Raw genomic sequence first — 144,179 nt, 5'->3', positions numbered from 1 at the left:
GTAGTATAGATCTAGCCTCAGGAGATTCAGTGTTTGAAACATAATGGTAGTTGATCCTGGGAAACAAAACAAGGTTAGAGAATATAGAGTATGGTCATATAGTTCTTAAGCAGTAGGATTTGGGAGAATGTGCTTTAAAACTCTGCAAATCTTCCCAGGATTTATCATATTTAAACATATGTTAATATTCTGAAGTACATTCATACTGGTTATTTTTTTAGCACTAACCATCTGCTTGGCATTGTGCAATACAAAAATAACAAAAAAGGCCTTGTTTTCCGGAGCATTTAGCTAGAGCTGGTGAAAAACTTTTCATCAAAATGTTTTTTCAACAGAAAATATGGTTTCTGCAAAATTCCCCAGGAAAATATTTTTAAGCCAACTTTTCAGGAAAATCTAATCAGAAGATTTCAGGCTGGTTGAGCTCAACATTAATTTGAGTGTGTCTGAGCTGCACATTTACCTTATCAGAGTTGTCCAAGTTGAGATGCCTCATGTCCCCATTTTCTCATATGGTCCGGACTACATCTCTCATGAATTCACCATGATTAAATTGCATAATGATACATGTAGTCCGGCAGATGATGGGTAACCTATCCAATTGCAATGGTAGTGGTGGAATTAAAGTGTGTATGAACTTTGGCTGATGTGAACAGTTTCTCTGATTCCTTAAATGTATACTCACATTAGTCCGTTCATTTCCTTTTTGTTCTTGTAACAGTTCGTGTGCCAATACTGTCACCATATTAGCTAGTAGTAGTTAAATAGTCCTAAAAATTAAGTGTGACACTTTCCCTGGTGGTGGTTCTTGAATAATTGCCTTCTCTTTCTCTGACAATTTTCATAAGCCCATGACATCAATTACATATCCAAGATATTCAACAGAAGGTTAAAAAACTCTCATTTGTCTCAATGCACAGTCAATCCATAGTCTTCCAGATGTTGCAAGACAGCATCCAAATTTCAAAGATGATCTTCTTGATCCTTTCCTGTAACAAGGATATAGTACAAATAGCACTGAACTTTTGTTCAATCCTTTCAGGATCTCATCCTTGGTTTTGTGGAACATGGCAGATGCTGATGTGATACCCAAAGACAACTTGTATCAAAATAAGCCTTTTTACATGTTGATTGTGAGATATTTGTGAGAGGGTCCCCATTTCTAGGTCTACATTGAGCTAATCTAATTTACTGAAAAACTGTCCTCCACTAAGAGTAGCACACAAACCTTCAATATGTGGTAGTGGATACTGGTCTGCACATAAAGCTGGATTCACTGACATTTCGAAATCTCCACAAATTCGGACTGACCCATCCATCTCAATCACTGGTACAATGGGTGTGGACCACTCGCTGTGTGAAACTGGTGACAAGATTCCAGTGTTCACTAAACAGTCCAAATCTTTCACCAGAGGCTTCAGTGCATAAGGCATTACTCTGGGCTTACAATATTTTGGCTGGCTGTCACTCTTCACAGTGAGTTTCACTGCTCATCTGTCCAAGTTCTTTTTAAAAAATCTTTGGAGTGTCTGTTCAGTATTTCTTGAAGGTTTTGAGGTGCTTTTATGATCGCCTTGATCTCAGTCCAATTCACTTTCAGCTTCTCAAGCCAAGATTTGCCAAATAATGTTGGATACTTTCTTTCCATCACATTCAAGAGTAAAATGACTAGATTGTCCATCTAGTTGAACTTTTGCCCAGAGTATCCCTTTGGGGACTAACTTTTCTCCAGTATACCTCTTCAAAACCATGGAGATTTTTTTTTCCAGAAGAACTTGTGACAAAGTGTGGTGACAGATAGATGGAGTAATCAGTGAGAGAGTAGCTTCAGGATCAAGCTCCATTCTTGCAGGAACTCCCTTGATGAAGGGATTGACCCAGATGCCATCTCTGACTCTAGCTTCCAATAACACATGCAGTGCTAGGTCTTGGTCAGAGTCATTAGAGATCTCACTTTTTCCACATTATGAATTCCTGACTTCTGTCCTCTCTTAGGTTCAGTCTTCAAAGATGTCATCTTGGATGGATGGGTACTCCATTGCTGTTTGTTGAACTCTGCAACTGGTCACAGAAATGTGTCCTTTCTTCCTGCAAATGACCTGGCATGCCTAGCAATCCTTCTCAGAATGTGTAGCTTGTTTCTATGTGAACGTATTTTCCTTTAAAATTATTATTTGCTTACTTTTTCTTCTTGCTGTTTAGGCAGTGGGGGCACTGGCCACTCATGGATAGAAGATCCTCATAACCAATGTTACATTTGGACCCAGCAGTTGAAGGAAATAGACACGGGGGAGCTGATTTAATCACAGTCATCTGCCGTGGTGACTTTATTGTTCTGGCAACAAACAGGAACAAATAGAAGTGGGGATCGTCTCTAAGTCCAAAGTGCCCAACCATTTAAAGGAGCAGGACATCACAAATACATCATGAAGAGACGTTTCTCCTTATCACTGGGAAATAGATCAGATCAATTAAATGTACAAGTTGGTAATAATGAGCCCAATACAGCTGCTTCTGATGCTTGACTTCATAAACCTAAATCCAGCCAATGTTCAAGCTGACATTTCATTGTCAATATTGTTTCTGTCTCTGCTTGGAGTTATTAAATTCTTATATGCCCTCGCTTCTATGTAATCAGGGCCGCCCAGAGGGGGGGGCAAAGGGGGCAATTTGCCCCGGGCGCCGCAGGGGCCCCCAAGAGAAGAGCGGAGGCGGGACCTGGAGCCTCAGCGCATCAAGCACCGTGTCTCCGGCCGAGCCCCTGAGCCCCGCCCCACTCAGAGCCGTGTGATGAGGGGGCGGGGCTGCGAGCTCCGGGCTGAGCTCCCAGCCCCGCCCCCTCACCACGCGGCTCTGAGCGGGACGGAGCTTTGGCCCCGCCGGAGACACGCTCAGGTAAGAGGCTGAGGCTGGGGCTGGGGCCGGGGCTGGGGGGAAGCGGGACCCACCGCCGCCGCCAAAGCACAGCCCGGTCTTCGGCAGCGGGGGGCCCCTTCTGTTCCGGGACCGCCGCCGAAGTGCCCCGAAGGCCCGCGGCGGGGACCCCCCCCGCCACCGAATTACCGCCGAAGACCGGGCTGCGCTTCGGCGGCGGGTCCCGCTTCAGCTGTAATTCGGCAGCGGGGGGCTCCCGCCGCGGGTCTTCGGGGCACTTTGGCGGCGGGTCCCGGAATGGAAGGGCCCCCCGCCACCGAAGACCCCGGGCCCCCGGAATCCTCTGGGCGGCCCTGTATGTAATATCTTGCTGTTATCTCATACAATAAACAGACACATGATTTATTTAAGTATAGTATTGTGACATTCTTATTAATCTCACCACTTTCCAAAATGTTCCTTCTCTGGTTGTATAACTTCTTTACATCAAAATGTGTTCTTTATAAATACTCATAAGATTTCCCATTTTTAATGTCCATATGGTTACACTTTTCAAGTTTAATCTTTTATGCCAGCTGTATGGTGAATATAACTACAGCATCAATACTAATTATTTGTCATATTCCTCACTCATCTGTTTTAAAGATCAGTTTTCTCACAACTTCAAAGAGATTCTTTTTTGACCTTACCCTTCATTCCTTGCTGTCCCATGACATAATTCTAGCATGCATAAATATTTATGACATTCAACTTCTTGATAAATTATATTCTTCTGGAGATAAATCAATCAACAATAATCAGTAGCATAATTTTCAATGGTTTTGCCCTATTATTTCTAGAAAACAAGTCATAAGGTCCTGGCCCAAATACTATGCTAAGTTTATGTGCAAGGTTTCTGAATTCCTCTAGGGAAATTCCCAATTTAATAAATGAATTTTTCAATGAACTTTCTATTCTCCAAAAAACACAATGTTGCCAAGCTCTAGTTTTAAACCTCCCTCCTATGTAAAAAGGAATCCATTAATAATTCTCATGACCCATTTATCCATACCCAACAATTGTTTTTAAGCAATGGGGGTAATGAGGATCCAACTGAGACCTCATTCTTGGCATCTGTTTGTCACTTGTACAGCTGATTGTTTATTGGCCTTTACTTTCTTCCTGGTGGCAGATCTCCAAGAAAACTAAACTTGTTCCTAGCTAATGTAAAGGTGGGGTAGAAATTGGTTAGTAAAGTAACACTAATAGATTTAAAAGCTCTAGAAATACTTTAAATGCTAACAGTCCATCCAGGGAGTCTTTAAGCATCAAGTACAAATTCATCTAGGAAGTAGGAAGCATTGGGGCTAAAGTAAAAAAACAACGAAGACTATAGCATATGGATGTTGTGTAAACTACATCCAAAAATGCTCAGCAGAGATTAATTTCTTATCCAGTAAGAAACTATTTCTTCAGGATGTTTTTTAATTAACTGTATAGTCCCAAACTCTGCCATCTGTACTTTATTATTATTTATTTGTATTTCGGTAGTGTCTAGGAGCCCCAGTCATGGGTCAGGACCCCATTGTGCTAGCCATTGTACAAAAAGACTGTCCCTTCTCTAATGAGTTTACAATCTAAGCAGCAGCACCTTTCTCCATAAGTAGTCCCATTAGAGGTACTTAGTGTGAGTGGGGGAAGTAAAATCTGGCACAAAAACGTATTTATTAAAAGAAAACTGGGATTGAGAGGCATGATCCACTTTGTTTCCATGTTCACAAGTGCAGTATACAAGGGTCACCATTAGTGGCAATATTTGTTACCACACAGCAGTATCTGATACAGAAGTTTCTCTATACACTTGGTCTAAAAAACAAAATAGCATCTCTAATGCCAGTCTATAGTAAATGTTGGTAAAGCATTTTCTTCAATACCAACCACAGCATGTGGGAGAATATGAATTGAGAATGATTCTTCACTCAAACCAATGTGAATCAGGAGAAACTCTGAAGTCACTAGGTTCAAACTGTTCTGAGAAGTGAATAAGGCTCTTTGGTTACAATTTCCAAAAGTGAATACCTAAATTTGAGCACTCTAAGCAAGTAGCCTGAAGTTCAGAGGTGTTGAATACCCATAGCTCTCATTGACAACAAAGATGTTAACTCATTGACTAGTTAGTAAATGGCCTTAGTTCCCATTAAACCTGTCAATGTAAATGAAATTGCAATTTCTGATGGAAAACTGTTCCTTTGAAAATATCTTTGACCAGCTGTAGCACATACCCTTATCCCCAAACCAGTACAAACTCCTTAGCTACCCAAAAGTGATTGGCTGCCCTAGAATGTCATGTCCATTTGCGGCAGATAAGCATAACAGTATTAGATTGTTCTACTTGGCAGACTGGGCTAAATTTATTTTAGCAGAATAAGCAGTAAAAGCATTTCCACTTTTGAGGGTTCCAAACCCTTTTTATTGTCTTGCACTTCTTTGTTACTTTGGCAACAATAAGTGTGCTGACACCATCGACTACTTGGCATTCATCAAAAGGCTTTCATAGAGAGAGGAGTTCAGAGGCACTTCTGCTTTGCAACCATTACACTCTGGAGCGGTTTCAGCATGTTTCCTATCAGTCCTCCTTAACTGCATTGTAATGAGAGCATAACATCAGGAACAAAAATTTATACTAATTCCATTCTGGGTTTCATTTCTTTGAGAAGGCTGAAATAAATCCTTAACCTTGAATTCATTACATTGTCCTACTTTGAGTAACTCTGGTTTGATGTAGCACAGGTGGGTTAAGATACTACTCGTAATCAGTGTTCCCTTACCACTAGTATCTGCACCAGTACAAATTCTTCAGGCTTTTGTGACTGGTACCCTAGATTCCTCTATGTTATTTTAGGGCCAAATTGTGAAGTCTTTACTCCATTTTTAAAAATTAATTCTCAGGCAAAACTCCAATGAGGCTAAATCCTGAGGTCCTTACATAATTTTCACCCAATTTTTATTTTAATGAAATCAGTTTGTCCAGGGTAGAAGCAAATGAAAACAGAGGAAGAAGCTCAGAATGTGTCCTTTAGTGACAAATCTCTGTGCTGAATCCTGGAGCGCTACTTCCTATCCACCTCCCATTCACTGGCCCATGTTCCAATTTGTAAACTTGGGTATGGGAAAGCTTAGGTCTCATTGTGGGTTATGAGACTTGAACTGTGATGGGGTATATCAACCTCATGGCCAGGAAGGGTTAATGAGTTACGTGGGCTCAATCAGCCTCACCTTGGTTCACTTGCAAGAGCTGTCAGGCTTGGTGGGGGTTGGTTAAAAGGAGAGAGATGACTCAGTTGGGATTGGACAAAAACTGAGAGCAGACTGGCAGCTTCCATGTTGTGTGAGGAGACTGAGTTGGGCCAGGAGCTGGCTGAAGACTGATCTGCCAGGACTTCCCCTGCTGGAGGGTAGGCCTGACATAGACTGTCCATTAGATTTGTTACTAGGAACCTGGTGGTAGGCATTAAGGCAAGCAGCTGCAGCTGGGGTCTGCTTGAAAGTAAGGAGGCTGACATCTGAGCCCCCTGTGGCTGAAGAGTCTCTTGATTTGAGTTTATGCTGAGCTTTGACTTGGGGACTCTGCTACCCTGGAAGGGGTTGAACTTTCAGTGACTGGCCCAGCCAGCTAAACACAGCCATCACTGGAGGATGACAAGAATGTGAGTTTCAATCAGCAGCTGTCAGGGTACTGGGGAACACAATTCATTTCAGAGACACCATGTGTCAGTGTTTCTGAAACAAAACTTCTTCAGGATTTCCAGTTAGTGGGGAATTTTGAAAAAGCGTAATTTCCCATCAATCAGAAATCCCACATTTTGGTCTGCTCTAATTATGATACAGTCTTTAGTTGAAGGATCACAGACTGTGATCCTCCTCTAGGGATGTGTTGTGGATGTGTAGTGAAGAGGACTGCTGCCCGGTAGAACCTCTGCTTCATTTGTCGCAGCTTCAACTAAAGTCTATGGGAATGATGCCTTGAACATATAAGGTACCGTATAATATTAAGTTCTCTGAACAATCATGTCCCCAGCATCTCAAATTAGGCACCCAAAATTAGTGGATACTTTTTTACCTTAATTGCCTCAGTTTCATATCTGTAAAATGGAATTAATACCCCGTCATCTCATAGGGGTGTTGTGAAAATAAATGTATTAATGTTTGTGAAACACTTGGCTACTATGGTGATGAGCACCATAGAAAAGCCCATGAGGAAATTAATAAGTTTGTCTCCAGAGCAGGGTTCGAATAGCACAGAGTATAAGGCCTGGGGACACACATCGAACAACGAGGCAAAATCAAAATATTGAATAGCTGTTCATTAAGTGAACATCATCCATCCTGTGCACTGAATGAGGCAGGGGTCCTGAAGGGAAAAAATAGCATGTGCTATGTATTTAAAGGCTTCCATAATGCATATGCTCAAGAGGGGTTGAATTAAGGTGGCACAGGCACCCTTAATCCTGGCATTTCCTAAATTTTGAGTACTTGATTTGCAAAATTAATGTTCTTCTAATGCAGTGTGTGTGTAATATATATACACACAAACCATGGGCAGTGGGTATAATACGCCAGGGGAGACTAAACCTGCCCGACACAGCTGCTGCCAACCCACTGTCAGATGCCTAGGCCTGCCTGCGCTTCCCTCCCTTCTCCGCCCATTCCGCGAGGCCCCCCGCCCTGCAAGCAGCTGCCTGACGAGTCTGTCCCTCCTCTCCTCCATTCCAACCCCGTCCGGAGGTCCCTGCTGCTCACCGCATCCCTCCTCCCCTCCATCCTCCTCCTCCGTGGGGGAGGGTGGGGGAGGATAGATGAAGGGGCGGCAGGCGGGTTGGGATGCCTCCTGGGGAGGATGGAGGAGAAGATGGACACGGCAAACAGTGGCGGGAAGGGTGAGCGGGGCAGGGGCCAAGAATAGAAGGTGACAGGGCCTGGGATGGAGTGGGGTTGCGGCCTGGGGAAGAGCAGGGGTGAAGTGTGGGCAGGGAGCTAGCCTCCCTCAGGGGAACCTTCACCTGCCACCCATGACACAAAACATATATGCAGCTATACCTTATTCTTGCCCGTTTGGGAGATGATTTTGCTGAGTAGTGGCACATCCTTTTAATCTTTTTTCTGTAGTTTAAAGGAAACAAGATATTTCTATTGTTTGTTACAATTCATGCCACTGAAAAAATATACTGCAGCCTAGGAAACTCAGACATGCTATAATATAGGCTGTTACCAGTAGCAGAATGAACCCTCAGAACTTATGGCTTTGCCAGCTGATATGAAAAAAAATAAAAATAAAAATAAAAATCCATTCCCAGTTGTACTCTTAGCTCACAAGCATATTTTTCTTTTCTCATAAGCCTGTCAATATAAATTATTTGGTGGAACAATCTATCTGAACTGAAAACAGACTTACCTGCCAGCTGAAAACATTTCCTTCCAATCTATTTATCCAAATTAAGCTCTGAACCTGTGACTGTCATGCTAAGCTGATAACTTTGAGCTGATGTCTATTATGGAGTTTTAAATAAATGTGTCTCTTTGTTCAGTGTCTGCTTCTGGGAGATGTAATGGTATTTCTATTTTCCTTTCAGTTGGTTAATTTCAGATTTTCCAATATTCTTTCTCTTATTCAGATTCATAGTTTATTCTTAACAAGATTGCAACCATACAATATTATGTCTTAATTATAATTTATGAGACAAATACTAGATTGTAATAGGCTCCTATGTTGCTCTGTGCATGTGTGTGTGTAGGCAGGTGAGTGGGTGGAGCAGCATGCAGCTGAATAGGGGGCAAGGAGGAGGATGGAGCACAAAATATGCCTTCTGTCCAAAAGTATCTTCTGCTCCCTTTTTCTGGCCTATGCAAGAACCTGTGTAGTTTAGCTGCTGTGCTCAAGAATCCTTCTGTGCAATGCTATGGCCCTGCACCCCCTTCCCATCTGCACCAGCCAGTTTTGTTGACAACTCCAAGCATTCAAAACTCATGAGTCAGGCCTAGGGGGAAGGGGAATAATCTCCTGGTTGGTTTTGATTTAAAATTCATGCGATCTTAAAAACAATACATTCTGGGCTTTTTTACTTGCTTCTGGTGTTTGTATTTCTAGGATTCATTGTTTTCAGCTGTGACAGCTAGAAAAGTCCTTGTTTAAAATGAAAGCAGAGATCCCACATGATCAGAGGACTCCATAAGCTGGGGCTTTAAGAAAAATACCTAGTAGTGTGAGACTCGTGATTGAGCTGACAATGATGCACTCAGCCTCACAGCAGAGGTGGTGGACTATGCGACTGGTGAATCCAACATAATTCAGGGATGCCATCTCTTTCAAACACAACTTTCTCCCTTTCTTCCAAGAGGCGTGCCTGCAGAGGGTCCGCTGGTCCCGTGGCTTCGGTGGAGCATCTGCAGGCACGCCTGCGGGAGGTCCACTGGAGCCGTGGGACCAGTGGACCCTCCGCAGGCATGTCTGCGGGAGGTCCACCGGAGCTGCGGGACTGGCGACCGGCAGAGCGCCCCCCACGGCGTGCCGCCCTGCTTGGGGCAGCGAAATGGCTAGAGCCGCCCCTGCTCCTGCTGGCACAGGGCTGCGACGCCCAGCTCCGGAGGGCAGCACCAAGCCCTCGGGTGTGCTCGTGGGGAAGGAGAGACATGAGGTAGAGCTGTTCGGTGTCTCCCTTGCAGCTCCAGGCCCCTCTGGCTACTCGGCAGCGGCAGCCAGGCTGGGTAGCCCGCCAGTAGCGTGACGTGGTCTGACCTGCACGGACCACATGAGCCCTGCGGTCGGCGCTGACGTACTGCCTATACCAAGGCCTCCGGTGCAAGGGCAGTCCTAGCTCTGCCCAGGCAGACACAGCCCAGCTCACTCCTTGGCTAGCCCAGTGAGTAAATGAGTACACTAGTAGGAAATTGTTTTATTTCACTAACTACACATTTTCTGTTTTCATTTTTTTTTATTTTAAACAGTCCAAAACAAAACAAAACGTTGCAAAGTGCAAACGTGTAAAAGCCAAAAAACAAGGAGGGAGGGGCCAAATATTTTTTTGCTTGGGGTGGCAAAAAACCTAGAGCCGGCCCTACCCCTTCCACCAACAGAAGTTGGTCCAATTGAAGATAGTATGTCCTCTGCCTCGTCTCCCTTATATTAATAAATGTGTTATATGGTTATTGCTCACAGTACTGCTATAGTATATCAAAATTTCTTAAGATCGCATACTCAGTACTAGGCAGGTGGACTCTGCTACTGTATATTGTCCAAATTCAAATTTTGAAAACATTTCTAGCTTAACACAACTCTCTGCAAATGAGCCATTACCACTTTGGTTGTATGTGCTTGATCCCAGGGACCATTAGTCATGCTAGTATATTTTTATAATTTAGTGAGAAGCAAAACTATTTTTTTTTCCCACTGTGAATTTTCTGGGAAGATCAGAAAAGCTGTTTCTGCATTTGGAAAAGTGCTACTTCATCACAAAGAACTACTCTGTCAATGAAAATGACCCAAATGTCATGTAGGTTTGATCTCCTGAGAAAACCCTTCCCAAATTCACTTATCTAGAATTAGGTCCCAGCACTGCAATCAGACCTTCCTGGGTGGAACTCTTGCAGAGCCCCACTAAAGTCTTTCTATATATTTTATAAGGTACCTAGCACACTTTTGGGAGCTGTGAAACTATGTAATATTGAGGAATTAAGTTGTTGATATTTAAAAATATCTTATCACCGGATTAATTAAAAAGATGTCTTAAATTGACAGGCCTAACACATCATAGGTAGCAGAATTAACAGAACCACAAATCAAGACTCCCAAAATCATGAGATTATATTAAAAATCATGAAACTTTTAAAAAGAATTTCTTTTGGGCTTGCAGGGTGTATTTGGGTCACATATTCAAGCTTTTCTCTGCAGCCATCAGAGGTAGAAATATGCATGTTGGCAGGATTTTTAATGAAAGCTGAAATTCTGATTCAATTTATTCATTCCAGGAATGGGAATGTTAAGAAAACAGCAAATATTGTTGAGACTTACGATAATATTGTAAGAGATGGCCACACTGAGCGGGGGTGAAATCGTGGCTCTATTGAAATCAATGTCAGAACTCCCATTGACTTCAGTGGAGCCAGGATTTCACCATAGGTCTCCAGTTCTTGTACTCAAGAGCTGAAAACCTCTCACGCTTATTTGTTTGGATGGGACATAGTAGGGCTATGTGCAGTACAATGTAAGCCACACCTACTGTCCAGCCAATCTACATCCAACCTCCCGCTGTAAGCAGACCTGTGCTAGTTCTGCAGCTAAGGGGCTCTTTACATCCATTCAGCATAGGGTTGGATTTGTTCCTCTTTCTATAGTTGTGGAACTCTGAAAGACCCTATATAATGAACAATTTATCTTTAAAAATCAAAACACCACTATCTAAACTCAATAGGCCAGAAATAGACAATGGGCAGAACACATCATTCTTATTAGACAACTTCTTATCTTAAAATAGGGCCACATCTAATAAGCAACCATCTTCTGTGCCTTTATCAAGGAGCTGCAGGTATCTGCACTGGGTATTCATGCACAAGCCAGATGAAAAGGCTCCTCCCTGGAACTCTGGACTTGATATTCTGCCTATGTTTCTTATTTCAGCCATTTTCCTTCATTTTGGAAGCTGTGGATTTGTGATGCCTTATTGTGGAGAGCTTGGGCTGATCCAAAGCTCATTAAAGTCAATGAGAGTCTTTCTGTTTACTTCAGTGAGCTATGGTTCCAGTCTTCAGAACACATAGTGAGTTCTAAATCATGCCAGATTGCACCAAATCTATCCCATTGAATGACTCCTTCTTCATGCCTCACTCCACAGTTAATAAAGATGTCAAGTTATTGTACAATCATTCAATAGATATTGCATGCAACAGATGGTGGCAAAGAGATGCCAATTACTAGAACTTGACTAACATCCAAAAAAGAACAGGAGTACTTGTGGCACCTTAAAGACTAACAAATTTATTTTAGCATGAGCTTTCGTGAGCTGCAGCGTGAGCTGCAGCTCACGAAAGCTCATGCTAAAATAAATTTGTTAGTCTTTAAGGTGCCACAAGTACTCCTGTTCTTTTTATGGATACAGACTAACATGGCTGCTACTCTGAATCCAAAAAAGAGATTTTTTTTGCAAATAAGTGTCAAGTTTTGTAGGATAATATTATTTGTGATTCCATAGATAACTACCAGTTTTTCATTATTGGGCAGAGTTAAGTTTCTTTGAACTCTAACTTTTTTTTCAGCTGTGAGGGATCATGGGCCTCAATCCCAGGCCCATGAACCTCCAGGCAGTCCCCAGGACTCAACCACCTCCCACCCCCTCATAACCAAGGAAGGGATCAGCTTACAGAAGGCCCTCTGCCCCCAAAGTTCCTGACTAGGGGAACATCCAGCCATTTCCCCGTCCCCCCTCCAACTGAGGGATGCTACATAAACCAGGAAGTAACAACAGGAAGTTGTCTGAGCAACCAGAGGAAACTCTGGTTGGTTGCTACTCTGGACCCTTTCTGCTTACCTGGTTCCTGAGCCCTGCATTCCTGCCTGTTCCTGTTCCTGTTCCTGTCCTCCTACCCCAACCTCCTATCTACTACCAGTTTGCTGTTTAGGTGGCTGCATTTCAGCAACGGGTGAAGTGATGTCTAGGAAGAGTTTGTACAGTGAGTTGAAAGGGACCATATAACAGTGGAGAGACAGATAGATAGATGGTGGCCCAGCATTGCCCAAGGCCTAGCAGCAGTCTCTCCATAGATGTTTTGATAACGTTCTCACACATACACATTGACAAACCTATGGATTTTCACTTCTTACCTGGGGCCACCTCTGCCCTACTCTGGATCCCTTCTCCTCCACCTTACCTCCGATGCTGTCCCAGGTCTGACCTTTGGCTTGTTATCTTACGTTGGGTTCAATTTTGACCTTGGCTCTGACCACTAAGCCTTAATTCTGCTTCGACCACGAGACTTGGCCGCCCACACTCTGGTCATGATGTTAGCTGACCACCCAGTGGGAATTTCTCAAATTAATCCCAGGGAGAACAGATCCATAAATTAAATTGAAAGAGAATGGTAACCTGCTATTTCTGAAATGCCAAGAGAAAAGAAGATAGATTTTATTTTTGAAACAGGGCCTGAAGTTTCATCTCATGAAACTTTGAAAGTGATACCATTCTCCTGATTTACTGATATACTCCTGATTTATACTGGTGTAAATCAGAGGACAATCCTGTGCATTGTCTCCTGCCATTCTTTCAGATTTCTCATTAACTCATGTCTTAATAGAATGTCTTCATGTCTTAACAGAATGTAGTTCAAACACAGCACATCTGTTGTTGCATGAGCAATGCATAGTGTAATTGTATTTGAATGAAAGTTTGGTTTAAAATTTTTGCTGACATCTTGAACTATAACAGGATAAACACATTTGGTACATTTTTGTATGCTATGTTTTTACTTTCAGCAGTGGAAAAAGCAGAAGTTCCTATTTCTAGATCTGAATTCAACAGAGTTTTGAAGTAGAGCAAAAAAGCGCCTGGAAGCTTAAAATGCCAACTTTCTGCCATTGGCTTAGTAGGTTTGATTTTAATTATGAGCCTGGAATTATCCTAATTAGTAGACAGCCAAAAATTACAACAGACTCTGAGCTATCAGCAATATACTTCTCCAGCTATAGTAGCTAGCCAAGCTACAAAGAAAACTTCAGAATGTGTTTTCATGATTTGTTGTTTATCTGGAGGGTTTTCTGATATAGGCATGAGGACTGTGACTGCAAGAGAGAAAGGGAGTTTGAGGCCCCAAAGAGCACCTCTAAGTGCTTTTGGTTTTCATCATCAGATGAATTGAAAGAAAGAGGAGGAAAAACAAAACATACAACCATATACTACTGGGAAAGTTTTTCTCTTCCTTGGTGATCTTGTGTACAGTGCTGCACTCCTTACACAGGCAAAACTTCCTTTGAAGATAGTACAGAGGACAAAAAAAGGAGTGTTGAAAGTGTCAGTTTGCTATCATGAGACTCAGATCCACACCTTCTCCATTCTCTTTCTGCTCTTTTATTTTAAAAAAAAGTTTATTCTGACTGAATCTGGTTGTTCTTTGTCTATAGAAGAAAAGACACATGTCCCTTTCTAAGTGTCACACCAGATTTGGCCATCATTGAGTGGTTTGGCCCTAGTAATAAAGACACTAGATTAATTAATCTTACTATTATCCTACTGAATAAATTATTGCAAATTCAAAAAAATCAGCTAAACCCTCCTCCCCCAAACCCAAATTATTTCCCCTTAGAAGTGTTTGTGTGTACTTGTGTGTGTGTATGTGTGTATATATATATATAGAGAGAGAGAGAGAGACACTGACTCAACCAGGTTTTTACTATAAGGATGTAGAAAATGAATTTGATGTTTAACTCTTCAATGTGATAATTCATAAAGCTCAGTGAAGGCATTTATGAATATTAGAGCATTAAATACACATAAAAATAGTAAAACAAAATGGAAAGTGAATAGGAAATGAGCTGTAAATGGTACTTACATTGAAAAAAACAGTCTATAATGGCATGTTCTAAATTCCATAGTACCTACGTGGCAAGAATCCTATTCACAGGAAAAATCTAACCTTCTTACTAATTGTACGAGAAAAGAGATTGAGTAAACATACAAATTTCAATTAGGATGGAAGGCACAATATAACATTTTGCTGCTTCTGGGTCTATTGAAGTTATTGAGAACATTAGGCCCCTTGAACTGACACACTGAGTGAGGGGGAAAAAAGACTTTATGCTGACTTTAACGTAGTATTGAAACAAAACCAGTTAACACTCTTTCATTTCCTTTGCTTTCTGAATATGCGTCCCCTGTTGGATTCCAATGAGATGACCTTCTTGTGTTTTTCCAGCCCCAGCTAGAACCTTAGAATCTGATTTTTGAGAGGTTCTGAGCACCCAGAATAAAACCTGAAATCAGCTGGTGCACGGGTACTCTGCAATTAAGGCCTCTAGGTTTTACAATAGCTTGCTTGCTTAAAATAAAAGTGAAATCATTTGTTTAAGTATGCGCTCAGCCAATATACATCCATGTAAATCTGAAGTAGCTCCATTGAAATCAAAGGAGTTAGTCTGGCTCTTTGTCCCTTCCTTAATGTGTCTCTCTGAAGTTTTTCCTTAATGTACCTCATACCAAATTCTACCCAGCATGATAAAAGTATCTAGTGCTATGTCTGTGGATGTCACTGAAATAATTGCTGCGATTATTGATTAATTTGCTGAGCACTGTCAGTGTGTTCAGTACTTTAGAAAACTACACAGAAATCACTATCAATGAGGAATGATATAAGGATCTTGTAATGTGGGTTACAGAAACTTTGTTCTTCAAACACATAGGATCTGCTTTAACACACACTAAAGTGAATGGGAAGTCTTCAGTTTCATTGGGTTCTGAGATCAGACCCATAATGCACCCATCTCAGTAACCTTCATATCACACTTTTGGCGGTGTGGATGAACTCTCAGTTGTTTTGCAGAAAAGTGTTTTGTGAAGGGATGAAGACAGAGGAGTTTGGAGCCAACTCTTGTTAGTTGCTGAGCAGCTCCAAATTTCTGATCCATGATGATTTTTGAGTTTGGGGAAGTTTTGTCCTGAATCAGGACCCAAAAAAAAAATATTTATTTTGGGGAGGAAGGAAGGAGCAATTGTGAAACTGAAATCCTGCAATATTTTATTTCGGAAACACCAACATATAGTGTTTACAAAACAAAATATGCTACCTGGGATCAGCTTCACCAGTGCTATTCAGTGTTGGGCAACATTGAAACTCAGTCAGTGGCTACCAGAGCCTCTGGGTCTGTGGCAACCCTCCTATGCAGACTGTTTCCTCAGACTCCCTGACTCTCAGGGAGCGGGATTTCCCAGGGTGTGGAAGTCAGGAAGCCTGGGGAATCAGCTGTCTCAGAAGCCTGAATGCCCTGAGGTGCCCAGCTTTGGTGCAGTCCACATGGCCGGGAGCATCCCAGAGCCAAGGACACTGGAAGCCATCCTGTCTCAACTCTGAACGTGGGCTGCCAAGGAGCTGGGCAGGCAATTTGGTAGGAAACTAGGTATGTTTCCAATAGGAGTCTGCGTGTGTTCCATCATGAGATTTGTGGAAATTGACACATTTCCACAAAATGTTTAGTTTTCAATGAATCAGCATTTCTGAATGGAAAAATTGTCCATTGGAAAATTTCTGACTGACTCTATTGCTCAGCACCTCAGTTCCCATTGATTTTGCAAGCCCAATAGCAAGGATTTTTAACGAATTCATAAACTCGGGGAGCGTATCCTACATCTGGAGAATTGCTAATATAGTTCCTATTTTTCAGAAAGGGAAAAAAAGTAACCCAGGAAACTACAGGCCTGTTAATTTGCCCTCAATTGTATGCAAGGTCTTGGAACAAATTTTGAATGAGAAAGTAGTTAAGGACATAGAGTAAATGGTAATTGGGATAAAATACAACATTTTTTTACAAAAGGTAGCTTATGCCAAACACACCTGATCTCTTTCTTTGAGAAGATTACTAAAAAAATTTTAGACAAAGGCAATTCAGTAGATCTAATCTACCTGGATTTCAGTAAGGCATTTGATATAGTTCCACATGGGAAATTATTGTTAAATCGGGGATGGTGGAGATTAATATGAGAATTGAAATTTGGATAAGGAACTGGTTAAAGGGGAGACTGCAACAGGTCATACTGAAAGGTGAACTGTCAGGCTGGAAGGAGGTTACCAGTGGAGTTCCTCAGGGATCAGTCTTGGGGCCAATCTTGTTTAACATTTTATTAATAACCTTGGCACAAAAAGTGGGAGTGTGCTAAAACAATTTGCAGATGATACAAAGTTGGGAGGTATTGCCAATACAGAGGAGGGCCGGAATATCATACAAGAAGATCTGGACAACCATGAAAACTGAAATAATAGAAATGGGATGAAATGTAATAGTGCAAAGTGCAAGGACATGCACTTAGGAACTAACAACAAGAATTTTTGCAGTAAACTGGGGCTGTATTCGTTGGAAGAGACAGAGGAGGAAAAAGACCTGGATGTATTGGCTGATCACAGGATGACTGTGAGCCGCCAATGTGATGCAGCTGTGAAAAAGGCTTATGCAGTCCTAGGATTCATCAGGCAAGGTATTTCCAGTAGAAATAGGGAAGTGTTAGTACTGTTATACCCACTGGTGAGACTTCATATGGAATACTGTGTGCAATTCTGGTCTCCCGTTTAAGAAAGATGAATTCAAACTGGTGCAGAGAATGGCTATTAGGATGATATGAGGAAAGCAAAACCTACCTTATGAAAGGAGACTCAAAGCACTTGGCTTGTTTAGCGTAATCAAAAGAAGGCTGAGGAGAGATATGATTGCTCTCTATAAATACATTGGAGGGATAAATACCAGAAAGGGGGAGGTATTATGTAAGTTAAGTGCCAATGTTGACACAATAATACAAGGATATAAACTGGCCATTAACAATTTTAGGCTTGAAATTAGGCGAAGGTTTCTAACCAACAGAGGAGTTAAGTTCTAGAGCAGCCTTCCAAAAGGAGCAGCGGGGGCAAGAAACCTAACTGGCTTCAAGACTGAGCTTGATAATTTTATGGAGGGGATGATATGATGAGACTGCCTAAAATGGCATGTAACTGATCTGTGACCACTAGCAGCATCTCCAATGACCGGTGATGGGACACTAGCTGAGGAGGGCTCTGACTTACTACAGAGAATTATTTCTCAGGTGTCTGGTGCCCGTATGTTCAAGGTCTAACAAATCGCCATATTTGGGGTCGTGAAGCAAAGACCCTGTCAGTTTTTCGCCTTCCTCTGCAGCCTAGGGCACTGGTTACTTGCAGATTTAAACTATCATGCAGGTCCCTTCTCTATCCAAAATGGGCATGAATCTAAGGAAGATCAAGCCTTCTCTTTTTCTGGGATAGTGCATATTTATTGAACAAGGTCTGACTCATCATGTACTTGTCCCCTGTGGGTGGAGTAGTATAATTTAAATGGACAAGAAACTTTTATTTAGCTATTCAAAGATGTTGATGAAGACAATGGTTAATTGGACTAGTCTTTCATACCTTTATTCCTCCCCAGTATAGCTATTTTGAGAGTGATTACCCCCCAAGTCCTGTTTTTCATGAAGACTGCAGGATTCTTGAAATGGATGTTTTTGAAAGACACCAGAATAACATCCTTGGGTGCTGAAATCTTCTATCTTTTCCATAGATGAGGAACAGCATGGACAGTGGTACTGCAAACTGCTTCTACTGTATCCCACCAGTGTGACTCAGCCCTGGCTTGGAGGGACTGTTGTTAATTACTTGGGTTCTTGATGAGTACCCGCTCATTCTCCTTGCTGGAGTAAGGTTTTTGAAGAAGGGTCATTGGTACCATCCACATTTCCCCTGAATTACACAATATCCCTGAACAGAATAACATTTTCCCTAGAATAAAGCAGGATTTCTGAAAACGTTGAAGTGGCCTGATCCTATTTACAGTTAAGTTAATGTAAAATATTCCATTTACTTCTGTGGAGCCAAGATTGACACTAAAATCATCTCTACAGTCATCCATTCCAAAAGTGCAAAATGTTGTCTTTCTTCCTTCTCTCCCTCTATTCCTCACCTTCCCTCTCTTTCTCTGTGTTATAACCAGGAGGGAGACTGTCATAGGTCTTCTCCCCCACTTGGAGCTTTTGGGTTCCAAGATGGGGACCTGCATTGGCTCCTCTAAACTAATTCTAGTCTAGATCTGGTCCTGCTGCCACCAGTTAAGTTTAAAGTGGGTAACACACTGCCTGTTCCCCCAAAACTTTCCCTGGGGAACACAGATTTAATTTCCCTGAATCTCTACACAAAGGGAAGCAGCCCAATTCCCCCCTCCCTCTCTCCTAGCCTACTCCGGAGAGATACACACCGATTCAACTCCCTGAATCAAACCCAGGAGGAACTCACTCTTCCCTCCTCCCCTTCCCCTGAATTCCCACAAGAGAAGGAATTAACCAAGTCCAAAAAAAGAAAAGAATTTATGAAAAAGAACAAAAAGAAAGTACACTATCTCTGTAATACCAGGATGGAACAATACACAGAGTCTAACCTATAAACCTGGAGAGAATTCCCCCTCCCCCTTTCTTTCTCAGTAAAAGCAAAGTAACAGCAATAGAAATAAAGAGATTCCTTCAGCAAAACACACAATTGCAAATGTAGAAATAAATGTATAATACTAGTACGCCTTTTTAATACTCACTAGACTGAATAGATGAAAAATACTGCAGAAACCTGGGAGGACTTGATTAAGATGTCTGGACTCCCTTAGCTCCCAAGAGAGACTCCACTCAAAACAAAGAACACAGAAAAAAAATTCCCTCCACAGAGATTTGAAATTATCTCGTCCCTGATTGGTCCTCTGGTCAGGTGTTCATCAGGTACTGCTTGTTAACCCTTTACAGGTAAAAGAGACCTTAACCCTTAACTAACTGTTTATGACAGAGACAATATGAGTTCTTTATTTATTAAACTGAATTTGAGTGACACACCCAGTAACTCATCACAATCATCTCCAGTGGTTAGGGTTATGGATAGGATATTGCATCATGCTACTTTCAATTACACTCACTGTCACCCAAGCTACCCTAACCATTACTGTCATTTATTATGTGTTTGTGCATTGCCTAGAACAATGGAGCCCCAGGGCTTCGAAATGCTGCCATAACATAAATATTAAATAATAATAAACAGACAAAGTTATGTCACATAGGATACAAAAAACTTCAGGATCCAAATGACTGTATCAGGCAATATAGGACTTGCAGACAAACCTTTAAACTCTACACAAAATAATATGTCAGTGAAATTGTGGGTGTCTTCATGATGATGGGGAAATGGTGGACTCATAGACTCTTAGATTTTATGGTCAGAAGGGACCATCATGATCACTTAGTCTGACCCTCCTACACATCATAGGCTACAGAACCTCTCCCACTCACCCCTGTAATAGATCCTTTACCTGTGGCTGTGTTACTAACATCCTCACTTTGGTTTAGAAATGTTGCTAATAGCAACATATATCAGTTTCTGATTGCTTTGTTAGATCAGCTGACCTGGTTGAACATTTGAAGTAGAAGATATGCCAGAAAGGACAATGATTAATATAGAAAGATGGCATTTAATGTATAAATATATTTTAGAGAAAGAAGAGATGCAGTTAAACATAAACTTCTGACTCTCAGCCATACTTCTAAAGGATTTCAGTGGAGCAGAAGATTGGTCCAATTAGAGCAATAGCCTGGGATGTACAGGAACTGGGGCCAAAACCCCATGCTGCCACAGTCTTTGTGTAAACAGCAGAGAGTCCTGTGGCACCTTATAGACTAACAGACGTTTTGGAGCATGAGCTTTCGTGAGGCACATTGGGAGGCCTTATTGTTTTTTGCGTACTCTACCATTCCTGCTGATAAAGACCTTTATTCACTAGTGCAAACATTAAGGCAACTTTCATATGTTAAAAGAAAAAGAAAATGATTCTCAATTGACTCCAGATTATCAGAGATAAAATTAAAGCAACAATGGAAGTTGGAACAAAATGCTCACTTAAAGTTAAGCACGGGCTTATGTACTTTGCTGGATCAGAGCCAAAGTGCCCCATACTTTCAAGATCAACCCCTAAGTGAGAAGAACTATCAGGCCCAGAGACTTTAAGTGATCTGTTTTGTGTCACTGTACCTGTTACTTTTCTGAGAGGCACTAGGAAGTCACAGAGCTAAGTGGACTCTTTTCCTCCAGCATAAGTAATACTTCCCCAGTAGACCCAAGCGAACTAGTGAGTCAATGATCTAAGAAATCAGAAGCCATTTGTGAGTCATTGCCATATATTGCACATCCTGTCAATAATTTTTATGTGCAATCTTTAAAAAATGATGCTGTCACACTTCCATCAGAGACAGGAATGTGTGGAACAGAGAATATCTGTTTTAAAGTAACAATTACAAGTGTACAAACCTTATATTGGTTATTATTCTTGCCTTGAAATTCTTAATCATTCCTAATTTACTGCTAAAGTACACAGTCATTAGATCTTATTACAATGAGTAACGAGTCTCTCAAAGATAATGGAATTTTTGCAAATTATGTTTCAGAAATGATACAAACACTTGAAAATGGCGTATTTACAGAAAATAATATTTTGTTATATTAATTTCTCTTGTAGAAAACGATAGTATTTTAGTTAATCCACATACTACGTAAAGATCCCACTGCCTTCTAACTGGAATCCTTTTACCTACGCACTTTAATTAGCCTTTTCTTCTAGGTTTAATTGGCACTCTTCTTTCTAGGTCTGAGAGGATGCCGGTTTATTTTTCTAAAGAAAAACAAACAAACAGTGTGTTGAGACAGTTTTTCTCTCGCTTTTGACTTGTTAGAGTTTCATTACAGTCTCCATTGTCTATTTGTCTATATCTCTTTCTTATCTTTGCTATTATAATGCACCCATCACTGCAGTATCTAGTCCACTTAATAAATCAGACTAAGCTATTATGTAAATGAAATAGTCATACTACTGTGTACGACTTGGAGATTTTCTGAAAGATGATACTAAAGGAGGTTATCAGAGACACTTTCAGAACTTATTAAGCTCTGCAATAGCCAATCTTAAGAAATTATATGTTTTACAGACTATCAAGAAAAAAAATGTCTTTTGAAGTTCCATTAAATATGAATAAATATCTGAGATAAGGAGTTGATGACCACTATCACAAGAATTGTATATTTCCTCTGACGTTTTATAGGTTAAATGGTTTGAAAATAAGTACCAACATTACTTGGAACTGTGTGTGTCAGACAGTGGAATTGCTGGGTCCCGATCATTCATTCCTATTAGATGTCACAGCTCAGTAAATGCAAATAAGTTTAGATTATCCTTTTATTTTGTTTCATATGTAAGTATAATTTTAAACAAAGATACATTTTATCTATGTAGCTATAGACTTGCTAATACAGCATTTTTGTTCAAAATGATAAAATCAATGTGAAATATATCATAGAAGATTAGGGTTGGACGAGACCTCAGGAGGTCATCTAGTCCAACCCCCTACTCAAAGCAGGACTAACCCCAACTAAATCATCCCAGCCAGGGCTTTGTCAAGCCGGGCCTTAAAAACCTCTGAGGCTGAAGATTCCACCACCTCACTAGGTAACCCATTCCAGTGCTTCATCACCCTCCTAGTGAAATAGATTTTCCTAATATCCAACCTAGACCTCCTCCACTGCAACTTGAGACCATTATTACTCCTTGTTCTGTCATCTGGTACCACTGAGAACAGTCTAGATCCATCCTCTATGGAACCCCCTTTCAGGTGAAGACTGCTATCAAATCCTACTCTGCTCTTCTTTTCTGCAAACTAAATAAGCCCAGTTCCCTCAGCCTCTCCTCATAAGTCGTGCCCCAGCCTCCTAATCATTTTCATTGCCCTCTGCTGACTCTCTCCAATTTGTACATATCCTTTCTGTAGTGGGGGGCCCAAAACTGGACACAATACACAATACATCCCACACACAGATGGAATACAAGCTGTCAGGAACAGTATCCCTGATGATGACACAGCACAAATTGTTGCTGAGCTCTGTGACTTTATCTTCACACACAATTATTTCAAATTTGGTGACAATATATACCTCCAGACCAGTGGCACTGCCATGGGCACCTGCATGGCCCCACAATATGCCAACATTTTTATGGCTGACCTGGAACAATGCTTCCTCAGCTCTTGTCCACTCATGCCCCTTCTCTGCCTATGCTACATTGGGGGGAGGGACAGCTCAGTGGTTTGAGCATTGGCCTGCTAAACCCAGGGTTGTGAGTTCAATCCTTGAGGGGGCCATTTAGGGAACTGGGGTTTAAAAAAAATCTGGGAATTTGCCCTGCTTTGAGCAGGGGGTTGGACTAGATGATCTCCTGAGGTTCCTTCCAACCCTGATATTCTGTGATTCCATGATGACATCTTCATCATCTGGACCCATGGGAAGGAGACTCTGGAAGAATTCCACCACAATTTCAACAGCTTCTACCCCACCATCAACCTCAGCCTGGACCACTCTACACAGGAGGTCCACTTCCTAGACACCACAGTACAAATAAGTGATGGTCATGTTAACACCACCCTATACCAAAAACTCACCAACTGCTATGCCTATCTTCACACCTCCAGCTTCCACCCCAGACACACCACATGATCCATCATCTACAGCAGGGGTCAGCAACCTTTCAGAAGTGGTGTGCCGAGTCTTCATTTATTCACTCTAATTTAAGGTTTCGCGTGCCAGTAATACATGTTAACATTTTTAGGTCTCTTTCTATAAGTCTATAATATATAACTAAACTATTGTTGTATGTAAAGTAAATAAGGTTTTTAAAATGTTTAAGAAGTTTCATTTAAAATTAAATTAAAATGCAGAGTCCCCCGGACTGGTGGCCAGGACCTGGGCAGTGTGAGTGCCACTGAAAATCAGCTCGAGTGCCGCCTTTGGCATGCGTGCCATAGGTTGCCTACCCCTGCTTTAGACCACCACTGACAGGGGCGGCTCTAGGAATTCTGCCGCCCCAAGTACAGCAGGCAGGCTGCCTTCCGCGGTTTGCCTGCGGACGGTCCGCTGGTCCCGCAGCTTCGGCGGACCTCCCGCAGGCCGACGCCGCAGGACCAGCGGACACTCCGCAGGCATGCCTGCGGGAGGTCCGCCGAAGACGTGGGACCAGCGGACCCTCCGCAGGCAAGCCGCCGAGGGCAGCCTGCCTGCCGCCCTCACGGCGCCGGCAGAGCGCCCCCCGTGGCTTGCCGCCCCAAGCACGCACTTGGCGTGCTGGGGCCTGGAGCCGTCCCTGATCACTAATAGGTGTTTGTCTAAATTGTTCTTAAAAATCTCAAGTGATGGGAATTCCACAACCTCCCTTGATAATTTATTCCTGTATGTAACTGTGCTTATAGTTGGAAATGTTTTCCTAATATCTAAACTAAATCTCCCTAGCTGCAGATTAAGCCAATTATTTCTTGTCTTACATATTCAAAGACTGTTATCAAGTTCTCCCTTGGTCTTTATTTCTCCCAGGTTTAAATGTCCAGGTTTTTTATAACCTTCTCTCACAATTCAGGTTTCTAAACCTTTCATCATTTTTGTAGATCTCCTCTGGACTCTCTAATTTCTTTCACTATTCTTCCCCCTTGTTGGTAATATTAATTGTGTTAAACATCTGGTCACAAATAACCTCTTTAGAGGAGACTGATGCAATATAGGCATTAAACACCTTAGTCTTCTTGATGTCATCCATTATTAGAACTACTTCACTACTAAGTAGAGGACCTACACTTTCCTTCAACTTTTTCTTGCTTCTAGTGTATTTATAGAAACTTTTATTATTGATCATAAATTGCTGTTGCTCATTCTTAAGAATTTGTCCATGTTGCCATTTCTTGCAGGATTCTTTTTTAATTTTCAGTGTCATTAAATAACTTCTTATATAGCCAGATTGGCCTCTTACTATTCTCCCTATCTTTTCTTTGTATTGGGATAGTTTGTTGATGTACCTTAAATATTGTGTCTTTGAGAAACTGCCAGATCTCCTGTCCTTTTTCCCTTAGATTTTCTTCCCATGAGACCCTACCTATCAGTTCTCTGAGTTTCGTTAAAGTCTGCTTTTTTTTAAGTCCATTGTCCTTGTTCTGCTGCTCTCACTCCTTCCTTTCCTTAGAATCACAAAATCTATCATGTCATGATCACTTGCACCTAAATTACCTTCCATGTTCAGATTTACAACCAATTCCTCCCTGCTATTTTAAGCTGATCTAATTTACACAAAGAGGAGAAGGTATAATTGAGGTGATTATATTCTTCCTACCTAACTTTTTGTATGGCTTCATGGAGCGTGACAGTGATTAATGAAGATTTGTACAACAGTGGGGAAGTCAGGAATCTTTAACTGACTATTTACAGACTTTTTTTTGCCAAATGTGGTTGCACACTTTTTGTAAATAAAATGAAAATAATCCTTATTTTTTAAAGAATTTAACTGGACAGCCCTGAAACATTCTCCCCAACTTTAACAAGATTTTAGTAATTCTTGATAGCTTTTATTTATGTATTTCCTATATCTGAATACTTGTATGTGCTAGGAATTTATTAAAAAAAATAAGTATGGTTTAGAGGGATAATTGAAACTGTCATTTATTGTTGTTGACAGCTGTGGATAAATTAGCACCAAATTAAAAGCCAACAACTATCATGTTAATTTAATAAATACAGTGTTATTTAAATCCTTTAGTACATGAGTCATTTAAAACCTACTGTGAGAAATTATTCAGAACCAATATTGATAGGGTAATTTTCTATAATATTGCTTTTACTCCAGGATAGATGTGTGAAGGCTGAATAATCATCTGAATTCAAAACAGAACTTTAAAACGTCTGTTGAAATTTTGCAAAATTTTCTGGAAAACTCTTCCCTATAATGAGATGCTGCATGCAAAAATTCAGGAAGATTGTTTGTATGCCAGAGAAGTTAAAGAGGAGTTAAAAATTGAATTTATTGGGAAAGCTCCTGGCACTTTGATCGTCACTGTGAAGCAGCTATTGCTCATTCATAAGTACCATCTTCTCCAGTCATGAATGTGCTTACTTGGTTAGCCAATACCTGATATGTTACTATTTTGCCAAGGCCAGGCCTACTTTGGTTTGCAGCCTTTGGTTCATACTGTCAGTTATGCATAGGCTGACATAACCAGCTTGGGACATATGTTGAACACCAGCTGGCTTACTCCAGTTAGCAACTTATCTGCTTTCCAGGGGGCCGTTATGGTATATGCCTTGGCCAGCTTCACAGTTATGCCTGCAGTTGCAGTTTCTCCATCAACTTTCTGCTAGCTGCTGAATTGTACAGTTTAAAGTTCATATAAAAGTTTATACAAAGTTCCTCCTCATTCTTTGATGCTCTTTAAATTTGTTTTAACAGTCCATTGTGTACACAAGGTCACTTCAAGAACTGTTATTCTCCAGCAGGCCAGAACAGCTGTATAAATCTTTCATTTCTGTTCTCCCTGTTCTAACAATGGTGGGAGGGACCTTGATATGTATGGCTGAGCTGAGTCTATGCCTTATTAACCGAACAGTTGCATTTCTCATTGTTCCACTCTGTGGTCAAGTGTCCTTACACACTATTTGGGTTCAGTTCCTTTTATTTACTGCCTCTTTCAGCACAGATGTATTTCACTAACTTGATAGCATAAGCATGTTTGACTGCAAACATTAAACTTAATTCTTATCACTTAAACTAAAAGAAATTAGTATGAGTGCAACCCCTTTCTTTCCTAACAGGGTCTCCCAAAGCTGTATCATTTATAGTTGACTACCCTTTTACATACATTTTAATTGCAATAATATATTCAATCACATTCCCTATTTTACAACTGTATCTGGCACATCACACAAAATCAATGTTTAAAATCATATCTAATTAATATCAATTAATTTACTTGTTTACAGTCAGGGGAAAAAAGGAAGTCTCTAAGTGCACCAGTGGTACACTGTTTAGAAAGGCAGAAGCAACTTGGAGTTTCCTTAGACCACTGAAGAAATCTAGCTGTTAGACCTGTGGTTTTTATTCTCTTAACACACTTTTCTATCTTTTCTAAAGGCCATGATACCTGGGCAATTCTTAAATAGGAATAATTCATAACTTTGGGACCTTAGTTACTACATAGTGTGATTAAAAAGGTCACAGGAAACTACAAGGCCAGTGTGTACATTAAAGCTACTCAACATTAGTTTAGCTTAAGCTTTTGGTATTTTTCCAATTTATTATTTTCCAGATGAATTAAATGCATGTAATTTGGTTTCTGTATAAATTCTATGACATTTTACGTGTTTTTCTCTGACCCCTTTGAAAGATGTGCTGTCCCTTCCTTTATGCAACTAGAAATGTCACCGAGTTGCATGTGATTTCATGGCTGCTTTAAAATTTCAGATAACCATGAGACAAAAGTGGACCTTAACTGGCATGCTTTACAGTATCACTGAATTGCTTGTTTAGCACATTAACTTTTTGTAACTATGCATCAGACCCTCTGGGTCTTGAACATGGGTCTATAGGGGTCTTGGAAATCATCACACTCTAATCTTTCACTTGTCAGCTCACAGAGAGCACTTGGGACTGGGGTCAATGAAATCCAACTGGGGCACAAGCCTCACCTTTACCCTCTGATTGGGTCGCAGCCCCTACTTAAGCCAGAGGAGGAGTCAGAAAGTTGTCCATACAACTGGACTTCATACTGCCACAGTAGCATTAAGACTCAGCAACTGACTGTCTTTTCTGGTGCTCCATAATACAGGCCTTCATGACACCCTGCAATGTGTGTACTCAAACCAAGACAACATGCCACAAACCCTGTGGTCTACTCCAAACTTTAGACACTCCATACTAACTCTGGGCTGGTATTACATTGGATTTTATCATGGAGCTCCCACAGTGCAACAGGTTGATGGCAATCTTGACAGTGGTAGACCACTTCACTAACATGGCCCATTTACTTCATGTGTTTCATCTCCATTACCTACCAGATCGCATCACTACCAGTTGAGGGTCACAATTAAGCCCAATTCTGGCATGAGGCCCTAGGTCTTTTGGGGGTCTACCCGCATCTTTCCTCTGCCTACTACCCTCAGTCCAAAGGCCAGACAGAAAGGTCAATCTGATGTTAGATCAATACCTATGATGTAATATTAACCACCATCAAGATGATTGGTCCTTGCTATTGCCCAAGAGGAGTTTGCGTACAATAACACAGATCATGATTCCACAGGAAAAAGCCCCTTCTTTGCCAACTATGGGTACCCTCCCCAATTCCACCTACAACTATCTATGATCTCTCCTAGCCTGACCATCACAGATTTGGTGCAGAGGATTCATCCAGTCCAGGAGGAAGTAAGGGGCTACCTAGAAAAAGCAAAAGCTGACTTCAAGTGACATGCAGAACACCATGGTCAACCAGGCCTCACTTATTCAGTGTGACAAAAAGCCTGGTTGTTGACAGAGCATCTCCACACAAACAGATCCTTCCATAAGTTGAAATTCCAGTTTCTTGGCTCTTATCAATACTGCCACCAAGTTAACCTGTTTGCTGTTCAACTACACCTACCCCGACTGCTTAAGATCCACCTGGTATTCCACATCCCTCCCGAAACTGTATTCCAAGAATTTGTTTCCTCACAGGACCAAACTACCTCCCCCACCAATGTCTGTATAAGGCCACAGGAACACATTGTGCATGAGATCTTGGATTCCAAATGCCAGTGGGGTAAACTTTTTTTACCTGATCGACCGGAAAGGGTATGGCCGGGAGGAGCATATGTGAAAGCCAGCAGAAAAAACATCACACTTCAATTCTCCATGTATTAGCTCACAGATAGCATCTGGAACCAGGTTCAAGAAGCCCAAATGAGGCACAACCCTGACCCCTACACTCTGATTGGGCCACAGCCCCTATTTAAGCAAGAGGAGGAAGCAGGAAGTTGTCTGTGCAGATGGGCTTCATTCTGCCATGGGCCACTAGTGTGGTGTTTATTTGTTCCTTCCTCCTGATCCAAACCTTCTGGGATCCTGACCCTTAGTAACTGGCTTCTGGTTTCCTGCCCACTGGTTCCAGTGCCTGAACCTGACCTCCTGGTAAGCTGACTTGGTCTGACTCTTGGTAATTGACTCTTGATCCCTACCCTCCAGTTTTTCTCTCGATCCTGATTTCCTGGTGTTCCAGCAAGCCCTGAATCCTGGAAATTGTGTCATGGCCTTGACCCTCAGCCTGTGCCTAAGCTAACCCTTAAGCCAGGCTGCCTACACCCTAGCACTAACCCAGTTGTTGTTAGAGCACATTAGCAGCCACCCTAGATAGATTCGGGTATCCTAGTATTTATGGTGCTGTCATCATATGCCAATGTTTGCCAGACAATTTTGGATTTCCAAGGGACTATGGCCTGATCCAAAATCTACTGAAATCAATGGAAAAGCTCCATTGAAAGTGCTTTGGATAAGTCCCTCTGATGCTGTTTTAAAACAACTCTTTGTAGGGGAGGGAACCAAAATACTACACCACAGAGTGTGCTGAAAGCACTTGTTCTGCCTCAGTTACAAAATTAAAATGGATAAGTAGGGTCTAATTTTCCTCTTATCAATTTATCCCTGATCCCTGACTTTTTGAATAGGTGTTTAATCAGTGAGAGTTTTGCATGCAGAAATAATTCAGAGCTTAAAGTAGCTAGTGTGTTGGGGTTGGACTGTTGCACATTGCAACCTCCTGGTATAAAATAAGATATAGCTTGTTCATATATTTAATTTTTTCATGGTACTTACTTTGGGCTTAGTTTTGCCCCCCTGATTAGCATTAAGTATTACTCCATTATTTCCACTGAATTAACTGAAGATACTTCAGAAGTACAGTGCTGTGAATGAGGGTGGCAGAATCTACCATTAACCATCATCTTTTTCTCATTGGGTTGAAAATAGCATAGGTGACTAGATCCCTCAGGCTACAGCGGTGATTATCCTACTGTGCGGTGCTGTTATGCACTACAACCAGTGCACAGGGTTATTATGTATATATGTAGCCACACCTTTGTGCCAGGATTCCAATATGTGTCATCTAACACATATCAAAAGCTGACTTTTTATACTTTTTTTAGTCTTAGCTCTTAAAGGATAAATGAGTGTGGAAGGAGATTGGGTGTGGATAGATGGATCTTCCTACTCCACTACTGGAAGAAAACCTGGTGTACAGCAGCCATTTTGCACAGCCAGAGGACTAATTAGATAAGCAGCAAAGGTGACTGGCAGTGACCAGTCTATGACCAGGAGGGAGAGCACTGCTTATGACTGAATCTGCCCTTCTGCACATGTTCACCTCTCCACTGTTTTCAGTCATTATGGGATCTGGATCACAGTAGGCAAATTCAGAATTGTGATGAGTTTCACCAGCTTGCCTTTTGATCTTCCATTCTATTTCCACTTCAAGCTGGCCCGTGATTAAATTATCTTTTGGCTAAATTCTCTCCAAACCAGGAAGGCCCTAAATTTGTTCAGATATCTGTCAAATCATTCAAACCTTATCCAATGGGAACATCTCTTTTGTTTTAATAGATACAATACTAGAAGGCTGTAAATGTTCTTTTCTTAGGGGCTATGATCCCCACACTGCAATCTATTGTTTTTATTATGATTGTTGTTTAATAATTATATCAACCATATAATGTGGTCAACAGTGCCTGACCTCAAGCATCAGCTTTTCCAATCTGAATTACAGTACAACTATCCAGCTAAATGCAAATATTACTTTTACACACTTTCCACATGCTCTGTTTTCTGTAATACTAATAGACATCTCTTCCTAAATTAAAAACTGCTCATGGGTATTTTGAGCTGAAGCTTAATACAGCAGTGTGTATTTTGTCAATAAATATTTCACAAACCCCAATGGAATTCCAGCTGAAATGTAATGAGATATCTGATTTGATGAGCAGAAAACTTTCATCTATCTGAACAGCTGCTTTTGATGCAGCTTTTGCCTTCTGTGAATAGCAAGCAGTTGAGATATAGGAACAATTAAACTTTTACCCACAAGTTTCAGGATGTGTGGGGAAAGTGTTTCTACAGATTATTTTCCCCATTTGATGTTACATTATTATATATTGTTGCTGCCCTGGCAATGTATGTATTGTGGTGTTTGCTAGACAACAATATAATCTCAAATATAATGGGACTATGTCAAAATGCTAGCTTCAAATACTGCAATATGCCTATGAGAAAAAAATCAGGGTGAGATGATCCCAAGCATGCAAAAAATCTGCATTTTGCTTTGGAGTGTGCTTTCCTCTTGCTATGCATGCAAAAATAACTCCTTATTGAGTATGTACAGAATTATTGATCCACAATCAAAATTGCTATTGATTTCTATGGAAGCTGAACTATTGGAATGATTCCAGGATAATTCCCACATTTTGAAGTGATATTTTCAAAGTCTAATGTTCCAGAGATGTCACTAATGACTGAGTTTGTCCATCATAAGAAAGATTTAACAGCAACCATCTCCCAAACCAGTCTAATATATAGTCTTTTAGATACCCAACAACCAAAAATATTGCCCAGTCAGCCTTGCACTGGTGCCTGGTGAGAACCATATTTTGTAAAGAGTTTCTAAAGGAAACTCTTACAGAGTTACTCATTCAGGAATGCTCCAAAATGCTGGTATTACATTGGTATCACATAGGTGGACATATTTGTGGGACCCGTTATCAATTGGCCCTAAGGAGACACTAATATACTCAGAGGACTGGAAAAAATATATATTGTTGTACCATGATTTTAAATGGGTAAATATGATAACCTGGGTAACTATAGGCCAGCTAGTTTCTCATAGATCCTAGGCAAAATCATGGAAAGGCTGATATGGGATGCAATCAGAAAAGAATTAAAAGGATGGTCATAGTTTTGCATGACACTTATTTTGTACATTGTTCATTTTTTTAATAATGTATTCTTTATTACATGGATTAAAATAGTTAACTGCTAAATCTCTAAAAATAATTCATATCTTCATAGACTCCAAGTCCAGAAGGGATCATTGTGATCATGTAGCCTGACATCCTGTATAACACGGACCATAGAACTTCCCAAAATAATTCCTAAAGCAGATCTCTTTAAAAAAAAAATCCAGTCTTGACTTAAACATTTTCAGTGAAGAAGAATCCATCATGGTCCTTGGTAAATTGTTCCAATGATGAATTCCCCTCACTGTTAAAAACGTACATGTAATTTCCAGTCTGAATTTGTCTAGCTTCAGCTTCCAGCTATTTGATTGTTACACCTTTCTCTGCTGGACTGAAGAGCCCATTATTAAATTTGATTCCCATGTAGATACGTTCAGATTGTAATCAAGTCGTTCCTTTAATCGTCTCTTTGCTAAATTAATAGATTGAGCTCTTTAAGTCTGTAACAATAAGCATGTTTTCTAGTCCTTTAATCATTTTTGTGGCTCTTCTCTCAACCCTCTCCAATTAATCAACATTCTTCTTGAATTGTGGGCACCAGAACTGGACACATTATTCCAGTAGCTTTCACACCAATGACAAATACTGAGGTAAAATAATCTTTCTACTATTACTTGACATTCTCCTGTTTATACATCTGTGACAGAGTGCAGAGCACAAACAGGTGAGCATGCACTCTGATCACACTAATAATAATTAGTTCCCCAGTAGGAAGCTGACCTGGGTAATTACTCAGGCTGCCCAGCTGAGCCAATTATCCCATCAGCCCTGGGCTGATAAGAGGCAGTACAGGAAGGACATGGAAGGAAGGAGAGAGGGAGGAACAGGGTTAGCTGAGCCTAGCCAGACAGAGGCTTAGAACAGGTAGTCTTCTGTTACCCCTGCCCCATCTTCCTCAAGCTCTGGTGAGAGGGCCAAAAGCTAGTTGAATATTCTAAATAGGCTGTTACACAAGGAATGTGATGAAATTGGTAGAGGGAACACAAAGTAAAAGGACACGGTGGAGGTACAACCACAGGAGTCTATGCAGAGAGGAGCCACACCCTCTGACAGAATTCCAGGATCGCATTAGCTCTCTAGCCACAATGCCACATTGGAAGTTCATTATTCAGCTGATTATCCACCACAACTCCCAAATCTTTTTCAGTCATTGCTTCCTAAGAATGAGTATCCCATCCTGTACATATAGCTTACATTCTTTGTTCCTAGATGTACACATTGTTTGCTGGTGCCCAGTTTACCAAGTGATCCAGATTGCTCTGAATCTGCGACCTGTTCTCTCCATTATTTACCACTGCCCCAATTTTTGTGACGTGCAAACTTTATCAGTGCTGATTTTATGTTTTTCTTCCAGGACACTGATAAAAATGATAAATAACAAAGGACAGGAACCAATCACTGCAGCTCCCCACTGGAAATGCCCCCAGTTGATGATTATTCCTCATTTTACAATTACATTTTGAAACCTACCAGGCTAGCCACTGTAATACATGCTATATTATTTTTATATTCTAGTTTTTAATCAAAATGTGGTACCAAGTCAAAAACCTTTCAGAAGTCTAAGTACATTAAGTCAACATTATTACCTTAAGCAACCAAACTTGTAATTTTACCAAAAAAAGATTATTTGTAATTGGATGGGGATTCCTCATTCACAGTCAGGGTATTTCTAGAGGGATCCACACAGGGATCTATGTAAAGCCAATGCGATTTGTTATATTTATCAGTGATGTGGAAGAAAATATAAAATCATTGCTGGTAAAAATTCGCCCATGACACACATATTGGTAGAGTGGTAACTGATGATGGGGACAGGTCAGTTATGCTGTCCAGTCTGGATTGTTTGGGAAGGTGGATTCATTTGAACAACATACATCTTAATACAGACAAATTCATGGTCATATATCCAAAAACAAAGAGAAGAGAGAACAGCTCTTTAATCTAGCAGAAAAAAGGCATACCAAAATGGTTGGGAGGTGGAAAAGACACAAGGTCCACATTTTTAACTGCAAGGATAATTAACCATTGGAACAAAGTTCCTAGTGATATAGTGGAAACTCCATCACTTGAAGTCCTTAAATTAAGAATAGATGTCTTTCTAAAAGATGCACAATAGCTCAAAGAGAAGTTGTAGGCTTGATGCAGCAGTTACCGTGTGAGGCTCTGCAGGAGGTCAGACTGGATGATTATATTGGTCCCTTCTGGCTTTAAAATCTGTTTTCACTCTGAACTCAGAATCCAGTTGCTGTGTGGCACCCATCAGTGTTCTGATTTGCCAAAATACTGGGGGTTGAGTCACAGCCCATTGAAGTCAAGGGAAAGATGCCTATTGACTTCGGGTCCTGACTGAACAATGAAATATTTTGGCCTTTGCAATTTCTAAAACTGTAAAGTAAGGATTTTGCTTATGAGAAACTGAAGCTTTTAACTAAATCTGTGCTACTAATACCACTGTTTGCATACAAATAATTTCACAGGTAACTAGAAATGTCTCTATATTTCTCAAAAGAAATAACATTTTTGTATCTCAAAAGTAGGCTACATCACCAAAGTAGTTGGCATGTATTATTCATATTTTTAGCCTTTGGATTAATATTATGCCTGAAAATCATTTGGAGACTGATCCTGAAATCTAAGGGGAGTTTTAACATTGACTTGTATGGGAACAGGATCAAGCACTCAAACTATAAGGTAGAAGAGGATAGTCCAAGCTGTTCCTGCTCCCCTCACAGAGTTGGCTGAACAACCTACCTCTGTGACCACATTGCCTTACTATATAGCCACATGGCTATTATTTACTCACACAGAGTGTCTCTTGTGAGCTCCCTCCCACTCAGGGCTCAGTGCATTCAGATATGAGGAATGGAACCACCCTCAAAATATGAAACTAGAAAAAAATGCAGCCAGCTCATGGAATTAGCAAGTAAATATTTTTGTTAGTTATTGTAATTCATCAGCACCGCGTTGAAATGTTGCTTGTTGGTTAAATTAAGCTGGCATTTTAAAACATGCAAAAGTAAATAGAATCCTGTAAACAAGAATATTTGTTCATGATCATACTGTTCCTTTAAAATTCTAACTTTTAATATATTTTAGAAAAGATTAGATGATCTGAATGTTCAGGTGCTGCTACAGCATGCTGGAGTCGGGATGGATCACACACTGCCAACAATAAGAACATTTCAAAGAAAAAAAGGGCTTAATCCTGGTTACGGCTCATTTACAACCTATTTTTATGCTTACCTAAATGCAAGGGTGGCTTGCAGAATGTTCACTTAAGGTTTCATCCAGTAGACTGGTAGAACTATGTCCGCAGTGTTGTTGTAGACGTGTCGATCCCAGGACACTAGTGAGAGAAGTGGGTGAGATAATATCTTTTATTGGACCAACTTATGTTGCCGAGAGAGACAAGCTTTCGAGCAACAGAAGTTGGTCCAATAAAAGATATTACTTCACCCACCTTATTTCTCTGGTAGAACTATGCCTACAACTGTCAAAGTGATCAAGACAAAGGCCTAGCCGTGAAGAACATCATGCTCATAATTGCTTTGGCTTTTCATAGTCAAATCTACAAAGGAGGAAGAAATGACACTTAGTGAGCTATGCCAGACTCGTCCATTTCTTGTCCAGACAATGTCCATTTCTGGAAGATACATAGTTTTGAACGCAAACCTTCACGTGGTACTTTTTGGAGGAGTTGGGACCTATTAGCAAATATTAAACCTTTTTTGTATATTAAATTAATGTACATATTAACCATTCTCTGAAAATCTTTATGGTATCAGCAAAGAGTGTGTTTGAATAATAAGTCCAGAGTGTTGGTCTATAACCTTTGAATGATCTATATTCAGGAATTTTGTTTATGATTGAGTGTTAGACTATAATCCATCATGGCTGTTGCCGTCAAGTCTGTGGGAAAACAGATGCTCTCGAAAGAGACCCCCGCACTCCAAACTACCAAAAGTGTCTACAGAATTATAAACGGGTCTGTTTGATAAGGAACAGTTGTTATTGGAGATGCTTTCTGTAACAATGAAATGGGGATCCATTAACAGACATTTTGGGGAATTGCCAGTTGACCCACCTGTTAGGGATATTGTCCGAATTAGAATTCCTTTTTGCTTATCAATCATGTAACCTAAAGTAAATTCCTTTATAGTATCTTTAAGTAATGAGGTAAACAAAAACATTAAAATATAACATTTGGCAAAATCAATCATGGGAAAGTATTCTTCTATCCACAAAAGGGGTTTATTTGTCTCGTACCCTATAAAAAGACAGGAATATTGGGAATCAGGTGGAGAATGCAAATTTGCTGGCATCTCACCAGTTAGAGAGGGGAGAGACACAGAGGCCAGCTCTTTACCTTACTCCAAGGATTGTAATGTATCTATTCTTTCTGTATAGTGCTCTACTAGTCTGTGATTAATAATTTTGATTAAATAATTCCATTTGAGCCTGTTATTTGACAATTTAGAATCGTTATTAAATTCAAAGATGCAACAGAGGTCTAATATGATAAGTCTTCAAGTTTATTTTCTTTGTTATCCAACAAAAGTATTCTGCATTGTCAAGGTACGCGTGGGACCAAATCCTGTTTATGAGTGTCTGTTGCATTCTATAAGCATGTACACACAGAGAATTTTTGTGGCCTTGTATCCTGACCTTGAAAACTAATTCTGCAAAAGAGTTCCTCTTCATCACAAATAAAGGGACACGTCGTTTGTTTGACTTCTAGTAGTTCCTTAAATTGCAGCTTCACCAGTCTCCATGGACACTTTTTTGTAACAATCACTTTTTTTGCATAGGCTTTTTATGTAATTTTGGTTTGTAGCCCCCTAAAACTGAGGGCCAAAATTCTGCTATTGGATTTACAACAGTGTAACCAGAACAACTCAACTAATGTCAATGGGGTAACTCTGATTTCACAGCATGATTCTGAGAGAAGAATTTGGCCCCAAACTAGTCACTCAAAGGCTCCCTTTATAGCAGAAGCATGAATGCCTCTTTTATCTCCTTAAATTATTTCACTTGTTAGATTTACTGCCTTCCAGTCAGAGCAAGATCTCACTTAGCTGGAAAGAAGGGGCCTATAGGAAAGAATGATTAGGAATTATAAGACTAGCATAGTCCCTGGTGCCTATTTTTCCACTATTAACATATAGAACATAGGAGGTGCTTCAAAATTAGAACATAAGTGGGAAAAAAAAGTTATTGAATGCCATTTCTCAAAATATTGCTTAGCGTGCACTTTATCATGGACTTTTTATGAAGATGCAGCTACATGCTGGCATTGTTACTTTGTATGGAGACAGTTCATCAAAACTTTTCCAGTGGCAGGAACTTGGAACTGTTCACCTCAAAAGATGATATTCCTCCTTTGAATGAAGGGTTACTGAGATATCTAAGTTTAATAAAAGCAATATGAAATACAAAGGTCAGGGATGATGCTATCTTGGCAGCACTGTATTGATTTTAGCTTACAGTGATAAGCTATAATATTATTTATTAAAGATTTAATAAACCACTGGCTAGCAATAGGTTTATACATAACTACAGCTAGTTTAAAAAAAGCAAACAAAAACCCCTTAAGCTACTATCAGAAAATACTGACAGCTACTTTTCTAAATAATCTCCTTTTAAAATTTACCTTCCGATTTCCCTTGCAGGAATTTTAAACTTTTGTGATGGGCTGTAAAATGTATGGAATATATTTCATGCTTAAAATAAAATATGAGTAATTTACCAGACATTGCAGTTTTCCTTGCATTTTACTGTGATCAGAAGAGCTGGATCCTGCAAATACTTAATGTTTTATTGCATTTGTATTGATTAATTTTATTGGTTAAGGGCCAGATTCTGATATCCTTCCATTGAGTTGCTCAGATCTCCACAATTAGTCCCATTCAAGTCAATGGGAAAAATCATAGAATAAGGTGTTACTTGTGTACTTGGTTGTCATAGTACTAGAATCTTGCTGTTGCCAGTTTTTGGCTGGTTATTGGTTAGTTCAGTGTGTGGCAATAAATGGCTGCTTTTCAAAGTCTACAGCTCTCTGTGTCTCAAGTGATTTCTTCCTAAAACTGCTGCCCCCGAGGATACATTACTCAATGTAAGGGTATAAGAAAGTGGCCCTAAATTGCAGGATTATACCTTTCAAAATATCCTAGAAGAAAGAAGAATGTCCAAACTCATTAGAAATTTTAAACCCTATGCCCCCAGCTTTAGTTGGTCTAAAATGGAAAGTAATGCTTGCAGGAAGACTTTATGGAATTCTGGTCATGTAACTAGACCACTGCAGGGTGTTCTTACAATAACAGTTAAATGGTGCACCTCTGTATTGGCATATACCTTGATTCATTTTTTTTACACAGGAAAGCAGCAAGCCTGTAGTAACTTCTTTCATTCCTTAATAAAAGCTACCAATATAGAACAGCCATAATGTTTGCTTGAACTTCAGACGTAAGGCCATATAAAAAGCAAACAACAAACCAAAGTGCCTGTGGATTGTTTCCCAGAAAAGCCATTTAATTTGGATAGAGATCTTCTGCTTCATGAACATGTCAAATAGAGGACTACCATGTGGATTTTAAGCAGGACTCTTGTCCAGGGCCTGTGAGGTATAGGGAGCTTGCCACACAAGCAGATAAATTGAGCTTGTAAAGTGAAACCACAGGATTCTGGATGACCCAGCATAGATGTAAAAGTAGGATTCCTCAAATCCTCCTCACTCCCTAGCACACACAGCTGTACATAAGAAGCAAGACTGGGCACTTTTGTACTTTTGCATTTTCTGATACATCTTCTGTGGGTGAAATCCTGGCCCCATTGAAGTTGAAGAGAAAACTACAGTTGACCTCACTAGTGTCAAGATTCCACCCCATTTTGCTTTGGTTGGGGAAATTAGTTTTTTCCCCAAAATAGTTGTTTCCATTTCACAAGGTTGGAAACAGACCCATTTTCAATTTAGTGACCTTTTTTTAGTGAAAATATTATTGAAATAGTTCTCAAAACATTTCATTTAGCAAATTTAGCAAATTGTTACAATTTCAATAACCATGTCAATAATGTTTTCAGTAAGCAATGTTTTTTGCGAAAAAATCCAGGAACATTTTTGGGTCTCTAGGCAAACCTTTGAAGTACAGATCTTCCAGTTAGCACCTGCTTCTAAGAGCAGCAATTTCACAGCCCAACTGCCAAGGCCCTGAGACTAACGCCAGCTCCCCTGTTGTCCCCAGTAGAGTTGGTCAGGAATTTTCTGAAGAAACTGTTTTGTTTTGTTTTTTTTGTTGGAAAATGCATATTTGTTGAAACTGAAACATTTTGTGGAAATGCATTGGTTTTGAGGAACTTACAACAAAACACAAGCTGGGTTTTCTTGGTCTGATTTCCTGCCAATTAACTTGGTGGACTGCTGGGGATCCCTGGGCTTCCAGGGTCCATAGTTCCAGCAGCTCTGCTACATGAAGTGCCTCAAAGTTAGGGACCACGGGGCTTCCAGGACTCATGGCTCCAAGGCACCTCTTATTCTGGGAGAGTTGGCTATAGGCAGGGCTTGACTCTTTGCTTTACAGAACGAACAGCTGCAGTCCCTGGAGCCTAGAAGCATGGGCCGATCTATAAGCCTTGGGGCTTGGGATTCCAGGCTCAGTTTGGTTTAAAAAAATTCAAAATGATGTGTTTGGATTATTTTAGAATTATTTATTTCAGATTTTCCCTTCCACAGGAAGTTTCAAACATTCTACTTCTCATTTCAGAACAGAATGAAATTTCAGACTTTTGGAATTGCCTGAGGAATGGAAATTCCAACTTTTGAACATTCTGCACCTTACGCACACCCTGTCTCAGAGCTCCAACCTTATGGGCACGGTGGTTTAAAGTTTACCCCTTGAGGGACATGTCATAGTTGAAGCAAAGAAGACACAGATTTTGCACAGGGTTTCTAAAACAACTACTCTTTACTATAGACAGCACAAGAGATAAACAAATTGAGATAGAAACAACAGAACACCTGAATACCATTCCCTGCCTCAGTTTCCTCTCCACTCTTGAGCGCTGTTTGGAATTTGGTTCTCTAGGATGTCCAGGATCCCCTCCTGCATCTTATGGTTTCTTCTCTGACTTACAGAGTTTCTCTCCACAGCCAACTTCCATCAGCCTTGCCTGGACTTGCCGTCAGAAAGTCCCCTCTGAGTTCAAAACCCTATCTTTGTTCCTCTCTTCTGCCCCAAGCTTTTTCTTTCTTTCTTCCTGACCTACCTTGTCTCTGTATTTTTAAAAACAGGCTGTACTGACATCTCATCTCTTTGTTCCTTCTCCTTGGGAAACTTGGGAAACCCTAACTCTCAGCAGTAAAGTTAGAGAAATCTGTTTATTTTTATCTAGGATGCAGTTATTCATTTGTTCTTTCTGCTTGAGTTATATTAAGATGCCGATTGAGCCAGAAGCTGTGGAGTATCATTTAAAGTGGAGATAACCATAGATTTGCCCTCTTCCCTTGTCAGCAGCCTGATCTCCATCCCCCAGCCCATGAGCCCTTACATCTACTCCCTCCAAATTTGAGCAAGGGGTAAGTGACCAGATGTCCCATTTTTAAAGGGACAGCCCTGTATTTAAGCCCCCCTGAAGTTGTCCCAACTTTTTCTTGAAAATGGGCTAATTGTCCTATATTTTCTGTCTTCCCATCCCCTGTCAGTACTGGCGGGTCCTGCTGCTGGCCAGATCCCTGCTTGCCAGCCGCCCGCCCACCAGCAGTGAGTGGGGGATCCAGCGGCCAATAATAGGGGTGGGTGTGAAAGACTGGTGGTGTGGTGAAGATGCAGTGTGTGGGGCCGGCCGCTCCCCCTGCTGGTCTGTCAGCACAGCCACTGCTGTATGCCGGCTCTTGGCCAGCAGGACCCCGTTCCCTGTCCCATTTCCAGCCAGCACTGGCTGTGTGCTGTAGGGGCTGGTGTGTGTGGGCAGGTGCTAGGCAGCAGCTGGTTATGTGTCGCCTCTGCTGCCCTTTATGTACTCCCTCTCTCGCTGTCCTATTCCTGCTTTGCCCTTTGCTGCCCCACGCCCCGCTGCTCCTCCATATCCCCCTGGTGGGGCGCGTCCCGCTCCCAGCACTGTGTGGAGAACCAGCCCCTGGTTGGAGCGCTCAGCTCACCAGAACCTAGCGGGTAGGCTCCTTCCTTCCCCCCACTACCTCCCACTGGGCCAGTGCCCCGGGAAAGCCCAAGACCCTCCAGCCTAGGCATTGGTCAGGAGGAGCTGAGCGCTGCATGTGCCAAAGCCCCGCACAGCGCTGGCACGGGGAAGCCTCTCTCCCCCTCCCCTCAGCTAATCTCTGGAGTGGTGGTGGGAGGAAGCGATTTCCAGCCTGTTCATGCCCTGAAACTGCATGCTCCACAGTAGCCCCCTGGGCAGGGACTTAGCACCCTCTTCACCCCTCACCACCCCTGCTCTGAGTCCTGCCCCCAGGGAGCACAGGGCTGCTCTGTCCCGTAGGCACCCTCCTATGATGAGTCACCGTTCTGGCCAGGTTTGCTGAAACCCCTGCAGTCAGGTTCCCTGGGCCCTGGTGCACAATGCATCCTTAGGGCTTAGGGCTTCCTGCTCGCACTGTTGCTAGGGTACAGGAGGCAGCTGGGTTATGTCAGTGGCCAGCAGCAGCCTGGAAGTGTTAGTTGCCTTTCAACACTGCATCGGCAGGAAGGGACAAGCTGCTTCCACCCACGTGGGAGGTGTGTGTAGGGGGGAGGAGAAGAGATGAGGTCTGTAAAGACATGGGCCAGGTCATTCCTCCTCCCCCCTCCTGCAGCTGGAAGCAGGCCCCATCCCTTCCCTCCCACACAGTTCTGAAAGCCTGCTCCTGGCCACATTCTGGTGTGAATCCTGACAGAAATCTGGGGAGGGGGAGCATGTGACCCTGCGTGTGTCCCCCCACCCACTACCACCCACACACACACATTGCCTCGGGAAGACATGGTACCAGGTACCAGGAGAGAGGTACGGGAGTGTGTGTTTGTGACTTCTCCCTGTGTGTGTGTGTGTGAAGGGGATAGGGGTGTGTGTGTCACCTCTCCCCATGTGAACCCTAAAGCCTTAAAGATAAGAAGGTAAATAAAAATTATCCAGCTAAGCAGTATTTCTTTTTAGCAGGGGCTCAGACAATTTGATGTTAATTTACATGTTTGTACTGCATAGTTCTGATTGATTGCCGTTGAGCTAGCTTGAATAAGAGTAATTTTACCAAGTGTCCCATATTCAGCATCGCTAAATATGGTCATCCTAGCAAGGGATGTTGCAACCTGGTGTGTAGGGTTGCAGCATCATTCATGTTTAACTCACCTAAAAAGTGCTTGGTCCATGGCCCAGGCAGTGTCAGGAACTCAAATGACTGTGGGCTTGGTCACCTAGCAACCCAATGAGCTTGGCAAGGCCAAATAAATCCTCACTAAGTGGCTGTGCTACATGAGTGGATGGAAGGCCCATCGGCTCACCATTTAAGCCTCTTAATACCAGCAACACAGCAGCTACTCAATGCATTCCATTCCCACAGCTATGTGAAACCTACTTCCTATACTGACCCTTGCTCCAACCTATTCCTGCTCCATCCCAGCCCTGCATCCTACCTTCCTCTGAACTGCTGGCTCTGACCATTGGCTTGTTTCCTGACTCTGATGCCAATTCTGCCTTTTGGTTCTGTTCTGACTCTGACCATTGGCTTTCCTCCTGACCATGCCTCTGGGTCTGTCTTCTAAATCTCCTTCGACCAGTAGGCCGGTCTCCTACGCTGACCACTAGGTTACACTACCTTTGCCCTGTTTTGTGATATATATCTCCTTGTCCCCTGGCTCTGCTGCCTATGGGCAAACCTATTCATGGACACACACTCTGGTGACACCCCCCTATCAGTTAGTATAAGGAATTTGAGGTAAATATGCAGAAAAAGACAGCCATGGGAATGCAGCCAGTTCATAAAATAAAGTGGAATTTATGAACAATTTCCCAGATCACAGTTTTTGATAGACAATATAATTGATAAAAATTCCAGTAACTATTTTTATTAAAAATGTAGAAATAGATTGGGAAAATGAACACTTTTCATGATTTTTTTTGTTTTAAAAGACCATTTTTTGACCAAAAATATTAAAATATTTCAACCAGCTCTACTTTTAAAATAAGTGCTATAGTAAAATGCTATAGACATAAGTTAAATTTGACCCAAACTTACTCTGGATTTTGCGGGAAAATGAACATGCTGAAAAACTCATCTGTGGCACTAAATTTGAAAAAAAATATGATATTTTACCCAGCCAGGTGCATGTAAAACCTTCTCAAATTATCCCTGGCAAATTCTAAAGCTCAAAAAGATATGTATATAACTCCAAATGCCTTATAAACGATTAATGTCATTGTTATCCCAAGATGCACTGAATGACTTTGAAAGGCTTTGGATCAAGCCCCAACTAAAGATACACTTTTCACTGACTCTTGAGCTTTGAACAGGATTTTTGTTTGTTTGTTTGTTTGTTTTTTGAAAGCTGTGAAATAGTCTCTAAAAGCTGCTCAGAGAATTTAAGCTACCCGTGAAATAAATAAAGCTCCTCCTCTTTTCACACAAGTGCAATGGGGAAAACTTCTCTGTCCTTCCAAGTCAAAGTAGATTTTTTTTAAAATAAAATGTGAGGTGATATTAAAAACACTGGGATTGTTCGTCTTGGAAAAGGGATGACTAAGGGGTGATATGATAGAGGTGCATAAAATCATTAATGTTGTAAATAAAATGAATAAAGAACCAGGAGTCACCTGATGGAATTAATAGGCAGCAGGTTAACGGAATTAATAGGCAGCAGGTTAACGGAAGTACTTCAAAAGGAAGTACTTCACACAATGCACAGTCAACATGTGGAATTTGTTGCCAGGGGATGCTGTGACGGCCAGAAGTATAACTGGATTCAAAAAATAATTAGATAAGTTAATGGAGGCTAGGTCCAACGATAGCTATTAGCCAAGATGGTCAGGGATTCAACCCCATGCTCTGGATGTCCGTAAATCTCTGACAGCCAGATGCTGGGACTGGACAGCAGTGGATGGATCACTTGATAATTACCCTGTTCTCTTAATTCCCTTTGAAGCATCTGGCACTGAGCACAGCTGAAAGACAGGACACTGTGCTAGATGGACCATTAGTCTGACCCAGTATGGCCATTTGTATGTTCTTATGTTCTTAATTTTCATTGGCTTCCAGTCAGGTGCCATAATCTCTTGAAACAGTTAGAACTGGATGCTATTCTTTCATAGCCTCTCAAAGTTAACACATTAAAAGCTTTGGCACTCAAAGTCTTGTCAATGTAAAAAAGTGATAGCTTGTCCATCTGTCTTGGGTAAAATTCCTTTACCCAACACAAAGTATGGTGGTTGTTTTTTTAAAATCCTTTACTTGAGGAAAATTGGGGAGAATTTAAAATTAGAGATGTCATTATTTGAACATTTTGTGATAATATTATTTTTCCTATATCTCAGGAAGAGATTCTAAATTTCATGTTCATTTGTCATTCCAGAACCATCTTAAGAGTCATCTTAACTTAGTTCTTCAAGGACAAATTCAAGAGATGAGAGAACTGGGATTAAATTTAATATAATATCCTTTATTTTTTTGTAATCTCAGATTTGCTCAAAGTTTCTCTTTGGGCCAGGGATTGTGGTTTTGGGTGCTATTGGAATTCAAATAAAAATAATCTCTTAGAGGAAATTTTGAAATTAGAGCACCTTTATCACACATATTATACCACAGTCTAGAATCTGAGTTAGCCTTTCAGGGTTAATGATGAAATTTAGCTCATGAAAAAGGCATATAATCTGGACAAATTTTCTTCGGCAGCCAAGTTGTGTTAGAATAGTCCAAAGGGCTTCCCTGTTGACGGTATCAAATGCCTTTGTCAGATCTATGAAGACAGGATACAAGTGCATGTTCTGTTCAATGCACTTCTCTTGTATTTGTCTGACAGCAAACACCATGTCGACTGTGCTCCGGCCAGGTCGAAAGCCACATTGACTTTCAGGTAGATTTGCGTCAGAGATACTGGCTATTAGGTGGTTCAAGATTATGCGGGCAATGATCTTCCCTCCTACAGAGAAGAGGGATATGCCTTTATAATTTCCACATTCTGCTTTGCTGCCTTTGTTCTTGAAAAGAGAGACAATAGTAGCATTGTGGAGGTCCTGTGGTATGTTTTCATCCTCCCAGATGCTGATGATCACGCTGTGGAACGCTGCTAGTGCTGTAGGACCTGCTGCTTTGTATATCTCTGCTGGTATCCCATCTTTTCCAGGAGCTTTTCCTGAACTCATCTGGCTAACAGCTTTCTTAATCTCATCTATAGTGGGCGGAGAGTCAAGATCTGTCAGAGCAGGTTGTTGTGGAATTTCATTGAGGACATTATTATTCATGGTTGATGGTCTATTGAGAAGGTTGCTAAAGTGTTCTCGACATCTTTCGTTGATGCCTTCTTTATCTTTAATCAGCGTTGTGTTGTCTGATGAGAGCAATGGGGTGGTCCTTAGTTTAGAATGTCCATAGACAGTCTTAGTAGCACTGAAGAACATCTTTGAGTTGTGGGTCTCAGCATAGTGCTCAATTTCTTTGGCCTTGCTTTCCCACCAGTTGTCTTGTATCTGACGGAGGTCTTTCTGTGTTTTGCTCTGAAGGTACTTGAAATGGTCCTCTTTAGAGACTGAGGAGGGATCATTCTGCCATTTGATAAAGGCTTTTCTCCTTACTCCCAGTGCTGAGCATATTTCTTCTTGGTTCTCATCAAACCAATCCTGATGTGTTCTTTTCTTTGGTCCAAGAGATGTTATTGCTGTGTCAGTCACTATCTGCTTGAACTGGTCCCACTTTTCGGTTACAGTTCTGATCAATTGTCCGTGGGATGTCAGTTTGTCATCAAGACTCTTCTGGAAATTGTTGAAATATTGAGCATCCTTCAGTTTGGCTATGTTGAAAGCAGGTCGCACATGGTTAGGGTGTTTGTGACGAGATGGAGCAATGTAAAGTTGAAGAGACATCCTGACTAATATGTGGTCTGTCCAGCACTCTGCGCCTCGCATTACTCTGGTGATCAGTACGTCTTGGATGTCTCGCCTTCTGACGATGGCATAATCTATCAAATGCTACTGTTTGGACCTAGGGTGCATCCACGTCGTTTTGTATTTGTCCGCTTGTCGGAACAGAGTGTTGGTAATGGTCAGTCATTTTCAGAACAAATGCTCAAAATGAATAGTCCATTGCTGTTCATTTTGCCTACACCATGTGACCCAGTCCTTTCCAGTTCTTGCTGTCAGCCCTGACTCGGGCATTGAAATCTCCAAGTAGGAGTGGTTTGTCTGTTATAGGTGTGGCTTTGATCAGTCTGTCGAGATCTTCATAGAATTGTTCCTTTGAGTTGTCAAGAGCATGTTAGAGTGGGTGCATATGCACTAATGATGGTGGCATGATGTTTGGCATTTAGTGGGAAGCGTAGTTTCAGCAATCTTTCATTGATACCTACTGGAAGGTCTGGGAGTTGATGCATCAATGAAGTTTTTATTGCCAGACCAACTCCATGTATTCTGTCCTCTGTCTCAATCTTACCCTTCCAGTCCGTCACCTGAATGCAAAGACTAAGACAGTGCAGAAATTCCTTCTTGAGGCACTCTTTGCCGACGACTGTGCCCTCATGGCTCACACTGAAAATGATCTTCAGCACATTGTCAACAAGTTTGCCGAGGCCTCGCAACTTTTCGGACTATCAGCCTTGGAAAGACAGAAGTTCTCCATCAACCTGCACCTGGATCAAATGCTTCTGTCCTGAGTATCTCAGCTTAAAGTAGTGGAGAACTTTAAATCTCTGACAGCCAGATGCTGGGACTGGACAGCAGTGGATGGATCACTTGATAATTACCCTGTTCTCTTAATTCCCTTTGAAGCATCTGGCACTGAGCACATGTGCTGCCTCCGCAACATCATGAAGATCCGCTGGCAAGACAAAGTGCCCAATCTTGAGGTCCTTGAGAGAGCCCAGATGACAAGCATTGAAATGATGATCATGAAGTCACAGCTACGTTGGACCAGTCATGTCAGCCACATGGATGCCAACAGAATCCCCCGCCAGCTTCTGTATGGTGAGCTCTACCAGAGCATCCGGCATATAGGTTGTCCACGGATACGTTACAAGGACACCATCAAAGCCAATCTGCAGTACAGCAGTATCAAACCTAGGGACCTTGAGGACGCCGCCAGCGACAGAACACAGTGGCGTGCAACAGTTAGAAATACCTGCATCGCCTTTGAGGAAGACCACTGCCGGCGTCTACAAGAGGCACGCGAACGACGTCACAGAGCACCAGCAGCGCACAACCCACTGACCGCGAACTTCCCATGTACCATCTGCAGCAAAATGTGCACCTCTAGAATTGTCTTGTATAGTCATCAGAGGGCACACCATGAGACCAACAATAGATGATCTGCACAGATTTGTCATCATCAGATCGATGGACTACCAAGACTGAATATATGATACATAATACTTGCCAGGCAACATAACTTATAAATTTAAAAAGAATTGAATATTGTCACTTTACCCTTTACTTTACTTCCCAGAAATTTTGATCAATTAAGTATTATTTGTTGTGATGAGCATTATATTTCACACTTTTCTCTTCATGGAATTTCTTATCACCTTCTATATAAACACCTAAAATTTGTATAGTTTTTCTTTCTTTCCTTTTTTTAAAGGCAGAGTAGATAGTGACAACACACTTGTAGAAATCAGAAATATTTCAGACTTCTGAATGTTACTTTTGGCCTCAAGCAGAACTGTTGCATGTGACGTGTGCAATGATTTCCATATCTATTCAGCATTCTAATTTGTTCACATAGCTTCAGTAACCTTTACTCTCTTTGTTAACAAGTGAAATATATAATGTACATACCCCATTAAAATGCTTCTTTCTGATCAGTCCATTTTTTATTTCTTTGGCTGAAAAATGAGATTAACTTTGTTCATGTTTCCACTGGGAAGTGGATCACAACTTGCAAAGAACATGAGAGTGGTTTATAATGTCAGCGATAGGGCAGACTGAATAATAAATTTGACCATTTTCCATTTCATGTCCATTGTGACATTTTAAAATGAACTGCAAGTATTTCCCCTGGGCATCATCAGGTTTCAATATACTTCTGGAATTCAGTCCCTCAGAATTGCCAGTCTGTCTCATGCTCTCTCTTATTGCTTAATATCAAACTCAAGGTGGAGCCTCACATGTTCTTGCATTTATATATCTTTCTAACACAAGAAAGTCGCCCAGACAAAGTTTAAACATGTGTCTTCTAATAAATACTTGAGTCTAGGTCACTCCAATTTTTTTCTCAATGAGTTCCACTATCTGATTGGTGGACTCAGCTAATTATGTTGGTGTTGGAACATGGGCACTACTGGTTAATGGACATGGTAAATAATTTCTTGATTGCCAGAACTGTGACAAAATCCTTATGTTTGTAGTTTAACAAATGTGTCCTTCTAGCCTTGATGACAGTCAATGTGCTTTGGTGTATGGGGGCCCTGTATCAGTTCATAGCAAGTGATACAGATAAGTATTGCAAGATCAGTGATCTGAAATGATGGTATCCTCAAACTTCATCTATTACTTTCATAAAACTCATAACATTTATGTTGTATGTTTAACAATAATAATAAGCAATGGGGTAGACAGTGTAACCTGGGAATGAGTACAAACAATTGTCAGGTTGTGGCAGCTGTCAAAATCTCTCAACTGGAAATGGACATGCTTCACATTTCTCTGTGGATGTAAAATATTTTACTCTACGGAGGAGTCTTGTGAAATTATATAATTTTACACAAGGGAGTGGCAGTTGCATACCTCACAGAAAGGAAAGATTCTCATTAGATTTCCTCTCATAAATGGGTTGGTTTCCTTGGAAGATTTTACCTCATGGTTCATTTATGGTGGTCTCCTTTTGAAGACTTCATTTCACAAAGAGTTCTTCACTTCAAAGTAAAGTTGCCCCCACCCCAATCCACCCACCCACCCACACTTCTGTTTAACAACAGACACTGATCTGATCTTACAGCCAGTGTTCAACGATTGCGTGTGAGGAAATAATAAAACAGAGAATTAGATATTGTTTGCAGTCTAGTGCTCAAAGAAGTGACAGAGTGACAGGTCAAAATATTTGGGACATATTAACAGACCTGTGAAGCAGTGCTGCAGTCTGCAGCACATATTATACTTATGATGCACATCAGATGAACTCTGGAAGATGAAAATGTGGGGAAAATGCAAATCTTAATGTATTTTTCCCCAACATAGTATATCAAGTGTGAAATGATATTTTCCACGCTGGTGATCTAAAATATAATTTACAAGGAAAGTTGCCTGTAAGTGTGTAAACCTCTTCTGCCCCCTACCATATATCAGCTTCCTCTGATAATAGCCCTATCATTTAAGTATTTTAGGTAGAGGGCATTGAATAGAAGTAGGGCTGGATGGATGGTTCAGAAGAAAACTAATGACCAGAATGGCCATTTTTCCTGTCTGTACTTGGACAGGACATTTTATCCTAGATGTGGACTCTCCTATTGTGATCCATGTCTTTGTCACTCCAAGACTGGACTACTGCAAAATGTTCTGTCATGGGATACACCTCCTATTCATTCAGAAGCTGAAGCTGGTTCAGTGGCCTGCTTTTTAAGCAGTGTAGGCCACTGTGAGCACATTATGTCAGTACTCTGTTAGTGCATGATCTACACTGGGTGCCGATGGGTGGAGTTTAACATGTTGGTTCGGAATAATCCCTAAATGGTTTGGAAGCTGTCTTTCTGAGAAACTGTCTCTCAACTCATTGCCAAAGTGGCACAGCCCTGATGAGAAGTGCCCTCGAGTGGGGCCTCTTTTGTGTGCAAGGGAAGGAGCTGCTGAATGGACATTATCTATGAGGACTTGAAAATTTAGGAACCCATTTTCTCCCTGGGTCCTAAATACCCTGAAACTGAACAGATTTTGGCTATGCTGCAATTATTTTTATTTTATTTTAAGCATAGAACTGAGGTAGCTGAATCTGAGATATGAGGAGATGTTGTTTTGTAATGTTTCCTGATGACTGGCTGTTTTATATGGCGCATGTCAAGTAGGATCTGCAGGTCTCATTCACTTTTAATATTGTGGATCATATTTTTTCATGTATGGCAGGGTGCCTGAAGCCTGAAATTGGCTTCTTTCATGATCATTAAATTGAAATAAATAAACAACACAATAAATAATGTTACTACAGCAATTTCCTGGCACAGTGCTCTTTCCCTCTCATTGTGTGACTTGGCAATTCTTGAACAAATGCCTCCTGCCAATCAGTCATGGGAAGCAGTATTTCTGAAAGAGCCAATTTGCACAGTGCAGGACCTGTACAGTGATAACAGCAAAATAATTAGGAGGCAGATAGAAATCATAAAATGAAAACTACTTTTTATAGGTCAGCTTTCCCCAGTACCTCAGTAATAACCTACCAGGAGTGGCTATGCTAATGTTGATGGTTTGTTTGCAGTCCGTGAATTCTGCTGAGTTCCCAAACCAGGAGTGCAATAAACAGTGAGATGTACTGATTCCCTCAGGAGGCTACATGTATTACCATAGTGCTCCCAGTCAAATTGTAGCAGCTTTTATTCCAGCCCCAGAGGCACAGGCACAAAAGCAATAAACATCAGACTTTAGGACCAACCCTTAAAAGGCAACTGATTTTTGCTGGTTCTTTGGGTGTTCACACAGGTTTTACTGTATTAAAATATCTATTACATAATTATGACTTATGATTATATCATCTGTCTCAGTAAACATAAGAAAGGATCCTCTTCTATGTGACAATTTTCATTTTTCCAGTGTTCTCCCTTTTTAAAATTGATTTATTATTACTTATTTGCATTATGGTGGTGCCTAGAAACTGCAATGAAGATAGGTCCTCATTGTGCTAGGCACTGTAGCTGATGCAGTAAGACAGCCCTCACCTTGAAAACTTTACAATCTAAACAGATGAGTCAGAGAAAGGGTAGGAGAAATGAAGTATTCTCATCCTCACTATTTATTTACTTATGTCAGGCATTTCTACTGTCACTAATCAGTTTGGTGTCTGAGCACCCCACCAACATGAATGACTTAATTCATTAAATCCCCGCATAAGGTAGGGAATTGTATCACAATTTCACAGAGAAAATGAGTCAGAGAAAAAATTTGAAGGCTCAATTTTCAAAAATGACCTATGATTTTGAGTACCTCAATTTTGGGGTGCTCAGCCAAGACAACCAAACATCAAGGCATCCAAAATTAGAGCCACAAGGGGACTCAAGTGTGTGTGTTCTAACCACTAGTCTATAGTCACTCACTCTCTCTGTGGCCTAATGCATATTTAATTGTTTATACAAGGTGGAATGGCTTCAACAGAGGAGAATGAGAGATACTCACATAGTCCAGTGGTTTGAGAGTTCACCTTGACAGGTGGGAAACCCCTATTTAAATCCCTTCTTCTTAGGCAAAGTGGGAATTGAACTGGGCTCTCTCACAACCTGATGAGTTCCTTAACCACTGGATTAGAAAGGGCTACAAGGGAGGCTATTGCCTCACCCCCTCCAGTCTTTTTGTGCTGAATCAGATATGCTCAGAAGTGGTAGAAACTTAGGTGCCTAGAAAACTTTTAATGCAAAAATGTAGGCACCAAGTGAGTTTAGGTGCCTTCAGAGCTAGGCAACAGCTGAGTGGGGATTTTGTGGATAGCAGTGTTGCTTAACATCACTTAGGAAATCAGTGGCAGATTTGATAATAGAACCTACCTCACTTGACACCTAGTCCAGCTACTTACCCACCATTACTACTTTTTTAGGGGGGGGGGTGTGAATTAAGCAAACATACTCAGAAATATTAAAAAACATGCTTAATTATTTCTCTCCTATCCACTAAAAAAGATTATATTACAACCTTCTGTGATCTAAAACAATCGGAGAAAATATGAATTAGAATAGCTCTCTTGTAATAAAGATAGTATAGTGGTATGTGTGCACATCTAGGACTTTTAACCTGACGGAAAAAGAGATTATAGAAATTTTAACAAATATGCTATTCATTTTTCATTTTTCCTCCTTCAAAACACTGGGTTCATTAAAACTATTTATCATATGCCTGGGTAGTACCTATTTGACATGGGTCACTTCTCCTTTGTGGTGTTGACTCATTCAAGCAATACAAATGAACTATTTTCTTATATTTAATTTTGTTTTCTCCTGTTCACTCTCTTCCACCACCCCCAAGATACTGTGTGTTTAGTAATTCCCTAGGCTCCCAGAATAGCCAGAGTGAATTTTGACTGCACACCAGACAACCTAAAAGGGCTCTGAGGAGAATATTGAGAACTGCATACTACTGAGGGCCTCTCCATATCTCACAAAAGAGCTCAAGTTGGTGGGAGTTGAGGGAGCTCATAACCTCACAGGAGTTCTCAGCACCTTGAAAGGCAGAACCCTTAGTGAATGTATCCTGATTCTTGGAGTGGTATATGTATGTTTTTCTACTTAAGTTTGCCATTTCCTCTTTGATGCAATGCTTTAAAAATAGTCTGTATAGCTTTTATTCTAGGGGGGTAAAATTACAGTAAGACATGTTATCATTCACAGTGCCACATACCAAAAGGACAAAGAGCAGATTTCTAGAAGAACAGAAAGCAAATTCTTGTCTCTTTTGCCATTTTATTTATGACCCTGTGATGGTGCTAAATTGTTTCCTGCCTCACAGTGAAAGAGAGAAGAAAAAAAAGTTAAAGTTGGAGAAAATCCTTGTATTTTCCTTTTTGTCTCTGTGAAGTAACATTGCTTTCATAATCAAAGGACCATCTCCAGAGATTTATATATAAATGAGAAATGTACTGAGTCAAGAGACTATTCACGAGTAACTTACATTCTTACAACTTAAATTTTGGCATTCAGTTTCACTGAGCCAATGAGAGTTTTGATTAAGGACTCACGCATTTTGCTCATGAATGTTCTAGCAAGCTATAAAAGTTTTGAGGAGGTAGCATTTCTGGGAGTGATCAAGGCCAATATTTTTGAGTGTCCAGTGATTCTGGCTCCCTCCATTTTGGTGCCCAGTTTAAGACCGCTAGATACTACTACTGCTACTAGATTTTCCTATCACAGGTGTAGGACTATTTTGGGTAGCAGAAAACAATAAGATAACTTAAAAAAAATCATATAGTGACTCATTCTGCAATGAAACTTTTGCCACTGATTTCAATAGGCACAAAGTCAAACCCACAGTTTGTTTATTTTCAGAATGGGCACCCAAAAATAGAGCATAAAAAATGAGCAGATACTTCTGAAAATTATGACCATCGCTTACAACAATTTGTGTGTGTGAGAAATCAGCCCAAATATTAGTGTAGGCACTCTTTACTAGAAGGGCCCCGGAACTTTATTGGGAGTGTTCCAAGGGAAAAGCCTGTGTGTTGCAATCTAGCCTGAGAGACTACAACTCCTATGATGCCTCGGGGAAAGAGGGAGCAACTGCCTCATGCAGGGAGTGCAGGTGGTGGACTCCATTTTGGGAAGAGGAGTGAGATTGCTGCTGTGGAGTTCTGTCCATACCAGGAGTTGCTGTTGAGAGCCTGCAGGGGCTTTGATTGAGCAGGGGGCCTCAGAGGCTGTTGGTGGCTTCACTGGAGCCAGGGCAGAAACTGTTGCTGTGCCTTGAGCTGACTGAGGTGGGCTGCAGTGAAGGACTGTGAGTAACCCCCACTCTGGTTTGGGAAAGTACTTGCAAGGGAAGAGACACAGCAGAGAGACTGAGTCTGAGGCCTGGTCTACACTAAGGGGGGGGGTCAAACTAAGGTACACGACTGTTGGATCCAGCTGCAAGATGATCATCCAGTGCATGTGAAATCATCTGGTGGTGTAGAGTTGGCTCCTATGCCATCCTCCTCTAGGTTACCAGTGTGAAGATGCTCATGGTGGAACACTGTATACCTTTCCAGTTGTATAAATTCTGCACGGTAATGAGATGCTGGACTCTAACAGGGTGAGTTGGCCCTTTAAGAGGCGCTCCAATTCCTGTTCTGATTGTGCCTAGCTCCAACTTTGTCACAAAGAATTCTGGGGTTTGTAGCCCCCATGGAGCATGTGACTATAGGCTACAGCAAAGCCTGCTGGGAAATGGGTGGAGGACTATGAAATTACTCCCTTAGAGTTAGTCAGAAACATAGTAAATTGGGGAGGAGGTGGCTTTTGAGGTAACAAGTAATATAGGAAAGAGTAGTAATAGTTCCTTGCTGACAGGAAGCCAGGGAAGGTGTCTGAGGAGGATTTATTAGGGACTGCTAGGGAGACAGCCTAACTAGAAATTGGCATTGTATAAAGCAGGTCTGGGAAACAGTGAAGCAGGGCAGTTTTGGGTCTGCATCAGACAGCTTTATGATTTAAGGATTCCAGGCTGGGGCTCCCTGAGGGCACCACTGTGAGATGTGGTGCTGAAATCTCTGCAAGACAGGGAAGAAATCTGTGAGCCCTCAACAAGCTACAAATTACTATTGGCACCCCAGAAGGCAAAACCACACAGACATAAAGGAAAGGGGCTGACCCTTCTCATAGGGTACCTGAAGATCTGTTGATGGAGTCCTGCAATGAGGGCTGAAGTACTCTGCTTTATTATTATTATAGCCCATGTGTACCCTGGAAGGGGTGGACTCCTAATTTGACTGGAGTGCTAAAGCACCAGATCATCTGATGAAAGAAATTAATCAGCTGTGCATCTTAACAAGGTGGGTAGGTAAAAGTCTTTGCTTGGAACTTAAACCTGTCAGTGGTGTAGGCCTAAACATTGCTTAGCTTTGGCTAGTGTAAGTTTGTTTTTTGTGGTACATGTGTGAGGGAGAGGGGGAAGATTCCATATGGGGGTGAGGATGTGAATTATTCTGCTAAGTTTTTTTTAATTAAAAAAAAGGCAGCTCATATTTGGAAGCCATCCCTGGGGAGATGGATCAGAGAGCAGGGGGAGCAATCAAATGAGCATGATAAATTGCTGTGCTGAAATCTATTATGGCGTTACATAACTTGTCACATAGCAGACCAAATTGCTGACTGCTAAATGTTGTAAATTCACCTTCAATGTGATTGACTTCTGTGGTTTACTGCAAAGCTGGAATTACTTCTATAAAGAGGGTGCTGCCAATAAACCAGTGAGCTTTCTCTTCCACTCTGAAAAGATGTGCCCCATTTCCTGGTATAGCTTTTGGGTAATATAGCGCAATAGGCATTTTCTATCGTAAGCAGTTACATAATTAGAACTACTATTGTAAGGCAGATACAAACTGTTCTTTTTCATAGTGCTGCATAACCTTGTATAGAGCACACAGCATACTTTTTTGGCTGCAGTTTCTTGTGAAATCAGATTAGTGGGCAATTTTCTTTCATTTTAATATTCTCTACCGCACCCTACCACTGTAACAGGGATGTGAAGGCATTTATTTGAAAACAATTTTCCCAGTTAAGGGTGAAATCCTGGTCTCAATGAAGTCAATGAGAGTTTTGCCATTTATTTTAGTGTGGTCAGGATTTTAACCCAGGAGCTTCTGTATCATCAAACCTTGGGCTCTTTGACCTTGATGAGTCTCCCATGGTCAGTAGGGGGGAAATGGATTTTTCTGTCCAGATTGGTTAGATAGAATCAAAGAGGTGCTGAAGCTGTAAGCTTATCAACTCACTGCCTACTCTGGGAGGCATTGTGCTCAGGTGCTATGGATGCCAATATAAATGTAGGTAATTAGGAGGTTTTGGGATGCCAGGACTGATCCAAGCAGCTTGCTCAGCGATTCTTCATTTCCTGACAAATTGGGATTTCTCTGACAAGGTTTTTCTCCTTGGTGCCCCCTCTGCATACTTTTGAAGGTGTTCAGCCCTTTCTACTTTGGTTGTTTAGTCTCCTTCAGGTAATGTGGAAGCTGTAACGTGTCTCCTGTCAGGTGAAATTTAGAAGCCCATTTCAACTGCCTGAGAACCCTGAGCTATAAGGATAGCTGCAGGAGTCGCTTTCATGTTCAGTGTGTGAAATTTCTCACTTTTTATTTTGGCTGTTGTGGCATTTTCCAGCTCTAAATAAATTATGCCAGGGATACAAACCCCTTTAAAATTATTAATAACCTTCACTGTAAAACTTATGCTTCTTGGACTTTTGAGGCGTGACTGTGTTCTTCAAATGGAGTGGGGAGACAAACAGCTAAGAAACTGTGCTCTCAGCGCCTCCTATTATGTTCCTGAGGTAATACAAAAGAAGTGAGTTTTTCAGAGTGACTGTTACAGGTAGGGCAATACGTGAAGGGACAGTCTCTTTGTTCATTACGTACAGTATCTACCACAATGGAGACCTGGACTATGGGGAGGGCTCCTAGGTTTTATTGCAATACAAATAATAGTTGGAAGGGTCCATTTTCTTCAACACTGATTCTTTATCCAGTCTAAAGGTAGGGAGAAAGGAGTAATTGGAGGATTTAACTGCTTGCCCTCAAATAAGGATGGGTATACTGGTACCAGAGACCATAGTGAGACTGCCTTTATTTTTTTTTAACCACTTGTTTTTGGACAACTGTAGTATTAGGCAAAAGGAAGCTGCTATATCTTATTCTCACTTACAATTCTGTGACTAAGGGAAACCCATGAATGTTTGTTTCCCAAGGTTGAGACTGGAACCGTTATTTCTACCTTTTCATTGTTTGGACTAGACTTAAAGAGGCCGTGGCCCTAATGCAGAAGGTCTTACCTATGGTCTACTTACAAGATCCTAGTCTTCTGTCTTCTTGGACTCTTCACCATAGAATTGTCCAAGTTCTTGGTACATCACAAAAATATGAATGCTAAAAGACAGGCTGGATAATCTAATGGGCTTCTTTCTACGCTGCTTCTGTGTTGCACCTCTATCTCTGTGCCAATCCAGGGTCATTCTGTACAGCATATTATCAAGCATTTCTTCACATCTAGTTTTGGAAGACATAATCAGTGAAGTCTCCACCACTTGCCCCACTGATAGGAAGTGTATTCTATTATCCATCTTAATTTTTTCTCTTTATTCTTCAGTCCTATCTCTCTTAGCTATCCTCTCCTATAGAACACTAAATTTATCTTGGGCTTTTTTACCCCTCAAATATCTAGATACTTTAGGGACTGTTTTAACTTTAAGTGACTTAGGCTTCTAAATGCCTAAAGTCATGCTTGATGAGAGATTTAGTCTCCTAAATCATTTAGGCACTTAAACATATTACATTTACTGACTTCGTGGCAAGGTCACTGTTAATTAGAACTAAAGGAAGATGTCTTACAAAGTCTGTGTTTTTACCATCACCTTCCAGGACACAGCCACTTCAATCTCCAGTTCGTATATGGAATCATAGGGTTAGAAGGGACCACAAGGGTCATCTAGTCTAACCCCCTGCCAAGATACAGGATTTGTTGTGTCTAAACTAACATAAAACTAACACTGGTCCAGATTTTGCCTCATAGGCACTGGCTGGTATTGGGGCAGTGAGGAGTCACACTCTGTCAGGGGAGTGCTAGGAGAGATTGTACCATGAGACATACTTCATCTCAGATTCCCCAGAACTCAGAAGACAGTGCATGTGTGGTTGCCTCTCCATGGCTGGCCAGTGGAGCTGGCTGGCGTGGTGATGGGGATGCAACCTATGGGATGGCTTGTACCCTTACAGAGGTGCCCAAGATAAGTCCCTGCAGCCTCCCAAATACAGGGACTGATTGTGCCTGACCCCTGCTTTGTGGGTAGTGGAAGAGGCATGCATAGATAAGGGAGACTCTTTCTACTCATTCCATTCAAGGGCCAAGCACAATCCAGCCCATGGTTAGAGGCAAGAACTGGCTGTTAATTAGGAATGTTTTGGGGCACAGAGAGAATGTCAATTGGGTTGAGCATTACATGAATGGTCTTTCTCAAATTACTCTAACTTGTTTTATAATCTGTGTATCTAACAATTGTCCTATTTGTTTCTCTCAATTTTTGAAAAAAGCCATGTGCCTTCCTTAATAGCAGTTCTGTGCATTTACACAGTAAAGAGGTATCAACCTCCATGATTGCATTTGCGTATCTTAAGCACAGTTGTTCACCCTTTCAAACAGAAGGTGGTTTCTCTACTCAGGTCCCTTCATTTATTGTAATCCTTTTGTGAGCTTTTTACATAATTAACAGCCAGGCTAGGGTTGAATAAGGTGAAAGGATACTTATCAATGCCTTTATTTTCTGTGTAGACCAGGGGTTGTTCAATCAGGGACTGTAGTAACAGTGCTCATGCTTTTTCCTAACCGTGGCGGCTGTGTGCGGTGTACATCAATAGCTGAACAGAAACACTGTTTTGTTTTGCTTTTTTAATATAAAAAAGCTTTGTGGAATAGCCATTCCTATTCATTAAGTGTATCTAACTTGTAAAGACACAGACAAGATTCTTGCCCTGTGAATCTCAGGGCTTGTCTCTGTTCAGATAAAATCTGCAGTTCAGATTTTGGGGTGTGATTTGCAGCATTCACCAAAGTGCAGTGCTGTAACTTTCCTGTGTGGATACTGCAAGTGTGAGCTGAAAGGTTCCTACTTCACATTAATATAGCCCTGTTTGAAGAGGACTACATTACTGTGAAGTACAAACCTTTTAGTTTGTATCCACATTGTCCAAGCTGGGGGAGTTACAGCGCAGCACATTGGTATGTGCTGTTGTTCACACCCCTGTAGTCTGAACTGTGGGGCCGTATAGATATGTTCCTCTGAGAGTGGAAAATAGACAGATATTGTACAAAAACAAGCAATGAACATACCAAGAGAAAAAATGAGATCAGAGTAAGTTTCTTAGGCAGAAAGTTGAGCTTGAATATTCTTACTTGCAGATAGATCTTCTAAAATTGTCTTGGTTTTTATATTGTTTTTAATTATGTGATTACATCTGACTTTGTCTTCACTCTGTAGTAACCATGTTGACTTTCTATCACAGCAGTATCTAAGACTGTCACAATTATTTACCCTGAGCATAGAAAGAAGTTATTGTTGACTTTGATTGTCATCACAGTCTTGCAGACTGCACTCCTCTACATGTGCAAAGAATTAAAAAAGCTGTTAAATTTATCACAAGAATAATCTTTCTAGCATCATATCATATGGCTGCACTTGGAAATCACCAATCCTCTGTCATCCTCCCTGCTCGGGCTACCCCTCAGAAAGACTCAGGCTGTGATCCTGCAAATGCTTAAGCACACACTTAACTCTAAGTGCAAAATTAGTCTCAGTGGGATTACTCAAGGGATTAAGTTAAGCATGTGTGTTTGCAAAATCAGGGTCTTAGTTAAATGAAAAGCTATGTCCAGCATGATGAGGCTCAAGTGTGATTGTGGAGGGCAAAAAGGGTGGTGAATAGTAATGGCAGTCTCACTGCAGTTACTATCATTAGATTTTGCCTTGACATCTCAGTTCTATTTCTCTCCTTATTTCCCTCCTCCACCCCAATAATCTCTTCTCATCTCTTTGTACTGAGAAGACCAACTTCTTAAAAACTGAGTGATGCAGAGCCTTTTGGCACTACCATCAAATCTTTACTTAATGGCAGCAGATTAATGTCAGTGCTTAAATCTTTTGGGAATTGGGAGCCAGTTTTAGGACCTAGTTGGATAGATCACATCCTCTCCAGCACCTATAACAAAAGAACTGCAGGACCTATCTACTAACAGTTTTCAATTAGCTGAAACATGATCTCTACTAGATTTCTGTCTTCCAGACAGTCTGGAAGCAGTATGTAAATCAATGGTAGAAGCTAACCCCATCTTTCTGCAAAGACCAACAAATAGATCCAAGGATCCTCTTTTAAACCCATGGACAAACTACAAACAATTTACTAAACATCAGACTCTTCCCAGAGACAGATTCCCCTGTCCTGTTGGGAGTAAGGCATTAACGTGACACCAGCACCAGTATAGATAAGTGGATACAATATATTCTAGAGTAGAGTGCCTGAAATTCTCAAACCATGGCTCAGAAGAGAGTTCTAGAATTCCATTCACTTGCCAGGTAGGCAAGTGGCTTAATTAAATTTGGATACTTAGCCAGTGCTTAATTTGTGCCAGGACTTGCTCTAGGCTTGGCAGTTCATAGCCCGGGCACCTCTGGGCTTTCCGCCTCACTTATGAAAGTAAAAAAATTGCTTAAGCCCCAGCACTTCTTTCATTACAAATTAAACACTATACTTAGCTAAATTTTAGGTGAGCCTCTTTTACCTAGAAACAGGGATCTAACTCTAATTTGTTTACTTGCACAAATCATTTACTAGGTACTTTGAATTTAACTTACGTGTTGTCATTAATTAACCAACTTTGTAACCATATGTAAACAATGGAAAATTTCAACTGATTTGATACAACATTGTATTGACGTGACACACACAAAAATATTAATACTATTTCCTTATGAATTCAATGAGCAACTCACTGACTCTGAAAGTGGATGTTATTGTTAGGCCTGAATAAAGATGTAGCACAAAACCAGTTATGCCAACCTGACTGAAGTCAGGCTAACAGAGGTTTCTGGGTAATCCCAGCGTGGAAAAATACTGAGAAGCAGCATGTTTCACAAAGCCCTGGGAAAAAGTAAGATAAGAGAGGGAGGTGCATTCTTGACATGTTACCAGCTGCGCTAACTCCTGTCTTCCAGTTTCTGGTGCTTGGCAACCATGCTGATAAGAAAGTTGCTGGGGCATCACGACTTGCTTACATTATAAAGAAAGACAGATGTGCTTTGTTATTAGGGTTTGTTACTAACCAAAGGGGGGGTGGGATATGGGTTGTGTGAAATGAATAATTTGTGATGCGACGGAACTGTCTATATAACCTATACTTAGTTGTAAGAGAGGGGGCTGGTTCTCTTCGGAGACGAGCTGCTCTCTATTGACGCATGCACTTGTCAATAAAGAGCTTTTAATCGGACCTTGCTGGTGTTGCCTGTCTCTCTGCGGTCAGACAACGAACTTCGCTGTCGGGGTTAGAGTCCCTGACATTATTACAGCATAGATGGAATTATGAGCAGAAATCTCTTCAAGTATTTGTTTTGTTTTTTTATTGGGGATTGTCATATGCCAATTGTATACCCAGAGAGTACCATTTCATATCTAGGAAATATTAAAATTAACATGACTAAAAGGCATTTTGGCGCTTTAACTGCAGAAAGATGAACCCATATTTTTGCGGGAAAACAGGAATTACAATGTGATCAGAGAGGTAATTTAAAAAAGCTAGAACTGATTAAGGCATGAAGAATCAGGCTCATCATTATATCTGGATAGTAATCTGAATCTGGCATTTTTGCTTTTCCCATTCAAAATCTGAATCTTCAAAGAAGGCTTTTTAAATACAGTATCTCAAACAACACTCTAAAAATTGACTTGTAATAGCATCCATTTCCTTTACTCGTACAACATTGAGGCTGTGGCCTCATTGAAGCACCTGTATGCTGGTGCAGTGAGAACAGAGGGGTGTTTCAGAACTCTGTCAGCGAACATTTGGGGGATCCCAACAGCTTGCAGAATTCCAGCCCTTAGGTTGACAGCTGGCGAAACAGAAATCTGCAGCCGGTATCCCAAGTGGAATCAGCATCTCCATTTCTTACATCTGTATAGGGCACCATTTTCTCCTCATAAGCCCAGCCAAGTCAAGCAATATGTCACAATTTCCACTTTAAGTGCTACCCTATTCTCTCTCTTTAACTGAGATGCAATCTCATTTTAAAGTGGCAAACTGATAGCTCAATGTACGTTTCACAGACTCTGTAATTTGACGGGTAACAAATGCTTCCCTTCAGATCTCCTATTAGATCTATAAAATGTGGCAGACCAAATATTAATCTAATGGATGGCTTCCCTAGTAAATAAAACTGGAGTAGCACTGGCCTGTATCCAAAATAGTTCAGTTATTGGGATCCAGCCCTCCCAACAGACCCATCTCTTGGTCCTGAGGCAATCAGCCATTGCATCCACAGAGCTCTTTTAGCGCTTCTATTTACAACCTTTTCCCTTCTTGCTTTCTGATTGGCTCAGCTATAAGAGGGTGACCTTCCAGGTGGGTTGCCCACAGTGAAAACTTCCTATAAAATATCAGAACAGCTAATGAGCATGTCAAGTAACTGAAACACCCTGTTCTGAGAGACAAGATGAGGTAATATCTTTTACTGGACCGACTTCTGTTGTGAAAAACACAAGCTTTTGAGCTATACAGAGGTCTTTTTCAGATCTGGGAAATTTACTCAGTGTCACAGATAAATACAAAGTGGAACACGTTCTTTAGCATAAATAGTTAGCATTCACACCTCTGCAGTCATAGGACAAAAAAGAGGAGCTAGTGGGTTACAGATTGTTGTAATAACACACAAATCCAGTGGTGTCTTTAAGACCATGATTTTTTTAGTGTCTAGCAAAGTTATGAATTTAAGCTCATCTTTTGAAGGTGCTGCTCGGGTTACCTCTGAGGATGAGGACTGAGAGATCAGATATGGAGTGATCATTTTGTGAAAAGTTGTCACCCACAGGTTATATGGTGCTTTTGTCTTATCACTTTTCTGTGTGAGTTCATTCAAGAGTGTAGTGATTGCCTTGTTTCACCCACCCACACAGTTGTTGTTGGGGTATTTAGTGCTCTGGACGAGATACTCCACATATTGTGATAGGCATGTGTATTATCTATGCATCTTGAAAGATGTGTTGTATGGGGTTTTGATCATTGTAACACTGGAGATATGTCTGCAGGTTTTGCATCTCTTGTCATAGCTCCAGATCGTGTGCTACTTTGAGTAGGTATCTCCTGGTCTTTGGGGAGCTTGCTTCTGATGATGAGGTTGTTTGAATGCCAGAAGAGGGGGATTCAGGAAAGATTTCTTTCAGGATATGGTCCCCATTGAGACACCCTGTTCTGGAAATTTTTGGGTCTTTCTAGGTGAGTTCTCCTACCCTGCTCTCCGCACTTGTGCGGAGACAGAGTATCCAACTAAGATCTGTTTCCTCCCTACTGCTTCACTCCCCCTCCCCTGTGAAAACAAAGTCATATGCTGCAGTGTAAAGTATTTGAGTTACACTGGCTTGGGCATAATGTTCACGAACAAAGCTCACAGCAGAATGACTTCTGGCTTCTGGATTTGGAGATGTGAACTTCATTCCCGCTTGATCAGCTAAAGGTAACAGATGACATGAGTCCTAACTACAGCTAGTAAGGTATCTTTTGATGAAACAGGTCGGGATTTTTTTTTTTTTTTTTAAGAAAATACAGATTTGTTGAAAGAGAACTTTTGGCAGCAACATATCTCTTTTGATTTAAACTTGTGTTGGGAAGGTTTCTCAGGTCCAAGGTGGAATTTTTGGTTAAAATCAGAGGGTACGTCTACACTGCAATTAAACACCTGTGGCTGGCCTGTGTCAGCTGACTCAGGTTCGCAAGGCTCAGGCTAAAGGGTTGTTTAATTGTGATGTACATGTTTGGGCTGGAGCCAGGGCTCTGGGACCCTGTGAAGTGTTACTCTGAAGAGTAACTGACCAATATTCTACTGCTGTGAATGTGCAACCCTTCTCTATTTCAACCATGCTGAAATGGATAAGCCAAGAATTTGGGAAGCAGAAGTATACTAGAAATTGCCTTCCTTGCATCAAGAGGGGAGAAGCAGATTCTCTCTGGAACAGGGCCTCCTGGGTCAAGGCTGTGCCCAAAGATGCATTCTAGCCCCAGGTATATACTAATAATTTAGAGCCAGACTCTTAACCTTTATTCACCTCAGCTATTATCTTGCTCCACAAAGATTCTCATTGGAATTAATCGCAGAGTAAAATAGTGCTCAATGTGAATATGGCTGATGCAATCAGGCTCTTAGCATAGTTCTCGCAGTGGAATCCATGTTTATTTAGGTTAAAATGCATCTTTTCCCAACGGAGGATGATGACTCCTTTGGAGCTATTGAAAGTGTTGACTCAATAACTAATAATTCCTTAGGTTCCATAATAGCATTCCATCATGTAAATGGCTACTTAGGGACTCAGTTACACAAATTATTGCCATGTTGCACGGTAGGAGCTCCAGAGAAGCCATTATGATCTCTTGTGTCCATGTAGATGAAATTACTTCTAAAAATGAGAGGAAGAAAATGTTTACAGTTTATCAGAGGCATTACATTAATGTCTTTCCTGCAACTGTGAAGAATCCTAACTTGATAAATGGCACTGGAAAAATCTGTCATAAGAAGTCTTTTAAATGTATCCATTTCAGAGTTTTTGATCCATTTTGATTCACAGACATGGGTGGGCGGGAACATCAGCAATTATGGTCTTGATTATATTGAGCTGGAGATTTTAATACAGTGCAAGCTCCTAATAAACCTTCCATATCACTGGAGCTCACCTAGACCAGGGGCAGGCATCCCTTTGGCCTGAGGGCCACATCAGGTTTCTGAAATTGTATGGAGGGCCAGTTAGGGGAGGCTTAGCCTCCCCAAACAGCCAGGTGTGGCCCAGCCTCTGCTCCCATCCGACCCGCCCTGCTCCTCCCTCCCTGATGGCCCCCCTGGGACTCCTGCCCCATCCAACCACCCCCTCCTTTCTGACTGCCCCCTGGACTCCTGCCCCCATTCAACCTCCCTGTTCCCCATCCTCTGACCGCCCCGACCCGTATCCACGCCCCCGCCCCCTGACCACCACCCCAAACTCCCTTTCCTCTATCCAAACCTTCCCGCCCCCTTGCTGCGCTGCCTGGAGCACTGGTGGCTGGCGGCACTGCAGCCATGCCGCCCAGAGCACCAGGACAGGGAGCCGCGCCACCCAGCTGGAGTCAGCCACGCCACCGCGCAGCACAGAGCACCGGGTCAGGCCGCGGCTCTGCAGCTGTGCTGCCCCAGGCGCTCGCAGCCCTGCCGCCCAGAGCATTGCGCTAGTGGCACAGTGAGCTGAGCTTGCAGGGGAGGAGAAACAGCAGGCGAGGCGCCAGGGCAGGAGCTCAGGGGCCAGGCAGGAGGGCCACCTCTGATCTAGACTATTAGTGTTTTCCTTCGCATACACTATATCTGTGCAAAACAAACAACTTTTTATCTATTGAAAATAGCTTTTCTTTATCACAAAACTTAAAATTAGAATGAAAACTTGCTTTTTTAAGACCCATTAAAAATGTGATGTTCTCACAATCCACATCATCAATGTTAAGATAATCTTCTCACTGCTGTACCATGTCACAAGGCTATTTCTAATATAAACCTGCTTTGCTTTAGATTCCCATATTAACAGTGTGTGTTCTTTATCCTGGTATTATTGGACTGGTTAGTGTATATGTATACTGCTACATGCTATTGGATGGAATTGGAACAACCCAAATTTTTGTCACAGGCCTGGTATACACAAAAAATTAGATAAACCTAACTACAGTGTTCAGGGTGCAAAATTTTTCACAACCCTGAGTGACGTAGCTAGGCTGACCTAATTCCCAGTGTAGATGCAGTGACGCTGAAGGAAGAATTCTTCTGTTGATTTAGCTACTGCCTTGAGGTGGATTAACTACATCGATGGAAAACCCTCTTTCAGTGCCACAGGAAATGTCTATGCTGTGGCGCTACAGCCATAGACATATCTATGGGTAAAGTCAATACATGTATAGGTTCTGTAATATTAAATGATTTTCCTTCTGAATAATGAAACACTAGGCAATATTAAATAAATAAGTAAGATCTGGAGGATGTGGTTTCTAATTAAAGCTGGTTAGGATCCTCACAAAAGGAAGAAAGGAGAGTAGCAAAATACAGACCCTGGACTTCAGAAAAGCAGACTTTGACTCCCTTAGGGAACTGATGGGCAGAATCCCCTGGGAGGCTAATATGAAGGTGAAAGGAGAGCTGGCTGAATTTTAAAGAAGTGTTATTGAGGACGCAGGAACAAACTATCCCGATGTGCAGAAAGAATAGCAAATATGGCAGGCGACCAGCTTGGCTTAACAGTGAAATCTTCGGTGAACTTAAACACAAAAAGCAAGCTTACAAGAAGTGGAAACTTGGACAGATGGCTATGGAGGAGTATAAAAATATTGCTCGAGCATGCAGGAATGTAATCAGGAAGGCCAAAACACAACTAGAGTTGCAGCTAGCAAGGGATGTAAAGGGTAACAAGAAGGATTTCTACAGGTATGTTAGCAACAAGAAAAAGGTCAGGGACTCTTAATGAATGGGGGAGACAACCTAGTGACAGATGATGTGGAAAAAGCTGAAGTACTCAATGCTTTTTTTGCCTCCATCCTCACAGACAAGGTCAGCTCCCACACTGCTGTCCTGGGCAACACAGTATGGGGAGGAGGTGAACAGCCCTCAGTGGTGAAAACAGGTTAAGGACTATTTAGAAAAGCTGGACATGCTGAAGTTCATGGGTCTGGATCTAATGCATGTGAGGGTGCTGAGAGAGTTGGCTGATGTGATGGCAAAGCCATTGGCCATTATCTTTGAAAACTCATGGCAATCGGGGGAGGTCCAAAATGATTGGAAAAAGGCAAAAATAGTGCCCATCTTTAAAAAAGGGAAGAAGATGAATCCAGGGAACTACAGACTGGTTAGCCTCACCTCAATTCCCTGGAAAAGTCATGGAGCAGGTCCTCAAGGAAACCATTTTGAAGCACTTGGAGGAAAGGAAGGTGATCAGGAACAGTCAACATATATTCACCAAGGGCACGTCATGCCTGACCAACCTGATTGCCTTCTATGATGAGATACTTGGCTCTGTGGATATGGGAAAAGCAGTGGATATGATATACCTTGACTTTACCAAAGATTTTGATATGGTCCCCACAGTATTCTTGCCAGCAAGTTAAAAAAGTATGGATTGGATGAATGGACTATAAGGTAGATAGAAAGCTGGCTAGATTGTCGGGATCAATGAGTAGTGATCAATGGCTCAGTGTCTAGTTGGCAGCTGGTATCTAGCAGAGTGCCCCAAGGGTCAGTCCTGGGGCCAGTTTTGTTCAACATCTTTATTAATGATCTGGATGATGGGATGGATTGCACCCTCAGCAAGTTTGCAGATAACACTAAGCTGGGGGGAGAGATAGATATGCTGGAGTGACCTAGACAAATTGGAGGATTGGGCCAAAAGCAATCTGATGAGGCTCAACAAGGACAAGTGCAGAGTCCTGCACTTAGGATGGAAGAATCCCATGCACTGCTACAGGCTGGGGACTGACTGGCCTAAGTGGCAGTTCTGCAGAAAAGGACCTGAGGATTACAGTGGATGAGAGGCTGGATATGAGTCAACAATGTGCCCTTGTTTCCAAGAAGGTTAACGGCATATTGGGCTGCATTAGTAGTAGCATTGCCAGCAGATCGAGGGAAGTGATTATTCCCTTCTATTCAGCACTGGTGAGGCCACACCTGGAGGATTGTGTCCAGTTTCTCCCAGTACAGAAAGGATGTGGACAAATTGGAGAGAGTCCAGCGGAAGGCGGCAAAAAAGGATTTGTAAGAGATATCTAATTCAGGGTGGAGCAGAATTAATCATTACTTCTGGGGATGCATGACGATGTTCTTCAAAGACCGGGGTTTGCCTGATAAGATTAGTAACTTGTACATGTTTCACTGTATTATAGTCATCTTACAAACTATAGAAGGAAAGACATTGCGAATGCTGAATTAATATTCTTGAATGCTGCAGAGTTTAAAGATTGCGCTACATGTAAAATGGCTAAAAGTTGTCTTGGAAATATTTCACAATGGAAACAAAGAGTGTGATGATTCAGAGGGGAGATAACATTTCAAAGGATGCATCTTAGAAATGTGTCATAGTAACTGTTTTTATTATACACGGACTTATTGCCGGTGCAAAGTTTCTGAGTCTCAAATGCAAGGAAATTATGGGGCAGTATGAAATTTGCTGTCAATAGCCATTGTCTTGATGATGTAAATGGCATGGATTCTCATTCCAAAATACAAGGCTACTCCTGTACTTGGATGATGTCTTTATAGTTGCTTAGAAAGGAAACAGCTGCAAAGCTAACTACTAGATATATACTTTTTAGTGGTCGCAGTAAATAATTAATGGGTTCTTTACCCAATTATCAAGTACCATGCACAACAATCTAATGGGAGTGTGTTGCTTTCCTATTAGCGAGCAGTGCTCAAGTAATGCCGGTTGCCCTGGATTTGAGGGGTGTGTATGTCCCAGAATGTGATCAAGTTAATTGCAACCATATTATGTGCACTCAGCCACCCTGAAGTAACACCACATAGTTAAGGGTTAATTTGGAGACAGGCTTTCAGAACTAGCTACAGTTTCTGCTAATCAGAATGAGAGGAGGGGACAGACAAGTAAACAATTGAGACTGAAAACATTGGTGGTTGGAAAACCTTGAGTTTAGATGCCTCTGATATTAAGTTTATTGAAAGTTAGAAAAGTGATGATACAGTAAGGGTCATTATGACCTATGTATTTTGTAGAAGTTAGTTATAAAAGATTAGCTAATAGAATGTGCTTCGGAGCAATCCTCTGAAGCCATCTTACGAGATGTTTTTCCTGACACCCTTTCTTCTCGGGGAGTGAGCAACTAGCCATTGCAAAACTGCTGTTAATTACTCAGTACCATTCCAGGTGTTAGAAAAGGGGATATTGTGTTGCATCTACATTTCTAACCAGCATCAATTGTTCGCTTCTGAGCAGCAGGTTGAAAATTGCTAGGGGAGAGCTTTCCAGGAACTGATAAAACTAGTTGTTTGGAACTCTAACTCTTCAAAATCTTCTCTCTAAAAGAAAACGAAGTGTGTTATTTATGTAAGCCAAGAAGGTGAATTGTGGCTGTCTAGCACATAGTCCTCTGAATGCAATAAAATCTTGCATTATGTGGCACTTTTCATGTACACTTCTGTCCTGAGCTGGCAAGTCTTATTGATTTAAGTGGAGTTGTGTGTATGTATCTGTCCTTGTGGACATAGTGGTATATGTGTTTTTACTTAATGATGGGAAGCTTGCCTTAATACCCATGGAGACAGGTATTTTTTTGGTGTGTGTGTGTGTGTGTGTAAGAACTAGAACAAGCAACTCAACTGAAATAGTGCCTCTTACCCCAGTAGACAGGTCCTTGGAGGCCAGAATTTTGCTTACTGCATTTAGAAACCTTTGGTGGAAGGAGGAAATCTAATGAGAAAAGAATTGTATGTGTACATACGTCATTAATTGTATCTCCAATTTAGAACTATGCAAACAATTGGCTCCAAATATATTTGGCAAACTTAACCCATTATTAGCTCATGAATTATTATAGATGGCACTGGTAGTGACGCCTACAATTAAAGTTGCCCGACACTTTCCAGCATGTGATAATAGCACTATAGAAATTTCTATGAGGAAATAAAGAATTCTGTATTCAGTGCAGAGTTTGGATGATGTGCAGTAAATAATGTTGGAGGCCACACACAGAATGACTAAGATAAGAAATACCCATTTAGCCAGCACTGTCCCTGCTTTGCACTGCATATGGTGGGTCCAGTGGGGGAGAAAAACGTGTGATCATCTAACTAAAAACTATAACAGAAAGCCTATGCACCAGACATGCCAAACCTGCGAAAAAATGCAGAAATTGGGCTTGTTTTTGTCTTAATTGGCTTGTGAGTTGCTTGTTGGCTAGTTTATGGTTTGTAGCTTGTTGCTTCTTTATTTGATCGGCTCCCAGCAAGGGGGGGCAAGCAGGGGCAATGCGGGGAGAGAGTCGGGTGCACAGCGGGCCCACCACAGTCCCAGACTACATGTTGGGGGAGGGAATCTAGTCACATAAAGTGTTGGGGTTCTTAGGGATTGGCTTGTTTTGGCCTTGTTTTGAAATGGGATTAGCTTGATTTTTGGCTTATTATGAAAGTTGGGGTGCTTATTTACCGTGTGAAAGTTGGCAACAGTGCTATGCATGTGAGAGTCGTATTTTCTAACTTTTGAGCATTTGACTTTGCAACCTTAGCATTCTTTTAACATAGCTCTTTTTGGATGGATGTGTGTACAGATTAGGATTTGGGGTTTTTTTTGACAAATGTGTTTAAACACTGAATGTTTGCATATACATTTCTCATAACTATTGCTTGTGAACTATCTGCACACATTCCTTTGGGTACTTAAAACCATATTTTTTTAAAAATCTAGAAAGGATCATTATTATGTTCTAGTCTGCCCAGCTGCATAACACAGATCAAAGTACCCCAGTCATGAAACCCATAACATCTGTTTGAATTATATATTCAAACCATGGTATTGGTCACTGAAATCACATAGTATTTCTAGGCTAATGGGATGATTCTGTGTCCATAATCTATTTCAGTCCAAATTTTATTTTATTTCATTACAAAGTGAGTTATTTCATGGCTAATCAACAGTTGTACAGGGGAATTTTCTTTCCATGAACATTAGCTTGAAGAAAACTTCATTAATAAAAAAGTAAAAAGAGGAGAGAACCTCCTCTAAGTGAACTTTCCATTGGAAGTATCTGAAAAGCCCATATTTTTTTTCATCCTAAGCATCCTGCTCTAATCCACTTGCTCATATAGATCTAATCTCTCATGAATTGGATTTGTTGTTAATGCATTCACATATATCTTTCAATTTTCCTGAGTAGTGAGGGCTCCAAAGAGGTTTGGGGTGTACTCCTAATATGAATAATCAGTTTATAAAATAAGAGTGGTGCCAGGAGGATACTGTCAATTAATAACGAACTAGAATTATTACCAATATGGAAGTGCTTCACAAAGTAGCAATGCCCACAGGGGAGATGTTCAGCTTTTAATGGCAAATGAGGCTGAAGTATTATTGCTCTACTATATTTGTTGCTTGTGGGGGGGGTTCTGAGAGCAAAGTGTACTGTGTATATCCCAAGAGGGGAAAATGGAACTATGAGTGTTTTGCTGTGAGAGAGAGCTCTAAGTGAAATTGATATTTCAAAAGTTCTGTTAGTGAAAAGGCCAGATGTAGATCAATTTGTCAGTTAGTGAAACCACAAAGGACAGAAATTCTTTAGCAGATTCCCTTGTCAGTGAGTTTGAAAGAAGAGTTTCCTCTGCGCCAGTTTCTTCTTTATCCTTTAACGCAATGCTATTGACAGAGTCATCAAAAGATCTAATGGAGAGAACATTAGTGATTTTCCTCCACTAGCTGTCAAGATTGTGGTACTAGTCACTGATTTATCAGTCAATAGATATTGATAATTCTAGGGAAGTTGGTCATAATAGCGTTGCCTCACAGGGGGAAGGATTTTTTGCTAATGAGAGACATTGGCTGATGCTTGTCTGTTTAGGAATGCTTTTCTTCTAGGAGTTTTACGTGAGGGGATAGGAAGTACTATATTAGCTACTGTTGGGATTTTGTGGTTCCCAATAATAACCAAATGAGTCAGATGCTGGGCAGAATCAAGGGTCTTCGATACTTCATTCAATTCAATTCAATTAAATAAGACTTTATTCAGTGAGCACAAAGGGAGAGCCCCGGTACAAAAATCAGCCAGAGTCCCTCTCACAAGGAGGTCCTCCCGTTGCTATTTTATAGCACATGGCAGTTACATAACAAGTTACATAACACACACCTCTAGCCAATAATATTTAACCTTTCCATATATGGATTTGTTCATCCCCATGCTTATACTTCTCCACTCCACATGTTGAGCTCACCCCGCCCCCCCTTGGCCTTTTCTAGAATGTTCCTAGGGTGGTGAGCCACAGCATGCTTTTTTATGCATACGTACCTTCTAAATCACATTTTGTTTAAAATGAACACAAGCATACCCTTCACTAAAAATGTATGGAAGGAGTCTAGCAGTAAAGTTTACAGCAGATTACGTACAGGGGATTTTTTTCTGTCCTACATTTGTAACTTCCAAACTTAGAATGACAACTTTTATAACATAACCCACTTTATGCGTCAGTATTTTTTTTCCTAAAGTTAGCTGTCAAGAATGTCAAATATTCCATACAGTCAGAATCTTCTTATTAAAACCTAGGAAGCCTAACTTTGTGAAATTTGGGAGACTGAGTTTTCTTTATCACACTTATCAAGGATAGATATTGCAGAATGTTGTGTCAGAGATTTAGGTGTGAAATTGGCCTGTCTGCTTGCATTAGGATGGTCAGCAAACTATATCAGAATGACACATGTTGGGAGTTTCTGAACCTTGACGGAGAAAATCCTAAAGGGATATGAAATATTGGTAGATGGGCGAACAGAAACACAAATATCAAATATTCCAAGTTGATTATGTTAAAAGGGATTAGAGAAAATACATGTTCCCTCTAGTTTATAGTAATGCCATTACTAGATCAACCAAGAATAGAGAACAACAAAATGGTTTGTTTGCTGTATGCGGTAGCTTTATTACACCAGAATAAATACTCTTACAGTATGGATTAAAGTGTTCAGATGGAAAGGTGGTGAGAAAAGATCATTGTGCACTGATCTAGTCATTCTTCTTTCAGTGACATCCATGTCAAGTTTGTTTGCTTTCCAGTCAAAATAATTTATTTTTCCCTAGCGGCTAGCTCTGTAAGCTTTGGTCCTGAACAAACTCAAACCTCATAACTCTTAAAGAGCTTGTAATCAGAATCGACATCACTGCCTTGTTGATGTACAAAACAGGATAGAATCCAGTTTGTTTGTATGTCGCTTTATTGGCTTTGTAGTGTGAATAAGATAACTAGACAGCAAATGTGAAAAATCAGCACAGTGGGGTGGTGGTTCTGTTCTTTTTTTTTTTTTTTTTTTTTAAGGAGAGGGATATAGTTGCATATATAAGACAAAGCCCTGAATATCGGGAAGGTCCCATCTGGTCAGCCTAAGTGCAAACTGTAGTAAAACCTGCCTTTCTTACTAGTAAAGACTAGTATCTTTATTAATGATCTAGATCTTTAATAAAGACTAGATATTTATTAATGATCTGGATGATGGGATGGATTGCACCCTCAACAAGTTCACAGATGACACTAAGCTGGGGGGAGTGGTAGATATACTGGAGGGTAGGGACAGGGTTAGGACAGAAGAATCCCATGCACTGCTACAAGCTGGGGACCGACTGGCTAATGCAGAAAAGGACCTGGGGATTACAGTGGATGAGAAGCTGGATATGAGTCAGCAATGTGCCCTTGTTGCCAAGAAGGCTAACAGCATATTGAACTGCATTAATAGGAGCATTGCCAGCAGATTGAGGGAAGTGATTATTCCCCTCTATTCGACACTGGTGAGGCCACACCTGGAGTACTGCATCCAGTTTTGGTCCCCACAATACACAAGAAATGTGGACAAATGGGAGAGAGTCTAGCGGAGGACAATAAAAATGATTAGGGGGCTGGGGCACATGACTTATGAAAAGAGGGTGAGGGAATTGGGGTTATTTAGTCTGTAGAAGAGAAGAGTGAGGGGGGGATTTGATAGCAGCCTTCAACTACCTGAAGGGGAGTTCCAAAGAGAATGGAGCTCAGCTGTTCTCAGTGGTGGCAGATGACAGAACAAGGAGCAATGGTCTCAAGTTGCATTGGGGGAAGTCTAGGTTGGATATTAGGAAACACTATTTTGCTAGGATGGTAGTGAAGCACTGGAATGGGTTACCTTGGGAGGGGGTGGAATCTCCATCCTTAGAGGTTTTTAAGGCCCAGCTTGACAAAGCCTTGGCAGGGATGATTTAGTTGGTGTTGGTCCTGTTTTGAGCAGGGGATTGGACTAGATGACGTCCTGAGGTATTTTCCAACCCTAATATTCTATGATTCTATACTTGTAATCACTTAAAATCGATCCTCTAGTTAATACACTTGTTTTATAGTTTTATCTGAATCAGTGTGTTTGATTGAAGACTTTGGGAAGCCTCTACTTGAGATAACAAAGCCTGGTGTATAACCATTATCCTTTGTTGGAATGTGGGACTATCTATAAGCTTATACTGTCCCTTACCTGTGGTGGATTATCCATTCTTGGAAGTTTTTAAGTCTTGGCTTGACAAAGACCTGGCTGGGATGATTTAGTTGGTGTTGGTCCTTGTAGTGAGGCGGAGTGGCCTCCCTCCTCCGGGGTGAGTGAGGGTCCACGACACCCCCCTTGCTGGAAGTACAGGTGTGTGGCCAGAACTATAAAAGGGAGGCCCTGCAGCCCACTGGGGGCAGAACCTGCAGTGGAGAAGGATGCTCCGTCTGTTCTGCGGAGCCCCAGAGGGGACCCTACACCTGGCTGTGCCCAAGCCCCAGATGCTGACGAGGACTGGCCTGGAGTGCCCGCCACCATGTACCCTGAGGAGCCAGACGAGTTCCGTTTGAACTAGAGAATATCTTGATTTTTAAAAAGGATGATTTTTTTTTCTAAACTTTCAGTGATGAAGAATCTAGTGGTAAGCAACCTGTGGCCCGCCAACCACATGCAGACCATCAGGGTAATCTGATTGTGAGACATTTCGCTGACGTTGACCATCCGCAGGCATGACCCCCCACAGCTCTAAGTGGCCGCAGTTCACCATTCCTGGCCAATAGGAGCTGCTGGAAGCAGCGACCAGCACGTCCCTGTGGCCCGCTACTTTCTGATGCTCCCATTGGCTGGTAACGGAGAACCGCAGCCACTGGGAACTGCAGGGGGCTGTGCCTGTAGAAGGTCAATGTCAGCAAAATGTCTCATAGCCCACAATCAGCCCACGGTCTGCAAGTTGCCCACCACTGATCTATCACAACACATGATAAATTGTTCCAACGGTTAATTACAGAGACTGGTTTATGGTTTTTTTTTTTAAATATGCCTTATTTCTAGTCTGAATTTGTCTAGCTTCAGCTTCTGACATTGGACCTTGTTATACCTTCTTCTGCTAGATGGAAAAGCCCTTTTATCTGTTTCACATGTAGGAACTTATCAAGTAACTCCTTACCTTTCTCTTTGTTATGCTAAATGGACTCCAGGAGCTCAATCATTATAAGAAATGTAAAAGCAGCAAAGAATCCTGTGGCACCTTATAGACTAACAGATGTTTTGCAGCATGAACTTTCGTGGGTGAATACCCACTTCTTCAGATGCAAGAATTGTAAGAAATGTTTTCCAGTCCTTTAATCATTATCATGGCTCTTTCCTGGACCCTCTCCAATTTATCAACATCTTTCCTGAAATTTGGACATGAGAATTGGAAACAGTATTCCAGTAGCAGTTGCATCATTGCCAAATATAGAGGCAATCTCCCTACTCCTACTTGAGATGCTCTGTTCATACATCCAAGGATCACATTAGTCCTTTGGCCACAGTGTCACACTGGCAGCTAATATTCAGCTGATTATCCACCATGACCCTCAAGTCTTTTTCAGTCAGTGCTTCCCAGGATAGAGTCCCCCCATCCTGTAAATATAGCTTGCATTCTTTGTTCCTAGATGTATATGTGACAGATATTGCAACTGTATGAAATATCTTTGAGAACCATATTGTATTAAATGTATGTATCACTGTGTGCCAGGGATTGTTCACAACTCCAAGGGGGAGGGGTAATATAACTTTTTTCCAGGAATCAGTAACAGTGGGAAGTGATTAAGGTGAATCTTGTAGGTTGTAAACGCCTCTGTTGAGGTAACACCCCCTCAGGAGGCTTGCATATACCATCTCAAGCTGGTTTTCAGAGACTAATGAACAAAGAAAGGGCTTTTGATATTAAAAGGGCTGGGTTTAAATGGATTTGGGGCCTACTTTTGACTCAGCAAATGGACAGGACCACCTGCAACCGTGCCAGAACTGGGGGGCGGGGCAGGGGACAATGGCCCCTCACATTTTAACATGGACATAGTTTGGAGTAGCAGGGGCAGCGTTGTCCCTCCCCCCAAAACTGCAAAAATGGGGCAGGCTTGGAGCATCGCTGGCAGGGGCTGTGCTTCGCAGTGGGGGAGCTGATCACTGTTACCAGCTCCCCTGATGTGAACTGCAGCCCCACCAGCATCGCTCCATGCCTGTCCGAGGCTTGCAGTGTATGGGGGCACGTTGTTAAAACATGGGGGGGGCATGCTCCCTGTTCCCCTCCCGGTCCCGGAACCAGTGGACCCCCATTTCTACAAAGGTTCCAGTACCTTTGACCTTCTCTCCTAGGCAGGGCGCCAACCATTGCAGAAGTGTTGGAAAAACGTTGTCCTTGTAGGCCCTATAAGACTGGAGGGTAACCACTGGTAAGTATTTAGCATGGATATAGGAACTTTTATTGTTTCTATGTTTTCTCTGTAATGCTTTTATTAAGAATAAGCTACAACGTTCTTATTATGCCAGAAATAAAGATGCATGTAAAGTGAGAATGAAACCATATATATTGCTTTTCACAATGCTGAAAAATGCAGTTTGGGGAGTGAATAGGAATGTTTTGTACAGTTGATGATACTAATAATCGTGGTTCTAATTCCTGATTACAGATTGTCAAAGCTCCTCCATAAACAATGCCAATGGAATTTATAGGTACATCTATCTGCATGTATTGGCACTTGAGCATGCTAACAGGTACTCTCAATGCACAATCACTGTCCATGCAGATCTAGCATACGAACAACAGGAAGCCCTCTAACAATTTGGCCCAAACCCCATGTATTTGGTGAACAATGCTGACTTGTTTTTGAGAAACAGTGAAGAAAAAGGTGTGGTATTAACGGTGTGTCTCTAGCCCAACAAGGAACAGTATAAGCTTATAGATAGTCCCACATTCCAACAATGGAATCCCCAGGTACTTTTCTGCAGAACTGCTGTTTAGCCAGTTGTCCCCAGCCTATAGCGGTGCATGGGATTCTTCCGTCCTAAGTGCAGGACCCTGCACTTGTCCTTGTTGAACCTCATCAGATTTCTTTTAGCCCAATCCTCCAATTTGTCTAGGTCACTCTGGACCCTATCCCTACCTTCCAGCGTATCTACCTCTCCCCCCATCTTAGTGTAATCCACGAACTTGCTGAGGGTGCAATTAATCCCATCATCCAGATCATTATTAAAGATGAACAAAACTGGCCCCAGGACCAACCCCTGGGGAACTCCGCTTGATATCGGCTGCCAACTAGACATCGAGCCATTGATCACTACCTGTTGAGATGGACAATCTAGCCATCTTTCTATCCACTTTATAGTCCATTCATCCAATGCATACTTTTTTAATTTGCTGGCAAGAATACTGTGGAAGACCATATCAAAGCTTTGCTAAAGTCAAGGTATATCACATCCACCACTTCCCCCATATCTGCAGAGCCAGTTATCTCATCATAGAAGGCAATCAGGTTGGTTAGGCATGACTTGCCCATGGTGAATCCATGTTGACTGTTCCTGATCACCTTCCTCTCCTCCAAGTGCTTCAAAATGGGTTCCTTGATCCATATGTATAGATGCATAGGTCAGGATTGGTACAAAGAAAATAAAAGGATAAACATACAAGCTAATTCCCAGGGGGAGGGATAGCTCAGTGGTTTGAGCATTGGCCTGCTAAATCCACAGTGGTGAGTTCAATCCTTGAGGGGGCCATTTAGGGAACTGGGGGTAAAAATCTGTCTGGGGATTGTTCCTGCTTTGAGCAGAGGGTTGGACTAGATGACTTCTTGAGGTCCCTTCCAACCCTGATATTCTATGATAGAAACTTTACAAAGGTTAATAGGTTTAAAAGCAAAGGATCTGTCTCACTATAAACTGTGGTAAAGTTTCACAGGCTGCATTCCTTTTCAGCCTGGGACCACTCCCCCTTTGTTCAGTTCTTGGAGAGTCCTTGTTGTCATGAGCATAGAGATGGAAAGTGGAGAGGGGTGGCTAGGGACATTTCCCTCCCTTCTTATATCTCAACCCTTTGTGCTGGAAAAATCCTTGCTGGGTCATAGGGGCAGGGATTTCCATTGCGTATGTGAGCTCCAAATTGTCCTTTAGATGAATTGTACATTTCTTGTTTTCAACTTCCCACCCCCGCTGCTGCAGAATGTCCAATTAAGCCGGGAATGGTTCTTTATTATTTTGCTGGCATGCTAGGGTGTCTTTGTCTCTGAAAAATTGATTTGTGGGCATTACCCAGAACTACAACATGTTTCAGTAACAATCATGTAGCAAAATTGCATAATTTTACATGCAGTGTTGTTACACACATTTCAGCAGGATAATATTATGAGTTTTCAAATGATACCTCACCAGGCATACTTTGTACAAAATGTAACATAGCCATATAAAAATGGTGAACGTGGGGTACATGGTGACACAGTAACTTTAACTATAAACACGGTCTTCCATCGCTAGAATTCTGTAGATTGCTAAATCAAACCATGACTCCCAGGTGACCTTGAAGATTCCTTATTGCAGTTTATTTTAAACTTAAACAACACAGTTTGTACTAGAATCTTTCTCTTTAAATTTGCAAACACTTATAGCCAATCTTATGTAACAGACTAAACTGAACTTCTGTTACCTTCACACAACGGTAATTCAAGGAGATGGGTAGGGAATTACTAAATCTAAAAGAAAATCAAGGTAAACTCTACCACTTGGAGCTTATTGGGCACTACCTCATTTTGAAATTAGAGTAAAATATAATAAAGTAAAGCTTCCTTAATCCCAATTCTAAGCACCATTCATTGCTGCCAGTGTAATAGACTAGCTCTTTTAGATAAGGGACCTATGCATGGGCAGATGTGCCAGGTCCCTTGGCTTTATAGGGCAAATGTGAACACTCCAGGACGGATCAGCTTGTCACCCATAACACTGAGAAATAGAAGTGCCTCCATAACTTTGGATAACTACCCACACCAATCTGCGAGTCTTCTGAACACATCCATCACTAAGCCAAAGTCGGAGGAGGGAAAGCTAGCCAAGTTCAGAGACATTTCTAATTTGAAGGCACATTTTCATATTATAGAAAGAACTATAAGTGTAAGTAAAGGATTAATGTGATTTTTTTTAAGAACCTGTCTATCAAGTCCCCATGATCATATAGGAGATGGGAAGAATCTGGCATGACTCTGAATCCAGTTTGAGACCGCACGGCTTACAGTTTGAGACTCTTTTCTCTTCGTGTTAAAATGACCACTTTTGATATAGAAATAATGGACACAACCATAATACCACCAGCAGAGTCACTTTTTCAGAGCACAACTGCTCAACTAGGAAGAGTGAAAAGGTAAAAGTTTGTAAAGAAAATAGAGTGAGGAAAAACAGAGCATGGAAACAAACTGTAAATCAATCAAATGCTAGAGTCTAATGCATCTTTGAAGAATACCTATATAGCATCAGTTAAACCATCTGTTCTTTGACATTGAAAAGAACCTGAATTGACGAGTGATACAATAATTGGGCACATCTTGAATTAATATATGCATCTGCTGATTTAATTCTTATTGGCATGAGTCATTAGTGCAATATGTGTTGTTTGTGCTCACAGTTCCAGCATGCTGCTTGGAGAACCTGTCCAACCGGTGGCCTTCACTGAAATGTATTGTACGACTTGTGTCTCTTAGAACTTCATGCTTCTGTACTTATTGATTCTTATTTTGCCTGAACAGAATTGCTATTTATGGTTGTATTTGTCACATAATTTCATATTGTGTTTGGCATAAAATATTTTTTGTATAAATAGATCCACTAGAAAAAAAATTCTGTTTTTGGTTTTCATTTTGTAACAGAGTAAGAAAGTACAGCTGACTCATCTCATATTTAAAAAAAACCCCAAAAACATACACATACACTTTGTTGTGATATCAGTCTGTGAAGTTTTTTTAAACTTCAGAGTCCTTATACTGAATTTTTTCAAAATTCTTTCTAAGTGACAGTCATTGCATAAATAAAATATTTTCCTAAAATGCAGTTTGATTCCACTCTTCAAAGGGCAAGTGGTGATGTTAACACCAAGGAAAGATTATTCATGGCATGTAAGGTCAGATTGCTCCCTAAACAGGAAACTCTTGCAGGAGAGAGGCGCTGGTAAATTCTTACTTTCAAAGTCTCTTGGGAATTTTTCCATCAGGCCTATTTGCTTCTCCTGCCCCCTTTTCCCCCTTCCACCATGGAACTAACTTCAAGTTCAGCCCTCTTAACTCAAAATTTGAGTCTACTAGAGGCCAATTCCATCTGCGGGGGTGGGGAGGGGGAAGGTCTGTGGTTCCATATTGGTCCCCACTGCATGACTGTAAACAGTTATCACTCCCCAAAACATAGTTCTAAGTATAGTGGTTAATGCAGGGAGAGAGAAATTTGCCAAAACCTTATTCAGGCAAATTCCACTGCCCTGATTAAAACATTTTAGTCAAGTCTAAGCTAAGTGGTAGAGTAGAGCATGGATTGTTGTAGCCCCATTTAGATGTTACACCTTCCAACTTCAACCCTAGTTACCACAGAACAACAGTGTGAAATGCATGTTTGAAAGGACCCTGCAGATGCCTGAACCAATACTTATAGGTGTAATATTAATTGTGAACATTTAGAGTGACAAGGGGGGGGGCGATTAAGTGAGGAGGTAGGGGGTCTGCATAAACAGGAAATAGTCTTCTGTTCATCTCAATCATGGTATGTTTGGGTCTCAGATGGGGATCTAATAAAGACCCAACAGATTAGAAAATACTTCTGCAAAAAGAAAATGGTGTGCGGGAGGAGAGAAAACAAAGGGAAGCCCTTCAGATCAGACAAAAAGCTACATAGAGTTAGCAGCAGAACAGGCAGAGAAGAGGCTGAAAACACAGACTCCAGAGAGAACTAGTTTGAGTCCAGACTGCAACAGGGAGTGAGGTTAGGAAAGTAAAGGATGCTAAAACTAAGGCTAGGCCCACAGCAACACAAGTTTGATTCCTTAAAGAGCTCCATCACCTTACTCCACACCGAGGCAACAGAGAAAAGGGAATGAAGGGCAGGTAGAGAATGTGTAGTCTGGGAAATTAGTAGAGGTGGCCACATCTAATCTCGCCTTTTTCCAAAGGCCATCCCCAGCACAGTTTGATTTCCAGAACCTTAATGGAGTCCACTCTGGGTAAACAGATTCCAGAGGTTTCACCAGGCATGCAGTTTAGATCAACAATCAGGGGAGGAACAAGTTAATACCTTGTGTTGTCAGTTTGCATGTGTGTATATTCTCTCCATATATTGCACCAGATCTGCTCAGATAGCACCCAATAGTACTACCCAGAAAAACCATAGACTTGAGTGACGAAGGAGCTTGGCCAGGTTTATTGTCAATGAGACGTGGTGCTAGTGCCCTGGCTTCATGGTTACAGGTACATTAATTCATGTGTGCCCATGACAATGGACCAGCTCAGTCAGCAGCACGACTTTTTGCCGCCCCCTTGGCTGGACAGAGGTGCCTCTCCTATGATTTCTCTTGTATACATTGATACAAACAAGATATGTATTATACTCCTGATGTGGCTAGTTATCAATACTGCACCTTGTACCGGCTTGCTAGAACAAAACATCTCTATCCATCATCCTCTCCTCCCATCCTTGTCTTGTTTAGTGTCGGTGTGTTCCTGTACCATCTTCCAGGATTGTGTTTATGCCATAACTCTGTGTTGGGGTGTATCTGCAGTAGCCTCCTGGAATGTATTTACACAGATACCCAGTACTTAGTACTTTTTAGGACTGCTGGTGTTTCCGCAACACTAACCATGTTTTTACCAAGTTCATGTACTAGACAGCGAACTTGCTTGCATATATATACCTGCCCCTGGAAATTTCCACTACATGCATCCGACGAAGTGGGTATTCACCCATGAAAGCTCATGCTCCAAAACATCTGTTAGTCTATAAGGTGCCACAGGACTCTTTGCTGCTTTTGCAAGCAAGTGTGCTTTATGACAGGCCTGCCTTTTGCTCGTAGCCTGGCTTTTGCTGACTTTGGTTTCAGGCCTCAGGTCTTAAACCAGGCCCAGTGCTCCAGGCCCTTTCTTTGGTCTATATAATGGGATCTGTAGCAGAGGCCATTATCCTTTCTACTAGCCTCACTGCTGCTCAGATGAAACAGTTAAATAAAACCGATCAGAAGAAGGACTTTGACAGGCACCGTGGAGTGAAATCTTTGGGAATACTGAATCCAGGAGATCATGTATGGGTGAAAAACTGAAGAAAAGGTGACAGTGAAGGGATGTTCCAGGATGCCTTAATCCTGTTTTTTTTAGGGTGTCAGCAGGAATCATCTGTTGGAATGAGTGTCATCTTGTTATGTCACCAGGTGGACCTCCAATATACTCGGATTGCTACTATGAGACTAAAGCTATGAACAATACTGCATCTGTCCACGTAGAATTGCCAGCATGTCCTACAGATCTTTTCCCTGCAAAGAGATAGCCAGCAAGAGGAAGGCAGCCTCCTGCATTCCTGTAGGATTACATACAGCTTTCAAGAAAATCAAAGGACTAGTTGTTGAGTGTCTTAGAGGGGCAGAATAAATCCCTGACACAAAGCTGAAGGTTCAGGCAGTCTACTCTGTCCTTGATGGGGATATTTATTCTTATTTTCTGCTGATACTTTATTCCTGTTATGTTTTTAAAGTAAAGTTTGGATAAAGATTTGATCACCCTTCCTTCTTCAGAAAGGGGTATGTGGTATTAGTCCAGAACACTGAGCGTGACTGCTACGGGGCCTAGAACAAAGAGGTAGAAGTGAGTGTAAATAGGAAATAAAGTCAATCTTGCAGTCACCTCAACCCATGGTGTGTTCGGTCTCTGTTTTCAATAGTCTCCTTTCCAAGGAGTCCAGATGTAGGTTGAAGGGAAAGTGATGCATTAGGAACATAAATCCAGCTCTTGCTGTGGATGGAATTCTAAGGAAAGGACTCAATAGACTGCCACTGGAAGTTAATATACAGCATCATATGTGGCAAGACATAAGCCCCAGAGAAGTCAGCAGGTGTAGCCGATGTCAGTTGGACCCATGAAGAGAAGTTAGGGATGGTTGCAGGGACATTTGTGGGAGTCACGTTTCTGTGTTGGGAGGCACACAAATTGCTGCCTTGCTGGGAACTGGGAAGAGACAAATCAGTGAATTTGTTTTGTGGCTGTCTGAGAGTGATGAGTGGGAGAATAGATTGTTTTGGGAGCTTGGAAGGCAATTGGTTGGAATTTGTGGGGTCTGGTGAGAACAGCTCTACTTATGAAGAGGCATGTAGGTCTCTAGTTATATACAAGGGTGCTTGTAAAAGAGGAAGTCTGATATGTATCTCTTTTTACAGAGAAAATCAGACTTCCAAAACATTTCCCACATACATGAGTGATATATAGCTAAAGAGGAAAAGGGTTGGTTGTTTTCTCAATCAAGCTATATTGTATATTTCAGTGTTATGGTAGAGACAGGATGGGTGAAAGTGCAATTGACTTGGATCACAATGCCATGATCGCATTCAAATTTACCCTAAAATAAATATTTCAAATCTCTGAGTTGCAACTTTAAAGTGTTCATTTTACTTAGAACTCACAGTAAAAGTTTTAGGCTTGTATGCAATAAAATATATATTACATTATAATAAGTATTCAAAATGGAACATTTGGGTTAGGTATGTCTTACAGAGGGCCATTATATAATTATTTATTACAAAATAATATTTTTTATCAAATGTTGGTTAGCAGATTATGAACTGATCACAATTGTCTTCACATTGTTGCTGAACAATTTTTATGATGAGTTGTTTAGTGCGTAGCTGAAGTGAGCAATTATTCATATTTTTCACATGGTAATGTTTCTTTTCCCTGATTGATTGAAACAGTCAGCAGCAAATGGCAAACAATGCATTTGTAGTAAAAACTTTCAGATGAGTAAATATTGATGCTAAAATGTGATACTTACAAGTTTTCCCAAAAATTCAGTGACTACTCTGTGAATATCCAACAACAATGTGACCCACTCTTATTCAGACAAATATTTCCCAATCAATTTTTATACTTCTGCTCTATAGTTGATGTGAAATGACTGTTTCATGTCTATTTTACAGTGCAGGATGCTAGTGAAGTAAACTAAATGTCTGACCAGCATTAGACTGACATTGATATAATCTATGGAAGCCTTATATGTGTGTTATAATTTTTAACAATTGGATTCTTTATGGCCTGTTAGTAGTCATTTTTTAGCTGTGTGTTAATAAATATATTCAACTTAATCCATGTATTTCTGCAGAGTTCTGGTTATTAATCAGTCAGTCATGTAAATCATGTGTTAAATGCCATCTTTTTTTATTAAAAACACCCATCATTCTCATTATCCTGAAATCTCTCTCCTTTACCATTGACCCCAGAGAAACCATTATTTTTCTATTACAGTAAAATTTACATCTGCATCATTACTAGTGTAGGCTATGGTCTGAGGATAGATCACTCATTAGAGATGGACTGACTGCACCGTGCAGTATAGAAGACTGCCAGATGTAACAAAGCTTACTATGGGTATGTCTATAGTGCAGTCGGGAAGCACAGTCGCAGCACATGTAGGAATACTGAGCTAGCTTTGACAAAGCTAGCTCACTAAAAATAGCAGTGCAATTGTGATGGTACAGGCTGGCCGGCTACGTACAATCCCACCTGTGGCTGTGGGTAAGTACTCAGGCAACTAGTCCATGTTGCCACAGCTACATTGCTATTTTTAGTGAGCTAGTTCTATCAATGTTAGTTTGGATATGCCTTGATGTGCAGCAATCACAACTCCTGATTGCAATATAGACATACCCTTTGTATTGTAAATTTCAACAGTGAAAGGATTTTATGCCACAATACTACAAGAATTCCTGAAAGTAGGAGATTATAATGAAAATGCTGACACAATTTTAGCTGTACCATTGTTACATGCAATATTAGAATATTCACACTGAATCATAATCTTTCATTGACCTTGACACATTTATCATATCTGGCAGTTCTGCTGTTCATGCTGTAAAATGTCAAAAGGGGTCTAGGACTGAAGATGTAGCAAATCGTGCTCTAGAACAAATCAGTATGTGGATGGGGAACTATGGAGAGAGAGAGAGCACAAACTTCCCCACCTTTATGGCAGCTTTACTTTTTAAGAATGAGTTGGACTAGATGTTTTGTGACATTAATAAGGGGACATGCTGCCTCTCCTCTAGGTTGACAATTGAAATTCAGCCCAGGAGCCAAATTCATAGCTGGGGCAGCTCTAATGACTTAAATTAAGGTGCACTTCTAACACCAATAGTGTGTTTGAACCCTAGAACAAATCCAATGGCAAACATCTATTGTAACTTGCTGCAGAAAGACCAATGACTGAATACAGTAAATACTTTACTCACTTGTTGCTAAGGGTGGTCACTTCAGGTGAGAATTGAGGCATTTTGTCTGGGTGGTAGAAGGAAGCTGGATCTCATTTCCCATGCTATGTCCATTCTAAAATTAAAACTGGGTGATTGGGCAACAAAATGGCAGATGTAATTAAATGTTTGATAAATGCAAAGTAATACGTATTGGAAAACATTATCCCAACTATAAATATCAAGTCTAAGTTAGTTTTTACCACTCAAGAAAGACATCTGGGAATCATGGTTGATAGTTCTCTGAAAACATCCACTTAGTGTGCAACAGCTGTCAAAATAAGCTATCAATGTTAGGAACTATTAGGAAAGGGTTAGATACTAAAACAATAAATACCATAATGCCACGGTATAAAATCACACTGACATACAAATCTTGAATACTGTATGCAGTTCTGGTTGCTCTATATCAAAAAAGATATGTTGGAAATGAAAAAGGTACTGAGAAGGGCAACAGATGATTAAGGGTATGGAACAGCTTCCATATGAGGAGAGATTAAAAAGACTCGGACTGTTCATCTTGGAACAGAGACAACTGATGTCCCTAAGCCTCTGACTGCCCAATGCTGGAACTGGATGACATGGCAGAGATCACTTGATAATTACCCTGTTCTGTTCATTCCCTTTGAAGCATGTGGGAATGGCCTCTGTGGTAAAACAGGATACTGGTCCGACCCAATATGGCCATTCTTATGTTATAAATAGTAAATTTGATACTGACCACCTTGTAATGTTCACAAGCACCAAATACTCAATACTCAACAAACAACAAATTTTGATCCATTAACATTGGTAATCATATATGTGATAAATGAAGAAGCGGGGAGAGCTCCCTTTTATGGACACCCAGCCAGCCAGTTAGCTACAAAATCCCTGTTAGTAGCTGTTATCTACTTGCTTTATCTATAAAGGGTTTAAAAAGCACATAGGTAAAAGGAAGGGAGTGGGCACCTGAGCAAAAGAGCCAATGGGAGGGCTAAAACATTTTAAAACTGGGGAAAAAACCTTTACCTTTGTTTGTTTGTTGTTGTTCTCAGGAGAGAGGGGACAGAACAAACATAGGGCTGGAGCTATGCTGTAAAAAGCTGTGGACCTGGTATGAAAATCACCAGGTCATACCTAGAAACTACTCAATTTAAAACCCCAGATATGTAAGTCAATCAGGAATGTCTAGAAAGACGCGATTAGGTTTATTGCTTTTATTTATGTAAGGCTTGTGGACTCTTCTGTGCTAACCCCCAAATACTTTTGTTTTGCTTGTAACCATTAAGCTGGACCTCAAGAAAACCATTCTTGATGCTTAATTATTATATTTACTGTTTTAAAATCTATTAATAGCCTAAGTTCCAGATGTAATTTTCTTTCTTTTTTTTGTTTTGTTTTTGTTTGTTTCTTTTAAATAAAATTTACCTTTTTTAGGACACACAAAAAAACCCCAAACCTGTCCTAAGAGGTTTGTGCATATGTTATTTCATTAGCTGGTGACAACGTCTGATTTCCTTTGTTTTCTTTCTCATCTCTTCCCTGGATGGGGGTGTGTGTGAGAAAGGGCTTTGAGGGTACCCCACAGGGAGGAATTCCCAAGTGCACCTTCCTGGGTTCAAAGGGTTTTTTTGCATTTGAGTGGTGGCAGCATCTACCCATCAAAGATCAGAGAAAAGCTGTAACTTTTGGAGTTTAGTACAAGCTTGGAGTGGCCAGTATCAATTTTTAGAATCCTTGCGGGCCCCTACCTTCTGCATTCAAAGTGCCAGAGTGGGGAATCAGCCTTGACAATATACTATCCTAAAAAAAATATGAGCCCTTTCAATGTATTGTATGTACTAGAGATCATTATAGGTAGTGAAATGTCCTCTTCAAAGCATTACAGACTCTATAAATAGACTAGGGCCCAGGTCCACAATGGTATCCTCTGCCCATGCTAGGGTGGCTACACTACTATTTTTAGCATGCTAACTCAATGAGAGTATGTCTGTTGAGCTAGGAATCGCATGCCCCAGCTCAAAATGTAGATGTAACCTTAAAGTTATAAGGGATGCAACAGTGGCAGCTTCTCCTCCAAACAGCTGTGGATTGCCAGATTAAACATGCTCAGTTTTTAAACAACCTGCCTCATATGTCTGCTTTTCTCTACCTTTTATCATTTTTCTCCCTCTCCTATAGACTCTCCTCCAATTTGTCCACATCTTTCTTAAAGTGTCATGTCCAAAAATGAACACAGTACTCCAGCTGAGGCCTCACCAAAGCTGACTAGAGCGGGATGTTACCTCCTATGTCTTACATACAACATTCCTGCAAATACTCCACAGAATGATATTAGCCTTTTTGCAATTGCATCATATTGTAGATTCATTCCATTTATGATCCACCCTAACCCCTACATCATTTTTCCACAGTATTACTACCCGGCCATTTAGTCCCCATTTTGTAGTTGTGCATTTTTAATTTTTCCTTCCTAAGTTTAGTAGTCTGCACTTGTCTTTACTGAATTTCAGCTTGTGGATTCAGATCTATTCTCCAATTTGTCAAGGTTGTTTTGAATTCTAATCCTGTCCTCCGAAGTGCTAGCAACCCTTCCCAGCATGGTGTCGCCTGACATTTTATATGCGGATTCTCCATTCCATTACCCAAATGGTTAATGAAAATATTGAATAGTACTGGACCTAGGATAGACACCTGCAGGACCCACCAAACATGTCCTCCCAGTTTGAGAGCAAACCACTGATAATTACTCTTTGAGAACAGGTTTTCAACCAGTTGTACACCCACTGTATAGTCATTTCATGTAGATCACATTTCCCTAGTTTGCTTATGAGAAAGTCATGGGCAACTGTGTCAAAAGCCTTACTAAAAGAAAGGTATTTCACTTATCCACTAGGCAATAGCCCTGTCAAGGAAGGAAATTAGGTTAGTTTGCTCTTGACAATTTGTTCTTGACAAATCCATCTTGGATCTTACTTAACACCATTTTCTAGGATCTTATAAACTGATTGTATAATAATTTGTTCCAATATCTTTCCAGGTATTAAAGTTAGGTTGACTGGTCTACAATTAAATCCATAACAAGAACAGGAGTACTTGTGGCACCTTAGAGACTAACAAATTTATTTGAGCATAAGCTTTTGTGGGCTACAGCCCACTTCTTCGGATGCATCTTTGCTGCTTTTACAGATCCAGACTAACACGGCTACCCCTCTGATACTTAAATGTGAACTGTATATTTCATTTCATTATTCTTGATTATATCACTTTTTATTAGGCTAAATAATCCTGCCTTCTTGATGTTTATACCCTTAAATACTGGCAGGCCATTACTAGACCCACTTCTTTAGTTGTTGCTTAATCAAGGACACATTTATCTCTTTTTAACGTCTCCAGTCCACTTATCATTTGTATTATCTGAATTCCTTCTAGCTTGTCAATATCTTTCTGTTACCTAGATGCTTGAAACTGAATGCAATATTCCAGGTGTGATCATAGCAGAGTTGTACAGTGTACAGAGGAATGGTTACCTCTTTGTTCAATAATGTCATACCTCTACTTAGTCAGTTGTGGTTTGTATATTTTTCTCTGTTTCTTCTGTTTTACTAGGGATAGAAGTTGAATTTTCAGGATTTTGCAACTCCCAAGATTATACATTGCTTTACTACAATTTTCTGATATCACCACAGTTTTTTCTTAATGCCTAAAAAAATAGATACCAATAACATTGTATGTTCATTTCCTTAATAACCTAATACATCCTAGTATATACTAGGATATATCTAATATATGCATCTGTATATACTCACACTTTCCAAATGTTTCCTTACCTGCTTTTTGTTAACAAGTAATTTTTTGTTATCATTGTTATGTTCATGCAATTGGATAAAAACATAAAATACTCTTGCAGAAAGTTGCAACATAATACTACTTCATTTCTTAGAATTCCGAATGATAACACACAGGAACCCCAAAACAGAGAGAAAGTATTCAGGCTGCTCCCTAAGTTAAAGAGGCACATCTCACCCCACCATACTCTTGGCTGGCTGTTTGCAAACTGACAGTTGCTAGGCCCAGGTTGCAAGCTTCCCTACAGAGCCCCCGAGCCTGCCCGGAAATTTTAAGCGATAACCTAATTTTAACAATTTTTAATACACCTCAATCTTTCTTCTAACTATAAAAAGATGTTCACAATCTCATTTGTTTTTTAATCCCTAATTGACCCAACCTCATTGTTTAGTCTGCTACACTTTCATTACTATTACTTAATAGAAATATTGATTCTTGGGCACTATTTCCCCTTGATACATTTAGAAAAGTCCTTTCTTCTTCCCTTAACCTCTCTTGGCAGCATTAACTCATTCTAGTTTCTGCTGTCCTTATTTCTTCCCTACAATCCTAAAATGACTCTGCACATTATCCTGCCCCATCAAGGTTAGTACAGTAGTAGTTTTGCCATTGACTCAATGGGAACAAGATGGGATAAATGTAAAGTAATGCACATTGGAAAAAATAACCCCAACTATACATACAACATGATGGGGGCTAACTTAGCTACAACGAGTCAGGAAAAAGATCTTGGCGTCATCGTGGATAGTTCTCTGAAGATGTCCACGCAGTGTGCAGAGGCGGTCAAAAAAGTAAACAGGATGTTAGGAATCATTAAAAAGGGGATAGAGAATAAGACTGAGAATATATTATTGCCCTTATATAAATCCATGGTACGCCCACATCTCGAATACTGTGTACAGATGTGGTCTCCTCACCTCAAAAAAGATATTCTAGCACTAGAAAAGGTTCAGAAAAGGGCAACTAAAATGATTAAGGGTTTAGAGAGGGTCCCATACGAAGAAAGATTAAAGAGGCTAGGACTCTTCAGCTTGGAAAAGAGAAGACTAAGGGGGGACATGATAGAGGTATATAAAATCATGAGTGATGTTGAGAAAGTGGATAGGGAAAAGTTATTTACTTATTCCCATAATACAAGAACTAGGGGTCACCAAATGAAATTAATAGGCAGCAGGTTTAAAACAAATAAAAGGAAGTTCTTCTTCACGCAGCTGTTGCCGGCACAGAGGGCCGAGGACAGCAACAGTGGGGGTTCGTTGCCCGGTGTGTGCCGCACTAATTAACACACCAGGGTGGAGAAACAAACCAGGTTTATTTGAGCCCAAATAAGGTGCAAGGGAGACATAGCAATCTCAAATCCTGCACACAGATACAAACAGCTCTCTCTCTCTTTATACATGATTTCAGCTAAGCATTTCCATTCCCCCCACACTCCTCCCCCTTACCCCCCCTTCTTCCCCCTCCCGTCTATTTTCTATAGCAAATACATCATGCAAGTAGCCATTACACTAAGCAGGTTAGATCATACTTGGCAAAAACCACTTTAGCTCGTTAGTACCTCTTCTGTGAACAGTTATCTGTACTTTCCCACCGTGGGGGCTACGTTCTCATGCATATAACTTTAATTACAGCATCTGCTTTCCGCCTATCTTATTTAGTATTGGCTACATCTAGTGTCAAGCAGCCTTGCAGCTGCCAGTAGTCAGCACATAACACAAGAGGTTACAAAAGTTTAGTAAGGCTAACAAAAGCACTTTACATAAAGGTACTTTGGGTCGCATAGGCCCAAAGCCATCCTCCCGAGTTACCTAGATTTATGCCTAGTGACACCAACACAGCGCACAGTCAACTTGTGGAACTCCTTACCTGAGGAGGTTGTGAAGGCTAGGACTATAACAATGTTTAAAAGGGGACTGGATAAATTCATGGTGGCTAAGTCCATAAATGGCTATTAGCCAGGATAGGTAAGAATGGTGTCCCTAGCCTCTGTTCGTCAGAGAATGGAGATGGATGGCAGGAGAGAGATCACTTGATCATTGCCTGTTAGGTTCACTCTCTCTGGGGCACCTGGCATTGGCCACTGTCGGTAGACAGATACTGGGCTAGATGGACCTTTGGTCTGACCCAGTACGGCCTTTCTTATGTTCTTATGGGAACTCTGGATTCTTGTCCGATTGCTTTCCCATCTTCCATTTCCACTGCAGGTGTTTTATTTGATCTCATACCTGGTGAGGCCACATTGACTGTTGTGTTGCTTATGGTCTTTATTTTCTGAAGAATGGTAATCTGTGCCTTATTTATGATGTCCTACAGAATTGTATTTATCTGTCTTATTTCTTACATAGTACATTGGGTGTGGTGTATGTTCCTACTGCTCTACAGCTGCCTTTCATGTTCCTGGATTTTAATATTACTTCTAATTGTACCTTGTTCTCTAGAATTCTTGATTCCTCAAAACTAGTTTTCCTGAAATCTTATTTGCTTGTGTGGTCATTTTCTGTGATCCCATTCCTCACTATTCTGAGTGAAGCATTGCATGGACATGGGTATAACTCTCAAACAATTTTTTTCATATTCCCAAACAGTTTTTCATTATGGGTAAGAAATATTTCCAGGATGTCTTTCCTTCTTGTTAGTGTTCATATTTTGATTCATTATATATATTTGCTTCAAGGAGCACCCATAAAATTGTCTAAGTAATGTGTAGTGAATCACAGTCAAAGAAATGTAAGACTAGAACAAACATCTGTAGATCATCTAGTCCAGTCCTCTGCACTGAGACAGGAGTAAGTATTATCTAGACCATCCCTGACAGGTGCCTGTCTAACCTGTTCTTAAAAACCTCCAATGACAGAGATTCTACAAACTCCCTAAGTAACTTCACTTACAGTTAGGAAGTTTTTCCTAATGTATAACCTAAATCTCTCTTGCTGCAATTTTAGCCCATTATTTCTTGTTCTGTCTGTAGTGGATAAGGAGAATGATTTATTGTCCTCCCTTTATAACAACCTTTTAATTACATGCAGACTGTTATCAGACTGTCTTCTCTTCTGCAGACTAAACAAACCCAGTGTTTTCACATTTTCCTTATAGGTCATGTTTTCTGGAACTTCAGTCATTTTTGTTGCTCTCCTCTGGGCTTTATTCAGTTTGTCTACATCTTCCCTCAAGTGTGGTATGCAGAATTGGACACAGTACTCCAGTTTAGGCCTGAATAGAGTGAAATAATTACTTCTCGTGTCTGTCTTACAACACTCCTGCTAATGTATTCTAGAATAATGTTCATCCTTTTTTTGCAATAGTATTACATTGTGGAAATTCACATCTGGCTGTGTTTATAATTATTTATTCTCCCACAGATATAACATCTTATGGCTTTCAGTAGTTCATCCAGGAATTCTCCTTCTCCTCAATTACTGAGACCCACAGTAATTTTCTTCTTTACTTCTTATAGCCTAATCCAAAATGTTTCACCACTACACTATTGATTCTCTAACTGTAGCTCATTGGCAATATAAATAGTCTTGACAGACAGCATAATGTCTCTCTTCCGGTCTCTGTTTCTTCCCCTTAGCTGTATAGACTGTACTCCACTTACATTACTATTCATATATATTACATCCATGAAGCATTCTAACTGTTCTTGCTTGTTTTCTGTGCTCCTTGCATTTAAGTACAGATCCTTTAGAACAAGAATATTCTTCCTAATTTTTAATCTCATGTTTCAGTTGAACTATATACATTATATGACATAAAAAAACAACAATGTGGAGTCCTTGTGGCACCTTAGAGACTAAAAAATTTATTTGGGCATCAGCTTTCGTGGGCTATAGCCCACTTCATCAGATTCATGGAGTGAAAGACACAGTAGGCAGATATAAATATACAGCACATGAAAAGATGGGAGTTGCCTTACCAAGTGGGGAGTCAGTGCTAATGAGGGCAATTCAATCGGTGGATGTGGTACATTCACAACTGTTGACAAGAAGGGGTGAATATCAACAAAGGGAAAATTACTTTTTGTAGTGCTAACAAGGCCAATTCAATCAGGGTGGATGTGGCCCATTCCCTACAGTTGACAAGAAGGTGTATCAACAGAGGGAAAATTACTTTTTGTAGTGACCCAGCCACTCCCAGTCTTTATTCAGGCCTAATTTTATGGTGTAAAGTTGGCAAATTAATTCCAGTTCTGCAGTTTCTTGTTGAAGTCTGGTTTTGAAGTTTTTTTTGGTTGAACAATGGCCACTTTTAAGTCTGTTATTGAGTGTCCAGGGAGATTGAAGTGCTCTCCTACTGGTTTTTGAATGTTACAATTCTTGATGTCTGAGTTGTGTCCATTTATTCTTTTGTGGAGAGACTGTCTGGTACACATATCTGCATGACCATGAAGTGTATCAATTTAGAATATAAACTCAGTGCTCACTGGGAACTGAAGCTGTGTATGGAACTCTATCTCCATACTCCTTCTCCAGATGGCCAATCATCTGACTGATGGAGAAAAGGCATAATTTATATTGTATGCTGAAAGGAGCTGTCTTATTGAAATCACTCTGCTTAGCTCAAATGGTCTATCTCATTTAGAGGCATAGTGGTAATGTAATTAACACCTAACCTGGTGACTGGGCTCATTCATGTCAGCTATGTCTTGGGTATGCAAACATGAAGTATGTAAATGGAAGTCTCTCGAGGTCCCTCCTAACCCTACATTTCTCTGTGTGTGTGATATTTTAGTGATTCAGTTATGTTGTTGCTGAGAGAAGGGCTATGTCTCTGAAATCCTATTCAATGTGTGACCAGGAACACGTTATTTATTGGCTCAGAATATGGTATAAAAACACCTGAAGAAATACTTGAAAATTTATCCCTAAGCTCACTGAGGCATAATGTATGGAATGTGAATGACAGTGTCAGAGAGAGCAGTACTCAGCAAAAGCAGTTTACATATCAGATATTGAATAGCTGGTCAGATAAGGAAACTTATAAACCTGTTCCATGGAACCACAATGAAACTAACAAACCCTAATCATTTTAAATGGTACTTGTTCTAATTTTATGTAAAATCCAGCTGAACAGATATTTTAAGAAACCACGCATTACCTTTATCAGCTGGGAAGGATATGGATCCACCTCACTGGCTGCAGTTAGAATTCCCCTAGCACAGTGGTCCCCAACGTGGTGCCCCCGGGCGCCATGGCACCCGCCTGGGCATTTATGTGCACCCACCTAGTGCCCAGCAGGGAAGAGAAGCTGCGGCCCTGCACCTTCTTTGCGGGGACAAAGAACTCAGGCTGCGAGCACGGTGTTCTCTGTTCCCAGCAGGCACAGGGCCTGCCTACTGCCCAGCAGGGGAGACAAGCCGCGGCCTCACACCTGACGGGGACAGAGAACTCCGGGGCTGCAGGCTGCGGGCGCCGGTGTTCTCTGCCCTCGCAGCTTCTCTCCGGCTTCTCTTCTCTCTGGATTCATATATTATGTTATGTTAAATATGATGTTTTGCATATTATTTAATGTACAAATACAAAAAAAGCCTTGAAAAATTATTGGCGCCCGCCACACTCTTCTGAAAACATGAATGTGCTACTGGCCGCAAAAAGGTTGGGGACCAGTGCTCTAGCATGTTCAGAACATCCGTGAATGTAACAGATTTTCTAAGTTAGTTAATGATACATTCTCAATATGCATTGCTCTATCAAATCTGTGGTATTTTCCCTGTTTCATTTATCTTTGTTTTTTATTTATAAACAGACAACAAAGAGCACTGAAATATCCCCCTTACATAATTGTGAAAGTAGCAAACCTTCCCATGCTCAAAGTAGAACACAACTAACCTAATGTGACTCACACCAAAGAAAATGACCTATGTGACCACAACTGGTGAGGTGTTAAATGTCTTTCAATGATACTGCCGATGGCATTGTCTATCTTCTTAATCAGAATAAAGGAAATGGCTGAAGCAAAGCTAAAGGAGGAGCATGCTGGATCTCTACCCAGAAGATCATGTGTCAACCATACTGCCACCTTAAGAGTAACCATCAAAAAGACAATCTAATGACACCACACCCACACCCACCCTCCCAAAGGAAAAAAAAGACCAAAATACCTATTGTTTTCATATATTTTAAGAAAGTATTTAACAGCCTCCATCTTTATTCACTCTGCAACATCTTGAAGTGTTGTGGTATGCCAACAAACAATGGATGTTTTTAAGGTGCAGCTTGCACAGTTAAAGTAAACATTGACTTTATTAAATGTATTGACTAAGTAAATATTAACTAAGGTTTGTAACCTGTCCTTTAAATCGGCTTCGGTACCCAATGACTGGAAGTTAGCTAATGTAACACCAATATTTTTAAAAGGCTCTAGAGGTGATCCCGGCAATTACAGACTGGTAAGTCTAACGTCAGTACCAGGCAAATTAGTCGAAACAATAGTTAAGAATAAAATGGTCAGACACATAGAAAAACATAAACTGTTGAGCAATAGTCAACATGGTTTCTGTAAAGGGAAATCGTGTCTTACTAATCTATTAGAGTTCTTTGAAGGGGTCAACAAACATGTGGACAAGGGGGATCCAGTGGACATAGTGTACTTAGATTTCCAGAAAGCCTTTGACAAGGTCTCTCACCAAAGGCTCTTACGTAAATTAAGCTGTCATGGGATAAAAGGGAGGGTCCTCTCATGGATTGAGAACTGGTTAAAAGACAGGGAACAAAGGGTAGTAATTAATGGTAAATTCTCAGAATGGAGAGGGGTAACTAGTGGTGTTCTCCAAGGGTCAGTCCTAGGACCAATCCTATTCAATTTATTTATAAATGATCTGGAGAACGGGGTAAACAGTGAGGTGGCAAAATATGCAGATGATACTAAACTGCTCAAGATAGTTAAGACCAAAGCAGACTGTGAAAAACTTCAATAAGATCTCACAAAACTAAGTGATTGGGCAACAAAATGGCAAATTAAATTTAAGGTGGATAAATGTAAAGTAATGCACATTGGAAAAAATAATCCCAACTATATGTACAATATGATGGGGGCTAACTTAGCTACAACGAGTCAGGAAAAAGATCTTGGAGTCATCGTGGATAGTTCTCTGAAGATGTCCACGCAGTGTGCAGAGGCGGTCAAAAAAGTAAACAGGATGTTAGGAATCATTAAAAAGGGGATAGAGAATAAGACTGAGAATATATTATTGCCCTTATATAAATCCATGGTACGTCCACATCTCGAATACTGTGTTCAGATGTGGTCTCCTCACCTCAAAAAAGATATACTGGCACTAGAAAAGGTTCAGAAAAGGGCAACTAAAATGATTAGGGGTTTGGAGAGGGTCCCATACGAGGAAAGATTAAAGAGGCTAGGACTCTTCAGCTTGGAAAAGAGGAGACTAAGGGGGGATATGATAGAGGTATATAAAATCATGAGTGATGTTGTGGATAAGGAAAAGTTATTTACTTATTCCCATAATACAAGAACTAGGGGTCACCAAATGAAATTAATAGGCACCAGGTTTAAAACAAATAAAAGGAAGTTCTTCATGCAGCGCACAGTCAACTTGTGGAACTCCTTACCTGAGGAGGTTGTGAAGGCTAGGACTATAATAGCGTTTAAAAGAGAACTGGATAAATTCATGGTGGTTAAGTCCATAAATGACTATTAGCCAGGATGGGTAAGAAATGGTGTCCCTAGCCTCTGTTTGTCAGAAGGTGGAGATGGATGGCAGGAGAGAGATCACTTGAACATTGCCTGTTAGGTTCACTACCTCTGGGGCACCTGGCATTGGCTACTGTCGGTAGACAGATACTGGGCTAGATGGACCTTTGGTCTGACCCGGTATGGCCGTTCTTATGTTTTTATGACTTGAGTGAGTAGTTTTAATATAGATGCTGGCATCAAACAAGGATGCATTCTCCTGTTTGACATTACTATTGACTTCATTATGAGAGAAAGTGTAGACTGGTAAAACACAGGCATCACGTAATTTAACAGCATTAAACTAGAAGACTTAGATTTTGCTGACCACATCACTCTTCCATGTTACAGCTCTGCTTACATCTCTGTTAAAACTAAAAGACTGTCGAGTATAGCAAAAAAGATGGAGGTTAATAATTTAGGTATGTTTTTAAAAAACAAATCTAATGAAAACCCCAGAAACTCCCAACTTGAGCATTACGTTAGAAAGCAAAGGAATAGAAGAGGTGAATTAATTCATATACCTTGGCAGTAATTTACAAGCCAAAGGGCATGTCCAGAAGGAAAAGTCATGAATTGGCAGCTGCATTTACCAACATAATCAAGATTTAGTCATCACAAATCTACAATTTGAAGACCAAACTATTAATTTCAACTCAAATATTTCTGCCCTGAGATATGAATGTCAAAGCTACAGACAGATGTCTAAATGCCTTTGAAAGCAAACGTCTAAAAATACAAAGTTGCTTTAGACAAGAAAAATACCGGTGAAGTTTCATATGCAACTAATTTGATTGGGTAAGAGTTACTGCCTGTTATTCTGAAAAGGTGGTTAAATCTATGGACTGCAGTCATGCAGGAGAAGGAGGAAAAAAGTATCTTTGTCTATGGATATTGTAAATAAAATCACTACTGGGATATAGCACAGGAACAGACATGAAATTTGTGTTTGACAGGTCATCTCATGTTCATTGTTCAGCAGCTTGGATCAACGGTACTGCAAGAGCAACAAATCCTAGAATTTGAATCAATGATACTGCAACAGCATGAAATCCTAGTGTATCCAAAAGGCTATACCAGCCCTGGGATTTAAAAGCCCAAATTGCTGTGTTTAAAACATGGACAAGATGGAATAAAGAATTATTGCAGATGCTTGTCCTAAGCAGGCTCTTAAAGTAGCTTGCAAAGTCTGAATGATGCTTATTATACTGAAAATTACTTCCTCCAAACCTGATAACCTCACTAAAAACTTTTAATTTTTATTTTTGCTTATATTTTTTTAAACACGAAAAGCTTGAGAAGTGGGGGAAAAAAAACAGGAAACCCACTAACTCTATCTCATTTCCCTCCTGTATTCTGAAGCGGGTCTTTCATCACATGATCTCACAACATATAAAATCAAGAACTGTGTGCCCTATTGTTCAGAATGTCTATTCTTGCACCTTCCTCGGAAGAATTTTGTGCTGCCAAATAGGATGTGGTACTAGAAGAAAGTGGTCCAATCTGACTGGGCAGGAACACAGGACTTGGTGGTCTCCAAAAATCAGATGATGATAGGGGTGGAAAAGAACTCTTCTTATAGCTGATTCACTGGCTGGTTACGTAGAGTTGAGTTACTTTGTTCGTCTTTGCATGCTGAGATTTTTTTAATGGCTTCTGTGTATTGTGCTATTGTGAGATTAAGTGTTAGGATAGTTAGAGCTGGGTAGTGGTGTCATTTTTATTTCTTTCTTTCAACTTGTTTTTAGTATCTCCCAGGATTACAGTTGGGGGGAACCAGTCCCAGGAAATGTTTTGAAATCTCAAAACATTTCTTGTTCCACGTGGGGATGAAGCTGACACACCCTGATTTTTTTTTTTTTTGGTTAAAAGAGAGACTCCAGAATAGCCAGTTGGTCAGGCAGTGGGTCTAAATCAGGCAAAATAGGGACTTGAACATGGGTGTCCCACATCTCAGATGCATGCCCTGATCATTCAGGTTCATGGATTTAGTTGAACCCTCAGAAAACATGAAACCAATGGTGCCAACCTGATTGGTTCTGCAACCCTGTATGCCACATCACAATGCCCAGAGTGGAGAGCCTGGGCCAGCCCCATGGGGTGAGTGCAAGGCAGGATCACACTCCAACCCCTACCTTTGGGGCCTCCCCACTGGACTGGGATTTTAGGGTTGCAGTGCCAGAGGGTGCTGCCATGGATGGTCAGTGCCCCCCCTTGACTACAAACCAAAATCACAGCCAAGAAAAGATTAGTGTAGTGCATCCTCTGAATTGGGAGGCTACATCTGCCCCTGCGTGGACCTAAGAGACCATTTTTCTATGACTTTTTCATTTGGAACTGGAACATTCCTGTGGCAAGCTTCAGTTTCAATGGGTCAGCAATTTCCAACAACAAAAAATCTGTAAAACTTTTGACCAGTTCTACCTAGGATGCATGTGTAGATGCAATTATAGCAAATTAGTTATACCTTTAATTTTAATCATGTAAAATCTGGTGATAAGTTGGAAAGTTAGATGGCAGTTCTAGAAAGGGGAAAACTTGAGGTATGAACTTGCTAATCTTCAGAAAGTTCCAATCACCAGGCCAAAAATGCAAATGTCAAATTCTATGAAAGTAATTGTCATACTCAAGTGAATCTAAGGAAATGTACACCATGTACATGCCCCATCAGACATTGGGAAAATAGCTATAACCTGGTAATTTTAAAATCACATATTTAAACTCACACAATTATGTCCTATTTCAAAATACTCCAGAATGTAGCCCTGCATTTTTATTTAACATTTTGGAAAATGATTTGTCGGCTAAGATAAATTAGAGTCAAATTATGTCAGCACATTGTTTTGGATACTTGAGTGCTTTTTTTCTTTAGTCCTTTTGACGTGTAGAGATTTATTTTGGGGTGGCTTTTAGAGAGGTTTAGAGCATTAGAAGAAGGAATAATCTGTTTGTTGGGGAGGCTTGCATTAGTTTGTTTGTTTTTTGTTTTCCTTAGTGCCCTGAATATAGAGTTGCAGTCTTTAAAAAAAGTCAAGAGGTAAAAAGCACATTCACATATTCTTGAGGAAGTTTAAATCATGTATCTACCTAGTTAGCCAAGCACAGAATAAACTTTGGCCATTTTCCCCAGGCTTTATGTATCTGATCTTTCACTCTTGATGAAGGCCAAACTCTCTCCTTGAGCTCAATGTTTCAGATAAAACTATCAAACCATCAGATGCACCATAAACATTACTTAAACAGAAGAAAAGTCTGGATACACTTAAGAATGATGTACTGAAAACTTCCATTACCCTCTCAGTGGTGAGTTGACAGATATAAAGGCTACATTTTTCATAAGTGCCTAAGGCTATATCTACACTAGGGACCTGACAGCGGCACAGATGTATTGATGCAGCTGCATTTCTGTAAGGTCTCCTGTGTAGCCATTCTTTGCTGACGGGAGACCATCTCCTGCTGACATAGCATCATCCACACCAGCACGTCTGCTGGTGTAACTTATGTTGGTTAGGGTGTGGTTTTTCTCACTAACAAGTTTTACCGACAAAAGTGCTAGTATAGACATAGCTTAAGTCACTCTTGAAACTGGGATTTTAGGAACCTAAATTCCTCAGGACCAGATTTTTAAAGATTGTAGGTGGCTAAAGATGCCAGTGGATACCTACTAGGATTTTCAAAACCACATAACTCCCATTGATTTCAGTGTGCATTTGGCATCTAGGCTATTTTGAAAAATCCCACTGGACATCTCTCTGCATCTTTAGGCACTTAATATCTTTAAAAATCTGGCACTTATGACAATAATCACTGGCATTATGAAGGAAAATAGTGAAGTTGAGCCATAACTTCAATCTGTGAAGAACATGGTAAGTTAGTCATGTTTGTAAATCATAAATTATTAATGACAAGGAATGTATTAAGCTAGTCAGCTATTTAAATAAACATATATGCATATCTTTCAAGGAAGCTGATTATTTCAGACAGATGATGAGATGATGTGCCTTTTAAAGAATTCCTAAATTGAGGGTTTTGTATCTCCTTTTACTTACATGGACATGGAGTGATCCTGTATCTTTTTATACTTGTTGAATGGATTGTAATGGTTGTGAAAAATGCTGGCCTATGACAATCCTGGAAAATGAAATCCTCTATGCAGCATTAGTTCTGATGCTTCCCATGGGTCTAATTCTCTTTTCACGCTACACTTTTTTGCATATGTAAGCAGGGTCTGAATGAATGCTTCCCTGATAGCGAGCTGGGAGTGGGAGAGACTAAGGGTGTGTTTATGGAAATACAGTTTGCTCCTGCTCTGCTTACATATTCAGCAGATAGAACAGAGTCAAAGTGATCAACTTTGGCTGGCGTTTGGTTACAAATCATCTTAGTACTCAATGCAGGGGGTAGTGAAATATGGTTACCAATGTTGTAATTATTGTAGAAATACAGGAAAGCAGGGCAGTTCTTAACCTGTCCCAAATAATGTAGTCGCTAGTTGAAAGAACCTTGTTAAGCCAGGGGCTCGAATGCCAAAGCCCAGTTAAAGTAAGAGGTGTGGGGCCAGATATCCCAGCCAGGAGGCTGAAAACCCTAAACTGATTTAACCTGTTCCTCCCCACTGTTTAAAGAATAGAGGTAAATAGGCTTCACTAGGAGCCTCTTTGTTATTTTAATTGTTCAATCAGAGCTGAGGAATCACTTGAGATGGGGCTGTGTTACTGCCCAACTTGCAAAGAGCAGAAAATTACTATGCTATGACTGCTGCATGTCAGTCCCTGAGAGGCAGGTGGCCACAGAAAGTGATTGATGAGCAAGTGGCTGGTGAGGTGGAGTGGCGCAGCATGTGGCTAGCAGGGCGCCTGGTGGAGAGGGCCAGAGCAGAGCCCCACAGAGAGGGGCGGTGAGCAAGTGCTCGAACAGCAGAGCGAGTGAAGAGCCTTTTTTCCCACCCCTCACGCAGGGTGGGAGATTAACTCTGCAGATGCACCTCTGCACTCTGGGTCTGCACTGGCCAACGACAGCAACTATGAGTGGGGTGCAGAGAAGGGACCCACATCTGAAAGAGACTTTTGGGTTGCTGGACTTAAGAACCTGAGGGAAAAGGACACTGCCCAACTTTCTTGGGGGTGGGTCTCTTGCTCATGGTTTATGCTGATGAACCATTTTTGTGGTGTTTTCTCATATTAACGCCGAGTTACTTCCCTCCTTTTATTAAAATGTTTCTTTTCTATACCTAGACTCTGTGCAAGTGGGGAAGTATTGCCTCTCGGGCACCCAGGGGTGGTGTGTAAATTTCCCAGGTTAGTGGGTGGGGGCTCAAGCTGGTTCTTTGTTGTATCGATTGAAAGGAACCCCTAGATATTGAACCCAGCCCCGGTTGCTGCTGGCTCCACCTGGCAGAAGGGTCGCATGTAAATCGGGAATAAGTCCATTGAAGTCAATGGGTTTTTATACCTGTGAAACTGGTATAAGTAACAGGATAACCAGGTCATATGTAACTGTGCTATTTTGGAGGATTTTTACAACTTCAGAAGGAATGGCCTGGGATAAACACTTCTAATCTCTGGCCTAGGCAACCAGAAAGGTTTGTCTCAGTGCTCTAATACAAGGATTTAAATTGGTTTCCAGCATATAAATTTATATTGTAGGATTCTTTTCCAGATAATCTCTGATTTAAAACTGGCTTTAAGTTTTCAGAGGTGTTGGCAAAAATAGCTGAGCAAAGTAAATGAGACTGTCAAACTACATATCGTAGGTGATCATAACCATGTGACAGAGATGAGAAACATGTCTATATGACATTTCTGGCCAAAACGGAGATGTGCTAATTACACCCCAAGAGCAAGATTCTGATTTCTGCTACACTGGAGTGTAACTGCTCTGGACTTAGTCTAAATTTACAGTGATTTAACCAAACTAAAAATTTGGTTTAGTGCCTTCCAAAACTAAACAAGCACTGCCTTTCTCAATTCTAAAAGATGTTTCAGCACATAAAAATGGAATTCGAATCTTGCTGTCATATCTAGTTCAGCTGCTGACATAAAGATGTTTTCCTAAAACTGATCTAATAAACAGTGAGCTTTGGTCAGAAGCTCAAACTGTTTTATATTTTCTTGGCAGTGTCTGATAGTAGAAAACCAAGGACTTCATACGGTAGTAGGCTTTAGTTGGGGAGCCTCCAGTATTTACTTTTCTGTCTCTGATGACCTTGACAATTTCACATCTGTCATCAGAAAAAGAAATCTAAGTTCTTAAACAGGGTGTTAAAAGTTTCCTTGACTTTGGAAAAACAAATGGTTTCTGTTAACTCAGTTTGCTTGATTTAGTTTGGCAGCCAGCTTTAATGAAAGCTGCATTATGATTATACAAACTTTCTATCCTGTAGTCATGTACAACAAAATAACTAAAAAGCAAAACACTAATGCTGCTCTGCCCACCCAGCTAATGAAGAGAGTGATCAGTCATCACAAGTATCAATATTAATTTAAGCAAGTGAAGTATTTGTATGGGGAGACTGACTCAGTGGCAGCCGGCAATGGAGGACAGCAATGAAGAAGAACTTTAACTGGCTAGGAGATAACAACAAATGTAACTGCTATTGCCTCTGCAGTAAGAAATATCCTTATGATCCTATCTACCACTACATTCATTTCTTCTATTCTTTCCCATTGAATTTGGGCTGGTTGAATGGCAAGGAAATAACATGACAATAAAGTATTTTTAGCAGCACTTCTGCCATCCAAGACTTTCACTGATATAAAATGTTTTGCACTGAATCAAATTATCCGATTTAGACAAATTATTTCATTTATTTGCTATATTCTTTTATCTCCCTGAATGTCCATTTTCTTCCTAAATCTTTTAACTCTGACTGTGGAACAACAATAAGCTTTAAGTATTTTTCTATTGTATATTCTGATTAATTCTCTCTTTGCATCTCTCCTTCCCAGAGTCTTTCACATATTAATAATTATAATTCTGTCACTCCTGAATCTCATTTTTAGCATGTTATAATGTGTGAAATGTTCAAGTTCAGTTCAGACCATCCAAATCCTCCTGAATTCTGGACCAGGGAATTGAATTTTTATGGAAATCCATGTACTGGATTTCAAAAGTTTTATACATTTGTCATACTTTAATGCATTCTTGAACCGTATGTACAATTATAGGAACTAACAAAGCACAGTTGTCCCTAATAATTCTGGGATATTTTTAGAGCAAAAACAAGAATCACTGGTGTAAAAAGAGTAGAGAATTGGGCCTCTAGAGTAAAATTAATATTTAATACTAGAAAAATGTGTCTGTTTAGGAAATGCCAGAATGTAGGTTATTCAGGCAACCTTCATTCTACCCCTTTGTGCATATGTATTATGATTGCATATTTTCTTCCTCAGGATCCCGGCTTCATTCAGTGCACAGGATGGACGGTGCCCAAGGACTGATACAGCTATCTGAAATGTATTCGTAGGCTTTATCTACACTGCCTCGCTTTTAGTGACATGGCTGTGCTGCCACAGCTGTGCGCTAAAAGGTTTGCAGTGTAGCTGCTGTTTGTCAGGAGGAGAAAGCTCTCCTGCCAACAAACAACTTCCACCCCACCCACCCCCCGAGTGGCACCGGCTTTGTCGGCAGGAGTGCTCCTGCCGACAAAGCACTGTTCACACTGGCACTTTTTGTTGGTAAAACATTTTTTTTGAACATACCTAAACGACAGAAGTTTTGCCGACAAAGTTCCAGTGTAGACAAAGCCTCAGTTGTCCAGTGTGTGGCTCCTGCTTTATTCACTGAGTATAATCTAAATGCTGCACTGGATAATGAATTATTCATTCCTAATGGAGCTTGTTATCATAGTAGGATTGTCTTAGAAATCTGTATTAATTTGTATCTCCCCTATGAGATAAGACTAGTATTTCACAAATTATGACAGACCTGACTGGGGCCACACAGCAAAGAAGTAGCACAGCTAGGACTGAACTTGGGATCTACTGACTCCCCAACCATGTGCATTTCCTCAGACAATACTGCTCCTGGTAGAGGTGCTGAGTCCCTAGGTGACTTCAGGTGTGGTTTTGAGTGCTCAGCACTGCTACATGGCCTCAGGTCAAGTGCTCAGGCATTGAGGCTATCTGCCAAAAATTTGGTTTTAAATGATTTGCCAAGCATCACATAGGCAGACTGTGACAGAGGCAGGGACTGAAACCCCCACCCCACTCATTTCAGAATAATTGTGTATAGCTATATAGGTTTAACTGGTAAAGCTTTCCCATGTACACAAGTCCAAAGTTAGATGGACTTTTCTCTTAATTTCCAGGAACACAAGAGAACCAACTGACATTCTCAGCTGAGACATTCACCTGTCTTTAACCACAATAATTATTTGCTTTTCTTTCCGGAGCCCCCTTCCTTATTCTCCATGTATCTTTCAATTTCCAGAGCAAATGAGGCATAAGTTCTACAACCTGCTTCATTTGTGACACTGCTCTAATTCTTTCCCTTATGCCCTCCATCCCCTGCACTGAATGAGACATGGGTGCTCTGAGTTAAAAAGAGTATGAGCTCATGTAATGTAATACATATTCACAAGGGGGTGAATTAAGATTACACAGACTGTTACCCAGGGTTTTCAGAACCCAAAGCAGTATCAACTTAACTGTTTCTCTCTAGGAAGTGTGAGGAAAAAAATCAGTGGGGACACAGCTCCTCCATCTGATAAACGGTTGGCATAAACAAGAGTGCTTTTACCTAAAACTATTTTTTTTATTAGGGGAGACACACACACACTCCTGTAGAAGTAGGCTCAGAGCATCCTAAGCCTTCCAAAGTTTAAGATGATTTGGAGGAATTAGCAGTCAGCCTTTCGGGGGCCCTCCTTCCATCCAGCTCCTATCAGATCCTTGCCCAAAGAAAAGCTTCCTCAGACTGTTCCAACGCAGGGCCACCCAGAGGGGGGGGCAAGAGGGGCAATTTGCTGCAGGCCCCGGGCCCAGCAGGGGCCCCCACGAGAGTTTTTTGGGGCCTCTGGAGCGGGGTCCTTCACTCGCTCGGGGGCCCCGGAAAACTCTCGCGGGGCCCAGGCCCCCGGAGCTTCTTCGCTCCCGGTCTTCGCTGGCAGGGGGTCCTTCCTCTCTGGGATAGAAGTACCCCCCCGCCGCTGAATTACAGCCGAAGCGGGACCCGCCACCGGACTGCAGCCAGGTCTTCGGCGGTAATTCGGCGGCGGGGGGGTCCTTCCGTTCCGAGACCCGCCGCCGAAGTGCCCCGAAGACCCGTGGTGGGGGCTGCACTTCGGCGGCGGGTCCCGCTTTGGTGGTAATTCGGCGGAGGGGGGTCCCCATCGTGAGTCTTTGGGGCACTTTGGCGGCGGGTCCCGGAACGGAAGGACCCCTTGCCGCCGACTTACTGCCGAAGCGGGGCCCCCCGCCACCGAAGACCCCGGGCCCCCGGAATCCTCTGGGCGGCCCTGTTCCAAAGCACACTTTCTAAGTTAAACTCTTTATAGATTTTCTCCAAACAAAGCACATAACTTAGAATAGCCCCTACTAGACTAACAATTTCCCTAGTAACAGCCAATAACAATTCATTATTCTCCTTATCAGCAAAGCAGCTTCAGCAAAAAAACCCTTACAAATACAGACAACCAAAATCAAGGTCAGTTTTCCACATTCCACACCCTCGGCCCATCAATCTGTCTTTTCACTTTATCTATCCCAGTCAGTAAAACTGATGCTTGTAGCAGTTTTTGTTCTGTCTGCCTAAGCAAAGCCAAATTATTGCTATGTGGTGTTCCTGTCTTCCAGTTTATGGAAGCTAAATTCACAAGATGGCGGCAAATTATGTTAAATCCAGTTCTCTCACAAGACAACCCAAATTCTGGCATTTCAGAAACTTTACTTAAAAACAGATACCATTATTTTAACAAAGAAAATTAAACACACAAACGTGTTTACAAACAAACTTCATCTTGCACAGGAATACCACCCACCGCCCTCACTGGTGCTTTTCTTTAATGACTAGTTACTACTATGAAAACAGCAGAGACCTTTTGTGCAAACTTAATTGGCAAACACATTAATATAACTTTAAATTTTCTGCCAACAGTACATGAAATAAAGCATTTGCTAAACCACACCATAAAGCAGCCATACTGGTAGTCCTACACATATTTTATTCCCCAGTGTATATCCTATTTTTCTGTCATTTCACTTAGTTTATATCCACTCATCATAAAAATGCAGGTTAGAATTTCCGTGTTTCATAGTTTCTCTACCATAGCAACCCATCTAAAGGACTTTACATTTGATAGAACTACAGGTGCCTAGATGAACAGCTCCCATTAATCAGAGATAAACACACATACTAAAGGGTAAAGCAGTTCCTTATGTTAGCTTTGCTTCCTATTTGAGCCTGTTGGATAATTTATTCTCAACAAATTATTTAACAAATTTAAGTTCTTTTTTTCCTCTTTGCCAACAGATCTTGCTTTCTGCACACATGTTCTTTAATCATAAGTGTTCAATAAGTTGCTTAGATGGACAGTTTTTAGTCTGTGGGTTGTTCACAAAATGTTTACTTCTATCTATTCATGACTTACTACTTGGTAGTTAGTACAGTGTTACGGTATTATTTGCCTTTTTTTCCCTCCCAGCTTTGATTGGATGACACGCTTTATAAAAAGAGAAGAATACTCAATATCAAATGTTCATGTTCTCTCTTGCATACCATTGTCCACATGCCAATATGAATTTGTGTGGTGAATAGACATCCATCCAGCAATCAAAAAATCACATGAATGTTTATGATTTTCAAACAAAATGTGGCACAAGGACTGTTTTTTGCAGCATCAACAGTGGACAAATGCATATTAACTAGTGATAGAGGAGCCTCAGTATATTGAGAAATCTTTATGGAATGGTTTTGCAAACGCTTTATTTCATATAGCTTTTCCAGAAATGTTTATTATAAATATTAACTGAAGAAACAGCTTTTCAAAGGTTTAATTACTTGGCTTAAGCAGCTGAGGTTATGTCAACTTAAAAGGAAAAAGAGACTTTAAAAAATCCTGCTTAGTAGAATGCATTTTTAGCTTTGTAGTTCAGGCACACGACTGAAAGTAAGCTGTTTCAGATTTCACCACAGACTTCCTGAGTGACCTTGGGTAAATCATATAGATAACTAGATCTGGGTACTACTACTCACTCAGACTACTATTATCTGACTTCATTATTATCCTTGTTGAAGTTAATGGGACACCTTGTAGCATAAGTTACTATGCAATGTGAATAGAACTGGCTGGAGACATTTTGATGGAACCATATTCTGTTGCAATATGTAGTTCTGTCATAATCAAAATACTTCACAAAATTAAGCTGATTTTGCTGAAATTTTAATTTGGAAGAAAAGCCAAAAAATTATCAAGTGTCAAAACATCTCTTTTAACATTTTTGGAATGCAGTATCTTGATTCTTTTCTTGAAACTACTTCTCTTTTTACATTTTGTATTATTTTATAATATAAATATAGAAGTCAAAATCGAAACAATGTTTAGATTGCCCCAAAACATTTTTTAGGAATTTTCTTTTCTGGAGAATCTCTACTTCCTTTCAGAAATTGATTCTCTTCCTCACTCCAGCTTTACAAAGGAGTAAGTCTGGCAGACTTGAGTCTAGTCTTTGGGCCTGCGTTCCTTATCTATACAGATATTTAACATACCTCAAAGTGGTGTTGAGCTTTAATTAATAATTATAAAACACTTAGATCATTGGCTGAATGTTCCTATAGAACTCTAAGGTAGTATTGGCCTATCTTAAGTTAGCGAGTATGATTTTTTTTTCTGTTTCAGTATCTAAAACTGCATACAAATTGTTTGGTTTTTTTGGTAGCCACAGTATAAAAACTCTAGTAAAACACCTTTCAAAATGCAAATATCTATCTTGTAAGCTACCTCCCTCTGAGAAAAAAACATGCAGGCACTAGGAATTTATTGTATATCCTTGGTGTGAAGCACATGTCCAGGTTATTAATCTCAGTCCAGCATTAGGAAATAAACAGTGAATGTGGGATGCTGCCTCTGAAGCCAAAGAGAGCAGCACCTCTGCACTTAATCATCTTCCATTTTAAAAAGGTCTTATTTTAATTGCTTTTGGTTTTCACATTCCTTCCTGTTTTGCTTAATTGTTCTGATACTCAATTAAGCAGAGATTAATGAATGAATTAGTGAATAATGTTGAATTGTTCCATATTATCCAATGATTTATTTTATATAAGCCAATGTCTGCTAGGGACCTGATCCAAGAGAAATTAGTCACACTCACATTTGGCCTATGCAAACAACGAAACTGGAGAGGAGGTTAGTCCTGATCCTCGGTGTGAAATCTCTTTCTGGTGACAATGAAATGCCTATATTTTCTCTTTCTTTCCCAGTGGTGCAGTCCACTGCTCCCCCACACAATAGCAATTGATTCTTCAAAGTGGTCAAAATCCTGAAAGCCTTACTGTGATAGACCCAGGCCAGTTGGGAACAGCAGCATAGTAGGGGGAAATACTGGCCACTGGATAAGCAGTTTTCTGTTCCCTGAGTGACCAGAACAGGGGCTGCTTCAGGCTAATGAGAACACTTGACTCCAATTAACCTGCTAAGAGTCATGTGAGGCTGTTAAGCACCTGACTCTAATGAAGGCCCCTCTGATACTATAAAAGGGCTCACTCCAGTCAGGCCAAAGAGAGCCAGGGAGCCAGAGGAGAGGAAGTGTAGCTGAAGGGCTTGGTAATGAAGACACCCTAAAACCAGTGAAAGGGAGCCCTAAGGTAAGGTTGAAGAAGGCATTGAGCAAGAGAAGTGGGGGAACTGTGGGGAAGTGGCCCAGGGAAATGTAGCAACTCTGGCAGTGAAAGGGCAGCTGCCAACAACTGCTGCCATTAGGGTCCCTGGGCCGGAACCTGGAGTAGAGGGCAGGCCTGGGTTCCCCCCAACCCACCACTACAGAAATACCTCCTGGGAAGGGAAGACAAGTCCCTGTCGGGACAGGAGACTCAACTGTTCTTGAATAAGCCTGTAGGGATAACAAAGACTGTGGGAGTTCTCTCACCATCCTTCTTGCTGGCCTATGATGAAAAGGGCTCAGTAGGCTGTACCCTGGCCCTAGAGAGAGAAGGGCTATGTGGAGGGTCGCAGTGAGCCTCTGAGGCTAGCATAAACTGCCTGGAAGCATGGGACCCATGGGGCAAGGTCGGAGCTCTTCCATGTTACTTAAATCCAATGGGCATTTTGTCTGATTAGGGGTTGCATAAAAAGTGAAAGACAGATTGTCTCAGCTTTCAGGTGTGCATGGTCACGGGTCCAGAAGCCCACTTCAGCTCTACATCCCAGTTCAGCTCTACTTTGAGGGCTTAGGTAATGCATAAGCCTAGTGATGGCCTTCTACAGAGGGATGAATCTCACCCACAGGAAGACTAAATGCAGACTAAATCATTCTTATTCCTTGCTTGGCATTGGATCAGGGGTAGGCAACCTATGGCATGCGTGCCGAAGGCGGCACGCGAGCTGATTTTCAGTGGCACTCACGCTGCCCAGATCCTGGCCACTGGTCTGGGGGCTCTGCATTTTAATTTAATTTTAAATGAAGCTTCTTAAACATTTTAAAAAACCTTATTTACTTCACATACAACAATAGTTTATATATTAAAGACTTGTAGAAAGAAACATTCTAAAAATGTTAACATGTATTACTGGCACGCGAAACCTTAAATTAGAGTGAATAAATGAAGACTCGGCACACCACTTCTGAAAGGTTGCTGATCTCTGCATTGGATAGTCATTTGTTCCACCTTCTAAATGGGGTGGGTGTGTGGGAATGCAGGGAGTGGGAGAGAGAGAGCAGGCACTGTTATAACGATATTAAAATGTCTTTTAAAGCTATTTTATAACCATTTTTAAAAACCAAAAGAGCAAGAATTTGGACCAATGGCCACCATACTGGTGACTGTTCTTTAAGCACTCATATGACAGGTGTCATAAACAGACAGTTAAGGGTTAATTCCTCTTACCTGTAAAGGGTTAAGAAGTTCACATAGCCTAGCTGAGACCTGACCAGAGGAACCAATGGGGAGACAAGATGTTTTCAAAGAGGAAGGAGGGAAATCAGTCTTTAGTCTGTTCAGAAAAGTTTGTGCCGGAGTGAAGCATCCAGGAATCAGCCATCTAACATTTCTTAAAAGCAGTAAGTGTTTTAGAGAAGGAATATATTAGATTATGTTTGTTTTCTTTTGTGACTTCATTTTGCATAGAGGGAGAATCAAATTGGGTTTCTTTGTGTAACTAAGGTTTTGCCCAGAGGGACATCCTCTGTGTTTTGAATCTGTTGTCTGTGAGAGTAGCTTGCATGCTAATCTCACAGAGGTATTCCTTTTACCCTTTTTCTTTAATTAAAAGACTTCTTTTAAGAACCTGATGGATTTTTCCTTGTTTTAAAATCCAAGGGTTTTTTGGAAGGTGAGCTCACCAGGAATTGGTGGGAGGTGAATCAGTCTCAATCCTGCCAGGAAAAGGGGGATAAAGACTGGGGAAATACTTGGGAGGAAGACAAAGTTTCCAAATGACTCTCCCATAAACATTTGTTTAAACTATTTGGTGGTGGCAGCTACTAGATCTAAGCTGGTAAATTAGGGTTCTCTCATGCAAGTCCCCACATCTGTACACTAAAGTTCAGAGTGGGGGTGACACCTTGACAACAGGTTATGCAGCAGTGCTGATTAATGCATACCTTGGGTGTGTAGTGAGGCATGAAGCAAAGCTGATGTACCCAAGAAGTACATGAATCAGAACAAGTTCACAAGCTCTGTATAATGAATAGGTTGTACATATAAAATATATTGTTTAGGCATACATTTGCAGTGTCACATGCAATAAATGTGTTACAGTAACTTTAAAAATGTGAATCGTATAGAGTGCTTAAAATAAGTAGGTACTTTATAAAAGGTTTCTTAATGAGGGGTTCTCTGAGATTCTTCAATGCTGTCTTCCTCCTCTCACTGATCCAGACACAATTTTTGGTTGTTGTTATTATGAAACAACTAAATTGGGAGCCGGTTAATAGTGCTGGGAAAGAGCATTTTCTGAACTTCAAAAGTGCTGCAGGATACAATATCCTTTTGCACACTAGCACAAGTGTGTGTGTGTTTATAAGTAATGAAAGATGCTAAAAGAATAAAAAGCTATTAAAAATTATCTTGATTTAGGAGAAGAGACCAGAGCAGCGGCAGCACAGCAGGTAATGGGGACAGGTGAGAGGTAGCTATACAAAACAGCTGTAAAAGTTTCCCTCTTACTCATTTTATGGCTGGGTTAAATATCTCAGCTGTTCTCATTCCTCTTTTTTGCCTTCATCTGTTCATTTATCTTTTTAGGATGTTGGTAGTTTAGTGCCTGATCATAACCCTGAGATCCATGCAGATCACGGTCTCCTGCATGGAAGAATTGCTCAACTGCTTCTGCAGCAGCATTCCCCTCTCCTGCTATGCCCTGTGCTGGAGCCTTTGTTGGGCCAGAAGGAGGAGACAGACAGTCAAGGGTTAGGGCCAAGAGAGGCATACATCGTCTCCCTCACTGGTCCTGCAGTGCTTAGTGTATTGTGGCCGACTCTGCAAGGGAGATCCCTGTTAAGGGTGGGTCACTGAAGCAGGTGTCTCCAGAATCCATGTTGGCAGAGCCTCCCAATCCTTGGAGCCAAGTTGCCATGGAGCTATGAGGGGGATGTAAATGAGGCATCTTCCTGATCTTCATGGGCCAAAGAACTGGAAAAATGCCCTCAAATTTACTGACCTATTCAGTGCTCCATTATTTGTTTTGGAATTGAGGGTGAGCGACATAAGAGAATTGAACATGCAGTTAATCATCTCACCCATGCCTTTGTTCATTAATGCCCCATATTTAAAGGTATACCCATATCTTCACAAGGAGCAGGTATCATGTAGAGCTAGTCAGAATTTTCCAATCAAACATAGTTACGTTGGAAAACTGATTTGCTGAAGCAAAATGTTTCACCGAATCTGTTACAGATTTGACAAAACCTTCATTGAAACACATGCCTTGCGAACAACATGCCACCTCCCCATCCCACCCTACTTTTGGCTGGCTTTAGTGTCACTTCAATTAAAACACAACTATTGCCATAGAGGAGGAGGCAAGGTAAAGACTGTTCAAACTAAATCTATTCCTAGCCTCTAAATGGAAAAGTCAGCTCAACTTCATACCTAACCATTCAGCCTTCCTAAGCCAACCTTCATGCAGTGGTTTATTGTATCTGTTTTCTAAAATGATACTTCACTTCTCTGTAAATGCATTAGTTGTAAATGTAACTGGCAATGCTCACAATATGTCCCATAGAGCAGTGTTCACTGCTTTAGACAGCACCTTTTAATCTTCAGTCTCTGCCAGGTCTTGTTTGTTTGCTCTCTAGAATTGAGACAATTCTGTGTATTACAAAATGTATTTTATAGTTGTGCCTTAGGCAAAGAACTAGTGGACTTTAACTTTAAGGAAGTACTTATTTAAATAAATATTTGCAACTGATATCACATGCGTACCATTTATCTATCTCCGCATGTATTCACAAGGTTGTAAGCCAACCTGGTGACCTCATGAGAAATTGCCTAAAATCTTGCCAAGGATACATCACTATAGCAAGATACCAGTATAAAGGGTGTTGTGCTGGAATAGAGATGGTTATTCTTATTATAATGGAATATCATAGAATCACAGAAGATTAGGGTTAGAAGAGACCTCAGAGGGTCATCTAGTCCAACCCCCTGCTCAAAGCAGGACGAACCCCAACTAAATCATCCCAGCTAGGGCTTTGTCAAGCTGGGCCTTAAAAACCTCTAAGGATGGAGATTCCACCACCTCCCAAGGTAACCCATTCCAGTGCTTCACTACCCTCCTAGTAAAATAGCTTTTCCTAATATCCAACCTCGACCTTCTCTACTGCAACTTGAGACCATTGCTCCTTGTTCTGTCATCTGCCACCACTGAGAACAGCCTGTCTCCATTCTCTTTGGAACCCCCCTTCAGGTAGTTGAAGGCTGCTATCAAATCCCCGCTCACTCTTCCCTTCTGCCGACTAAATAAGCCTAGTTCCCTCAGCCTCTCCTAATAAGCTATGTGCCCCAGCCCCCTAATCATTTTTGTTGCCCTCTGCTGGACTCTGTCCAATTTGTCCACATCCTTTCTGTAGTGTGGGGGGGGGAACTGGACACAATACTTCAGATGTGGCCTCACCAGTGCCGAATAGAGGGAAATAATCACTTCCCTCGATTGGCTGGCAATGCTCCTACTAAGCAGCCCAAATTCTGTTATCCTTCTTGGCAACAAAGGCACACTATTGACTCATATCCAGCTTCACGTCCACTGTAATCCCCAGGTCCTTTTCTGCAGAACTGCCACTTGGCCAGTAGGTCTCCAGCCTGTAACAGTGCATGAGAGTCTTCCGTCCTAAGTGCAGGACTTTGCACTTGTCCTTGTTGAACCTCATCAGATTTCTATTGGCCCAATCCTCCAATTTGTCTAGATCACTCTGGACCCCATCCCTACCCTCCAGAGTATCTGCCTCTCCCCTAAGCTTAGTGTCATCCATGAACATCCAGATCAGTTATTAAGATGTTGAACAAAACCGGCCCAAGGATCATCCCGTGATGCACTCTGCTTGATACCGGCTGCCAGCTAGACATCGAGCCGTTGATCACTACCCGTTTAGCCCTATGATCTAGCCAGCTTTCTATCCACCTTATAGTCCATTCATCCAATTCATACTTCTTTAACTGGCTGGGAAGAATACCGTGGGAGACCGTATCAAAAGTTTCTAATTTGGCTCATTCCGCCCTTTGGCTGTACAAGTGGGATCTTTTATTACTCTCCCTCCTCCCCACACACTTAATTTTGGGATTTGCTTTTTATTCCCTGTTATAAAGAGGAAGTTTTGTGTGGCCTTTGAAACTTCCCACAAGGATGATAACTAGACATATAGTGACTTTCTGTTGAGGTTCATGGCCCCATTAAACAAAAATGGTTCACATTTTTCTCTTAAACCTCGAAAAATATGTTCAGATGTACAACTGACTCACCTATTCAAAGTGGGATGGGAAAAGGGTTACCAGACTATATTGTTTCACAGGCTCTTGTTGCGAGATTGTTTGACTCTGGGCTCACTAGCCTATTATTAAACCTCTTGTCTGTACTGTTGTAATGTATTTCAGTTCTGGTGCTACTTAGAAAATGTGTTACCTTAATGTGTTAATTGCACACCCTCCTTATCACAGCCTGATGCCTAAGGGATGTCCTTGTGGTAAGCACCACTGTGAAGTCAAATGTGACATTTCCTCCACCGATCGCAATGAGTTTTCAAAGATAATGGCCAATGGCTCTGCAATCACATCCGCCAACTCCTTTAGCACCCTCGGATGCAGCGCATCCAGCCCCATGGACTTGTGCTTGTCCTGCTTTGCTAGCTGCAACTCCAAGTTTGATTAGGCCTTCCTTATTTCACTCCTGCGTGCCTGAGCAATATTTTATTGCTCTCTGGTCATTTGTCCAATATTCCACTTCTTGTAAGCTTCTTTTGTCTTTAAGATCAGCAAGGATTTCACTATTAAGCCAAGCTAGTTTCCTGCCATATTTACTATTATTTCTACACATCGGGATGGTTTGTTCCTACAACCTCAATAAGGATTCCTTAAAATACAGCCAACTCTCCTGGACTCCTTTCCCCATCATGTTATTCTCCCAGGGGATCCTGCCCATCAGTTCCCTGAGGGAGTCAAAGTCTGCTTGTCTGAAGTCCTGGGTCCGTATTCTTGTGTCAGGATCCTAACTCAACCATCTCATGGTAGGGGAGTACCATCTATGCTTGAGGGGTGATTTGACACCCACAATCGTTCTGTCCTCTTCAAGGATGGTGGTGACAAAACCATCATGGGGACTGGCTGGGGAAGGGGAAGAAACAAGGAGAAGAACCAGCAAAGGAGGGCAGCTTTAAATTCCAGTAGTGGAATTTATAGGAAATTTAATGGAAGAGGTTGAATACAAGATGTGGAGAATCAGCACTCTTCCTAGATAGTTCTCCCAGGTCTGTTCTGCCCACTTTGTGGGGTAGGCTGGCTGGCCCACATTACCTCAGGAAAACTGGAATTTCAAAGGTCAGGCACCACTGGCAGTCCACTCCTAGCACTGGGAACCCAGAGTCAAAGTTCAACCAATGAATTAGGCCCAATAATGCCTGCTTAAATACTAAACAGTGGTGGTGGGAGGGTCAGCTGGTTGATATGATAATGACTTGGAAGATGAAAATAATTGCATAAATGCTAAATATTGTTAAAGATTGTGAATTGTTGTTTTTTGTTTTATTTTATTTTATTTTACATATGAGCCCTAGTGAATCTTGTGTTGCTCTTGAAAAAGCATTAGGAATAAAAAATGTTGGTCAAAACCAAACTAGCATAGTGTTTGAATCTGTATGTTTGTATCTGAAAGTGCAGCAGAATTCACCATCACTTATTTCAACAATGAAAAGCAAAAATAAGTGTGTGTGTGTGTGTGTGTGTGAGAGAGTGTGTGTGAGAGAGAGAGAAGTAATGAGAATATAAGTAAGTGACTGTTCAAGCTTCATGAAGATTTAGATTAGTCTCATTGGGAACAGCATATACATGGATGGCACCGCTAACTAAAGCTCTCACATATGAAGAGGAAGATGCTTATCTGGAAAAGCAGTTGAACTCATTTTTTGAGTGAAAAGTTTCATGGACTAAAGAAAGGTCAAATCAAAATAGCCAATAGACTTCCTCAGGGAAGAAATCTTATGATAAAACACTCTGCATTGGGATTTAGCTTTGCCCCCGGCTTCCTTTGTCACTTTGGGTAAGGTCACTTAGGGTTGAATCAGTGCCCATGGAAGTTGATGGGTATCTTTCCATTTATATTGATGGATTTTGAATCAGGCCCACAATCTCTCCCTGCCTCAATTGCCCATCTATAAATCAGGTTCATACTTCTTTCCTATCTCATGAGGATGTTGTGAGGATAAGTTCAGTAATATATCTGAGGGGTTTGAATACTACAGTGATGAGGGCCATAAAAAAAAACTGGATTCATTTCAGTAATACTCAAACTGTGAAAGGTGATTGGTGTTCTGAACAGCATACAAATCACGTGGCTTACTCCTCTGTTTTGATCATGACAATGCATTGCAACTCTCAGAAATGCATTTGAATTCTGCTACAGAGCCAGAAGATGTGCGAAGCTCAGATGAAATCTGTTCCTTCCCAGCCTTAGAATTGTAGTTAGTTTCTGTAACAGTTCTGCGGTTGATGTAAACATTTTGACAGAAAATACTTGGTGGTGACTGCAGTCTAAGACTATCTGAGAATAAATGTACTGTGACTTGGAACGTAAGATACAATTTTCTTTGCATAGAGGCAAAACGAAGTGATGACAGCGTTCACAAAACTTATTCTCCTCTTGAAATTGCATTTTGACCTTGCCTTTCAATGGGAGTCTTTCAAAAAGTTAAACTTGACAGCGCAAGAAGTGTCAGACTTTTTGGGTCTGTAAACTGACAATCACAATACTACAGTCTCCTGTTCCTCCTTTACTTCCTTTCTGTTCATGAGAATACTAAAAAGAGATTCCTGGGATCTCAAGGCCATTAAATTCAATCGTGATATGAAGCTCTATATTTTCAAGCTACTGTGCATCTTTCTCTTCAGATTCTTTCCTGGCATGATGGCATTACATATTCTACCAGAGGTATAGCTACTTATGATCTGATGAGAGCTTCAATGGGAGCTGTGAGTACTGAGTACCCTTCAGGATTACGCCAGGAGCTGTTGAATCAAAAAGTTAATTTTGCCAATAGTGAGCTGCACTTCTGCTAGCCTTGTTGAAAGTGCTCAAAGCAGCCCGTATATGTGACTTTTTTAGCCAGATATCTGCTAGAGAGGAATTTTCAAAGGGCCTCGCATGGAGGACCCCCATAGGGATTTGTGTGCAGAAAACAGAAAGATTTTTTTCAAACTGGAATGTCGGTGATACTAGTTCTTTAAATAGTGCTGAGCGCCCAACCTGTCTGGACACTTAGGCTCAATTGGTGCCAACTTCCCAGAGCAGTGAACTCCCACTTGAGTCTAAAAATGAGCACCCAAATGGCTATTTCCACCTTTTTTGGTGACTATCATAACAAAATGCATTGGGACAAAACAAATTGCATTACAAAGTAACAAGCAGGTCTAGATTTTCAAGGGAACATTGTATTCCCATGTTTTCTTCTAATGAAGGGTAGGATGCTCCAACTGCAGTCATTATACAACTTCCACTGAAGTAAATGAGAACAGATTTAGGTCAAAATCTCTTCCTAAGATTGTAATCATTCAGTTTGTGACAGATAAATCAAATCTTCATATTATCAACTGCCAACTCTTAGTTCCTTTTAACATGGGTATGTAAAACAATGTACAAAAAAAATACATGCCAAGCACACTATATCTATTTAGCCACTGTCATATAATAACTCCTTTTAAAGTATTATAAATAAAAGGTGGTGCTTCCACACATAATTGTGAGCTCTTCATGACATTTAGATTGCATTCACACAGAGCAGGAACTTAGCACTGCAAATGTAAAGCACTGAAATATGGCGTGTTAATACATTTGCATCCCACAACAAGGTCATTCTACATGCCCAGTAGCAGACTCAGGAAATAACAAGCAAGCCAAGCAGATTGCATTACAGAGCTTGACTATTCTAAATTAAATCACACTATGGCCTGACAGAATGAAGCATAAAATTAAAACCTTACAAAAGGTACGAAATTTGGAGTTCAGATTATACTCCATCTTTATCATATGCTAGTGTGCATACATATTACAAAATGTAGTGGGCCAGATCCTCAACAGGTATAAATCAGCATTGTTCCACTGAAGTCAATAGATTACACCAATTGAAACAAGAAGAGATTTAGTCACTGTAAGGAGATCCATGAAATGCCTAGACTATATAAAAGGTAAGTTAAAGACAAATGTAGAATGCTATTGAGGAAATTAACTAGCCATCGAGTGAAAGTAAAGTACGTTCATGAATTAGAACTAGCTAAGAAACAAACAACAAGAAATTAAAGATAAGATTAAATAGTCTATTTTCAACATGGCAAAAGTTTAACAATGGGTTTGTAGTAGGACTGGTACCACTTAATGTATGAATTAACAGTCTGGAAAAGTTCAACGGTGAAGTGAGAATCTATTGATGACATATTTATTTAGTATAGTCAAGACTATACTGGAGAAAACCGTAAGGAACTCCAAAATCAGATGAATGAGCAGTATAATGGCAGATGAAATTCAATAGCTACAAAGTAAGGCACATTGGGAAGAATAATTTGAGCTACTTAAGCATGTGGGTGGAATCTCAGGTTATACTATATTATGGGGAATATGCCGGCATAGCTATGTTGCTGTAGCTATACTGGCATAACCCCATAGTGTAACATAAGAACATAAGAATGGCCATACTGGGTCAAACCAATGGTCCATCTAGCCCAGTATTCTGTCTTCCGACAGTGGCCAATGCCACATGCCCCAAAGGGTGTTAGAGGGCTTTCCCTTCACCCTCTCCCCTGGTTCTTGTCACGCAGACAGAGAGCAAAAGACCAGAAGTCCGAAGGGCAAAAGATGCGATGTTTATTGGGGTTAGCTTCCAGCAAGCATGTGTCCCAAACTCTGATGCCTCAGAGCCATGTTTTCCAGTGTTCCCCCTCTCCCTTCCTCAACTGGTGCAATTATACCAGAAATACACGCCCAGAGCCCCATCCCTTACAACTTATGGTCAAGTTCCATTTTGGGGGGTCATCGGGCTGGGGTCTTCATTCCCACGCCTTTTGTACCCTATTAGAGGGGTAAGGAGTGAGGTTGTGCTCTGGTCAGGGGCAGGCATTTCTCTGGTCTTTTAGTGTTTTACCTTCCCTCCCTCCAACCCGCCCCTTGCCCCTCCTGACTGGTTGCTTTACCTTGCTTTGAGATAAGGAGTTGAGACAGTCTTCAAGTCTGTGCTCATATTACATTCCCACCATGCTCAGTAACACTTTAACTGCTCTTATCTGTTTCCATTATACTAACAAGCCCATTTGGTTTAGGCAAAAGCAACATTTACAATATCTGTCTTTGTTTCTAGAAAGAATTGTTTGTTCACACACAGTAGTAAAAATGTATATATATCAAAAAACCAAAAAGGCAAGCAAAACTCAAAATACTGTCTCAGGCGAAACTACAAGCCTGAATCCTACATTGATACCAATACCCCTAATGGAGGGAATGAAGACTACACTTATGGGAAAGGGTTTTTTCAAATGATGGTAGGTAGCATTCTTCCATTGATCTAGCTGTATCTACACTGTGGGTTAGAACAGCATAGCTATGGCACTCAGAGGGATGGATTTTTCACAGATCCTGACCAATGTAGTTATATCAACCTAACTTTTCTGTGTGGACAAGGCTTCAGTTAACTGTAACTACTCAGAAAATGTCCTGGTATCATTGCGGACAGCTCAAATTGCACAGTGGCAGTCAAAAGCAAACAAAATAGAATGGGATAAAAAGCATTGAAAATTAGAGCTGGTTGAAAAATGAGTGAGGGCAGGGGCATTTCATGGGGGAGGAGAGACTTCCCAGGAAGACACAACCCATCCTCCAAATACCCCAGTGCAACGCTGAATGCACATTTGTTATGCCAGCACAGCCTGCTGTCCACTGAGTGCTTGGCCTGGGCAAGGCTATGGCCCAGAATTCTTCCAGCCCCTTTGAAGCTACTTATACCACCAGGGGCACAGGAAAGTGCAGAGACTGCTGTTGCCGATGGCCTCTTTTAAGGATGTGCCAAGCAGGAATCTCTTTGTGCCTTCCAGCACCCACTCCCTGCCGTACCCTAATGCCCTATTAGTTACACAAACAAGGATTTTTTTTTGAGTAATTTTTTTTTATCAGTGTCACTTTGATGATTGCTACTCTTAGAACATGTATTAACTATAGCCTATTTTGTTTTTAGGAGATCCATGCCACCCAATTCTTATTAAAAAGAACTCTCTAAAAACTTGTGCATTATCTAGACTATTTACATTAATTATGTATCAGTTGTCCCATTAATTCCTGTTTTCTTGTTGTCCTATTAATCAGCAACATTTTAACTTTAAAACTCTTTGTTTTTTCACCTCTAAGCATTAAACATTGTAAGGAAGATGATTTAGAAACTCAGTTTATATTAAAAAAAATGTGTTATGGGCTGAAACAAAATATGACAAGTTATAGCCTGAAGTGAATTTTTATGGCTGAGTTATAAACTTCTATAGAAAGGGGGTTTTAATGGAAATACTGACAGGCATTTAACTATAGCAATGCTAGCAGGGCTGTTATAATAATTGGATTTGGGGTGGCAATACAAAGCTAAATTTACAGATTCTTTCTGCCGTAGGGGAAGCTCTTCATTTCTGTCTGAAATGGCTAAGACAAAACATAGCATCCATGCAGGGAAAAAGAAAAAAAGACACTTTAAAAAAAATTAATGATTCCATTTCTATTAGCTCTGAGAAAACAATCATTACTTGATAGATTTAGTGATGCATGAAATATTGGAACCTACATCTGGGAATCATTTCAGAAAGAATACACTGTGATTTATATTGAACATCTTAATTTGTTGCTGTAAGTGAAATCGTGTATGCAACCTTGTGTGTCTGACACAACTAGCCTGCTATTGGATAGTTCATTGGAGTGTTAAATTAAACAACACCCAAATAAAACTGAAGAAGTAAAGGTTGAACAATTAAGCACTTAGTCTGCAGATCTCTGTTCTGTAGGCCCTGTGCCTTAATTTAATTAAAATTAAGATTTCCTTTTTTTCCCCATTGACTTATTGAGTTTGACAGTACTCAACTACACCTTAAAATTTGTGCAGGTGAAAGAGATTGATTTGTTTTGTCACAGAGACAGATTAATCAAGAAACTGAATAGTAATATTGATGATGTTGCACATGGTAACAAAGACGACTTTCAGGGGTGCATTTACACCCCACAAAATTCTTTAATGTATATACTTGTCAAACCCTCAGTGCATGCACAAATCCCATTGTCTCTCAAAAGCATCCATTATGCTGCCTCCACAGTAACTTTTCTTTGCTTGATAAAGACTAACTTGCCATAAAATTAGAAAGACATGCTGAGCCAAATGTATTCATGATGTAACTCCTTGGAAAGATTTGCACCAGTGATGGATTTGGCTCAATGTGAGTTTCTACTAGGGTTAATTAGGTTTTCCAACTAAAGGAAAGTCACTGAATTTGTAACACATCCACAATCCTTTATGTAATGCAGCTGGCGACGTTCAGTATCATTTCCACTTCCAGTCACTGCTGATAATGCTCACGTGCTTACCTTGGAGGTATATTCTGAGGATTCATTAATTAATAGGCCAGATCAGCAGTTCTTGCTCAGACAAAACCAAATGAGAGTTTTCGCTGGACTAAGGACTGTATATTCAAACCCAGTATTAGGTCTCATCTATACCTAAAACTTGGGTCAAACCAGTTACATCACTGAAGGGGTGTAAAAAATTCACATCCCTGAGAGATGTAGTTAAGATGACCTAAGCCCTGGTGTAGACACTGCTAGGTTGAAAGAAAAATTGTTCTGTCAGTCTAGCTACCACCTCTTAAGGGGGTGGATTTGCTACAGCAATGGAAAACGTCTACACTATAGCACGACAGTGGCGTAGCTGCAGCTGTGCTGCTGTAGTTCTTGTAGTGTAGATATGTCCTTATGCAAGAGGATTAAATGACCTAATGCTGTTTGGATGATATTCTGCCATCCTCGCTCACAGTGCTTTGGTTTGGCACCTTCTAATTTAGCCTGAGTAATGGGTAGCACATAGCTATGCTGCCCAGGAGCAGGGAAGGGCCCAAACGATATCACAGCTCTTTCTCTGCTTCCCGCATGGGAGGGAATGAAGCTATGATAGCCTTTGTTCTAATACAACTGTCTTCAGCTTCTGCCCTGGCTGCTTGGTTCACTCCCTGCCCTTGTACACCATTCCCTGATCCCCTGCACAGGAGGGTCAGTAGCAGCCAGGCAGAGACCGCTTTCTTCCTTCCCTCTCATGTAGGGCCTAAGCAGTAGGGGCAGCCCACACAGAAGTATAAAGGGTCTTGCTTTCCTGCATCTGGGCATCTAAACTCACAATTGTGCCCATTAATTAGTATCTTATAGTATAGACCTATATTGGGATAATTAAGTTGCTCAGGGGTGTGAAAAATCCACACCCCGAGTGACATAATTATACTGACCTAACCCTCCATAGAGACAGCGCTATGTCGGTAGAAGAGCTTCTCCTGCCGACAATGCTACCACCTCTCGTAGAGATGGATTTACTACACCAATGGGAGAGTCCTCTCCTGTTGGTGTAGAGCATCTTCATCAAAGCACTCCAGCAACGCAGCTACATCAGTACAGATGCCCATGCAGTGTTTTAAGTGTAGACGTGTAGTAAGGTTCTACTCCAGGTGAGTAAGTGTGGCTAGGGTGACCAGATGTCCCGATATTCGGGACTTTGTCTTATACAGGCAACTATTACCCCCCTCCCAATCCTGATTTTTCACACTTGCTATCTGGTCACCCTAAGCATGACAGAGTTTTGCCTTTTTATAAACGTTCTCAGAAACTAGGTAAAAGGAGTAATTTTGGGACAGCTTCTAAGTCTGTTTGAAGAGGCGCCTGTAGGCTATATTGTGCCATAATATTTGCTCTGTAAAACCATGTTTTCTAAAATATTTTCTCTGTTTGTTATGCTTTCTCTTTATATCCTAAGGATGTATTTCAGCTAAGGTCTCTGGAGCTGTAAAACGTATTGTGGGGATGTGTACAGATAAGAAGTGAATATTCCCTAAGACTAAATCACTGCAGCTGATGCATGATTATTCATTAGACAAACACAGCTACAGGAAACCTAACTGCAGAATTCAGTCTGTGGCACTCACCAAAAGAAAACTGCTGACATGGTCTGCTAACCAATAAGGTACATGAAGATATGTTGCTGGTCTACTTAAATATTGAATATAAGGAAAAAATGAACTATGAAAATCAGACTATTATCCTTTTCCCACTTTCTTGCCTCTTCTGTTTAATACTGTGCTCCTTGTCTTCAACCCCACAGAGCCTCACTGCTTGATTCTCTTTCCTGTCTCCCACCTCTGTTTTACAGTTCCCTAGCAATACCACTAGTTTCTCTCTCTCTCATCTAATCTGCTTCCTCTGCTCTTATGCTCCTGAAACACTAGAAAGTCCAGGGACACGCAGACATTCTCTACTACACATTTGTTCTTTCTTCCTTGCTCAATAAACTACTTCACCGCTCTCATCAGCTGTTGTACCTTTAGCCATTAGCACTCGTTTCTTAACTCGGGCTTCCTCAGCAGGCTCCCTGATCCAGTCTTAGAGGCTTATCTACAAGACAAAATTAATGGGCATATTTATTCCAGTTTAATTTAGCTATTCTGGAAGAATTCCCCCATGTAAACATTCTACTCTGGAATTTCTCTGCTTTGCAGGAGGAATAATTTATCATGGAATAAAGTCACTTTTTCCCCGGGAATAGTGTTTTCACATGGAGAGCTGTTTTGGAACAGTTATGCTGAAAAAACTATTGCAGTCAACTTCTCAGACAAGACCTTAGTTCCCGTAACATCCTTTGTCTAGCAGTAACTTTTTCTGGATGGCAGTAGCTGGGGGAGCAAGAGTTGTGTGTTTGTGGTAGAGGGGGGCAGTTGTTTGGGATTTCTGAAGCCCTTATGCTTTCCCTGAAAAGAGCGAGCATAGTCTAAGTGTCACAGGGTCAAAGCAGGCACTCCCACTTTCGTGCCTGCACGCTGTGTTAGGCTGGTATAATAAAAAGTCTTCCACACCTCCTTTTGCTGGATCAACCAAGTATCTTTATTTACAGCGTTCGTGCAGTTCCTCGGTCTCCCAACAGTTAGCACCCCACAGATCCTCCCCGGGGTCTCCTGCCTTTGAGGCTTCCTGCTTTGGTAAGGAGACAGCAATACTGCTCTCCTGTCTCCTCCTAGTCTAGCCTCCTCACTGAGGTTTGTTCAGGGTTTTTATAGCCCGCCCATGCCTCAGCCCAGCTATCAGCACTCAGCTCAGTATGTTCCTCTGAGCCAGCCCTGATTAGGGCTTGCAGCTGGGCCCACTGCTGAATACCTGTGTCTCTACCCTGGCCTCCTGGCCAGAGAGCAGACTGCAGCCAGAATTTTGGCAGGGCTTTAAAGGGGGTTTTACCCCTGCCCTGCCACACTAAGAAACTGTGCCCAATATGAAAAACAAAAATTCCTGTGATAGAGCTGGGAATAGAACCCAGCATCAATTTGTGTCCTTTGCTTAACCTCACCAATTTATTGCTGGTTTCCCATCTGAAAAAATGGGATTCATACTTATATCTTTACCTCACATTGCTAATGTTTCTACAGTGTTTTGAAGGTGTAAAATTCTAAAGTTGTCCTCCTCTGAAATCCTTAAATAGTCTGACCTGGTGGTCTTCCAGAAATTTTCCATTTCCAATATACATTTTGATTGTAACCTAAGATCTTAGAACATTGTTTAGTTATGAAGACACATTGGCTGATGCTTTTTTCTTATAAATTATTTTTTTTCACAAGAATTCTAGTCCGTTGTGCCTTCATTAGGGTGTCTTTCATCACACCTTACTCACTTCATTCCCCAAAGCATGATTTCCTGTCCTTGTACAAGTGAATTCTATAACCCATTTCTTACTGCACTGAATTCAAGAAGTTTTTGGTTACTGGTACCTTCTCATTAGTCTCATGTTCTTCATTTCTTTCCAATTGGTAGTAAATGCATCATCCCTCATGGAAACCAGCAGCTATGTGGATCCCCTTTGTGGACCTCCCCTGTGAGATTGATCCTGGGATCAGCTGTCCCAAGGGTAAGCCCTGCCATCAGGAAGTTATGGAGGATCATGGAAGCCAGGAGTTGAGGGAATGTATGGATCTTGTCTCAAGTTAAAATCCCCTGATAGTCACAGGTTTTGAGGAGAGAGGGAATAAACCACCTGATGAAATAATCTGCTGGAAAGCCTCTGAGTGGAACTTCACAGAGTTGGTTTACCCTATGCAGAATTATGTTTCTAGGTTCATGATCTGGGCCATAACGATATGTGGGGAGCTATATGAAAATGGTTTGTTTGTTTGTTTAGCTTCTTAAAGAGAGGTCAATTAAAAAAGAAGGGCCCAATAAAGAACTGTGATAAGAATGTCCTGGAATGCTTGGATGAGATTTTATAGTTTGTATTAATCTGCATATTACTGAAATCTAAGATGGTCCAAACTATTTCAAGCTGTCTTGAGTCATTTCTTCCTGTTGTCTTAGTCCTTTTTACACAATGTTATTAATATTGAATTGAATATTGAACATTAATTCTTAATGCTATATTTAACATTGAGTCTAATAGTTCAGCATACTAAAGTAGACTTGTGAAGTTGGTTTATTTCTTTCTGACTTTGTATATTTCAATCTTCTTTGAGAAGTGATAAATGGACCCATTTTAATAGAGTAACCTACCATTAATAATACTGTGTATATAATGTAAATTGTAACTTACTAGTGTATTTGGTCCTTTTGATATTATGAAAGGAAGGTCATGAAATTTGTGAGCTGTGACATAGCCTTGTGTAAAGGAAAACAGCACTAGTAATTGTTTACAGAAGTATCATTATAAACAGCTACTATAAAATGCTATTCCTAAGAAACAGAGGATTTTGGTTACTGTAAGACATGATTCACAACATCTAGTTTTGTTACTATGCCCATCACCCTGGTGTTTGAGGACATGGCTTATTATATGGTATTTCAGTGAGTAGGGTAACTTATCAACAATTCAGGGGAGGGGGGCAAGTGGGGCAATTTGCCCCAGGCCCCGGGACCTGCAGGGCCCCCCATGAGAATATAGTATTCTATAGGATTGCAACTTTTTCTTATGGAAGGGGCCCCTGAAATTGCTTTGCCCCAGACCCCCTGAATCCTCTGGGCAGCCCTGCAACAATTTCATAATAAACCAGCTTATTGCTGTACAAAGTCCATGGAAATGATTCATTGGACTTTGACTTAGACTTGCTGAAACTCTTCGATAAGATTGCAAAAATATGTGAAAGCATTAGGTGAGGGTTGCAATGTTAAATTCAGCTTAATGAAAGTATGTATATTCTATTATATCAATGAACCACATCATTCCATATCTGGGAAAAAAATCGAGTCTGGTATGACTATGTAACTCTTATGATTTTACATATATTGCACCATTCAATTGCTAGAAGTGTGCTCTCAGCAGATGCCATTTTTTTTGGCAGAGTTGATGCAATGTGATGGAAAACATCCTCTGTTGGCTCACAGAGACATTGTGTTTGTTCTTTCTTGCTTTGCTGTTTCCCTTAATTAGATATAAAGGTCACTAGAAGTATATAGCTGCTTCTTTTTTGTATAGAAAACAAGAGTCAAGGAACTCTCTTCATGAATTTTAATTAAAAAATTTCTTACAATTTGCTTTAGGATATTGGCATTTCCTTCCATCAAAAGGCAATGGATTTGACCTGGATCTGTAGAAGCCCTGAGATTTAGATATCTGCAGATAGCTTGGGCATTTTTACCCTCCACATTACTGTACCTCCCTCTGGTGGAGTGAAGATCAAAAATGAAACACACCAACATCTACTTTTATGATGACTATCTATGAAAATGTGAGTTGCAGAAAGTCATACTACCATAATTATAGACTTTGTTTTGTGATATCTACTTTTGTAAATACAGTAAAGGGAAGGAAAAAAGGAGCAGCTTTAGCATAAGGCTAGGAGTAAAGGGTAAATTGATTTTAATCTGTGGTCTGATGTGTAGAATTTGAAAGTTTTCCCAGTCTGAAAATCTCCACTTAATATACTGAAGAGCAGCAAGAGTTTGCAGAAATGTCTGTAATGGAACTGATATTTAAAAGCAAAAGGCCAGAGAGACTCATTGCTTTTCTAATTAGTTGATACCTCCAAATGAATAAATAAAGTGTCCCCCATATAAAGTTGTTTTCAAAGTTCATCAAATTCCAGATATAATCTGGATAAATACCATGAAATTATCATTGCTCCATATAGAGTTGGACTCTAGAAGTATTTTAATCATATATTAATTTACAAAGAGCAGCAACACTGAAGCAAAAAATTTTTACATATAATTATTATTACTAGAGGCACAAGTGAAAATATTCAGAACTTTCCCTAACGTTAAGATTTATAGGGCAACCATAATCAATGCCCCCACTTAATGTTATGTAGGACTTCCTCCATCAGCTACCTCCTCTGAAGGAGGGTGGAAGTACCCTCTGTGTGGTGCTAGGTGACAGTGTAGATGAAAGATGGAAATACTTATTAACAAAGTGTATCCTGTAAGCTGTGACACACGTTCCTTATTGCTCACTCAGAAAACTGAATCCTACAAGTCAGGGTTGATGATGATCAACCACTCAGACTAAATGATCATGATGGTCTCTTCTGACCTTAAAGTCTATGAGTTTGATTTGAAGGGGTTTGGCAGCAGTAAATAACAATAAGTGTAAATAAGTAAAATAACACTTTTCACCTATATAGCAATGTGACTGATTAAGTCAATGGCAGAGCTGTAGATATATTGACTTCCAGGCTAGCACCCAATCCACAGGACCATTTCCTTAAATACTTTCAGGGTTGGTCCTGGGGCTTGTTGATGGAAGTAGAAGACTGGCTGGAGAGACAGGTGAGTAATGGTAGTGGTTATTCATTGAGCATGGTGGTGTACAATCACTAAATAGTTGCCGAACTAACAAGAGGTGATGCCATTTTAGATTGGTGAATACTGAGGATCTCATAGAATAACTGGTTGTAGGAGAACAACTCTGTTTCGAGTGATCAGGAGCTAACTTAGTTTAAAGTAAGTGGAAGGATAAACAACAATAGATCTGTAAGTAGGATCCTTGACTTCAAAAGTGCAAACTTAAAAAAATTAAGGGAATTAATTAGGGAAGTGGACTGAAGAACTCAAGGATCTGAATGTGGAGGAGACTTGGAATTAGTTTCTGCAGCTTTGACTTAAAGTATTTGCAGCCTGAATCCCAAGCAGGGGAAAAATTCCTAGGGAAGTGTTGCAGACCAAGATGGATGAGCAAGCACCTCAAACAGGTTATTAAAAGAAAGCAGAAAGCCTACAAGGAATGGAAGGAGGGATGGAACAGCAAGGAAAGCTTAAAGCTACCTATTGGAGACCAAAAAGTGTATGGAAAAAAGTGAGAATTGCCAAAAGCCAAGCAGAGTTGGAAAGGAGATTAAAACTAATAGTAAAAGGTTCTATAGCCATATAAATAAAACGAAAACAAGGAAAAAAGAAGTAGGACCACTAAACACTGAGAGATGGGGTGGAGATTAAAGATAATATATGCATGGCCCAACACCTTAACAAATACTTTGCCTCTGTTTTTAATAAGGTAGTGAGGAACTTAGCGAGAGTGGTATGGTGGCTCATGGAAATGAGGTTATGGAAGTAGAAATTCCCACATACAAGGTGGAAGTGAAACTCAAACAGATTAATGGGACTAAATTGGGAGGAGGGGGCGGGGGGGGGAGAGAGATAATCTCTGTCCAAAAATATTAAAGGAACTGGCACATGAAATTGCAAGCCCAATATCAAGTAAACTTGGGGGTCATACACCAATGACTGGAGACTTACTAATATAGTACCTATTTTTTTAAGAAAGGAAAAAATAGTGATCCAGGAAACTACAGGCGTGTTAGATTGATTTCCATTTTATGCAAGGTCTTGGAACAGATTTTGAATGAGAAAGTAGTTACAGACAGAGAAATAAATAGTACCTGGGATAAAATACAAAGTTTTAACAAAAGGTAAATCATGCCAAATAAATCTGATCTCCTTCTTTTCAGAAGATAACTGATTTTTTAGGCAAAAGAACTGCAGTAGATCTAATCTACCTGGTTTTCAATAAGGCATTTGATACAATTCCACATGGGAAATTATTAGTTAAATTGGAGAAGATGGGGATTAATATGAGAACTGAAAGATGTACCAGGAACTGGTTAAAGGGGAGACTTGAAGGAGTTATACTGAATGGTGAACTGTCAAGCAGGAAGGAGTTTACTAATAGAGTTTCTCAGGGATCTGTCTTGGAACCAATCTTATTTAACATTTTTATTAACAGCCTTGACACAAAAAGTGGGAGTGTGCTAATAAAATTTGCAGATGACACAAACTTGGGAGACATTGCCATTATGGAGGAGGACCGGAATATGATTCAAGAAGATCTGGATAACCATGAAAACTGGAGTAATAGAAATGGGATGAAATTGAATAGCGCATAGTGCAGTCATGCACTTAGGGATTAACAACAAGAATTTTTGCTATATGCTGGGGACATATCAGTTGGAAGTAACAGAGGAGGAAAAGAGCTGGGTGTTTTGGTTGATCACAGGATGACTAAGAATCTACAATGTGATGCGACCGTGAAAAAGGTTAGTGCAATCTTAGGATGCATCAGGCAAAGTATTTCCGGTTGAGACAGGGAAGTGTTAGTACCATTATACAAAGCATTGGTGAGACCTCATCTGGGATACTGTGTGCAATTCTGGTCTCCCACATTTAAGAAAGATTAATTCAAACTGGAACAGGTACAGAGAATGGCTACTAGGATGATCAGAGGAATGGAAAACCTACCTTATGAGATGAGACTCAAAGAGCTTGGCTTTTTTAGCCTAACCAAAAAAAGACTGAGGGGAGATATGATTGTTTCCTTAAATACATCAGAGGGATAAATACAAGGGAGGATGAGGAGTTATTCACGTTAAGTGCCAATGTTAACACAAGAACGAATGGATATAAACTGGCTTCAAGACTGAGTTTGATAATTTTATGGAAGGGATGGATTATCTGTAGCTTGAAGTATTTAAATCATGATTTGAGGACTTCAGTAACTCAGCCAGAGGTATGGGTCTATTACAGTAGTGGGTGGGTGAGGTTGTGTGGCCTGCAATGTGCAGGTGGTCAGACTAGATGATCATTATGGTCCCTTCTGGCCTTAAATTCTATGAGTCTATGACAAAGACTTCCCCAAGGATCTTCCAATCTGAGTTGGAAACAGGAAATCCCATTTAGACACATACAGGTTCCATGGGGCAGAGAGCATAGATTACTCTTTTTTGTACAGTGCAAAGGACACTGTTAATGCCCAATAAATAATAAACTATGACAACACAGTACCACGAATGAACCTCCTACCTTACCAGTTTATCCTCTGAAGCATGACGTTCGATTTCCCTGGTATCTGTATCTTATTTTGCGCAACTACCAATGCTTTAATGCTTGTAAAAGTATTCAGCCCTTCATATAATTCTGCTAAGTTATTTACTCTTCTCTGGCAGAGAATTTCTGTGGTTCAATATTTACTACCTAAATATTTGCCATTTCTTGATATGATGCTTCTCTGTTTAATTGGGTATCATCTTACACTTGTACAATAAAAAGCAGATGAGCCATGACAAACCATCCCTCCCTGAGGAGATCCAGTCCTGTGTGTAGGTTAGTTAGGAGATCCTGTCATCTGTGGGGAGCAGAGAAGTAGTTTGTGATAGGCTGTTCCTTCCCCACATTTCCCATGCTGCTCAGGTTACAACAGTTTAGTGGTAGACTATTCTGCCTATGGCTATAACTAATGGTCCATGCTCTGCTTAGATGCTCATCAAGAAAAGTATTAAAAAAAAGCATGTGAAACTTAACATCTTATTTCTTCTCACAGGGTAAATGAATTTTATATCTATAGCTCAATATAAAACTTTCTGTTCAATTAATTTGCCAATGGATTTACCCATGGTGACTTCTGTCTGATCTATATAATGAATAACATTGGTCTGACAGGCAAAACATTGGCCGGGGCTATACAGCTATTCAGAAGCAGTAGACATTCTCCTGTGTAAGACAAAGATGCAGGATAGCAGCTACACAGATTAGTGGTGGTGGGGAAACAGGATAATTAAAAGATAACTTGAAGGATAATTAAAAGATAACAGCAACTAACCTTATGTACTCTAGGCTAAGTGCAATAATTAAACTTGGTACATGCTCTACAATAAAGGCTTTCCAATATATTCCAGTATGCTTGCTGTTGTGAAATCACAGTTCTTGTAGGCAGGAAGTAATAATTGGACCACAATAAAATGTTCATGTTAGACTGTCTCTGTCACTAGAATAGTTAGTTCTGCCACCAAGACTGCATTTTATAAACTAGGCAAGAAGACGAGAACAACCTAATTATCTGCTGGTATTTTTGGTGTCCTATAAATATAGTTAAAGCATTTTTCTCTCAGTTCTCAGTGAATTTAGTACTTGAGAAAAGTGCCTGAGTGACGGCTCTGGAGATTCAAATCCCCTCTTCATCCACAGAATAGGCCAAACACAGCTTGTGCAAGATGCTCGCCCTCCTTGTTGTGCCTTAATCCTATTCTGGGGAGGAACAATCCTGAAGGTGAGGGAATAAAATTGGGGTGGGCAGGGTGGCAAATTTGTCAGCAATAGTGGAACAGGCCATCTGGGGCACTTGCACAATGGGAGAGGTGGAAGGGGCCTCTTCAATGTAACTAACAAAACTTACACCTTTGGGACATTTAGTTTGTATTTTACTTATCTATTTGTCTAAGTAGATTACAAATTCCTCAGGGCAAGGACCACAACTTATTCAGTTTTTGTACAGTGCCTAGCACATGGTGTGTCAGTTTTGATTGGGTCTTCTTGGCACTACTGGAATACAAATGGTAAGTGATAATTTGTCCATTCTTTCCCTAGAGTTTCTGCTGAAACAGCCAAAAATGATGTGTTTAGTGTCAACTGTTGGCTTTTTCTAATATGAACTTATAAGAACTGAATTGAGATGACTGACTTTCTTTCCCATTGGCCACCATATAATTGCTAATTTCTGATGACTCTACAGTTAGAAACTATTTAATGATGTAACCTTCCTTTATCATTTAAAACCTGAATGAAAGGCCCAACAAGTAGTAGAGAAACATCAGTAACATTTGTTTTTCTGCTTTTAAATTTAAAATAAAACATTGCCATAAAACAACCAATGGGGAAGAGGAAGCTTCACTGTCTTCCAGAAAAATAGAAGGAAAGGAAAGGTGGGGCAGGGAGCAGGAAAAACAGTTACTATGTTCACTTTAATGACTATCCTGAAGAGCTAAATATTAAGGGTCAGAGCTCCAGATGGAGTAAATCAAAAGCCAGTGGAGTTGTACCAATGTAAAGCTCTAGCTGTAAACTTGCAGGATTACTTTGATCATTTAGCTAAGAGTAGTTGGTCTAGTGGTTGTGGTGCTAGCCAGGGACTGGAGAGCCCTGGGTTAAATTCCCTGTTGTGTCACAGACTTCTTGTGTGACTTTTGGGAAAGTCACTTAGGTTCAGATCCTCAAAGGTATTTAGGCACCTAACTCCTAGTGCTTTCAAAGTGCATCAGTCCCCCATCTCTACTATGGGGATAATACTTCACAGGAGCATGGTGAGGATTAATACCCTATGGCTACTTCTGCAATAATGACTGTACACATATACATGTGCTACAGTGCAGTGTGGATGGGGGGCCAGGGGCGTGTGCCAGGTCTCAAGTTTCAATAGTCCTCCAGGCCCATTCCCACAATGTATCGAACCCTTTTCTGCTTGACCCTTACCCAGTGTATAAAGGTCCATGGCCTACCCTCGTTAGCAGTAGAAGTGAGCTGCACTGACCACTTCAGATCAGTTTTCCGCTATATTCTGGTCAATACAGGTTAATATTCATCATGTTCCCAGAGCAGCTGCCTGGTTCACTGAGCACACCTGAGTGCTCATCAGTGTGTGGTCAGAGTACAAGGTCCTCTGTGACTTCACCTTGAGCAGCAGGAACAGTCACCTGTACTGGGAGATTTCCCAGAGGCTGTCGGAGGCTTGCATTCGTTCCCAATGTCAGGAACACCTGAAACACATCATGTTCCTTGAAGGACTAGAACAGTCGCTCTGGGAAAGATCCTTGTACATGTTCATGCTATAACAAGCAGGATTAGGTCCTCTCCAGTACAGAGTCTGAAGTGGCTTATAACCCCTTGCCAATGGCCTCACCATACAACAGGACGCCAATGAGGGGCAGGGTGCAGAGGCAGTTGGGACCTCGGAGACTCTTAGGAAGAGGAGCAGGAGATGCGATCACCAAATATATGAAAGTAGGGGACAGTTCCAAGGACACACAACAATGGAGTTCCTAAAGTGTCTTCTGGGATGCACATTAACTCTGGGATACCGCCCCTGAAATAGCTGTGCTAATGTCGCCTACCAAGAAGGGGCAGTGTGGACACAGCAGATGCAGACACTGGGTGCGGCTATGGATGAGCAGTACATGGAAAACTACCTGTACATGCTCGCAAGTGTAGGTTGTGAGGTGCTCAGATACTACAGTGGCGGGGGTGATGTGTAAGTAACTTGGATAGTTGTTCTAACCCAAGCTGTGGTGATCTTTCTGGCTCTTCACAATTGGGGGTGAAGCTCCTCCTGAAACTGAAATCAGTTTTGGGGGCAAGAGATTCATATTTTCAGCTAACACTTGGTGTATAAAAAAAAAACCAGAACACTACATTGCAGAAATTATTCACTTTTCTTTTTAAAGTCATTTTGGCTCATTTAGCTAATAGAATTTCTTAAAATTGATGGAGCTCTGGGAAAAGTTTCTTTTTTGAGTTAAGCAACAAAGTCCTGTGGCACCTTATAGACTAACAGACGTAAGCTTATGCTCCAATACGTCTGTTAGTCTATAAGGTGCCACAGGACTTTTTGTTGCTTTTTACAGATCCAGAGTAACACTGCTACCCCTCTGATTTTTTGAGTTAGGAAACCATCTGCTGCATTTTTTTCCTTATTTATGAAACAGCTTCTTGTTTTAGACTTTTTGTTTTAGGCTGAAATTCAGTCAAGAAGGTGGAGTGGGAGGAGATATAGGACTCCAGAGAGTAGAGTACAGGTTGTATACAGCAGTGTCATTGCTTTTTTCTCCCCCCTTACATTAGCAATAGGGTTGCCAACTCTCCAGGACTGGCCTGGAGTCTCCAGGAATTAAAGATTAATCTTTAATTAAAGATCATGTCATGTAATTAAATCTCCAGCAATATGTCCAGCCAAAATTGGCAACTTTAACTGGCAACCAGTGCCATACTATAAATGGAACTTTGCTAGGGGACAGTTTTCAAAGTCGCCTAGTGATTGGCTGACTGTCTCATGGACTTCCAGTGGGATAGAGTGCACTAAAGAATAGAACTGGGGCTATGACACTCCCATGCTTCTGAAACTGCCATCCCTAGTTTCTATATTAATATGGATTCCACTCACGGCACTGCGTACTTCACTTAAAACAGCCTTAAAGGTGAAAAGTCCCACAGACCGTATAAGCTCTCAGAGGCAAACGCTTTCTGATACTAGATGTTTGTGCAGCGGCTAGCACAATGGCACCGTTACCCTGAGTGGAGCCTTTGGAGGCTACTGCAATACAAATAATAAAGTGACTGTGGTGATACCTTGCACTATGAGAATCTTTGTCTAGTAAGGACTGAATATTATTTACAATGGTGAGGCGAAGGGTGGTCCAGTGGCTAGTTGTATCCTGGGACTCATTAGACCTGGGTTCAGTTATGTTCTCTACCAAGAATTTCCTGTCTGAACTTGGGTAAGTTTCTTAGTCTAAGTGTGCCTCAATTCCTCATCTGCAAAATGGCAGTAATAACAGGTTTTTTTGGTTCAGGTGTTTTGTGAGGATAAATACATTTGAAGTGAGGCACTCAGATACTATAGTGATGGGGCCATACAGGGGATCTATGTTCAGGGCCGGCTCCAGGCACCAGCTCAGCAAGCAGGTGCTTGGGGCAACCAAGGGGAAGGGGCAGCAAGTTGGGATCTTCGGTGGCAATTCTGTGGCGGGTCCCTCAGTCCCTCTCAGAGGGAAGGACCTGCCGCCGAAGAAGAAAGCGGCGCGGTGAAGCTGCCACCTATCGCAGCTTTTTTTCTTTTCTTTTTTTTTCCGCTTGGGGCGACAAAAACCCTGGAGCCGGCCCTGTCCATGTTAGATAAAATATTATTTTAAAGAGATTTTTGCCATTTGTCTTTATACGAGTGTCAAACAATTTTTTGTTTGGTTGGTTTGTTGGAGGATTGGGGGTGATGTTTGTTTTTGTTTATAAAACCTTTGCACTCTCTTTGAGAAAGGAATCAAAGTTCTAATGATGATCAGCACAAGAGTTGTGATAAACTCCGACACGCAGGAGGCAATGAAGCCCTAATAACCTAATAAAAGTAACTTTAATGAGTGATTTGCAGATGTGTCACCACCTATGTTTGTTAATTAATCATCCAATGCTGTAAACATGACTAACGCTACACAAGTTTGAAGTATTATTTGTCACACATTCTGCAGACTCTTAGGCGAAAGTGTTGGCTCAGCTGATGATGGTACTTGAACAGAGGTTCTCAAACTGTGGTCCATGAGCTCCATTCAGGTGGTCTGCGGATAGTTCCCTCTAAGGTGCAGCCTGGTTGGCCACACACGAGAGAATGAAGGGCCACCCACCTAATTAGTGGAGCCGCGCAGGCATGGCTCCACTAATTAGGTGCCTGGACCCTGGAGAAGACGCACATGTAAGGTGAGGTGGTGGCTTGGGGGGAATAGGGTCAGGTGGGAGGGGGCAGTGCGGTGAGAAGAGGGGGTGGTAGAAATTTGGGACATGCAGGGCTGCCGCGGCCAAAGAAAGAGGCGACTTTTCCCAGCTCCACGGCTGCAGCTGCCGGGAGGAGAGGAGACCCCCTTCTTCCCATCGCCAGCTCAGGGGCTGCTGTGGTGGGGGACAGAGGGAGAGACCCCCCCCTCCTTCCCAGCTCCAGCTTAGAGCCTGCCGCAGCTGGAGAGAGATCCCCTCCTTCCCAGCCCCTGCTCGGGGGCTGCCGCGGTGGGGGAGAGAGGGCACATCCATCACATTAGGAAGGTAAGACTATTGATACTAAAATATGAGTTGTGTGCTTTTATTTGTAGAACAAAAAATGTTTATTATTAAAGTTTTATAATATATATATTTAGCGCTTTTATCCAAAGTACTTTACAATAGTTAGCTAACGGTACAAGTACAAACAACATTTGGAAAGATCATTAAGTGATCCACCAAGACCCTCAGCAATTTTCAAGTGGTCTGCGAAAAAAAATTAGTTTGAGAAACACTGTACTAGAATACTGAAGAAAGAATCTTGAGTGAAGCAGATTATGTGCTGACACTGCTGGTTTTCCTCGGTGTGAAGATAAGGGTAAGATGTGAATCTTACTACATCTGCTATTGCATTTGTTGCAATTGCATTTGTTGTTGTAATATCTGGTCCTGCCTGTACTACTCCTGTGAACCATTGGCTCCTGACACTATTTGCTGCTGACCTTGTTTTATTCATATCTTTTTTTAAAATCTAATTTAATTTTTAAGGCCAAAAGGAATCATCATGATAATCTAGTCTGACTTCCTGCATAACACAGGTTAAAAGAATTTCACCCAGAAATTCCTGCATTAAGCCCATATATTATAGTTGAGCTAGGGCATCTGTCTCTAAGTTTAACTGCATCCTCTTAAATGGAAAGAAACTTTTTGTGAGGCTCAGATAATGACAATACAGTGCATCTTCATGCTACTCTTTCTCCTCTGAACCATTTTGTATTTTTATGGTGGGCATGATCAAAAGTACAGCCCACAACTCCCATTTGCTTCATCTCCCTCTTAAAATCAGCTGAGATGGAACATGCTAATTTTCCTTCCAATAACCAACAAATGTAAAAGAGCAATTGCAATATACAGACAATGAGCCTTATTCTCTTCTCATTTACACTGATGTAAATTAGGAAGCACTCTGAAGTCATTGTGAAAATGGCGTGAGAGGAGATTTGGGTGTAGCGGACTAAATTCTGCATTACAACGGTGTAAATCTAGGGTAATGACTTCAGTGAAGTTGCTCTGAATTGGCACGTTGTGTCTGAGAGCAGAATGTATTCCACAACCTTTAACTGTGAGCCTCCCCTCTTCTTCTTCGCTTCCGAAGAAGGAAGAGATAAGGATAAAGAGTTGGTTTTTAAATGATTTTTGGTTCTCTAAACCTCTCCGTTTTCAGAAACTGACTTATTAATGTTTAAAACAGCCCTGATAATGTCTTGGAACAGGGTCACTATTTTTTTTTAAATAATATATCTTGGTATCTGGCTAGATCTATATCTCATTTTTGGTGTATATTTCACAAATATAAATGATATTTATAGTGGGGCCAAGGCAGGAAGCACTGTATATGTTCACCAGACAAAAGTGATGTCACCCACTATCTCACAGACACTTTATGTGAAATGATTGTTATGTCTGGCATCTTTCTGAAAGCGCCTATCTTTACCCTTCCCCCAGTGCTTAGCCTGGTCTTATGAATAGCGATGTGATTACAATGGACAAGACTTGATGATATTATTGAAGCAGTGCAGTGAAATATTGATTAGCCCATACTGGAGAAAGCACATGGGAGCTTCTTGCTGAATTTCTGCCATCAAACTGAAGGGAGAATTGGGGAGATTTCCCTGCTACTGGGGGAATTCATTGCTTCTGGCTAGGGCTAAATCATTCCTATTCCAGATAGGCATTTATTTATTTTCCTTTGGAATGGGTGTCTAAAAGTGTCCAAGATTTTACTAGGCCTCCCTAAAGACTTTTGTTGCTGCAACATAAAGTGAACACCCTACTATAATATCAGTATATTCAGTACCCTTATCAGGAACAAAATACAAGCCTTTCCAGTGCATTAAACAGAAGTATCTTTGCTCAGTGATGGTGATCCTTGTTTATGAGAGCTTTCTTGTATAAAAGAGGTGGGATTCTGGAAACTGATCAATTCTCCAGCCCTCTCTCCTGCAAGAGCATGCCTCCAGTGTGCCCAAGCATTGTCATAGGCTAAAGGAGACAACTTCTGTTGGAGTCATTTGTTAATCTAGTTAATTGTTTACTTTCAATATCACCCATCCTGAATTGAGGATTTTGTATACTTAAATGTATCTGGGTTGTCACTGCAGACAGGAGAGAAATGATATAATAAACTCTGCAGGGACTTACTCCTTTTGTGAACTTGAAACACATCATTATGATCTCTGCAGTTGACTTAATTGGCTACGTTTCTTCTAGCGAAGGCAACAACATCAATTTACCACATTGCACAAATGTTTTCCTAGCTTGGCATGGGCCTATTTGTGCTTGTTTTTATCCAACACAGACAGCTACCTTTCCCTTCACTCAGTTCAGGCTGTTAATTTCAAGATACCTAGAAGCAAGGCTGACAGTGGGAGGCAGTCATTGGGTTTGCAGCCTGAGATAGCTGGAATAAGTGTACCTGTCCCACTGAAATAGCCGCCAATGTTGTCTGGTTTTAAGAAGCTTTTTACCTCTTATGTTAAGCTTTGTCAAAATAAACAGAACATAAATAGTCACCGCTCATGTTGTCTACTACCTTCATTTAGACTGCATTATATTGCTGTACGATTAGATCATACAAATTGCATACATCAGTATAGCTGTTATTCCTCAGGGGTCCCCAGGAAAATGAAATGTTTCTGTTATGAGATGGTAGAAGTTAATAACTTACCATTTCTGTTATAGTCAATTGACAACAGCATGAAGGATGCAGGCAAAATTGAAGAAGAAAGAAGAATATAGATTTACTGGGCCCAATTCTGTTTTCAAATACATAAGTGTTAAGTCAGAGTAACTCCTCAGTTTCTTGGGCCCACTATAGTTAGCCGTTTTGCTATTGCTTGATTATCCTAGGTCGCGCACTGTGTGGTCATTTACACGTGTGTTAATTGAGTGTATGCTTAATGCAAAATGTTACCTTTCTGAGCTGGTAGCATGTTGCACAGGTGTAAGTGACTGCAGTAGGTGCAAGGCACTGGGTGGCAAATCAGGCCCTAAATCTAGGGCACTATCATAGAGAGTCCTTTTAAGGGAGTCTTGGGTTCAGTCCCACCTGTGACAAGTCTAGGGGGTGACATGATGGGTGCACGTGACTAGGAACCAGGCCTGCTGGGGGATATGAGGGTAATCTGAGAAGAGACCCAGGAGCAGGAGGGCTGTGCAGTCTTCCTCTCCCCCACAACTTTCCTTATCTCCCAGGCACAGGCTGAAATCAAAGAGAGCCCAGCTGGAAGAACAACCAGGCTCAGGGAGGAAGCAGTACTCCCTGGCTACCAGGGAAAAGCTGGAGTGCAACTTAAAGGATCTGGAGAGCCAGATCAGATTGGGGCAAAGCAGTTAACTAGCTCCACAGGTTTGTAGGCACAGATGGAAGATTATGCAAGAGCTGGATGAAATATGCTCCTCCTGGATTAAGATTGAGACACAAACTGTAAAGGAGGAACTGGAACTGGTTCAGCTGAAGACAGAGATGGAAATGAGGGGAGGCGGCACTCCTGTTGGAGGATGAACTAGCTAAGCTCTGTGCTGAGATGGAGATGAAGCCTGGGATGCTGGACTCAGAGAAGCAGAGGTCCAGTGACAAGACTGAGTCATGGGAACAAGTGTGACAGATTTATGTTACCAATCTGCCTGGGGATTCAGGTGATCAGGCTGAAGCTGCAGAATCTTTAGGGGAGGAGATGAAGGAGCACACCAAGTGACTAAGTTTAAAGCTTTTATTAACCAAATAACAGCGGTGAGTGCTGGGCATGCCCCATGTCACTCAGAGGGAGGAAGAATGCATTAGTGCCCGAGCCCTAACCCCACTTTCATACTTACACACACACACAACCCAAGGCTGGCCAAGCCTGGGTGTAATGTAAGAAGAAGACAGAAGGGGAATGGTAGACGTGAATTCTGCCCTGTGCGCAGGCCGTCTAGGGTCTGCTGTAAATGTCCGACTTGCTTCAGTTCTCGGGAGGGCTTTAACACCTGGGTTCTTCTGGGGGCATTTTCGTCCAGGGACCCTTGTCCCGTGTGCTCTCTGTACCAGTCCGAACCGGCCTTCCGCTACTCCCTTGGTTTCCCCAAAACACACCGGTTTCAGGGTCACAAGACTGTTGTTTTCCAACTCACTGACCTTACTAGTTTTGCAACCCCTTCAATTCTGTCTGACTCAGTTCTCCTTTCTCACATCTGGCCGGGGTTGAGAAACAAGCTTCTGGCTGTTTGGCAGCAAATAGCTTGTTTGTGTGCTCTGGCCTTGGGCTGCAGTTTTGTTCCTTATCCTTGGGCCTAGCTGGGTCGTCGAGTTAACCCGTTCCTTTCTCCCTTCCTCCTCCTTCAGCCTTTTGTAACCTGCAAAGGAATCTTCCACTCCACACGCGCACCTTCAACCCTTCCCAAGATACTTCCCAATGCATATAAAGGTGGTAGCAATATACAACGCTGGTGCTGACCCAGGGGACCCCATGGTGGGGGCATTTTATTGTGACACAAGGAATACATAGAGTTGTGTGACTATGACACTTTGAAGGGCCAGTGACAGAGGATCTCCAGGCTGCAAGCAATGCACAGCTTTCATCGGAGCAGCTGTTGGCTGAAGGGAGGAACAGCTCTACCCATCATACTGATGAGCATGAGGGCAAGAGATGCTGATCCTCTCCAGGGCAAGGGATGAGGAAGGGGAATTAGACTAAACAATGCAGAAGCTCAGTAAAGGGGTGGAGGAGAATGAAGCACAACTTGAAGGAGGAGGAGGCCAGCAAGCTAAGTGAGCTCATTGAAGAAATAGAATAGTTGTAGGCTCAGGCAGAGGCTGGGGAGCAGCAGAGAAATATGGCCACAGGAATGAGCATGGGAGAACCTTCTGGAATGTGTGATGAATCTGGCATGAGTACAGAGGCTACAGGAAAAAAAAACCCACTCTGCAGTCATTGTAGTGCCTCTTACAGGTGCCAAGCTAATCAATACAGCACTGCAGGACCTGATCTCCTTGGCCAATAGCTACTGGGAGGCACTTGCATCTTCAGAGCAAGCCAGCCAGAAATTCTTTGAAGAAAGGACTGCAGACAAGCAAGGCTTAGCATTCCAATTATAGATGCTGGATGAGAGAGAGAGAGAGAGAGAGAAGGGAGAGGCAGAATTTATCTCCAGCTATGTGATATGAAGGGAGTACTTCTGCAAAGGGACTAGCTACTTTCTGAGCCTAATGAGCTGAAAAGAGTGCTGGAGGGACTGAGGACAGAAAAACAGACTCTCTGGTCTTGACAGAAGAAATGAGGCTCATGTAACATGCAGAGACCCTGCCTGTAGTTGGGCAAGGCTCTGGGGAATGGGGAACAAATGTGACAGACTGAGCTGGTCCTCTGAAACAGTTCTGGGTTCAGGCTAACCTGTGCCTAGGAACCAGACCTCGGGGGTATGTGAGGGCAGCCTGAGTTCAGGGAAGAGGCTCATAGGAGCAAGAAGGTTGACTCCACACTGAGGACACTCCTTAGTTCCCAGGCACATGTTAATGAATCAGTCTCCTGAAAGGAGAGAGTTACTGAGAGAACGCCTGCAGTGTGACATGTAATGACCTGGGGAAGAAGGTGAAACAGAGCCAGCAACAGGGCCTGATGCTGAATTGGGTAGGCTCTGCTACAGAGATTGATATCACTTATCTTAGGGAACCAGTAATAACTGTGTTGAAACTAAAATCAACCAACAAAAACCTGGAAATCTTATGAGTTGGATCAACTGATATTTCCAGCTTGACTTCTGCTACAAAGAGAGTTGTATCAGTCTCAGATAAGCTTCTGAATGTTAAGAGGCTAATTCAATCCCTTAGGACTTCTGTGAGTGCTCACTACTTCCATTAGATTGGATCAGCAGGCGGAAGTGGTTGGGTTGACTGTGCTAGATGAGATGGTAAACTACAGCCTCCCTCTATATTCTCTGGGTCAGAGTCTCGATTATGTTCTAACTCCTTTGAACCACTTAGGCAGCTGGATTCTTTCTGTAACTGATCAACAGAAATTACTGCTTGTGGAGGAGGGGAACCCTGGCAGGCTCCGTTGCCAATCACACCTTGGCATAGGAGAGTGTGTTGAGGAGCAAGTGCGTGTTTGGGGTGGGAAAGTGCATAGCGGGGTCCTCTAGAATGCTTGAACACATGCCAGCATACAGAATCAGGGATCTGTATCCAGCTCCCACTGCCCTACACTGATCTGTTTCTTTACCCTTGGCTTGATTAACTGTTTTTTGGCAGACTGTCATACTAAAGCAAAGCAACTTTTTGGTCTGGATCACATTGAAATCTTTATTGAAAGAGAGAGATTAAGTTAACATCCTCTTCCACTCATAACTCCGGCTAACTATTGTCATAATAACACGGCTACCCCTCTGATATTGTCATAATGTAGCTGTGATGCTGGTAAGCCAGGTGGCAGCTCATGCTGAGGCCCCAGGCCTCAAGGAACACTTACAAATGCACAGCTGGAAACCAGTCTTGCTGTTTGTTTCCATTTTCAAAATAGGTATTAGATGTTAAGTTGATAAGAAAGTGTTTAGACTTTATAAAATACTTGTAGGATGCTGCATGTATTGATCTTATTTATGTATCTATAGCCTATGGTATAAAGTTATATTGAGTGTTTGCATTGTAAACTTCTGTAATTGTGTAATTCACCAAACAGGAAAAGTAGCATTAATTTGAGGTAAAGTGCTCGAGTGGCCCATTGAAGGCAAATAATGTATTGTGTAGCATCAAAGGAGAGAGGCCCCGTTGATTGCATTGCTAACTCCCTCTAGGTCACCCATGATGAAATCATCCCATCAATTTGGACTCTGGAGTTGAGGGGATAAAAACCCCTGACAAGGAGAAACTCAATCTTTCATGCTATCTGAGGGGCCAAGACTTCTAAACATAAGCAGCATGGGGAGCTCTTTGTTTGGCCTGGGTTAGCCCTGAAAAGACATTCAATACTGACAGATTACTATGTCTCTGTCACCTTTTGGCACTACTCATTTGTGTATAGACTGAACTCATTTGTGTATATACGTTGCCTGCTTTAACCTGTGAATTACTCTCTGGTTTCTTTTTCCTAGTTAATAAATCCTTAATTAGCTTATGATAGGACTGGCAACCTGTGGTGTGAGATCTAAGGTACAAATTGATCTGGAGTAAGTGACTAGTCTCTTGGGACTGGGAGCAACCTGAATATTGTGGGTTTTTTTGGTGTAAGTGACCATTTAGCACTAAATCCACCTTGCCTGGGTGGCAAGATAGACTGGAGAGGCCAAGGGGGCTGTCTGTGACTGCATGGTAAGATTGTTACAGTGATCTAGGAGTTAACATTTGTTACTGGGTTGATGAAATCTAATTATAGAACATAGCACCAGTTTGGGGTGTCTGTCCTGATTTTGACAGTCTGCCCTGAGGTAAGCACTCATGATTGTGAACTACTCTGGACAGCATGACCGTTGTTAATCCTAGCTTCCCCACCCCTCTTTCTGTGCCTAAAGATAAATAAGGAATCTGGGAATTGTCAGAGTTAAGTCATTCATATCAGGCCCTTTCCATCTCTCCTAATGATTTTGTTACTATCTTGAACACTAATGAGTACAACTTTGGCATTTCTTACAGTCCTTGAGCCTGGAAGCCAGTACCTAACTATGACAAGGACAGTTGCTTTTAGCAGCTAGGTCTAAAACTGTGTTTATTTCAGGTT

The 144,179-nt window shown here is 41.1% G+C and overlaps 1 long non-coding RNA gene across 2 annotated transcripts; it reads left to right on the top strand.

Moving 5' to 3' along the window:
• Positions 1-52,052: 52,052 nt before the first annotated feature.
• Positions 52,053-127,268, top strand: LOC123367335. Of its 2 annotated transcripts, XR_006578415.1 has the most exons (5): positions 52,053-52,104; positions 54,255-54,355; positions 123,221-123,427; positions 125,260-125,353; positions 126,973-127,268. It is a non-coding gene; the product is annotated as an uncharacterized LOC123367335 (long non-coding RNA). The 2 variants fall into 2 exon arrangements; XR_006578414.1 differs by lacking the exon at positions 52,053-52,104 and having other exon boundaries at positions 53,743-54,355.
• Positions 127,269-144,179: the final 16,911 nt, after the last annotated feature.

This window comes from Mauremys mutica, chromosome 3, assembly GCF_020497125.1.
Source record: "Mauremys mutica isolate MM-2020 ecotype Southern chromosome 3, ASM2049712v1, whole genome shotgun sequence".
In the NCBI taxonomy this organism is placed as follows: Eukaryota; Metazoa; Chordata; order Testudines; family Geoemydidae; genus Mauremys; species Mauremys mutica.
Note: the sequence above shows the minus strand (reverse complement) of the source record. Positions and strands in the feature narration are given on the sequence as shown.